General features: G+C 39.3%; 4 protein-coding genes across 9 annotated transcripts; 2 read left to right on the forward strand and 2 right to left on the reverse strand.

Moving 5' to 3' along the window:
* The first annotated feature begins 9,920 nt into the window (after nt 1-9,920).
* LOC121874491 lies at nt 9,921-35,262 on the forward strand. Its single transcript, XM_042378631.1, has 6 exons — nt 9,921-9,978; nt 21,967-22,536; nt 23,260-23,464; nt 24,840-24,991; nt 26,453-26,611; nt 30,982-35,262. Exons 2-6 carry the CDS (start codon nt 21,967-21,969, stop codon nt 31,195-31,197), a joined length of 1,302 nt encoding a protein of 433 aa, XP_042234565.1. The 5' UTR covers nt 9,921-9,978; the 3' UTR covers nt 31,198-35,262.
* A 6,522-nt stretch (nt 35,263-41,784) lies between these two features.
* On the reverse strand, nt 41,785-68,825 carry LOC121874492. Of its 3 annotated transcripts, none has more exons than XM_042378632.1 (5): nt 68,190-68,822; nt 62,362-62,572; nt 56,141-56,256; nt 54,030-54,222; nt 41,785-42,921 (listed from the first exon to the last, which is right to left on the reverse strand). In XM_042378632.1, the coding sequence occupies exons 1-5, from the start codon at nt 68,258-68,260 to the stop codon at nt 41,812-41,814; spliced, it is 1,701 nt and encodes a 566-aa protein (XP_042234566.1). In that variant the 5' UTR covers nt 68,261-68,822; the 3' UTR covers nt 41,785-41,811. The 3 variants fall into 3 exon arrangements, with proteins under 3 accessions (XP_042234566.1, XP_042234567.1, XP_042234568.1); XM_042378633.1 differs by lacking the exon at nt 68,190-68,822 and adding an exon at nt 62,677-62,792; XM_042378634.1 differs by lacking the exon at nt 62,362-62,572 and having other exon boundaries at nt 68,190-68,825.
* Nucleotides 68,826-70,823: 1,998 nt separating this feature from the next.
* On the reverse strand, nt 70,824-83,029 carry LOC121874494 (zinc finger protein-like 1 homolog). Its single transcript, XM_042378635.1, has 6 exons — nt 82,866-83,029; nt 81,249-81,360; nt 78,112-78,305; nt 77,239-77,422; nt 76,350-76,605; nt 70,824-72,716 (listed from the first exon to the last, which is right to left on the reverse strand). Exons 1-6 carry the CDS (start codon nt 82,965-82,967, stop codon nt 72,524-72,526), a joined length of 1,041 nt encoding a protein of 346 aa, XP_042234569.1. The 5' UTR covers nt 82,968-83,029; the 3' UTR covers nt 70,824-72,523.
* Nucleotides 83,030-84,840: 1,811 nt separating this feature from the next.
* On the forward strand, nt 84,841-121,346 carry LOC121874495 (ketohexokinase-like). Of its 4 annotated transcripts, XM_042378636.1 has the most exons (6): nt 84,841-85,159; nt 86,911-87,050; nt 96,594-96,710; nt 104,767-104,974; nt 119,135-119,370; nt 120,295-121,346. In XM_042378636.1, the coding sequence occupies exons 1-6, from the start codon at nt 85,130-85,132 to the stop codon at nt 120,614-120,616; spliced, it is 1,053 nt and encodes a 350-aa protein (XP_042234570.1). In that variant the 5' UTR covers nt 84,841-85,129; the 3' UTR covers nt 120,617-121,346. The 4 variants fall into 4 exon arrangements, with proteins under 4 accessions (XP_042234570.1, XP_042234572.1, XP_042234571.1 ...); XM_042378638.1 differs by lacking the exon at nt 96,594-96,710 and having other exon boundaries at nt 84,853-85,159; XM_042378637.1 differs by lacking the exons at nt 84,841-85,159; nt 86,911-87,050 and adding an exon at nt 91,461-91,780.
* Nucleotides 121,347-133,012: the final 11,666 nt, after the last annotated feature.

A 133,012-nucleotide genomic window follows, 5' to 3' on the forward strand; every position in this document is an offset into this window, starting at 1 on the left:
CTACACCTACAGGTGATGTCCTTTAACCTACCACTACCACAGGTGTCCTTTAACCTACCACTACCACAGGTGATGTCCTTTAACCTACCACTCCACAGGTGATGTCCTTTACCTACCACTTTAACCTACCACTACAGGTGATGTCCCTTTAACCTACCACTACCACAGGTGATGTCCTTTAACCTACACACCCCCAGTGATGTTAACCTACCACTCACAGGTGATGTCCTTTAACCTACCACTACAGGTGATGTCGCTTTAACTTACCACTACCACAGGTGATGTCCCTTTAACCTACCACTACCACAGGTGATGTCCCTTTAACCTACCACTACCACAGGTGATGTCCCTTTAACCTACCACTACCACAGGTGATGTCCCTTTAACCTACCACTACCACAGGTGATGTCACTTTAACCTACCACTACCACAGGTGATGTCCCTTTAACCTACCACTACCACAGGTGATGTCCCTTTAACCTACCACTACCACAGGTGATGTCCCTTTAACCTACCACTACCACAGGTGATGTCCCTTTAACCTACCACTACCACACGTGATGTCGCTTTAACCTACCACTACCACAGGTGATGTCCCTTTAACCTACCACTACCACAGGTGATGTCCCTTTAACCTACCACTACCACAGGTGATGTCCCTTTAACCTACCACTACCACAGGTGATGTCCCTTTAACCTACCACTACCACACGTGATGTCGCTTTAACCTACCACTACCACAGGTGATGTCCCTTTAACCTACCACTACCACAGGCGATGTCCCTTTAACCTACCACTACCACAGGTGATGTCCCTTTAACCTACCACTCCCACAGGTGATGTCCCTTTAACCTACCACTACCACAGGTGATGTCCCTTTAACCTACCACTCCCACAGGTGATGTTCCTTTAACCTACCACTACCACAGGTGATGTCCCTTTAACCTACCACTACCACAGGTGATGTCCCTTTAACCTACCACTACCACAGGTGATGTACCATTAACCTACCACTCCCACAGGTGATGTTCCTTTAACCTACCACTCCCACATGTGATGTACCATTAACCTACCACTACCACAGGTGATGTACCATTAACCTACCACTCCCACAGGTGATGTTCCTTTAACCTACCACTCCCACATGTGATGTACCATTAACCTACCACTCCCACAGGTGATGTCCCTTTAACCTACCACTACCACAGGTGATGTACCATTAACCTACCACTACCACAGGTGATGTCCCTTTAACCTACCACTACAAGAGAGCTTCAGTATGTTATATTTGACGAAATAAAACTACACACACACTCAGGTGAGGGTGTATTATGTGGCCGCAACACTACACTAGTATATAACTCTATACAAAAGTCTCTCGTGCAAACTACCAAAACAAAACACTAAAAACATATCGGTGTAATGGATTAATTTATATAAATAAACACACAGACAGTAGAAGATTATCAGATGTTCGTCCATAAACACTGACTGACTACTGTCGTGTTCTGAGAGAGAGAGAGAGAGAGAGAGAGAGAGTGTGTGTGTGTGTGTGTTTAAGAGAGTATTAATGTTTTCCTTTACTTAGTGTGGGTTACATCAAGTGGGGTGAGGGCCGGAGTGAGGGAGGCTCGTTCACCAACAGTCTGGCAGAAACATAGATCAACCCCTTGTTGCCGGTAATCGTTTTCTCTCTCTTAATTGTTAATCTATGAGGTCTGGGTAAATGATTCCAGGTGGGTCTGGTCTGGTGTTTAAAAATGACCGCCATTCGCATAAGTAGTTTCAGGTCCAGCTCTCCACAAGTCAAATGGTGGTGCTATTTAATGGTGTTTCCCTCATATTATCATCTATATTTTATCAATGATGAACATTTCATGTGATTTCTCCCTGTTCTAACATGAGATGTCTCTGTGAGTTGGGGGTTCGAATATGTTCCACCTGTGACTCATCGCAAACTCACCGTCTCAGAATGCCCCACAGGAAAATGATGACAGATAAATGGGCACACTGTTTTAGTTGTTTCAGGTAAAGGTGATCTATTCTACCAGTGTTATGAAAAAATTGATTAATTGGATCATTGCAGTGCTCTTTTACGGAATACAGTCAAAACGTTCTAGTGGTGGCCAACTTGTGTTTATATTTACATAGGCGACCTGTGGTGTAATGGTCAGCATGCTCGCCTGGCAAGCAAGTGGACCTGGGTGCGATCCCTGGGCAGGGTGAAACTATGGGCAAGTTTCTTTACGCCATTTTCCTCTGTCTACCCAGCAGTAATTGATAGCCTGGATGTTAATCGATTTGCGGATTTGCGGATCGTGTTCCGGTCTTCTGGGAATATTCCTTAGCACTGGGTCATGCAACTCGTTAACTCGGGGTGTGGTTGTTGTGTTGGCGACAGTTTCTACACTTTAAACAAATCCACGCCTAAATGTGACTGAATAATGTATGACTTGATTTTTATTATGAATATAACAATATTTGTTCTTCGTGTGTCAGTGACTCATAATATTAATGATTATTCTGGTAAAAACATTCCAAGATTACATCGTTTGTTAGTAAAATCCTGAGTCAGCAAAGTTGTTCAAAGTACCAACTGCTGAGACAATACATGTTTATGCCAACAAGATGATTAAATGTTGTATTTCCTGAGTCAGTATAATTGAAATATTTGCGATTTAATATGCTAAGGGTACCTGTAAATAATCATCAATATCTCAAGTTGACCAAGAGCTCCACACCGACCTGGAAATATTGAGAGACACTATAGACTATGAATCAAAAGAGAAAATAACTATTACCGACATTTTGGGGTCAAGGGGAATTTCCCCATTTATCTGCCGGACTATTACTCGATAACCTCAATGTTCTTATTGTTACTTTAAAGTGATCCTTATCTCCGTTTTTTATCGTTCTAGATGAAATAATAAGCATCTTAAAAACCTATTAGCTAAGGAGACGATTACCTGGTATGGTTGATGGGTAATAATGCGTAGTTTAATTCATAACATCAATTAAAAAACTCAAAATATAACACCCTTATAAATGCCGACCGAGAAAATTAATGATGTACTGAATAAAAAATAGTTCAAGTTGAGGTACTGTTATGCCGAGGTATAATTTAGCATTATAATATTTGTAAACTACGTGTTCTCATTATTTTCTATTCCAAGCAGCAGTTATTTTGACAAGTTTTGGGATATTTTGTAAGAATTTACTAGAATGTATTGCATTATTTTTTTTTATGATTACTTACGTATTGTGAGCCTAGATCATTCTAGAACTCACCAGGCGTATCTCGTTCTGACCTGCAACACCTGGATGTCACTAGAATACTCCAGGCCCTTGAGAAGACGTACTGTATAAATAGCACCAGCGAGACGTCTGGGCAGACGTATTTAAGCGCCAGCAGGCTGCCTTTGAAGTAGTCGCCCGTTTCTGTTCAGAGTGAAGTACAAGCCAAGTGACAACTAAAGATAATTGTTGTTCAAGTCATGTGGAATTGTTGTGAGTGATATAAAGTAAAAAGACTTAGGGAGTGTACACTGGTAGAGTGCTGACTGTATAATATATTCGAAGTGAGAAGTCCAGTGGTAAAGACATACCCTGTGAACAGTGTTGTGAAGATTTAGTGATTATTAAATTCGACTACAGTTCACAAGTATGTTTCTGTGTCCTGGTGGAAATCTACCTGCCTGTTGTTTTTCTGTACACCGATACCGATTACTGGGAAATTGCCGGAGACTGGCGGACAGCCAGTGGTAATTCGACTTCAATTGTGAGACATCTACTGCTTCTGTATCTACGACCCTGGCCACTGGTAACCAGTGGTGGACGTCGGTAAGCGGAGAAAGGGGTGCCTAACAGTACCAATCAAATGAGACTGTTTCCAATTTCACATTCTCTTTCAATTAAAGTTTTCCAGTTCCTAAATATTCATTCGACATCCCAGAATATATAGGTTAGGTCAGGAAGGCTACATTAGGTAGTTTACGTTAGGTTAGGTCAAGTTAGGTAAGGTTAGGTAAGCTAGGTTAGGTAGCTAAATGTTAGGTTAGGTTAGGTTAAGCCAGGTTAGGTCAGGTAAGGTAGGTTAGGTAAGGTAGGTTAGGTAGGTTAGGTTAGGTAGGTTAGGTTAGATAGGTTAGGTTAGGTAGCCAAATGTTAGGTCAGGTAAAGTAGGTTAAGTCGGGTCGGTTTAGGTTATGTATAAGTTAGGTTAGGTCAGGTTAGGTCACTAGGCTTGTACTTCACTCTGAACAGAAACGGGCGACTGTTTCACCTTGACTTGACACCTGTAGATGAGGATAAAGAGATACTGCTTGTTGGGTGGGGGGGGGGGTTGGAAGTTCTTTGGAGGTGCGAGGGGGAGGGGATGGGTTTTAGAAGGTAAATGAGGAGGAAATTTGAAGGAAAGAAGGAAAGTAAAGATATCTGGGCTCAACCAGATATGATGTATTTTAAAATTCTGGCTTAATCTTTTGTACTACTGATTCACCAGACACCTCGCTGGTCTTTACCTCTCCTCAGATGCCTAGAGCACCCTCGGGCTATCCAGGCTCTGCAGGTTGGGGCGAGATTCGCCTGTTTAGTTCTAGAATCTAGAACGTTCTACTCTGATCTAGGCTTACAATACGCAAGTAAATCATGTTTCAATACATTATAGAAAATTCCACATGGGTAATACATCAATATATACAAGAAAATCTCCCCAAACTTGCCAAAATAACTGCCGCTTAGAATAGAAAATAATGAGAACACGTAATTCACAAAAATTATAATACTAAATTATGCCTCGGCAAAGCAATATGAAACAAAATCGCCTTACTAATTATACGAAAATTGCTGTAAATCCTTGTTTTTCCTGTTTGTTTAATGGAAGCGTCACTGTCTATGGAATCGTCATTTGTCTCTTGGTGCCAGCCTAAACCAACAATTAGGGGTTTCCCTGAAGATGTGTGTCAAGAACCGTGTTGAGGATGAAACTATTGAAAAAAATATAATAAGAACGTTTTAATTTCTCAACACATTTTGTTTCTATTCGTAAGGAAAAAAACAAGTTTTCCTTTATAGAAATTTTCCCAAAGTGTCCCCTTCCCATGAGTGAGGTGTAAAGTATTACCCACAAGCCAACAGCAGGTCCCACGTTAATGAATCGTGTGCCAATATGAACACGTATGGGCAAACGACTACCCCACCACACCCAGGGGCTTCTATAGACTTTGACCACACCAAGCCAATAATTTACCGTAGATACGTTGATGACACCTTCCTCTTTAGATTACTTCAAAATATATCCAATGCGTTCTACTGTTCACTTGGGACAAAACAGGAATAAAGTTTAAGGTATATTTTGCAGCCACCGCCTTAATAATGGTTTAATTTCATCTGGATTCCTACTAAATTGGTTATTATAATGGACAATACAAGCGGAGTAAGGAAAATGCTGCCGTCATTTATTTACGAAACAACATATCGGCCACTCGCCTAATTTGACGGATACAACAAGAAAACTAAACATTATTTTATCAACAGAACAAATACTTAGTAGTCCGCTCCTGCCACACGCTGCAACATTTCTTGATTAGTTACGTCAAATTGCCAAGTGCAGAGTGCGAGGAGGGTCATGGCCCAATTGTCATTTTATAAAGTAAATTCAGTTGCGTTACCTATTACTGCGTCACTTTATATGTATGGTACTCATTAATATCGAAGTTCCTGTAGAAATCCCAAGTAAAACAAACCATTCCTAGAATTAATGACCCAAAAACATGTTCTTACTAATGTGAAACTTTGCTTCCTCGCTGCCAAGGATTATCTAATTAGAAACAGAAAGCGACTCACCTTTCTACAGAGGTTCACCATAACCTTCCATCACACCTGAACAAGTGCTTTTGTATGATTTTAATTTTCCCACGGACAGTGAGATAACTCATTAATTTCTAATTTCTTAATGTATCACCTCACATGTTATCAGCCCACTATTATAGTAGGTGGTGGCTGATCAGTGGCAAAAAGGATAGTGTGATTTGACTGTAGGTGAATGACGATCTTCAAGTAGAAGACGCCCTTCCGTACAAAATCACCAAACTACTGTACTAATAGGAATATTGTCATAAAACCTCGTCTCCACAATTTTTGTTTTCCAAAGGTTGCAGCTGTCGGCTATTCGCGGGTACACAACAAAGCGTTAAAAAATCTATAAAACTCTTTTAGTATTCACGTAAACAACTGATAATAGTGACGCAGCGAGGTGGTGATCCGCGCACCATGATTCCAAGACAGTACTGACAGACTGACTACTATTGCCTAGTCTGCAGTGTCTCTAACATTATGCGTCACGTTTTCTGTATGTCTAAGAGAAATAAAAAACGAGATACTCATGAGGAAAGCTATCCTAACATATAACCAGTGTTTGACTGGTGATCTCAGCAACAAGTGACACTAAATTTGAACATTCTACAAGCAATTGAAAAATTATGATGTTTTTGTAGTTGTATTAGTCACAGGGGCGGATCCAGAAATATTAAAAGGTAGGAGACACAAGAAGATGTGGGTGGGGGAACATGGCGAGCACAGCGAGCCCACTCAGCTGGGTTTTTTGGAGGGAGGGGGGCGCTGTAAGCCCCCCCCCTCCTTCTCGAGATTTTTTTTTTATTTGACCAATATCATGCGCATTTTGAAGCCATTTTGAAGCCATGTACACTTAATATTAGAAGATATTCTGAGGTCAATATTTATTACTATTTACTGTACAAAAAAAGCCTCAAAGCATTAAAGAAAACGTATTGAATTTTTTTTTTGAAAAGGGGTGACCCCACTGGATCCGCCCGGGTCAATCAAACATTCTTGAAATATTAGAGAATTTGAGATTGAAATGTATCACATCGGAGAATATCTTCACGATCGCAAGCAGTGTGTGATGATTAATGACACAAAATAGTCGTGTGTGTACCCGTGACAAGCGGGGTACCACATGGCAGTGTATTACTTTTATCCTCTTCGCCACTGATCGGCTTGTTAGCCGCTTGGGCGATCGGTCACGACTCTTGGTCGGCTCGCTAGCCGCCCGGGCGATCGGTCACGTCTCTGTCACGCACTGTTGGCAAATACTGGGCATGCACCGGCTCCTGAATGTACCTGAACCCGCTCCAGTGTTGGTCAAGTTGGGCCCATTGTTGTTTGTTTGTTTCATAAATGATATGCCAGAAGCTATACACTCCCCATACATATGTTTGCAGACGATGCCAAGTTATTCATGGAAATTTAGAACCAAACAGACAGCAAAGAGCTGCAGAAGGATCTCTCTGAGCTTCAGGAGTGATCGAAGAAATGGCTGCGAAGGGAAAACTTTTTCGGAGTGAGAGTTGTGAACTCTTGGAACAATCTGCTAAAAAGTGTTGTGATGGCACCGAGTGTGAGTTCCTTCAAGACCAGACTTGACCAACACTGGAGCGGGTTCAGGTACATTCAGGAGCTAGTGCATGCCCAGTACTTGCCAACAGTGAGTGACAGAGACGTGGCCGACCGCCCAAGCGGCTAACGAGCCGATCAGTGGTGAATAAGATAATAAGTAAAAGTAAAAATTGGAGTGCATTTGTAGTATCATCCACTATGAAAGCTCTATTCAAAAATCAGTATCAGCAGCAACCGATCTAATATAAATAACATAGTGCTTTAATAACTACACAACAACTTAAATGTATGAGAACTGAGTCAGCGTTTAATGTAACTTAAGCAGGAAGACTATTATTACTGGTGCTTACACACCAAAAGTTGTTGAAGCCCAGACACAGTGTCCACAAAAGTATTATATTACTCGGATAACGTTTATATATTTTCATATAAAAGTGTATACATGGAAGCGAAAATAGTACTGGCCTTCATAATAATAATAATAATAATAATAATAATAATAATAATAATAATAATAATAATAATAATAATAATAATAATAATAATAATAATATTATAATAATAATAATAATAATAATAATAATAATAATAATAATAATAATAATAATAATAATAATAATAATAATTGTTTTATTCATTACATCACCTTTAATACTCTATGATTCAACACAAAGCTTCACTAAGACCTGAAACAATATCATGCTTCACATGTTCCAAATTTGACGAAAATTTTTCCGAAACCCTTTTAAAACAATACATCCAATACCTTCTCAGTCACCACGTTGGTCTTGGACAAAGTTAAGTGGGTATTTGGGTGGGTGTAACACACTACCTACTGCAGCTGTAACACACTACCTCCTGCAGCTGTAGCACACCACCTCCTGCAGCTGTGGTAACAATAGTATTAATCTTAAAATAAGTCTGGACAATAGAGGAGTAGCCAGGAAGAGGGAGAACTTTCACTGGTACAGACTTTCTAACCTAACGCTTGTGGTGGTCGTTCTAGTTAAACAAAATCGATCCTTCACTGAGCAATCTCGTGTGTGTGTGTATATACAGTACTGTATATGAAGGATTGCCTTTGAGTATTAAGTAGGAGCTCCTGCCCATGTCTTAATCATCACTCAGGCTTCTAAGTCAGCTGATCGTGTTGATAGAAGGACTGCGATGATGGTCATTAATATGGAAGGTCAGTGTTCCACTACGAGCCTAACCTAACAATCCCCGAGCACCGCCAGGGTGATGAGATACTTTAAATGCTGTAACTGCCTAGCCAACTGGAGGCGATACACTATGTACAATGGGAGGTCCGCACATATGAAAGTCAGAATATGAGTATTATTATTTTATGCTGCCGGAGCTCTAAGACGTGGTCGAGTCTAGTGCGTCCCCGCTCAAGATGATGGCGAGTGTAGTCATTCTTTACGACATCATCATAGCTAAAACACACCTGGATATGAAGACGGTGAAGTAAAAGTGTTTGATGGTAGATCTCATTTCTCTTTATGCCTTTACTCACTCTCTCCCCTTCCACTGTCTAAAGTTATCACACGCACAAGGGCAGGCAGGCAGGCAGTGGGTCAGACCTACACAGGGGCAGACAGTGGGCCAGACCTACCCAGGGACAGCCTGTGGGTCAGACCTACATAGGGGCAAACTGTGGGTCAGACCTACACAGGGGCAAACTGTGAGACAGACCTAAACAGGGGCAAACTGTGGGTCAGACCTACACAGGGGCAAACTGTGAGTCAGACCTAAACAGGGGCAAACTGTGGGTCAGACCTACACAGGGGCAAACTGTGGGTCAGACCTACACAGGGGCAAACTGTGGGTCAGACCATGTACCAATTATTAGATTACTGATGCTAAAAAAAACGATAAAATCAAATGGGATTTAGGGAAGGTCAACACAAAGGCAGGGGTGGAAACACTAGACAGCGTGATTACTGCGAGAGGAAGAACTTGGAGAATAAGAAACATAACTTCACACTCTACTGCACTAAAGTATACAGTTACCACAGCTGACATTAACCCAACAGAGCCTGTAGAGTCACTGGCTGGGAAAATGTAAATAAACATTTGAGAGACTAAAGGAAGCATAGAGGAGCTTAATGATCATAAAGGATCAGGTGTATGGTGCCAACAGATACGACGTGTTGTGTCACATGACACATTGATGCGTGGATTACCTCCCAACAACACATGACGTGACAAAGGTTTATATATTCCCATGACACACCTGTGACTTCACGACTCCTTCGTGATTCCCTGTACAAGGTTACCTATTGTTCCTCTGTCGACGGTGCGGCAACAAAAGAAAATCTCAAGTCCTACTAACAGTTGTAGTAAAAATAACTAAGAGGGCCGTAAGACGTATCCCGTCCATCATTATTACTCCTTACTTGAAGTTGTACTCTACGAGAATCGTGCAGTGACCAAGCACCCGACAGTTGACACCTTCCCACCACCCCAAAAATACTATAGTCTTTGCAGCCACCCAACAGTGCACTCCACTGTCACTACGCGCGGCGCGGAACTAGTTGGAGTATAGACGCCACAGAGGTAAGGTTGCCGGGTGCGCTTCTCCCTGTACACCTTACTCTTCTGTTATCTGTAAAGTTTCACCCCACAGTTAGAGGTACTGAACCTTCAGCGTACTGTATGTGCGGTGGGTTACAACTTGAGTTAAGTGCAAACAATAGTATACATCTTGGATACACGTGAAAAGCATAATACAGTAAGTATTCTTTTGCATCGCAAATCTTTATTATGAAAATACGGCTGTTGTGCGGTGAAATGTGAATACGTCTTTGTTACAGTTCCTAAACTTCTGAAACCTAATCTGAGGTGAGACGCGTGCAGTTGGTTACAGTCACCAGTAGTAATGACGCCTGCAACAAAGATAACAAGAGGTAGGATATAAGATACTAACATACGACGTAAAAGACCTTAGCGGAGACAGTATTTTACACTGGTGAGACTCACTACACCGAGAGACTTATCCACCACGAGTAGTGTAAATGGTGACACACGGGGCCCCATCTGTCTGTGTTATGAGATTTTTGTCATCAGTGGACAATATTTGTCACGAAATATTGCTTAAATGCCATGTGGTATATTATCCAAGCTACATAAAAAAAATCATGATATTTATTAAACTAACTCATAAAAGTTACGGTTAGGTCAGCTTTGGCTCGGTGTTAAGACAAATGGAATTTTCACAAATCTTATATGAATAATCTAGTACAGGGGTCCACACCCTTTATATAGTAACCGGACACTTTACGAGCTATAAACCAGTAATCGGCAGCAGAGTAATGCAACGTGTATTAAATTCATTTTAATAGCTACAAATGACTAAGTAATGACTTTGGGCATTCAAAATTATAGAACTAAACCATATACTCGCAAGTCCTGATATACAGGTTTTTAAAAAAAATGTGACAAAAAATATTAATGTAAACTAAATATACATTGGAAGTTTTATGGAACCTGGCTTTCACTAGTTCCGTCGTGCTAGTATTGCCGAGTTTTGTGACCGGTATAACGGGCCAGTGGCGCCAGCCACACTCCATACAATTACCCTATTCTTCCTCTGACGACGGTGGTTGAACAAGCTGATCAATTTCTTACCATGACTCTTTCATTTCCGTCCACTCTAAGTTCCCCTACTGTCCCAGGTCACCATACTAACGGTCATATAAATTTTAGGGTAAAATAGCATATTATTTTCATGGGTTTCAATAAGTGACATCCAACGGAATAAAGATCCTAGAACAGCTCTTCAGACAAGACACAATAGAGCAGACCTCAGAGGCATTCACAATCTTGAAAGGGATGGAAAACGAGAACTTGGCCCAATTTTTGTGATGTCCCGCACTACCAACACGACGGGACATGACTACAAGCTCGCCAAGTTATCATGCAGAACGAAAATAAGGACACACTTCTTCACACAGAGGCTGGTAGACCTATAGAAGAGACTACCAGCTCATGGTGTGTAATCAAGAACAGTACTGGGCTTCAAAATATCCCAAAATAGAATTATAAAAAATAATGGAGGGATACTACACAGGTCAGTGACCTCCTTCTCTCAGCATGGCCACCTCTAGTGGGTGGCCATTAGGTAAATAAGGTAATTAATCTGAATTTTCTTATGGCCAAACCCCCCCCCCCCTTTTTTGTAATGTTTAAGATCCGCCACTGGAAATTTTGTTGCCAAAACAAAGGCCCCTATATCCATGCTGAACTGTACACCTGCATATTATATGTATATGACAATTTCACCTAATTATAATTGTTATTACTATTATTCAAACTTGACATAATGTTACCTGGTCTTCAAACTTTTTCCATTGTACGAGCCTAATCTTAAAACCTGCAGTCTTAAATGTCCAACAATACACTGGTAGTTATGTAGTTTTGAAGCTGTACTGTTCTGTATTATTGTATTTTTTAAACGTTGGTGAACAATAAACTAGTGAGCACAATATAAGATGTGAAAGTGTGGTGTCACTGCCAGTAAATGCCGTGATAACAGCCACTTAAAGAACTATGATAAAGTGCATTGGTTAACTGCCAGCGATACTTTTCTTCATATTAAGTGGTGTAAAACTGTAGCTCTTTCTGGAGAACCGAAGGGTAAATAATTATATTTTACTGCAAATAATCAGTGTCGCTTTGAGAAATTATCCCTAGTATCTAAAGTTGGGTGACAATAACCTACTGACAGTATATAAAATGCTATTTATTTAATACTCCTGTGTTATCGCACAATGTGTAAGGGGCAATGGCCTTAATGTGTTTTATACACAGCAGCCGCTTAGCGACGCCACCATAGCGGAAAGATACAAAATTTAACATTGAGTGAGTCATCCTCCTAGACTCTACTGTAGGAGGGTGACTCTAGGACCTAGAACATAATAGCTATCCTTAGTCATCTACAGTTCATATTCTATACTACAGAATTTCTACTTCCGGCATATTCACTCTCGGTCTCTCCTCCACCCAGACCAGTCACCTTATTACTTCATCAACCTGGCTGGCCGCACATAACATATTTTGGATGTCATCAAGCAGGCCGCAAAAATAAGTTTTCCGGTCGCATGCGTTAGAGGGTTGAGAACCCCCTTTTCTCATCTAACAATTAACCCAAGGTCAATATAGCCAAACCACAACAAATGCACGTCATAATGTATCACACGGAACATTTTCACAGAAATTTTACAAATTATCTGATCTGACACACACACACGCACATATATATATATATATATATATATATATATATATATATATATATATATATATATATATATATATATATATATATATATATATATATATATATATATATATATATATATATATATATATGGAGTGAGAGAGTACAGTGGTGCAGGATGTTTGCCGATAATGCCAAGTTATTTCGGGAAATCAAGAACCAAGCAGACTGTGAAGAGCTGCAGAAGGACCTCTGTGGGCTCCAAAAATGGTCGAAGAAATGGCTGCTGAGATTCAATGTCACGAAGTGTAACAGGAAGCACCTGGGGCAAACCAACGGTAAGGAGGCGTATCATATGTCCCAAAGGGATGAAGAACCTGCACTATTTGAGACTGAATGTGAGAAGAACCTAGGTGTGTATGTTGACAATGAGCTGAAGTTCTCGGGCCATTGCGAGAAGAAGGTAAATCAGGCAAATAAATTATTGGGTTTTATTAGAAGGTCGTTCAGATATCTAGACGGTCCGTCCCTCGTAACGATCTTCAAGAGTGAAGTGCTTCCCTATCTGGAGTACCGTACTGTCACTCCGTCTGGTCCCCGAGATGTGCTAGGGACTGTCAGTTGGTCGAAAATGTTCAAAGGAGGGCCACCAGACTGGTGCCTCCACTTCGGCACCTCAGCTACCCTGAGAGATTGGAGCGCCTGAACTTGCCTAGCTTATACTACAGACGGGCAAAGGGTGACCTAGTTGAGGTGTATAAGCATCTACAGGGGCACTACTCAGTCGAGTGTCCTTACTTGGAGCTGGCGGACGCTCGCCCCACAAGGGGTCACAGATCAAGATTGAAGAAGCCACAAGTCCAGAAAACTGTGTGGGCAAACTTTTTCGGAGTGAGAGCTGTGAACTCTTGGAACAATCTACCAGAAAGTGTTGTGACGGCAACGAGTGTGAGCTCTTTCAAGACAAGACTTGACCAACATTGGAGCAGGTTCAGGTACATTCAGGAGCCGGTGCATGCCCAGTACTTGCCAACAGTGGGTAACAGAGACGTGACCGATCGCCCAAGCGGCTAACGAGCCCGATCAGTGGTGAAGAGGATAAAAGTAAAAGTAAAAGTAAAATCCATGAAATTTCCCTCGTACAACTCACTGTAGTGGCGCCCCGTCACGCTACGCTACGGTTTTGGTAACGCTCGGATCTGGTAACGTAGTGTCGCAGATCTCTCAGTCAGTATTTCATTCATCTTCCGTTATAGCCAGTGACCTGGTGGAAGGATCCTTCACGAACACGCACTGCAGTGTAAAACTCGGATAGCCACTGTACACACAGGACCCTAGCTCACACCAGCTCATAATCCAACTGGAAGATCTACAACACGGGAGAAAAACAGTCTTAGTGAGTCTCAAGGAAGCGTCAACCCAAGGAAAGATTGATCATCCTCAAGGTGTCAGTGTCTCCGCCTCCCTTAGACGGAGACTTCCTTCTGACCATCAAAAATTCTCCAAGTCACCCGCCTCAATCGACAACTACAGTATATACTGACTGCTTTCACCTCGCCAACGCTATTCACGGTGAATGCAAATATATCTGCAGAAAGGCAGAACGTCTTCATGGCATCATCTGTAGAGTCATATACTTCATGACATGCACGGCATAGCGAGATGGATGACGCAGCTACCAGAGCCTTAAAGGAGACCAATTTCCTGGTCCAGCACCGTACAGTGTGTAGTCTAGCGAGATGATGCCGCTGCGTCCTCGTCTCTCTCTCTTTACCTCTGAGAAGCTGGCGGACTAATGAGCATAGTTACGTCTCTAGAAACTTTTACATCGTGCAATATATAAATTAAAAAAATCAATTAAAGAGGTGATACTTGAGTACACAGGGTGGAGCAAAAGTAACAATACAGTTGCACACTTCTATTTCTACAAGGAAAGTAAAGGTCATAATACAGTATAAGCAATTTCAGTTAACTACAGACATGAACTGAATACATGCTAATCTATTAAACCATACACAACTGAATACCGTATATTGTAGTTAATAAAGAGATGCAGCTCGTGTGGGTGTGTGTGTTAGATATTATGGTACTGTAGTTAATAATTATTACAAGGTGGCAGCACCAGTGCCTGTGACGAGACATTCCTGGCATGTGTATTGAGTGTATGCTGAATGTTGAGACCTACTCAGTTCAGGAGACACCCCCAGGGATGGATATATATATATATATATATATATATATATATATATATATATATATATATATATATATATATATATATATATATATATATATATATAGTTTTTTTTTCCCAACACAAGAACTTCGTATTGTTATGCCGAAGCATAATTTCGAATTATAATCTTGTAAACTATAGTGCGTTTTTTTCTCAGTTGGTTTTGGTAAATTTAATGAAATTTTCGTGTATATATTGATGATATTGATGTATTAATTATGTAAGGATATTCTGGAATGTATTGCATCATTTTTTTTCTCATTTACCTCTCATTGCGAGTCTAGCTCTAGATCATTCTAGAATTCTCCAGACGGGTCTCGAGCCGACCTCCCGCGTCTGGACATCGCTAGAATGTTCTAGGCGTCTGGCGAACCATATATAAGCTGGCGAGGGCTGCCCAGCATAACAACTGAAGACAATTGGTGTGCAAGTATTGTGTAATTGTTGCGACTAATATAAAGTGAGAAGACTAAGGAATTGTAAACTGGTTGTGTACCGACTATACACTTGAACTGTGGAGTGAAGCTGTGAAAACATTACCCTGTTAACTGTGTTGTGAAGGATTACTGTTCATTAAAGAAGACTACAGTGCACAAAAGTGTTTCTGTGACCTGGTAGAAATCTACATGCCTGTTGTTTGTACACTGATACCGATCGTCGAGGAATTACCGGAAACTGGCGGGACAGCCAGAACACTTGTGAGATATTTACTGCTCTATACATACGACCTTAGCCGCTGGTAACCAGTGGTGGAAGCTGGGTAAGCGGTGGAAGGAGGAGGGTCATAACAGTGTCAACGTTTCTCAGGGATTATGTATACAGGAGAGCGAGAAAATGTTGCATACTGAACATACACTCGTCCGTCACACACCCCCCTGGCCCCAGGAGACAACTGGCGAGTGTGGTTGCAAGAATCCCATCAACTGGGTTATCAACCTTCCCCACCACCAGCTACACAAGAACGTGGGATTGCACTTAACACCTATGTTTGTCTTTTTATGTTATTCTCACTCTTATTTCTGTGAAAGTAAGTGAAAGCAGGTCCCGTAGGCATGACAAGAGACAGTGCGGATACAGGATACTGAAGACTAAACCTTTTTTGATGTATAAGACAGCAACGTGACCGCCGCTGCATTCGACCTCTATTAATTTCCCCAGTGGTAAAGTCGGTTACCCATCAGAGCTAGGTGAACCAGCGACCCTAAGCTAAGGAGACACTCAACCGCTGCACCCCTCTTAGTTCAGTAGACCAGGCGTAGTCTAATTTTTACTCCTAGTCCTAAACCCAGTTGATATTTGAAGACGATTCTAATTCACCAAAACATATATAACTCGCACCGTGTTGACACAAGTGAACCACTCAGTTAAAGGAAGGCGTGGGACACCAACAGTGAGGTGAGGGGGAGGACGTGAGTCACACAATACTCAAGGTAAACACCTTGAACCACACACACACACACACACTTGTAACGACCATATAATACAACACATATCTTGGAAATAAAGAAAGATTTTGCAATTTTCTTTCAATCGAAAACTGTCATTGTTACTTGGTGAGGCAGTATATAATGATGTTATGACATAAGGGCCTTGCAGGTATAAGATAACTCATTCAAATAACCTGGTTCACTACACCACTTGGAACATGCAGTCGACGTGGGCCAATACAATGCTGTGAGCAAAATTAAGGAGTACAGTCAACGAGGTGTAAATCTACTGAAGTAGTGGTTAAAGTATAATGGGAGCAAATGATGTCACAACAACCATATAACATGATGTGCACCAATGAGCATTATCCGAGGCCAGAGTCCAGAAGCTGTATGTACTAGATCAACTGAATACAAACTTCCTTAATAAAGTCTAATTATGCAAGTTACAGTTAGATTATTTAACCAACAGAGATACGAGAAATGTGAATACAACAGCTAACAGCAGGACAGGCAAGTCTTTATAGTACACATATATTTAGAAAAAGCACAATATGGGTGAGTTTCTCTGACGGATAACGGGTGGTGCTCGCTTCCCTGTGGTGGTTCACACGCCTCACACCATGACACATCACCGTTGATTTTGTATTGAAGTCATCAGTTCCAATTTCAGTCTCCAGCTCGATCAAGCTAAAAAAAATGTATATCATAATGACACACAGAGAAAGATCCCACACGCAAGTGAAGACACAAACTAACAAGTCTTTAAGTCTTTAATTTAACATTAATGCTTGATGTTGAAAGCGGATACAAATTTTAAGTCCATAGAACTGCACTACAGCCTTGTGATTATTCGAACATTGATCTTTTGTCTTTTACCACCAAGGCCAGGCAAGTCATTTGACACTCCTTTATGTGATCGCAGTTCACAGATCTTGTGTAAGAAGCAGTCGGGGGCGGGATACAAGGGTTCAGACCCCCCCCCCCCTGTTGTAATAATCTACCAACACGCTGTCGGATACATCCAAACTCACATGTCAACATACACGCTTAAGCTCCTTCGTTAGCCAATCACTCAGCCCCTGCAATCATGTTCCACCGTCACCCACTACTACTGCATTACACTACAGTATACTCCTGGTAATTTTATCAGACACCTAACCAGGAGTGAGTGTTCAGGTTGCCAGGAATCTCTCCCCAAAAGAAAATTAATAAATTTAAAATACCAAGCACCGAGCTTATTGTTGAATACATAGCTCCATGATTAATATCGTTTTTACAGGGAAGTGTCGTCCAGCCGACACTGACGAACACTGCCACCCAAACTAGCTTCAGCTGTGATATATATAACATCAAATATCCTGATATAGTCACCAACTACTCAGAAAGAATATGGACGAAGTTAGAAGACATAGAGACAGGACCAATCACAGAATGAATGGAAGTGATTGATGAAGAAAGAAAACACGTGGTTTACACGCAGTAAATGGAGAGCCCTCGAACCTACACCAACTCCACTCTTAAAAGAATGCAACTTCACCCCGGTGACAATCTCGGTAGCCCTACCACTCGTAACATTAGATTATAAAAATACGGGATGTTCTTAGCAGAAACACAAGTACCTGCCCTAGACTCATCACCATTGGCTAGGACACAAGACACTAAAATGTAAGGCATAAGCTGCAACACTTGCTAAACATACAAACACCTAACACAAATATAATACCTTCGACGAAAATTAGCAGAAACACACACATGAGACAACAGAAGCACCTGGGTTGAGCCCCAAGACCTATCATCCTACTACTATTTTCCAATTTCTTCATCTTTTTTCTTGCACTATCCACCAACCCCAAGTCCCTCCAAAGTCCATCATCATTCATCAAGTCCAGTTCCCGTACCACCAATCTACGCCGCATCAGCGGATCACGATCTCTTCACACTTTACTTCAACCATCGATTCGATTCAGCTGTGATACATGCTAGCTAACTGTATTCCTAAACTTGAGATCTCTCATGGCACACTCCCTGTCACACAATACACCAGTGAGGGTCACACAGTACCCTGATGAGGCCCAAACCTACAACCACAGCCTGACAGGACTGGCTAAGACGCGGGAACGTCCTCCTGATACGGATACTGTCCTGGATGAGTGTGTTGGTCGTCCTCTACGCTGGATGTAGGTGGCCAACATCATAAAGGACTAAACAGGATTATTATTGAAAGCTAATATGCAAGTGTAATTCATAAGAACGTAAGAATATAGGAAACTGTATAGCACCAGGGTAAGGTAAATGGCCCGTGCGAGGCGGCTGCCATCCCTTATCACTCATGTATACCGCATCTCCAACCTGCTCTTGGAAGATCCCAAAGTAATTCTTTTAATGGCGAGATATATTCCACTCATCAGTAAGTGCTTCCTTCCTAAATACAATTTAACTAATTAAAAGCCAGCGTTACGAGGTCAGTATTGATTTGGTAGTTTAAATACCTTATTTATATCACCTTGATGTAACCTCACTTTTTACTTGTAAACCTCGGTCATATCGCCTCTTATTCTACGTCTGATAAGAGAATAGATACTCAGTTTCCATTACATATAATATTCTAAATGTTTGACAAGAAGTATGTCATCCGCTCCAAGATATAATACGTACCTGTACAGTAGTATATTTTTCGCAGGCTTTTGCGCGATATTATTTGTAAAAGCTTCATTCTCGATCTCAGCTCCCCACACTTATCGTTTAGCCTCTCTTGTATCTTTATTGACTCCTGGTTAATTCAAGAGAACGATTATGTAGGTGAACGTCCCCCTGTCTGGTTCTTCAGTACAGTATATACAAGTGTTTGCCCAATGGCATTCTTCACTCATTTGTTCATCCGCTTAGGCTCATTACTATTCACATACATTTGAAAGTTTTACGATATTCCTCTAGTGTGTATCCCGATATCTAGTCACCTGTCGCAGCTCCTACCCCAAACTAGTTAGGTCTTCCACCGAGGTCATAACACCCGTGTAATCACGGTTACTGAGATCAAGTCAAATTCTGCCAACCCCGAACGACCTACCTCTCTGGTGAGCCTTCATACATTATAATCTGTTTTACGAAAATCTGGGAATCCAATTGAAATTTCTCTGACTTTTGAGTCATGTTATGTCAAAACTCATTTCTTTATAATCACAATTTTATAATTCGCTCTTATTTCAATGTCATTTGTCAGAGTTTGTTTTATTAAAGGAAACAGTCTTTAACTAGTTCTAAGAAATCTTCAGATTCTAAATTTCCAGTTAAATTTGCCGGGTCTGTTTTACTGAAATAAAATTTCTTCCAGTATTTATATCCCTAGATGTCTTAACTATGTCATCCAACTAAGACTGTATCAAGGTGTGGTTAACTAGATGCAGTACCACTATTATCAAACTTTTCTCTACCATGTACAATACAATACTCCACTCGGACCTCACACAGTTTCCTCGCTGGCCGAATTTAGATCCCCTCCCCTCCCGTTACGAAATCCAGACTGCACAATACCTACCTTGCAATAGCCAACTGACAGCGGTATATTAATATTGTAATTTATATGTCTGTCATTATGTTACATCACCCATTGCGATAATTATTTCTTGCCTCACATAAACCGCATACAACCCGGTACTACAGTATATCCTGAAGAATTAATTAAGCATATCGTTTCTGCTGCAATTTGTTGAAGTACCATTGAACAATTTAAAGGAATTAATTACTCTCACAATTCCTCATAAATCAAAAGGCAACATTATTTTTTTAACGCTGGGGACTGAGAAGGTTAACACGACATTGCACTTACTGATGGCAGCTACAGCTGATATTGATACCTTTATTCATGCTGACCTAGCCTAATAAACCCTGATTACGAAAGATAAAAATTAATGACTTATTTCTGTGGTACACTTTCACTTAACCCCAGCAGAAAGGTTCACTCCTTGCACCACCACTGAGACTGGGAGCAATGGGAATGACCAATCCAGAGGAGCTTGCCGTCACCAAACATCAGAACTCAGTCAAGCTCACGACAGCCCTCACTGAGCATATAATAGCTCAGAATACAACAAGTGAGGTGGATACCAATGAATTAAAGAAGATTCCAAAGTCTATTACGACAGATAGACAGCACACCTAAAGTGATAAACTGCAACAACTGATGTAGCAATTGCCAGAGAACTTGAACAAAAAATAGCTACAGCGCAGGAGGTTGGCGCCTCAAGCTGGCTAACAACAATACCAATAAGGGCAAAAGGCTTCAGCCTTAATAAACAAAGAATTCACTGATACCATTGCTCTAAGGTACGGTAGGCCAGTAAAAGGTTTGCCCTCCCATTGCGTGTGTGGCTCATCCTACGACATTGAGCACGCCATCGCGTGCAAGAAAGGCGGCTTCGTATACAAGAGCCATGACGAAGTAAGGGATCTCACAGCAAATTTACTAAAGGATATCTGCCACGACGTCACGGTGGAACCGCCCCTCCTTCCATTGGTCGGTGAAAACCTCCGTCACAGGAATTCCAACACATCTAACGAATCCCGTGTGGACGTCAGCACTCGAGGATTCTGGACGCGGGGAAAGCGAGCCTTCTTTGATGTCAGGATATTGAACCCCATAGCCCATGTCACTGACTTATCTCTTGAGGCTGCACACAGGAGGAATGAGAACGAAAAGATTAGGGCGTAAGGCAAGAGAATTCAGAATGAGGATCAGGGCAGCTTCACTCCTTTGGTATTCACAACCTCTGGCGGGATGGGACCAAGTGCAAGACGCGGAATTGTTGTCTGAGCAGAAGCAGCAGCCCAGATGCCACGTTGCAGCCTGGTTGAGATGTCGACTGCCCTTCTCTCTGATTAGGTCTGCATTGCTTTGCCTCGGGGGAATGAGATCGTCGGCCCCAAAGCCGACAACGGTCGCAAAATTTTGACTGGCAACAGTCACTGAATGTCGCTTAGATGTGCGGCTAAACTAACTCAGCACAGCTAGGGTAGCTATTTTTTTATTAGGATATTTAATTTTAAGGTAATAAAATGGAGGCGAATGTGTGGCTATTGCGGGAGGCTGGAGGCCACGTTAAAAAAAAAGTGAAGAGCAAGTTGTTAGTACAGTACTGTTGTGGTAAATGGAAGAAGGTGAGGAGAGATGAAACACGAACTGGGAAGAGGTGTGTCAATAGTCCTCTCTCTCACTGTGTAAGTTTAATTTATTATTTATTCTATAGATCAACAGTGTAGAAGTGAATTCTTGGAGAATATTTGTTTGGCTCGTAACTGATGAAAATCATCTATGAAAAAAAATCATACAATGATAATGACATGATAAACTAGAGAGTTTATTTACCATAACTCATTTGAGATTAAAAAAATAAAATTCTGACCTTGTTAATTACCCAATTAATTCAACGTTCACGATAGTTTTTATTAAATTTCAGTTAAGAGTACTGTTACGTTACTGTACACGTAACCTAAGCTACCCTCACCCCCTGACAGACCTGGACCAATACGTTCCTCACTCCCTAAATGACCAACGTAAACACAAACAAATCACAATAACCTCCACCCACAGGAGAGGAGACACATGTACAGTACAATACAGTACAGTACAGTACCACGACTGAGTTCCTTCTCGTGTCCAACAGATGGCGAGTTGTCGTCGTCGGTTGATGGTCGTCGTCTCGTGCTCCCTGACGGCTATGGTCCTTTACCCTCCTGTCAAGGTCTACGTGAAAAACATGCAGGTCTCCCCTCACCCCTGGAGAGGTAAAGTAGCCGCAGAGCGCTATAACAGTCAACAAAATCTTAATTTGAGTGACAGCTCTGTCAAGACTGAGGAGCCCTCAAGCTCAGCTTCGAGATACACAGCAACAGTTAGATTGACAAAGATGAAGTGTACACCTGCTGATGACACTAAAGGACTTCCTTGGGACGACAATACTACCACGGAAGACGACTTATATAGTCCATACATAAGTAATATTCAGTTTACCAAAGTTACCAAAGTAATACAGTCAGATAACCTAACCCTCTACGTGTGTAATATACACTTAAAAGTTGACCCCTGCTCTTGCACCCGTACTATTGAGGCTCACCTGCTGCACCCCTGTCCCACCAACACTGCTGATCCTGATGAACTCCTGCAACAAATAAAGTCCTCCCTTGGAGAGTCCAACTGTGGAGACTTTGCCACACTCAGGGGTGGCGGCCAGAAGGTAATGCTTCCCTTGCTACAGAATATGTATAGCTATTGTAATAATAATTATCAGTTTCAGTGAATGTTTTATAAAGAATTATATATCATAGCTAAACTTTGCTCATATAACTTGTGCCATGCCAACCAATAACACATTGTAACAAACACCACTAGCAAGTGAAGGCGAACAGTATACACCGGTGTCCACGCTTTACAACACTATCAGATGGTACACTATGATCGCCTTACAACACTATCAGATGGTACACGGTGAACGCTTTACAACACTATCAGATGGTACACTATGATCGCCTTACAACACCATCAGATGGTACACTATGATCGCCTTACAACACTATCAGATGGTACACTATGATCGCCTTACAACACCATCAGATGGTACACTATGAACACCTTACAACACTATCAGATGGTACACTATGATCGCCTTACAACACCATCAGATGGTACACTATGATCGCCTTACAACACTATCAGATGGTACACTATGATCGCCTTACAACACCATCAGATGGTACACGGTGAACGCTTTACAACACTATCAGATGGTACACTATGATCGCCTTACAACACTATCAGATGGTACACTATGATCGCCTTACAACACCGTCAGATGGTACACTATGAACACCTTACAACACTATCAGATGGTACACGGTGATCGCTCAGTAAAGAACGTAAAATAAAATACTCCACAGTAACAGAGTTTATTCCTCTACAGGTAGTGAGTTATTCAGTGTACGGGAAGTTCCCCAACGATTATTACCAGGGAATGGAGGAGCTGCTGCCTCGTCTCCGCCAGGTGTACCCCGATTGGAGTGTCCGTGTGTATCTAGACATCAGCAGCACCTCCCTGCAGAACTGGGTGTGTTCCTTGGTGTGTGAACATCCTCACCTCGACGTGTGCAATGTCAGACAGCTACCGAGTGAGTTATTCGTGTTTCCTGTAGTAATGTAACTAACTGTGTTATTTATAGTGTACAGTACAGTACAACATTAGCCTCGCGTCTACTTTTTATGATGACCGGATCCTGGATCCCTCCTGCTGCGGGGGCCGAACTTCACTTGTCTGGTTATCATTTTCAACCAAACCAAAATTTGAAAGTCGTTCGTCACAGCATTGTCGAACTTTTATTCTTCTGCCAGATAGTAATTGGTTTATAAAATAATTTCTTGTTAACAATGACACTGTCGGTGGAGATAAAATGCCGGCCAAATCATCATTTTTAAACTGATAAAAGAAATTGGCCCCAACACACTACTGTAGTTCTTTACACTTACAATAAACACAAATGATATTTCTGCTGTAGTTAACGCAGCGACCCTGTTTACAGATTCCACGAAAGAAAGATGGCCACGAAATTGCTGTTTTAAAGCTGATAAAAAAAATGCATGCTCAGCATTCGAGCTTGTGACATCAGTGTGCTGAATACTGTACTGTATATGTGAAATCTAAACCTAGTTTAACACGCTGGCGGTATGCACACTTAATAAGAATCAGAAAGAATACACAAAGCCAATTTGTCTGCTATTTTGACTTGCATACAGTGAATGAATCCTATAATGTACGAGTATTTCGAAAGCACCTTTGCCTTCTGTGAGTATGACACTTAAATTTCAGGAGACAACACACACAACACGCAGACAGCCTCAGTGTTGTCCCAATATATACCGGTATATATCAATGACCTTATGAGGGTTGTACTCATTAGTAGATATTCCTAGTTCTATATAATGGTAAATTTTCATTTTCAACCAATAAGGCTCTCAAGTTGAGCAATGTGCTTTTCCGATGGTTTAGACAATTTTAAGACACTTTTCTTCGATGACGTTTCCCCTGTAAATGACCTAAATGTACCGGGAGATCCAGGGGAGCGAAGTCCCCCGGTTAGGTTAGGTTAGGTAAGTTTAGGTTATTTGCGAAGGAAACGTCATAGAACAAAAGTGTCTTAAAATTGTCTAAACTCTAAACCTCCGGAAAAACACATAGCTCATATTGGTTGAAAATGCAAAATTGCCACATATTTCAATGTATATATATATTTTTAGTATGTAGTACTGCCCTGGACAATGTTAGCAAGCAGCACTAGTAAACTAAATAAATGACATAATAGAATATTATACTGAACCGTATTATAGCGCCTTCCCACATAATATCACTAAGTTCCTCTACTTGCTCTCCCCTCTCTCTCTCTCTTCCTGTTTCTTCTCTCCCTTCACCTGTTTCTTCACTCCTCTCCCTCCCTTCCCTTGTCTCTCATTTTGCGTCGGCCTCCCTCACTGACCTGTGCCCGGATACAGTGCTGGGGGACGTGAGCAGCTCTACTGGGCGTGTGTGGAGATTCAGCGTGGTGGGGGACGCCCTGGTGAGCCACTACATGATTCGTGACTCCGATTCCCCCGTCCTACAGAGAGAGGTGGACGCCGTGGACCAATGGCTCAAGTCACACACGGTAAGTGATGACCATCCTTCACAGTCTGTCGCGATTCATAAACATAACCATCGTCCACACACGCCAACAACACTATCTATGACCTAGCCCAGCACCACACACGCCAACAACACTATCTATGACCTAGCCCAGCACCACACACGTCAACACTATCTATCACTGAGCCCAGCACCACACACGCCAACACTATCTATCACCTAGCCCAGCACCACACACGTCAACACTATCTATCACTGAGCCCAGCACCACACACGCCAACACTATCTATCACCTAGCCCAGCACCACACACGTCAACACTATCTATCACCTAGCCCAGCACCACACACGCCAACAACACTATCTATCACTGGCCCAGCACCACACGTCAACAATCACCCCAGCACCACACACGGCCAGCACCAGCCAACAACCTATCCATCATCTAGCCCAGCACCACACACGCAACACTATCTATCACTGAGCCCAGCACCAACACATGCCAACACTATCACCCAGCCAGCACCACACACGCCAACAACCTATCCATCATCTAGCCCAGCACCACACACGTCAACACTATCTATCACTGAGCCCAGCACCAACACATGTCAACAATCACTATCACCCAGCCCAGCACCACACACGCCAACAACCCATCACATCCATCATCATCTCCAGCACCACACGCCAACAACACTATCTATCACTGAGCCCAGCACCACACACGCCAACAACCTATCCATCACCAGCCCAGCACCACACACGTCAACAATCCATCATATAACAACCTATCCATCATCTAGCCCAGCACCAACACATGTCAACAACACTATCACCCAGCCCAGCACCACACACGTCAACAACCTATCCATCATCTAGCCCAGCACCACACACGTCAACAACCTATCCATCATCTAGCCCAGCACCAACACATGTCAACAACACTATCACCCAGCCCAGCACCACACACGCCAACAACCTATCCATCATCTAGCCCAGCACCACACACGTCAACAACACTATCACCCAGCCCAGCACCACACACGTCAACAAGACTATTCTCCTTGGCGTAGCCAACATCACTCACCCATATTCTCTCTCCTTTATAAAATCGGGGAAATTTATTCTTGTTGGTATATTAACTGAAGTTTGAACTAGTTAATATTACGTTTTCTCTTTAGTGCTTGAACTCTCAACTTCAAATTCGCCTTCTGGGACGGTTGCATTAGCTGCTGTAGCCCCTCTCAAAAAATCAGCATATACAGTACTGTACATTCCAACTATCACCTCCGTTTTTCTATTACATTTTTGAGGGGATACTTTCCAACCTTGTAGAGCAGCCAAGCGGCCATTGAAGAACATGTTTACTGGGTTGTTGTGTTAGAAATCACGTTCAATCAGTAGCTAGGGTTTGTTGTTTGTGCACATGAACGGTCTCAGAATGTCGAGAGCATTCAGACATTTCCACTCACCACCGGCAGTGTTACCACATAATGCGGGACAACATCTACCACTCGTTACCGATGTTGGCGGGGATGTGGGGAGGCTGCAACACTTGGCGAGTGGGAGAGGCAATAGAGGCGATGGACTATGCCCTCTGTCACGCCCAGGCCGATACAGCCGACCAGGAGATCCTTAAGGTAAGGAGCCCGTGACTCGTGAGTGGTCGCCATTCTTAAGTCGACATCATTCCTAGGTCGTCACTGTTGTTGGTATTCACTCAAAGTAAATAAACTCAACTAGTAGACACATGGAATACATGAACACCAGTAGAGCATCTACCCTTTCAGTCTCTGAAAAGGTGTGACGTCAGTCACGTCACGCATGTAGCTCAATGTGGAGCCATTCGTTGGGATTATAAAATTCACTTCAATGGAGCCTATGAGTTTTAAAATCCTTGTATGCAATTTCTACATTATTAAGTATCTTCAAGGTGATATAATAAAGCTACAGGTAATATACTATGGTAACTGCTGGCAATTAAGTTATAGCACTAGAAAATGACTGATAGGTTAAAAGTTCGCTATTATTTCACGTGTTGCCACTACACCATCTCGGGAATTTTATAGTTTCAATCAGTAGTTTTGACAATTCTAAGACACTTTTCTTCAATGGTATTTCTGGCGCAAATTACGTATAAGCGATATATTGTGTATGTACTGTACACCCAACAGTGCGTGAGAGATGTGACCGATCGCCCTGGCGGCTAGCGAGCCGATCTTTTGGTGAAGAAGATAAATGAAAAGAAACGTGACCGATCGCCCAAGCGGCTAACAAGCCGATCAGTGGCGAAGAGGATAAAAGTAAAAAAGTAAAAAAGTAAAAGAACATGGAACGACTTAGTGGTACATAAAACATCGAACGACTGTGGAGCTCTCCAGTTAAGTTAGGTTTGGGTTTGGTTTTTCCGATGGTTTTGGTGTGTTTTGAACACTTTTTACCTTGATTTTTATAGAAAATCTCATAATTCTGAGAGGGAAGGTGGAAGGATTATCTCAGAAACTATAGGCTTGTGCCAGAAATGAATGTCATAAAAAACTGTGGCAACAAGTGAAATTTTACCAAAAGTTCTTGCCCCAACTTAACCTAACCAAACAAATTAAACCTTACCTTAATCATCAGCTGCTAGAGGATAAATCGATGCTATTTGTAGGTACTTTGTCCAACCAAGTGCCTTCACTTAAATGCAGAAATGCAGAAGCCACAGTGAGGAGATTTGTCTTGGTGAGTTTCTGTCTTTTAGTACCAAACCAAAGGTGACAGTCTGTGACAGCACTTTGAACACTTCACAGAAGTTTGCAGAATGCCATGAGCCTTAAAAATGTCAATAGCAGCAGGTTCATTTTCAAAAACACTGACGAAAAACACCCCTTGCATGGAGAATCCATCTTGCGACTAGTCAACCAGCCAAGCACAATTCAAAACTCTGAGTATACGCACAAGTATCATGTGACACCGAGAACAAGTTATTATTGCGTTTACACACCGTTCATTCCTACCACTAATCTATTATCATATTTGAATAAGACGTCTAATTATAAGATAATTTTCATCTATTACATTACCAGCGGAAATGTATAATAACGGAGATAGCATATCCAAAATTTTCTCTATTTTCTTCCATTAATCTTCCTCCATTATCGCCTGCCTCACCTCCAACAATGCGTGTCTCCTGCGTCTCCTTCATTACTCATCACACGCATACCTTCCCGTACACGTCACGCAGCCAATCAAAACCGTTTTTGTTTTTGCAACCAATTAAAATGATTTTGGGTTTAATTCATGGTATATTTGGCCCAATCAAACTCTTCACCTCTGCTTCTTGTGTTATTATTCATTATTGTTTTTATTATATATTTTGTATGTTCTCTGAATTTATTAACAATAAGCTTTTTTATAATACCAGGGTATGTTCGGGTTTTACTTGCCGTAGACAAATGGCCAGAATTTACTGAGGTGATATTGATTTCCTGTAGGCTGTATCCAGATTTTTAATGTAGTTTTCAGTTACTAACAAGACGTCTTTGAACTGAGCGTGAGATAATTTAAAATACAGTATTGTTTGAATGATGCTCCATATTTTCCTTTTCATATTTGTTTCTTTTACTTTTATCCTCTTCACCACTGATCAGCTCGTTAGCCGCTTGGGCGATCGGTCACGTCTCTGATTACTTTTCCTTTTCATTTAGCGTATCCTCTTCACCAAAAGATCGACATGCTAGCTGCCCGGGCGATCGGTCACGTCTCTGTCACTCACTGTTGGCAAGTACTGGGCATGCACCGGCTCCTGAATGTACCTGAACCCGCTCCAGTGTTGGTCAAGTCTTGTTTTGAAAGAGCTCACACTTGGTGCCGTCACAACACTTTCTGGTAGATTGTCCCAAGAGTTTACAACCCTCACTCCAAAAAAGTTTGCCCTCACAGTTTTCTGGACTTGCGGCTTCTTCAATCTTGAGCTGTGACCCCTGTGGGGCGAGCGTCTGCCAGCTCCAAGTAAGGACACTCGACTGAGTAGTGCCCCCTGAGATGCTTATACACCTCAACTAGGTCACCCTTTGCCCGTCTGTAGTATAAACTAGGTAAGTTCAGGGCTCCAATCTCTCAGGGTAGCTGAGGTGCCGAAGTGGAGGCACCAGTCTGGTGGCCCTCTTTTGAACATTTTCAACAGCCGACAGTCCCTAGCATATCTCGGGGACCAGACGGGGTGACAGTACTCCAGATGGGGAAGCACTTCACTCTTGAAGATCTTTACGAGGGACGGACCGTCTAGATATCTGAACGACCTTCTTATGAGACCCACTAATTTATTTGCCTGGTTTACCTTCTTCTCGCAATGGCCCGAGAACTTCAACTCATTGTCAACATACACACCTAGATCCTTCTCACATTCAGTCTCAACTAGTGCAGTTTCTTCATCCCGTTGGGACATATGATGCGCCTCCTTACCGTTGGTACGCCCCGGGTGCATCCTCTTACACTTCGTGACATTGAATCTCAGCAGCCATTTCTTCGACCATTCCTGGAGCCCACAGAGATCCTTCTGCAGCTATTCACAATCCGCTTGGTTCTTAATTTCCCGAAATAACTTGGCGTCATCGGCAAACATTTGTATGGAGGAGTGTACAATGTCAGGCATGTCATTTATGAAACAAACAAACAACAGTGGGCCCAATACACTGCCCTGTGGTACCCCACTTGTGACAGGTACGGATGACGATTTTGTGCCATTAATCACCACACACTGCTTGCGGTCATGTAGAAAGTCTTCTATCCATGCTAGGACATTTCCCCAAATTCCGTACCCTTCCAGTTTGATTTTCAGCCTTTCATGGGGTACATTGTCGAAAGCCTTGGCAAAATCTAGGTAAATATTGTCGATATTACCACCCTGTTGTTCCAGAATATGGGTCCAAATATCCAATACCTTGAGCAATTGTGTTAAGCGAATGCCCCGGCATAAAACTGTTGGCAATCCTTTACAAGGTTGTTTCGTATTAGATGTTCCATTGCGGCATCTCTGATAATACTCTCAAGTACTTTACATATTATGCTGGTCAGGCTCACCGGTCTATAGTTGTTTGTGGAGTGACGATCGCCCTTCTTGAAGATAGGACTCGCATAAGCCACTTTCCACTTTCCTTTTTTTCTTGGTTAGTCCCAGTGTCAGCAGTAGAATTTCATCTGAATCACCATCACACCATGGAGCACAACTGGCTATCTTGACTGATGGAAGGTAACCGAGTCTCACTGAGAGCATAGCTTGAACCTTGAGACACGTCTAGCATTGCTAGTTCGAATTTTTTTTCACTGCTAAAATGGTTTTTTTTTTTTTTCACTGCAGTCTTCATATTAATTCTGTTATATGGCTACAGTGGACCAAATTTTTTTTTTTTTTTTTTGCTTTGGAAATTGCATATCCTGTTTAAAAGTATCTCTCCCTGCGCTACAGTACACCTAAGTTCCAAACACTTTTTCTGCCCCATCATTAGTTAATAAATTATTTGTTCAGTAATACTGAACAAATAATTAATATCACGGTTGATAATCATACTAGTCTACTGGGTACATGCTGAAATGTATTCTGTACCTGCATTGTTTATACTGTATACTGGTATACATGCTGAACTGTATACACCTGCATTGTCTATATGACTGAGATTTGCAACAACAAAAACAGAGAAACAATAGAATAATGAAATAAACATAGTTTGGTCATATAAACAGGGAGATGGTGATTAAAATATACACAAGACAAAAGTGAAGGTAAGAGGGCTCCTGTTGAGATGAAAAATGTGGTTAGGTTAGTAAAGACAGCTTTAAACATTTGGAGATACGAACTATGATTGTTAACTCTTGACTGGAAAATGGCACCTGGACCAAGTGGTTGACATTATTCTCATCAATATAACCATTTTATGATTTGTATACACCAAGCCGTTGTTTTGTGTTTTAATGCATTCCTTGTTTTACCAGTGCAAATATTATGTTGTTTCTTCCTGGTTTCTTGCAGTCACACCTGTGGCCAGTGGCTCGCCTCAACGCTACAGTACACGACTCCTACACTTGCAGAAGATTTGGAAAATCTTTGCCTTTTCCATCACAAAGAGTAAACTTCACCTTCGTAGGACAAAGATCATACCGCAGGATGCATCGACGGGAGAGGACTTATATTCACTGCCCTCTCCTTTGTCGCCCTAAGGAGCACCACAATTGGCTCTACTGTTGAAGTGTGGTTAGCTGTTGTATAACTTACTCTAGTCTGATCATGGTAAGTATTATATGCTGCTATGTATTGTTAATAGTCGAGATAATGTATAATAGAATGTGTTTTTTAAATAAAATTCGTGGAGAATACTGTAGCGTACTTCCATGAAGAATGACTGTCTCTGAAGTTTATACATGGCATTACAATGTTTCTCTTTCACCGATTTCTTTTCGCAAAGGAATTTTAGTCCATTACTTTTCAGAGCTTCACTGTATTCATGTATACAGAGAAAGTGAATACACAATATATTACTAAACAGTATATGCTGCCTATCCCTCCACTCAGATCCAGCAGACACTAGCAGACATAAGGATGAAGTTAAGGATATTTGATACAGAATTACAGATGCTCCTAATACCTTCTACCCCCTCACCTGAGGTCTAGTTTTACCTAGGATAAGTTACTTCTTGAAGTGTTTACTCTTCTCCACTGTCCTCACATTACCTAAGTACAGCACCTTTGCTTAAGTCATTGTGAGAATAATGCATTAATCTCCACCAGGAGAGGAGGACATACTGTACAGTGGAGACAACTTACTCTCCTGGTTAGGTGTGATATGGTAAGTGAAATTTCCACTGAGCACCTGGGAGACTGCCAAACCCTTGCTATGGACAGTGAGCCACCCAATGGGTTGCCTTACTTAGTGGCCTTAGCCCCATCTTCCAGACCATCTTTTATATGGGTTCACAAACAGTTCAGCTGGGATGAACCAAGCTTGAAAAATATCACCAGAGCAATGCTTGAGTAAGCACCATTAGCACAAGACTGCCCAGCTTCTGGCCATAAGTGCCCCCAACTCCGAGAACTTCCTTCTGGCCATGAACTTACTGGAGAATGAACTTACTAAACCTCTCACTGAGGACAACTAACAAGGACGTTTTGTCCAAGGGTCTTACCTCTGTTGAATACTACCAAGAAGACTCAGACACGTAACTTATATGATTAATAAGGGCATAACATCTTGTTTTCTTTCACTCTGACTTTAGGTTGGGGCCAGAAGTGAAAGACCATTTGGAAAATTTATAACACTGAGGTAACCAAACCCTGTTGGGTCAAGAGAAACCACTAGAAAAGGCAACACCCCCGTGTTGCAATAGTTTTGATATCTCTTAAAACTTATTGGAAGAGGAGAAAAAAGATTTGCCTGGTCCTAAGGATTTCAGTTCAAGAAAATAACATCCAACCCCACTGACCTTTCCTGTGGAACTGGCAAAACAAATACAGTAATGAGAAACGGAATATCAAGCTTGTCTTCCGAGTAATAGAGAAACTACAAACAAAACAACTAGTTCTTTCAAGTTCACATACAAACCCAACATGGAAGGAGACCAAAGTCTCCTGGGGTCCATATAGGAACCTCTCAGAAGAATTTGAAGAACATGTACCGGTAACTAAATTAGTGGGGAATAAGCCAAACAGACGTTAAAAAGTCCAACCAACTCATTCCTAGCATGTACAGTATATCACATTGGAAGCCCAACCATAGTAAATATTGTCTAGAACCAAAAATTACCAATTTCATCTAAAAATACAGCTTTCGTTAAACACTGAATCACTCTTTGTTTAAATTCTATATTGCCTTTAAAGTTGTACCCAAAATAATCCATCTTTCTATAGACACCAGACTGAAAATCAAATTATATCCTAAAATCCATAACAACAACCCCTTGAAAGCTTAGTGTACCTTCTTGAAGCCATTTACAACTTAAAAAATGGCACAATACCTTCAACTGATGATGGGCTTCAACTAGAAATGCTTATCAAAGGGAACATGTCAGTAGATATCCTTTGGTTCAACAAAGATCAAGCAAAGGTTTTTCTTGAAGCTTAACCTCACTTGTTTAATGGTGGAAAACCTACACTCAGCATCAGGAATTCTTTCATTCATCCACTTGAAGTCATGAATTCCTCTATTTACCTTCTTTATCTATTGGCCACCCACTAGAGGGAAGGAGGCCAGTGGACCATGTAGGATCCCTCCATTGTTCCTGATAGTCTTGTCTATGATCACCAGAAGATTTGAAACAAGATAATCCCTCATGATGATAGTGATGAAACCCTAGACCTAAAATGACTTAAGACATGAAAGATGAAATTTATTTTTACCTATTTCACCTACATAATCCCCCTCTGGACATCTGAATTTATCTCGCTCTGGACTCGATACTGAGGCTATAATCCACTTCAATCCTTCTGAAACAACTATGAATGGCCAAAGATCCTGTTTCTATATTCCAATAAAATTAGTTAGTCTCCCATTCTCTGACAGACCCTTGGCTCCAGTAGTCTAATTCGACCTTACTCTCCTCTAAGAAAATTAGATGAGGAATGGGCTTGATTTTTTTTTTAAATCCACATTGTAATGTACAATGAGAGAATGAAGTATGTTCCCATGGATTTGATGAATACAACTCAGAATGGTTGAACAATTTAACACACACGTGAAGCCCATAAACAGTTGGCAGGCCTGTGGAACCTTGGAAAAGGGTGCCCAGTGACACCATTCACTGTGTTGGGTAGTCAGGTTTCACTATACAGTACTTTGGCCAAAGCTGGGAAGATACTTCATTGTCTTACTGTTCATATACTGAATCTGTACTCCAAATTACTTGAGACTTATCTAAAACTAATTGCTTGTTATTTCATAAAAGCAAGTACTGTATGTACAGTGTTGTATACTGTATGTTGAAGATAACTTTTCTTACTGGACTGAGTACTGGGTACCTCTCAAATTTGTTTTCAATAAAGTACTAGACCATGATGATGACCATATTGAAAACTTTTGTGGGATTGTGCTGAAGAGTCAACATGATAAAGTACACAGTACAGTATACTGTATAGGAATTTATAAGATGCAATGCACGGGCTAAAACTTTTGTACCACATTTTATTGTTTATCTTTGGTTGACAAAACAAAGGTATAAAGTTAAATAAGATGCATGTCCAGTAAAACAAGAACCTAGGACTGATGGTGAGAGCTGTGGGTCACCTCAGTCTTGTTCCTGCACCCTACCTGTCCTCCTCCTGGTAGTTGCACCATAAGGCCTTGGGAGGACTGCTGCAGAGATTAAGGACATCTTTTACATCAATAATACTTAAATATGTTAAATTCAAAACACTTTCAAACCACCTTTATTTTTAAAGAATGAAAAAAATCATCTGCATATCATCTGCACTATATATTTTCAGTTTTGTAAAATTTTTGTGTCATATTATTTTATCATGAAATATCCCTGAAAATACAGTTGTATCATGTATATACAAGTACTGAACTGTACCATTGTATATTTTAGGTTATATTTAAGAACACCTTATTAATACATGTACCCTGTGTATTTATATGATGCAATACAGCTTTTGGACTTTCCAAAATAAAGATTAACTTTATAGCTAACCTGTATTACAGCAGAAAGGTTAAAAAGGACTTTTTTTTTTAAGCCCCCTGATATTGAACCCAGGTGGCCTTAGACAAATTCATATACAGGTACGTACACTCAAAATTTTCCTTCATTTATTTTCATTCAATCCTTATTGCTGTAAAATGTCCAACATACCTGTTATTTCACCCACAACAATGCTAACAGTATATCCTTCCTCAAAAACTACTTGATCTAATGCTCACTGCTGTCACGTGTACACGACTGCTTCTTCCTGGAATATCCATCCCCCTTACTTCTGGTGCAACCTCCACCTGCTTCTTGGTAAACCTTTCCCTCTCCCTCCTATCATCTACCTCTAATGCATATACTGTACAGAACTGTACTCTTTTTACCAATCTGGCAGCTCTGTTGGCTATCCTTGGTCAAATTGCCTTACTGTTTATCATTGTTGTTTACCTATACAGTTCTGTCTAGGCCCACAGGAAACTATTCTCCCACTGCCTACATGCACCATATGCACTACAGTACCTACATTGTATATACGTACTCATACTGAACTGTACACCTGCATAGTTTATATATTGTACGTGGCTATCCAACTGTAAACCTGTATCATAATTTCAATGAATAAAATATTTTTATTATTGTACGGTATATCCTTATCAACTGAGCAGACCCTGATCTGCTCTACGTTTAACACTTCTACATCTTCTTTCTATATGTCTTATTTTCTGCATCCTAGTAACCCCTTAAGCACATTATTTTTGTCACTTCTAATCTTTATTTGTCTTGTATCCTGCTAACGTCCATGCTTCCCACTTATAATGTTGGCTCAACCATTCCTCAGCATATCCCCATTTATCTATACAGTACTAGTTGTTACATCCATTGACACTGTTCTCTCTCCCTCTCTCTCTTCATTCACTTCTCAATGCATTCATCATTACTCTCCTGCCAGTATTCTCTGGTTCAATTCATCATTCCATTTGTCGACACATGCCTTCACAGATACATAAAACACTTAATTTCCTCCTTCCATCTCTATTCAAGCAAACATTCATTTCCCCCATCTCTACTTACACTTTCATCACTTTACTTTGATTCACATGTACAGTCGATTTTCTCTAAACCTCATTTATGAACATCATTAACTACAATCCATGAATAAATTAAACAACCATGGTGATATTAAACAACCGTGGTGATATTAAACAACCGTGGTGATATTAAACAACCATGGTGATATTAAACAACCGTGGTGATATTAAACAACCGTGGTGATATTAAACAACCGTGGTGATATTAAACAACCTTGGTGATATTAAACAACCGTGGTGATATTAAACAACCTTGGTGATATTAAACAACCGTCGTGATATTAAACAACCTTGAGTCTTAACTTTACAAAGAACTTGCTTTTCTCTTCCAAGCAAACATTAAACACAAACTTCACTCTCCCTATATTAACTGTCAACAATTTTCTACAACTTTTTAAGACTTTCCTATCTATTCTTATCACAAGCTTTTTCGAAATCTATACTGTATACAGTACCTGTGTATATACAAAAATAAATTCCCCTTTATAGAAACTTTTCTCCTATGATGTTTTCTGCAAAACCGTGGATCAATAATACTCTTTCCTTTCTGAGTTCACACACACACACACACACAGTTTTTGTTACGAGTCTCTCAATATTAACTTTGCCATACACTTATCATGGTAAACTCATCAGACTTCTTCCTCAGCAATTTTACCATTCATGCTTGACACCTATCCCGTTATACAGGGGAACTATACATGCTCTTTACCATCCACTATCATTTCCTGTAAACACTTGTCATCCATTCCATCACTATTTTGTCCTCCATTCTCAATATTTTAACCCCTTGTGTATGGGGTCCTCTCTGCGATGAATAAAATAATCTGGAGTTGGCCAAATAAATTATTAAAGAGTGGCGTCCCTGTAGTGAAGGGATCAACAGAGTTCACCCACTGTTGAGTTCACGTACAACCATTCCCACCTCCTCTCTTAACATTTTTGTCTCACTTTCACACTACTCAATCCTTTTCTCTAAGGCTAAAGGTCCCCTGAACATATCTGGTTAATGATGGTAAACTGCTAAAACATATGTCCACAGTAACATGACATTTAAGGTTAATTAAGGCTCAGTTTTGCTAGTTCAATTATCTACTTTTAGGGCAGAGGACTTTATGTTTACTTTCAATATTGGGAAATTTTTTACGTTTCTTCATAAAATCTTCCACATGGCACTTTTAGCTGCATAAATATATACTGGTATTGTACATGTCTTAGATCATTTTCGGAGCTTTGTAGACCTAATAAAAGCTCCACAAGGACTAGTGTGGTGAGCAATTGAGCAATCAAGTATGTGATGCAGCAAAAGACATTCCTTTATAAAGTTATGCATGCTGCAGCAGGAAGGAAGGGGTGTACAAATGCCCAATGGAATGAGAGTACTGTATTAAATTTATATACAGTATCCACTTTAAACAGTACAGTTGTCAATTTAGGATACTGTATATCATTGTTAATCCATCGATAACCATGTCCCTTCCACAAATAACTTTAAGTAGCTCCACTACACATTTATGCATTAAGCTGTTGGTTTGTTGTAATTCAGATTTTGACCTTTACTGCCAACATAACTATATTCTTATTACCCTGTATTATTATTTTTTTCATTAATTTAATGATAAATACTGTTTTTAATGTAAAAACAAAAAAATCTAAAATATACCTTGTAACTCTACACTTGAAATTAATGGTGTTATGAAAAAATAAACTCAGCAAGACAATAAAATTACAGTATCATACTTCCAAAACATTTTGAAATTTCTAAACTTTTTAACTTTTGATTATAAAGTTCTTACTGAAGACAATCCAGTGCTTTCCTAAGCATTCCTCGTCACACTTGTCACAAACACTGCTTCTGTTATTTTCTTCATCATTTTTGTTTAACAAAAGACTAGCTATTATTATTAATACTGTACTATACTGTACATACTGTATTTTCATAATTATAATGTCCTGTTTCCATGCTTCAACTATTCCTCCTGTAAAGAACAGCTGAAATATGAAATTAATTTTCATATATTTTCAGTGTACTGTACAAGCAATGTGTGAAATCAACCTGAACTCTTAACAATTATTTCAAGAGATCTACTGCAGCTGGAATTCTGTCACCTACTTAAAGGGATATTATTGATCAGTCACATACCATACTGTACAAGATTACGGGTGGTTCAGTTTATAACATGGCACTGAAGACATACATGGAAGGGAAAGCGACATACATTAATAGAATTTTTTGAATGACATGACATGGAAAGAACAGAGAAGGAAAGAGGGAGTGGAAACACACATGGTCATATTCTTAAAAAAGTCGGTTTGGTGACCTCTTCACTTCACTTACAAAAAGGAGCAAGTAAACTCCTTCCATAGCTTAGGTGAACTTAAACACCTTTAAGATTGGGGGAAGTGCACCCTGACAGGGGTCTACATCAACACTGGGGTGGTATTCTTGCTTGAACAGGAGTCAGATGTGCTTGGCTCACTAAATAAACTCACTCATAAGACTACACAAATGTTCATGAAACCACACACTGTAGTTTGTGATAGATGAAGATTCACAAACATACTTCATTCACCAGCCTATAGCCAAATTACATTATGTGTACAGTATATAGCTCTAATACTAATACAGTAGAGGTAACTCGTGTTTTATGAGCGTTTGATTTAAGCGTTTTTGGAATAACGCAATTGTTCAATTAATGCCAAAAGCTAATTTACGACAGCCATGGTCGAAAAAAATATTTTTCACGTGTATTTTCGAGTCCCGACGTTAGTGATCGCGCTGTGTACTGACAAAATTTTTGTTTGTAATTCCCTTTAAAATGGCTGGCAAGCGTAAAAGTGAGAGTTTTCGTGGTGCTGAGAAGAAAAGGAGACACCCATTTTAGAATTTCTAAGTAATATTTTTGCCTTTTCGATTTACAGCCTGGTCGTCGGGACAGAACCCCGTCGTAAGTCGAGGAGAGACTGTATATATAATTTCAGGGGATTAAGCAATTAATAGGCACATAAGTTGTAAACCAAAATATTACTATAATCTTCTTAGAGATATGACAAAAATATAACTGTTTGGTCCCACAATCAACACATCTTTAAAGTCTGTTTAACCCCTGTGTGTTCTCTGTGCTAAATAAATTTGTCTGGCATTAGCCAAACAAAATGCTAAAAGTGGCATCCCCATAGTGAAGGGGTAAAGATCAAATTAAGACTATCATCATTACCGGTATACCAATACCAGCATGTAGTGATCAATGAACAATCTTAATGGGTGATGTAAGTACAGTGATATCCCCGTTAGCCGGAACAATTGGTGCAGAGCACTTCCGGGGAAGAGAGACTTCCAGGTAACCAGACGACTTTCTCAAACCTGAAAAATTCCTTATCCCCGGAATATTTTCAGGTTACTGGGAAAAGTTTCCGAGTGTCTAAACTAGACCTCTTGCACAGACAGACACTAGCCCACTTCCCAAAAACGTTTCTGGGTGCTGGGGATGTTTTCCTCGAGTCTAAACTACTGGAGAGTACGTAAATGCAGTTCTAATTATGTTAGAAACTCCTTTTCTTTACTATAATAATCCAGAATAATTTATCTAAAAGCTTGGTAAAATATATACTTGAAAATTAAAAATCTCTATGATGTGGGTGTGCCCCCCTTCCTCCCACAAGGGTCGTCTCACTGTTTATCTTCTGTACTTACTCTTCATGATACAATATTGTTTACTGTATTTGTTTTCCATTACTTGTACAGATACGCTACTGTAATAATCTGTGCTTATTAATACTGTACATGTACACTTCATACTGTATACAATACAGTACAGTATAGTACTATGTATTTTCTCTTAAAAGGTAAAAAATAATGTCATTCAAGACATATTCGGGTCATAAGACCCACTAATCCCCCACCCAACACTGGGTCAGGTTAGTAACATGACCCAATAATCTCGCACCCAACCTTCATCTCAAGTGTTACGACATGATTAGTTATGTATTACAGTCAATTGAGTGAAGTGTGTAACAGAGACGTGATCGATCACCCAAGCGACTAACGAACCGATCAGTGGTGAAGAGGATAAAAGTAACAACTCTATTCACACCAGTATCATAAAGAGCTTTTGTTTTTTAAATATAATTATTTAACCAAACTATTTAGATAAAGTATTCAGGATTATTTTGATGAAAAATACAAAATAAAATAGTGTGTCGAACGAAATTAGAACTGATTTTACCGACTCCGGTATCAATATTTCTTAAGTGTTTTTTTATAAAGAATGGAATTCCCATCACTATATCATATCAAAATATTTTGTTTTATGATATTTTATTGGAAACGTTTCGTAGAGAATTTATTAAGGATCATTATGGTATCAAATTCATCTCCCTATCACAATTAGCCACGCTTGAGTGAGGAAGGGGGGAGAAAACTGACCGTGCGACCCCACACCCCAAAAAAGGTTCACTTCCGTCAACACACCAACACCACCTACACATCACACATGCACCTCTACATCACACACAAACACACCCTCCAACAACCACTCACACACCCCAACACCACTCACACACCCCCAGCAAGGGAATTAAGACACATCTGGGTGTGTGTGACTGCATGGTAGCGAGTTAAATATCAGCTCTTGAGGAGCACTTGGCAACACTCATTTCCACTCCATCTCTCTAATTACTCACACCTTTCTGCTTTCTCACTCCATATTTTAAAATGTTATGTAATGTAATGTTGTTGAAGGGATAAAACTTTACTCATTTATACTTATACTTATCATAATCTCCCTAAAAATACTTTAGCTTTCGTGTTTATTCAGGCATCTTCAGGTCATGAGACCCACTAATTCTGCACCCAAGAAAGGGTGACCTGATATTCCATCAGAAGGTCAGTTATATGAGACCACTAATCCCCACCCTACCTCCACCTGACACTGAGTCAGGTCAGGTCCCCACAAATATTTTAACTTTCATCTTTATTCGAGACATTTTCAGAAAATTCTCGATTTTCAACCTCGGAATTTTTTTCCTAAAGCCGGAAATTTTTGGAAAATTTCGGCTTTGGTAGTGATTTTCCAAGCAAATTTCAATTCCAGCTATCAGAGATTTCTAGGTTTGAGCTATTCCGGCTAACAGAGATATTCCTGTAGAGTACAATATAAAAATTTCTTTCCATAACTACCATATACTGTATCAGTCACTTTCTCACTTTCATTTGCTGATATTTTGAGTACAATACTGTACTGTATTAGAATTCAATCTATTCACAGATGCCAAGTAATTTGGCTAAACTTTAAGCTATCAAATGCAATATTTTTGTAAAAATTCTTCTAATATGCTGTATGTATCTCCAGAATATGTGTTCTCTCACAACTACTATTTTGTAGTCTTATACATCAATGGATTTAATGTTTGTAAGAAAATAGTGCATGATAATACATTACAGAAGCTAATCTTGATATAGTTGAATCACCTAAATGTATGACTAGATTTGCAAGTTTTGGGAAATTTTAATGGCTAGTTTTTCTACTTATACTGTTTGCTATCTAGTTTCCTACACTATTCATCTCAACAATCCAGTACAAAGTTTCTCGAGGGTCAGTTCACTTCAAAAAAGATGCAAAGGGAGAGTGTAGAAGAGATAAAGTGTACCCACAGAATTCTAATATAATGAGAGAGAGGAGTTCCTTCCTTCACCCTTAATGTGTCAGTGTATACAGTCTACTGAGGAAGGTGTAGGGGTGATCCTCCCTGCTGTTTTAAGAATACGGCTGAGATAGTGGTGGGAGGACAAACACACAGTCACAAAGGAATGAATGAATGATTATGAATATTACCTTGGCACTGCAACTGCCAAGATCATGTGGCACTGCACATAAGGAATGAAGATGCAAAATACTGTACAGTATATTCATTTGTGACAATATTGTACTGCTCTACAGTTTGTCATACAACTCAATGACGCACCTCACTTTCTTTTCATTATTAGCAATTTCCAGTACAGTACTGTATCATATCTGTAATAAATAATAAACTTTCTTCACTATTCTTTTCTTTTTCTTTCTTTACATGCATTTTATTTTTTTATAAATGTTGTTTTCTTAAAACGTACAGTTCTCTTGTTTTATGAACATATGTACTCTTTCTTTATTAAACCCGATGTCATCTTTGAGAAACACACACTTTTGTCCCTTCATATATCCGCCATTTTCGTCCTTCACAATCAAATTATTTTCTTTTGTAATAAATATTTTCTCTTCATCTACACATGACACAGGACCGTCAACATCAACATAAACATCTTCTTCGTCATCTACAAACATGTCCTTTTCCTTTTTTATAAATAGCGTATCTTTATCACTACCAAATACATCCTTTTCCTCCTTTATAAACACACAGTTCTCCTCCCGTACAAGAACATCTTCCTCCTCCATCACATAAACAGTTTCTCCAACATTGCCATCACTCAGAGAACCTCCACTGTTCCCACTGCCGTCACCCTCAGACACATCTCTATTTAACAAATTATCATCTTGTTCCATATGGTCTGGGGCTGTACTGTACAGCCATTCATGTCTGAAATGATTATTTGCACTTTTACCAGCATAAGCATGGTCCCTCTTTATGAAGTAACTCCCTGGTGAAATTCGCATATTTTTCTCACTATTGTCCTCATCACCATCGTCAAATTGAATGCTACAGTGTTTTACTGGGTTATTGCCAGCAAGTATCAAGTTTGGCACTGTGTCAAGAAGGGCATTTATATTATATGATGTGAAATCAAGTTTTCGAACCGCTCTTGAGTTAACTCTCCTTCTTATGGGTACACTGGGATGTCTTTCAATAAACTTTTTGAACCACGCAGTGTCACATAATCCATCGAAATCCCAAACTGGATTATGGATAATTTTATTAAATTTTACTGCAAACTCGTATATAAACCTTCGAACTTCTTTCTTATTCAACCCATCAAAAATTTGATCAGCCTCCATTAAACATTTCACTAACTCTATTTCTTGTTCATCAGTAAAAACACACGCTGGGTCTTTGAGAAACTGAGGAGCAGGTCCACAGGTAGAGGTCTGGAGCTGTTGCTTTTTCTCTCCATTGTCTTCATCTATCTTTTCAAGTGAATTATGAGAATCCATTCCTCTTTCAGCCACTCCAACTCTCTGTAGATTCCCTTCAGGCTTTTGTGATCCAGCATTGTTCTGTAAAGAAATAAGTGCAATGAAACAACTTTTATCTCATCTATTTATCCATTGTCTTCACTTATCCCCATACAGGTATTTGCATTTTTGTATAGAGCAGATCAAAGTTTACAAACACATCAGGAACAGGAGAGAGTAACAGAAGACAGGTATCAAAAGTAAAAGGGAAATAAGCCAAACACACATATTTCCTCAACTTACATATGCAGTACATTATTCTTTAATATCAAGCACAGTAATTACATAAATGAGATACACTGTATAGCAGGGGTGGGCAAAGTGCGGCCCGCAGGCCACATTTGGCCCGCCAAATTATTTCTGTGGCCCGCCACTGCATTTGGCAATCAGAAAAAAAAATTCTTATTAATTACAGAAAGGACAATTTTGGAAGTTGGGTGGACATAGCAGCAATACTGGCTCGTCGCTGTTAACCTGTGGCCCGCGAAGTGTGCCACCATTCATGAAGTGGCCCTCCATCAAAAATAATTGCCCACCCCTGCTGTATAGCCACTAAAATGTTATATTAATCCACCCTTGCCTTGACTGATAGTTTTTGAAAATGCCTATCAGTCTGTGCACATGAAGTCATCAAGAGTACCATCAAAATGCCTCAGTCCCCCAGTGTGTCACAGTACAGTCTAAGGGTTACAACTCTGAAAAACACTGAAGCAAAATTTGATTTGTCAAACTCATTATATAATTTTTTTATAATATATACCGGTACTCACTAAGTTTGGTTAGTTTCCATTGCTATTTATTCAAGTTATCAAGTTACACAAGACTGGGCACACGTGCGTGCACACACACACACACAGACAAGTCAAGGGTTGGCGTGTGTTCAGCAGTGGGTATTAACATGGTTTATCAAATCCTAAAGGCTTCTCTACTGAGCAAAAATAAAAAATAAAAATGAGGTAATTGTACTTAATACTAACCAGCTCTGTAACACCTAATTCATTCACTGCTGCTTCATAGTATTGTTAGTTCATTCTTTGCATTTATTTCCTTTAAAAATTATATTACAGTAGTAAATTCTCTACTTTCACTAACTTTAATACTCTATACTGTAATATATTTGTCTAATCCCATTTGTTTGATATTTTTGTACAGTATTTCTATCAAACAAGTGACATTCTTCTTATACAAAGGACCGTAACAACAGTTTTACGCCAGCCTGTGTTCCGTGAGTTACTTCATGTGATAAATAGCATGACTTCAATTCTGGCAAAAAAAATTGATTCACTTTTCACTCATGAGGTTCATACAGTCATATGTGAAACAACAGGTTTTACTTATCCTTTGGCTTATCTTTAGCTTTCTGATCTTAGAGTGTCTGTAATTTATGTTTAATATGTTTATTATATGATACAGTACTGTAATCCAAGCTTGAATGTACACTAATGCTATTGCTGAAAGGTCTCATAGGCTTTTGGCTATCTGTAGTAGAATTCAATTCTATAATTGCCCTCTCATTGCCCATACATGATTAGGAGTCCAGCAAAATATAAGTAATGTAACTTATATTTTGATGTAACTTTCACTTAACAATTTTGGGAGCTTACAGAGTTAATGGGTGAGAAAGTAAATCATATTCTAGTACAGTGGTTTTATAACTCTCTGAACTTATATAGGTGCCATATGGTTAATCTCTTGTGATATTGTAGTCAGTTGAGCAGCAAAGATAGAAGCTTTAAGAGGTTAACTCCCTCTACTTATTTTTACTTGGAATACTAAAACTAATCCTACACTTTGGGGTGATTATCAGTCATCTGTGTCAAGTGTGGTTCAATTTTCATGAATTTAACTGTCATAAAAAGTCACATTGTAGTCATGTTGGCATAATTTTATTATTACTATTACTGTATTCATTAACTCCTTAAATTTTCTGTATCTGTTGTTTCCCATGTGTGTGTCTGTTTTTTATTTCATTCACATTTCTATCTGATCTATCTAAAACTTTAAGATTTTTAAACCAAAATGTTTAAAAAATATAGAGGTCAAACATATTCATTAGGTACATAATTCTTTTAAAAATATGCTATCACATCAGATGGATTCTGGTACCTGTACTGTACTGTACTGTATGCCGGTGAGCTTAAAGAAGTAATTTAAGCTTCTGTGCACATTCCTATTTCCACGTAATTTACTGAGTCAATGTTTAAAATAAAAAATTATGACAATGAATGAACTTGCAGTAGCTGGTTTATTTCTGTTCACAGTTACCGTACTCTACTTCTTAATGTTGTGTATCTGATGTGACTATAATAACAGTCCTCTGCCCTCTGGCTCTGTTAACTTGTGGGGTCACAGATTTGTTCATTTTATAAATATTCTTTACTTCTAACATTCTATCACCAAACATGGTTTCTTGTAAGCATTAATACTCATCATCATCATTATTTTATGGCTATTTTCCACACTTTTGTGAGTTAGCCGTGACTACCTGATGGCAGCTTTCCATGCTGCACAGTCTTCTGCAGCCTCGCTCATCAATTTATTAATTCTGAATATCAATTCTCCTCACACCATTCTTGGCCTACCACTGGCTCTCCTCCCCTCCATGTTTAGACTCGTGCACCTCTTGACATAGTTGGTATCCTCCATTCTCTTCACATGCCCAAACCATCTCGGCCGACCTTTATGCAGAACATTGCCAATACCCTATACAAATCTCAATACAATACCCAGCTGCCCTCTTCGCTCTGAACAGGGTTTCCAATCTTTCAGTCTCACATTACGCATCCACCTCACCATTTTCATTTCAACATCCTCAAGCCTGCAAGTCATTCTCTTTAACCCCTTATGTACAGGGTCCTCTCTGAGCTGAATAAAGTCATCTGGCATTAGCCAAATAAAATATTAAAAGTGGCATCCCTGTATAGCACAGTTCATCAATGATGTCACAGTTGTAGGCAGAGCTTCTGGGCAAACACATGGTAGTGGCATGGAGGACAAACAAAGCGCTGTTTACCTGTTAATCTCGTTAATAAATTCAAGTACTGTAACCACTGCTACAATTATTATCTTACTCAATAAAAGACATAGAACAAAATACACTAAAACATAACAGCTGTCAGCATATGAACTATATACTGTATTTCTATTGAGACTTTTGGCACATACTGGAACTGTAATCCTAATGTTTGTCCCATGTTCCAACGTTGCCGCGCTGTAGCCATGTTGTCTCGAATCTATTTTTAGTAACATAGGCAAATGATGTACTGTATTGTGCTATTCAAGGAGCTAACCACCCATGTTTTACTGCCATACATCATCACACTTCTCACAACAGGTGTAAACATCTTTCCTTTCAAATGAAAGTAATGATAAAGGCAGCAATCCCTAAACTTCCTCCACTCACTTTTGACTTTTGTAACTAAGAATGTTTCAGCACCCCCACCAGCACTGATCATGTCTGTAACATCCTTCACCTTCAGTCTGCTATCTACCTCACTGCACCACAACTACTGTGTACCCACCTTCCACACTCATTGCACATTAATGAGTTGCTGCACAGGGCCATTTTCCACTTTCTACCAAGGGTCCTTCACCCACACCACTAATCAGTACTTTTATTTTTGCCACATTCACTTTCAACCTCTTTCTTACTATCACCAGAATTATCAGCATCTATTTTACTTCTCTCTCTTTTCACTCATGATATTATAATGTAAGGTATAACTATGTGGTCATAATATAAAATACTCTACTGTACAGTACACTGTAAACACAGTCAACTTTGACCACATCCCATGTACAACTACCAAGACAAAAACAAAGGAAGGACAGTAAGTGAGTGACTGTGTGATGGTGGACATGTTCATGGCGGGTCCAATGTACTCATCATCCAACATCCATATGTAACATCAAACAATTATTACTACAGTACCACAAAAGGTGCACATCATTGAATGTATGTACTTCCACTGAAGTTGTCCAAAGTTGTAATGGTTTACAATCACTGATTTTCTCTTCCATTCCAATAAATTTATCTAATTCTTTCCACCATTCTCAACCTGTTCAAAACTTCTATATTTTAGTCTATTTCCTGTTATACTCTGAATGTTTCCCATGAGAAAATTGCACTAGAAGATATCTGAAGGCTTCATTGTGTACAGGTATAGTAATAGCACTAATAATGATGCTGTACACAAGATATACAGGTATAACAAAAAACATTTTATAGATAAACAGCCATCAAATACTATATTGTAAGTTAAATACTTACCAGTGCATTTGGTCAGAGCTTGTGTAACACTGACCATGGTCTGCTGTTGCTCTTAACACGACTCTACTCTTCTTACATCATGGCAACAGTGGGAAACAACCAATATCAACATGACGCTCACCTGCCTCCACCTGTCTTATGACCTGCATTTTTGCATCCATACTGATGCTTTTCCTTGATTGTTCGTCCACATTACCAACATTACCACTTGTAGATCTTTTTCTGATATTTAGGGTAAAAAACAAGTTAAAGAATTATCACCATGGTGGACTAAATACAGTATATGTGGGTGAGCAGCATTCAAAACTGACTGGCAAAGTAGCTACAAACATACTTCCCTCTCATTGGTTGATCACTTCAATTAGAGAAAAGGGGAGTGTGCTGTACAGTGTGTGGTCCCATGCAAAACTTCTAAACCGTTTTTTTTTTACATTTTAATGTTTTTGAACCGTAAAATTTTCCGAGAACAATAATCTTTACAGTGAAAAAGCATTCTAGGAGGCAGTTTTTTTTTACCCCTTCATTACAGGATCCCACTTTTATTATTTTATTTGACTAGCACCAGATAATTTCATTCAGCACAGAGACAAACAATCAGTTAAGAGGTATGCCTGTACAGTGGTCCCTCGGTTAACGAGCGCCTCGGTTAACGAGTTACCTTCCATAAGTTTCTTAACTTCGGCTAATGAGCAATCCCTCAATTAACGAGTTTCTTAGGAGCCGACCTCAACATGTTTTCGCTTGCATTTGGCGGTCCACCTGTTGTAGTATTAGTCCGCCAATACAGTAATCGGTTCTAGGGCTTATATTCCTTACCATTTTAGTAAATATCAAGAAGTTTATACTATTCAATAATTTTAAAAGTTTAATATTAAATTTTTTAGTAATTTCAATAATTATTGAACATAATTGAAGGTAAAGAAACTAGTTTTATGCACGCCATCCAGCCTGGCAACACACCAAACAGGCGCCAGTCTCTCTGTCTTTTCAGTGGAGGTAATATCTTGCTTGAGACTCTCTTCAACTAAATGCTTTTTTTCTGTTTGCAAGCAAATTATTGGTAATTTTGAAATTTATTTTACATATTGACAATATATATATAATGCAGTGCAGTGTTGATTTAAAGAAAATAGTCTTGAATTACACCAAAAGAACTAAAATTTTATGGGTGAAATGGCACCATGGGGTGACTTCTCTTCCACCCCAATGCCTTCTCTTCTTCCTTCTCCACCCCCATTCTAATTCCCATCATCATCATCATCATCCAGGAGCCTTCTACATACACACCTCAAAGTAAGTGTCGGTACTTTTCTACCTTTTTTGTTGAATTTAGGCAATTTTCGGTAAGCTGGAACCAATTACCCCAAAACCCATTGAAACAATGGTTTCGGTTAACGAGCAACCATCTAGAATGGATTGTGCTTGTTAACCGAGGGACCACTGTACAGTAAACCCCCTCAACAAGTAACTCCTGAATGCCAGCTAGTCACAGTAAAGGACATCTTTTTGTTCAGCATCATTAACAGACTCAATCAGTAAGATCCAGTAATGGGAACACTCTAGTTTTGACCACATGGTCATGGTGAGCTAAAACTTGTGCAGCTGATCACCCAAACTGACCAAATCCCTTGGGAGGGTAGTCACTGCACGTGATTAGTGGACTGGAAGATACCGTGCTGTGATTGGTTGAGGGCTCCTGTATTTACTTGCCCCACTTGAGTTTGAATAAAGCTATTCAGTTTTCTTACACCACAGTGTATTTGTCAGCATGAAGCATCATTCTTAAGTCCTTTTACTGTACTATATTTTATATGGAATACTGTAGTGTTGAAATCAAGTGATTATGCCTAAAGTTATTACACTGAAGCTTGAAATTTGTTTTTAAGTTTGAAAAAGGTGCCTTTGTGTCAGTCATTATAGTAGAAAATGATGATACAGTAATGACTAATTCATTACCTCTGTATTCCTAGCACTGGAGGAGAGGGCATCACCTGTGTCAGGTCAGCATAAAAATGTGTCACTACTGAAGCCCCATAATTATGGCAAGGTGTGGGTAGGCAGGTATTGTTGGATTACCTCAGGGAGTTGTGACTAAGCCTTGGCAGTTGTTCCCACCCTGTGAGTTGCTGTTAGGAAGAACATCCAGCCATAAAACTTTGCTTCAACATGACTGATAGCAACAGGTCACCAGAGCTGTGGTGCCCATCCCCTGATCTCTGCTGCATTTTCTGGGTTGTTTGTGGGTTTGTAGTGGCAAGTGGAGGAGGGGGACATCCCATTCTAGTTTTGCCCAATAGCTGCCATAAAATAATAGAGGCTAACCAACACAAGCATGGAAAATGGCCACAAAAAATGATGATGATGAGAGTGTTCACTATTATATAAGATGTACATTTTGGTGGTCAGGAATGAAGTATGAAATACCTCTTGTATCATTTTATGAATAAAATAGTGAAAAAGAGGAAATCCTCCCAATTAGGTACAGGGCTTACACAAATTAGTCTGGTATTGGGAGGGTTTACTATATTCATGTATTCCTTTAAAACTTCAGGGTTTGTTTGTTTTGTAAATGCTGTTGTTCGTTATTCAGGGTTGTTCTGCAGTACATGAACTCCACTCCAATACTGTAATCAGAATCTAAACATTCAAAATTTTAGCTAAATGGTGCTTGTGTTCCCAATTATCAATATTCTGTTTTCCATGAGCAGTCATAGCCCTGTCATCAACATTTATCCCATTCTGAAATCGAAGTAGATGGCTCCTTGCATTTCCCATTTATGTCTGTGGGTTTCCTCTTTTCTGCCCATATAAATAGCACCCCACAGCCATCCAAATGATTGTGATGGAAGCAGTGGTGGTAAGAGGAAGCAGGATACACCTATCACCATGGAAGAGAATATTGAAATTCTACATAAATTAGATGAAGACAGGTCACTAAGTAACCTATGGGAATGTTATGGTGCTAGTAACATAACTTTACATAATATCATTAGTAAGAAGTAATGTGAAAGATGTTAATAATCTGTACTATACTGAGCGATTGACGTAGACATTGTGAAACAGTCCTGCTCAAAACTAGGTTACCTGACCTTGATTACCTTGTTTTGAGTTGTCTAAGTAACACCTCAGTGAGGCATACCTGTTTGTAGACCACTTTTGTCTGGAAGTATCACTGACAATAATCCTAAAATATCTGTATTACAGTACAGTATTTTAGGTTAGAGTGACTGTCTCTTTCAGAATTTGATTTTCATTAAAATACTCATATTAACAGCACTTTCCTGAATCTGGGTAATGGTTTTCTTTGAAGTTGGGGTAAATATTGTACAGGTAAATCCTTTTTATGTACAGTTTTCAGTGATAATCTCCATTGCACTTTCTTTAAGCTACTGTACTACAATTTCTATTACATACAATATTGTTGGTTTGGAATTAATTCTCTTATAATTATCTTTTTGCCACCAGAAGACATCCATGATGATATTTCATTACTTCCAAAGTCACTTTAACCAATTTTTGTTCTTCAGAATTTTCTTCGATTCTTCCCATAAGTTATTTCACAGATGAGGCGTTTTGTCTATAAAATTTTATTTTATTTCTTATTCCCATTCCTGTTTCTTTAATGTGAGTCTTTGTCCCTGAGATTTAAAGAGTTTTTATCTCAAGTTCACCATCACAACAATGAACCACTTCCATCAACACTCTGCTTGTATTTTACTTTAAATTTTAAACATTCAATTTGATTTTCTTATCCTCTATGTAATATCTACCTTTGGCCTCTTAATAACCCAAGCAAGCAAGTTAAAACACTGATATTGACCAACATAATTATGATTTGCAAATGTTCAAAGATTTCTTTAGATTTGTCTTCATTTTCTTCACAAAAAACTTCGTACAGTATATATCTCTGGCTGCCTCAGAGAAATGGATAACCAATTAATGTACAGGTGTCCCTCTCTTAATGAACAGGTTAGGTTCTTTGAAAACCATTCATTAAGTGAATTTTTGTATCTTGAAATACAGAACAAAGGAGAAAATAGGGTTCAGTTCCCCTACAACAAGAAAGCCCCAATATTATACCCCCAAAACATGAAATCAGTTCACAAACAACAAAAAACCTACCCAACAAATTAAAAAGAGAACCCAGTTACTGTAATTTAGTACCTAACACATTAAAAACATTAATAGAATACTATATACTGTAGATGAAAATATACAACTAAAACCATTAAGGAAACGCTAAATGAGAGTTTAACACAACCGCCATTTCCGTAAGATGCAGCCAAGTGGCCTCAAAGCTTACCATGACAACTCAACCCAGCTGAAATGCTCCCCATTCAGCATGCTAACTCTCACACACAAAGAAATATTTATTCCTTATGGTTTTGACTTTATGATTGTTATTTCTTTCACATTTTGCACATTATATATAAAGCATTGTGCGTGCATATAACCGAGTGGAAAAAAGTGAAGAAAGTTAAGTTTATCTACCCGAAATTACAAGGTGAATAATAATCATAACATAGCTCACACCTCAGCGTGGTAGCAAGAGTACTGTGAATTCAAACAATAAATTGAATGGCGTGAGCGATTACCTTAGGGAGGGCAGTCTTGGTTCAACACAACGAATGGGAAATGACAGAATGAAAGATACGGACTGGGGGTTGTTTTGATCATTGAGCGAGATTACATCTCCGCCCATGTCTCCAAGATGACTGCCCCAGCTGACAGCCCAGGGACACGTGAATTTTAATTTTTGCTGGGACCCACATTTTTATAAGTGGGAAAAGCTTTCTTTATATAAAAAATATGTGTTAAATTTCAGAAATTCACATAAACCAATTTTCCAATCTCAAACGTTCGTTAAGAGATGGATACCTGTATACAGTACATGACTGAGGCACCCTGTAGGAAAGAAACTGAACCAAAAGTGAACGTTCACAAATGGCTCCACGTTCAAGGTGCCATGAACCATCTTCATAGTGAGCCAACAATCACACATGAAAGAATAACATTAAGTGTTTTAGTCCATGTAATCTGTGACTCTAAAGGTCATCAAACACAGTTTTAATTCAATTCTTGCTTTAACTGGGAGTCAGTGTAGAAATAGAGTAGTAGGAGTTTTGGGTGGAGGTGAATGGATAAACCTAGTTACACTGTTCAGGACAGACAGGACCTTCTTCAATGGATAATTTGGCAGCCCAACTCACAATCAGATAAGGTTACAAATTCTGGACACAACCAATACTGTACATTTACAAGCATCTACAGGATGTCCATCCAAAAGCATAAAAAATATCCTGAGTGATATCTGCAAATCTTTACAGGCAAGTTAAGTCAAAATGAAAACCTAAATTTCTAACAAAGTCAAGGAGATGCAGCTGTGTACCTCCCAAACCCAGCCAACCAAATTCATCAACTCCTTGATGATGATAAATTGAGATTTACTGTCAAAAAGCTTTAGTTTTCTCCTTGTTCTACACATTTTTGTTGGACAAAAGAGATGTTGTCCTCTATATCGTTTGTTCATTATTAGCACATAAGTTGCATATCCTCGACACATAAGTGATACTCAATATTATGTGCCTTCAATAAAGAGACAATTATAAACAATACTGGACCCAGGACTGTTCACTATGGTACTCCAAACTGCAGATGGACAGGTTCAGGTGGTGATCCTCAAGCTACACTACACTGGAAATGATGTAATAGATAAAACTGAAGTAAAGATGCAGCAAACTCTTATATGACCAGATCATTGTATCAGGAGGAAGAGTGAGGACTTCCCACAGCAGATTTTAGTCACCAGATTATATAAATTTTAGATAAGGATGTTTCTGTCGAGTAAATCTTTCTACAGGATGTTATCTTATTCAGTACTGTCTCACAAGCAGGAAATTAAAAAAATAACCTTATATTTCTGTTTATTGTAAAATAGCATAAATAATTAAGTCCCAAAGACATGAAGAGTTATATAATACAGCAATGAGAAATAACTACATGCATATCCTGAGATGACTCACTAGGCTGAGGCAGGAGAGGTGAGGACCACTGTGCCAAGTTGAAGAGTTTATCACTCAGTTATCTATCATTTCCTCTTGTGATAGTCAGTGCTTACCAATACAAAATAAATCCCCAAGACTTTTTATGACTTCATCCAGATCATAAATTTATTGAATTATTCATTAGGAATTTATTGATTGTCTGATAATCCTGAAAAAGAACTAGAGGTACTTTCTAATGTGGATTGCCAATGCTGGCTATCATCTGCCTGGGTCATAATGATGCTGCCTCTAACTCAATTCTTATTTTACCATTACAAATTGATGACTCAGGAATATTAAGAGCTTTTTGGTTCTTTTATGCAATTCAGTGTACAAATGATACTCTATGAGTGCTATAATACTGTATGTAAAGAGTAAAAAAGAAGAAATGGACAGACTCAGTGGTTTCTAGACCCTAACCATTATTTTCTCAACACACAACCAGCTCAGGAATATAACACTGCATGAAACTGAGGATTTGTTGTACTGTATCTCAAAAGCTTTAAAGTATGAACAAATTAATTCAGTATAAGTATATCATCTGTTTTGGTTTTTCATTTTTAAAGCTTAAAATGAAGTACTGCACAGTACTGTACTGTAATTACTGTACATAGTACAGGGGGGCCCCAAGTTTGCGGATTTTTACTTCACAGTTCTCGGCTATTCGCGGATGACACCCTGGATGTACCCAAGAATGTCTGTGGGCTTTCATTTTTAAATCAAAGCACGGTGAAAAAGTGTACAGTACAGTACATATATATATTAATTTCCTATAACTGGAAGTAGTTAGCAGAAACAAAGAAAATTAATTTCTGGAAATCTGAAACTATACTCACATTGGCAAGGTATGGAGGAAAGTCAAACACTGAAGGTACAGCACCCTCTCGTAAGCGCACAATCTCATCTGTGTTGTCTAGGTCTGCCTCAGTAAAGTGGTCGCTACACAAGAAGCTCTGCCGATTTGGAATGAAATCTCTCTTCATTGCTTGCAGCCACTTTCTTAAAAGAGGAGGATCTGACACAGGAAACCTGATGGAAATATATTAAAATATTAAGTTGGTTAATCTAAAATAGAGAGAAAGAAAAAAAAAAGATATACGGTATTCTCAAAATAACTATTTTGCCTTTTATTGAGAGCTACTGAAAATGACAATACTGTACATATTCCTTCATTCAAATTAGATCTTATCCCTAAAATTACTTGTTTTAGCAACATGCCCAAAACTCCCAGCTGTAATGGCCCCTGTCTCATCAACAGAAGTATTATATACACCTAGACCCCGACTTACGACTACGTGGACTTACGACCGTCGGGACTTACGACCGTCGGGACTTACGACCGCCTCAGATATAGATAAAAAAAAAAATTTTTTTTAAATGACACACGCATTTTCTATACCGAAACGTTTCCAGTTAATGTAGTCTCCATGTATAATTAGAAAATTATGGGGGCCCCATGTGCATTCAGCTGACTACATTAAAGGTTAAGTGGTCAGTCACACTGTATCCATTCCTTATTATTTATTACTTTCACTGTACTGTATCCATTCATCATTATTCATTACTTTTACTGTACTGTATTTCATTGTAGATTTTTTATTAAAAGAAAATTTTTTTTTTTTATCTATGTCGGACTTACGACCATGTCGGACTTACGACCTGGATTTGGGTCCCTAACCCCGTCGTAAGTCGGGGTCTAGGTGTAAATGGGTTATTTACATCTGATTTATATTCAGATTAACCCCCTTAACTTTCCACTGGCTATGAGGTGATAAGGTGTGCCCACGGGAAGCTGCGTCATACTATGCTGAGTAAAGGCATAAGTAGCCGGCTCTCTGGCCACCTAAAGCGAGCAGTAGTTTGATATCCTTGACTAGAGGAAGACGTTATTTGAGAGCCGCTGTGGATGGCTCCGTCTTCCTTCGAGGGGGAACGACGTACCTATTCCGTTCTCCCTCGATGGGTCATTACTCAAAGTCACTCACACCAACTAATAACGAACGGACGTTGATTCACGTTTATATATTCATAAACGCTGTCCCTTTCTCATCACATTCATAAATAGTGGAACTTACGGTTGATCTACACTCAGGAATTATATAAACATAATACTTTTCTAATAAAACAAGAAACTTCAATTGGGTTTCATTACTAAAGCCCAATATAGTATATGTGAACCAACCTGGTTAATTGGGAATTAACCAACCGGTTCACAGCAAGAACCAGTCATATTCATTTTTATATTTTGACACTAAAATTTAAACTAATCCATTCAATCTATAGACAGTTATTGAGCAGACTTGTTGTGGTAGTAACACTCTTTCCCACCACCAACAGCACTCCCCCCCCCCACAACACACCATGAACAGTCACTATATGGCTGGCATACACACAACAACTGCATACACTGTGTCACCTTGGGAATCACTTAACTTCACACCAACACCAGGCTACCTCATTCTACACACCTCACTTGTGACCATATAACTCCCAGTGTAACGTTACTTCTCTTCACACCTCTACAGTATGCAAACCCTAAACACATTCCTCCATGAGGCATTTAACAACTAGGATGCTTCCTGCCACATAAAACAATCCAGTGAAGTACATGACCTCCTGCTAGGCTCTCATTCAACTTGGATGCCCCGCCATATGAGTTACCGTATGTCACTAAGGCCTGTGTGTGGTACTGTACATGAGGAAGAATGAAGCTGATCTAAGGTAAATTGGGTTATTTAACAGTAAGTGAATGCTTTAATACCTTGAAAAGCATTATTTTTTATATAAAACTTATTTGGGGGAGCTGTAAACTTATCTGATCTACATAAATATACATATTTTCCTTATGAATGAAACTTTGCCAACTTTAAAAATTTACAAGGACCACTGTAGACCCCCACTCTACTTTCAAAGGTGTGAAGAGGCAAATAACTTGCTTACCACTTACCTATGTATACTCCTTGCTGGTTTTTCAGGATATCTGGCATTCTGGTCTACCTTTTTCTCTTTTCTATTTTTACACCCAATTGCTGCACATGATGGCATCCTGGCAGCAAAAAGACTCTGAAATTCAATGCACTTATTACAAATTAAGCACCATTAACTGAAAAGTATTATTGTAATTTCACAATAGTGATTGCAAGAAATAGTGATCAACAATATGTCTGGGCAATGGAGAAAATATTTTTAAGAAATGGTTGTGAAAAAATGAGACTGGATCTGGGTATCTATGGTATACATGGTAACAGAAAGGAAGTGACAGTTTAAAAATAAGAAAAAATAGAGGGATCTCATGAATACAGTATATGCACCAAGGCTTGCATAGTAAACTTCTCAGCTATGTGTAACTGGAGGCAATCCATAGATCACTCAACTCCCTCTTAACAAACATTGCTTAATACTGTACTGTAAAAAGTTTGAAGGCTACAGTCTTGCCCTTAAGTCATGATAGGTAGGCAAGCTATAAAGCAACACAGCAAATTTTTTCCATTGCACAAATCGCACCTCATATGAGAAAGACGTAACTACATTTGCAGCAACATCCTCATACCTCCAGACTAACTCCAAGGATATCCCAAGGGAGTAAGAGGAATCAACATCACTCTTCACTAGCCTCAAAAGAACAGTAATACAGTAAACCCTCGATAATTCGGCATTTGATAACTAGGAATTTCATATAACTCGGCATGGATATGGTCTTGGAATGTATCAGTATAACTCGGGAAATGCAGATATATGTCAAATTATCTGGGAAAATCTCGTCATACCTGGCCATCTGCATCACCTACCATGCCTCTGTGTTACCTACCATGCCTTTGTGTTACCTACCATACCTCTGTGTCACCTACCATGGATCTGTGTCACATACTATGATACTTCATTCTTCACCTGCAGTGCTGGTAATTGTTACTCTTTTACATTTAGCAATTACTGTACATGTACTGTACACATATCCGGTCAGACTGTAGCAGCTACCACTGGATCTCGCCGCTGTCTACAGCTGGCAAGATTATCCCCCGAATCCTCCAAAACAGACTTCTTCCTGAGGAGGAAAACTTCCTCCCAAAATCTCAATGTGACTTTAGACCATCATGTGGCACCACTGACATGATCTTTGCTGCCCGCCAGATACAGGAAAAGTGCAGAGAACAAGAGTCGTGACCTATACATGGCTAACATCAACCTAACCAAGGTCTTTGACTCGGTCAACAGGGAAGTCCTCTGGTGGACCCTCAGCCATTTTGGCTGCCCACCAAAATTCATCGCCATTGTGAGGTAACTCCACAATGACATGAACAGCAGTGTCCCTGCACAATGGCACCCATTCTGAGCTCTTCCTCATCCAAACGGGGGTTAAACAAGTGTGCGTACTGGCACCAACTCTCTCTTCCATTTTCTTGGCTGTCTTCCTTAATCGTGCCAGCGCAAATTTAGCCGGCGGGATGTACATCCGGTACAGGATGAAGGATCTTTTCAACATAAGATGACTCCAGGTAGGAACATAGGTGTCAGCAGCCTCCATTACTGAACTTCAATTTGCAGACAACCTCACCCTTGTCGCTCACACTGTACGCGACCTACAGGAGATCCTGAACACCTAAACAGATGCGATGCACACTTCGGCCTTGGGGTGAATGTACGTAAGACTCAGATTCTCTTTCAGCTTGCCCCTGGTTCAGCCACACCTCGACCATCCATTCAGCTTAACGGTACTGCCCTTACTAATGTTACCCACTTTTGGTATCTCAACTCCCACCTGTCCACCACCGCGGACATCGATAAAGAGATTCAGCATCGGATCAGATGTGCATCTCAAGCCTTTGGTAGACTCCGAAACCGTGTCTTCAGCTGTAGGGAGCTGAAATCATCTACAAAGTTACACATATATCGAGCAGTGGTCCTCCCCAACCTGCTATATGGCAGTGAGACATGGGTTACATACAGGAGGCACCTCAAGGCACTTGAAAACATTGACTAATGTAGCCTACGCTCCATCCTCCAAGTTCGCTGGGAAGACAAGAGAACAAATGCCAGTATTCTTGCTGACACCAACTGTAGGATCATCGAGGCTACCATTATCCATGAACAACTACGCTGGACTGGCCATGTTACCTGCATGGACGACAGTAGACTGCCAAAGCAGCTACTTTACAGTCATCTAACAAATAGTAAATGAAATACTTAAGAGGAGGAGCACCATACAAGAAGGTGTCAATACTTTCAAGTTAGCCTGACTGCATAACGAGGCAAACAAGCGCCAACGACGGAAAGACGCTGTCACCGCCCCTCCCACACTTGATGTAGCCCCCCCACATGTGCAGCTTCTGTGATCGACCCTGCCGGTCCCATATCGGCCTCTTTAGTCACCTCAGAACTTACCAACCTAGGTGACATCCTTAATAACTCATATCATTATATCACAGCTGGATGATCATCATACTCGATTACGAGTGACAGCAAAGTTGTAGTAGTAAGTAAATGGTTCAAATTTTTTTTATTTATTTATTTATTTTTTGTGTAAGAGGGGGGAAGTGCCTCGATAAGTCGGAATTTGGGATAACTCGACAAGGCCAGAGCCCCATATGTGCCAAGTTATTGAGAGTTTACTGTATGTATGATTCATCAGTTGAGAAATGCGGAGGCTTCTAACTTGTCATATCTTTGCTAATGATAAGATACACACACCAAACTCAAACTTGCTTACCAACTCCTGTATAAAACATACAGTACTGTAATGTACATCAGAAGTAAAGTGGATTAATTTTATAGATGCAACAAAATATTAAGTAAATAAAAGAAAATAACAAACAACAATTATTTCTATGAAAACTATGTCAGGCTAAGGTAATATTTTACTAGATTTTAACCCAACAAAGTAAAAGTATTGACTTGTATTTCAAAGTACAGTACAGTACAACATCAACTATACAGTACTCTGTCAAATGCAGTGTACCGTATAGGTGAATTGCATTTGTAAATCACTGAAAAAATGTGCTTAAGCAAATGAGATCCCCTGAGCTACATCTGAGATTTACTTCCCACACATACTTATGACTAACTGTATCAATATTACCTAAATGTTTATTGCAAATTACAGTACTTGTGTCTGCAGCCTTTCCCTCATAAAACTTATGGAAAATAATATAAAGGCATCCCCTAAGTTACAGAATTCCCCCCTTATGGATTTTGAAATTTAGACCATAATTTTGGATTAGGGTAAAGTAAAATGTTAGTGTTTTGTTCATTTATTATCATGTTACATCATGAATGACTCATTGTAGGTGGTTAAAAACATATATATGCTCGTATCACATTTTTGGGCCGCAAACTAAGAGGGGTGTGGTTATCTATGCTAGGCAAGACCTTAGAGCCAGTCAGGTGAGGGCACAGGGAGAGGATGTTTTTTTTAAGAACCAAGTGGTTTAAAATTAAATTAAAGGGGAGAGACTTACTTATTGCCGGGCGTATCTACAGATCCCCAAACTGTAGCTTATTAAACCAAAGGAACTTAAGAGCCTTAATAAACAACGCAGCGATGCTCAACCTAGCCACCTCCTTATCATGGGGGACTTAAACTATGGCGACATCAACTGGAGAAATGAGTCCACGCTACTCTTTTTGTAAAAACTCTGAGATAATTTTCTGTTCCAACATGTTAAGGACCTGAAGCATTACAGAGGAGAGCAAACACCCAAGCCACTGGACATCATCAGGACAAACGAGGAGGGTATGGTGGCCAAGCTGGAACACCTAATACCCGTTGGCACCAGCCACCATGTAATGTTGTCCTTCAGATTTAACTGTTACTTGGTTCACGACAAAACCAGATCCAGGTGCAAATATTACAAAGGAAATTATGACGGGATGAGGGGTATCCACTGGCCTGACTCACTGAGGCATAAGAATGCAGACACTATTCTGAATATCATAGCCAGTTAAGTGAACCATTTGATCAAGAAATATATACCCAAGACAAAACCCAGTGTCTCCAGGAATATACAAGGAAACCGCTACATATGAACTATGCAGCGGTCGACAAAGTTAATAAGAAAACTCAGAAATTCAAGGCATGGGTGAGGTCAAACGATGAGCAGGAAAGTAGGATGTATGCAAGATCCAGGAACCAAGCAAAGTCAGAGTGTAGAAGGGCTGAAAAGGAGTTTCAGGGGCTGATTGCAAGTGAGGTCAAGTCAAACTCAAAGGCGTTTTACTACTATGCAAAGTCAAAATTAATAATGCGAGTAAGAATATTGGACCTGAGGCTTGAAGATGGTAGTTACGCAGATTCTGACCAGGACAAAGCGGAATCATTGAAGTTTCTTTTCCTCGCTGTTCACAAGAGAGGATGAGAACAATGTTCTTGCATTCGACATAGTGCTGGTAGAAAGGCAATAATAAATATTCGTCAAAGCTAAAGGTTCATAAGAGTCCCGGCCCTAACATGGTGCATCCCAGAGTGCTAAGGGTTGGGTAAAGAGCTTGCTGAGCCCTTGAAGATCTTGCTCTGTAAATGCCTGGATGAGCGAAAGGTCCCCAGTGATTGGAAAATGGTTTATGCGAGTCCTATTTTCAAGAAGGGTGATTGTCACTCCACAAATAGCTATAGACCAGTGATCCTGACCAGCATAATATGTAAAGCTCTTGAGAGCATTATAAGAAATGCCATGACGGAACATATACTACAAAACAACCTTGTAAAGGACTACCAACACGGTTTTATGTCGGGATGCTCCTGCTTAGCACAATTACTCAGGGTACTGGATGTTTGGACCCAAATTCAAAAACAGGGTGCTAATATCGACAATATATAACTAGATTTTGCCAAGGCTTTCGACAGTGTACCCCATGAAAGGCTGAAGATTAAACTAAAAGTGTATGGGATTCGGGAATGGACACACTGTTGCTTGTTTGCTTCATAAATGACAAGCCAGAAGCTGTACATTCCTCCATACAAATGTTTGTGGACAATGCCAAGCTATTTATGGAAATTAAGAACCAAGCACACTGTGAAGAGTTGCAGAAGGATCTCTGTGAGCTTCAAGAATGGTCGATGAAATGACCGCAAAGATTCAATGCCACGAAGTGTAAGAGGATGCACCCGGACAGGCGGACATACCAACGGTAGGGAGGCATATCATATGTCCCATTGGGACAAAGAAACTGAATTGAAAGTGAATGCAAAAAGGACCAAGGTGTGTATGTTGACAATGAACTGAAGTTCTTGGGCTATTGTAAGAAGGTGAACAAAGCAACTAAATTATTAGGTCATATAAGAAGGTCGTTCAGATATCTAGACGGTCCGTCCCTCATAATGGTCTTCAAGAGCAAGGTGCTTCCCCGCCTGGAGTACTGTCACCCCGTCTGGTCCCCAAGATATGCTAGGGACTGTCAGTTGATTGAAAATATCCAAAGGAAGGCCACCAGACTGGTGCCTGCACTTCGGCACCTCAACTACCCCGAGAGATTAGAGCACCTCCAACTGCCTAACTTATACTACTATAGACGAGCAAGAAAGACCTATCACTTATGTTACTTGTACATCATTTGTAAATCAAGAGACCCATTCCCCAATTATGTAATTGTATATTTTCAGCCTTCCGGCTGCCAAGCTTTCAATAAACCGTTTATTATTATTATTATTATTATTATTAATTGAGGTGCATAAAAATCTCAAAGGGCACTACTCAGTCAAGTGTCCTTACCTGGAGCTGGCGGATGCTAACCCCACAAGGGGTCACAGCTCAAGGTTGAAGAAGCCGCAAGTCCAGAAAACTGTGAAAGCAAACTTTTTCGGAGTGAGAATTGTGAACTTGTGGGACAACCTGCCAGAGTGTTCTAATGGCACCGAGTGTGAGCTCTTTGAAGAGCAGACTTAACCAGCACTGGAGCAGGTTTAGATACATTCAGGAGCCAGTGCATGCCCAGTACTTGCCAACAGTGTGTGACAGGAGACGTGAATGATCGCCCAAGCAGCTAACAAGCTGAACAGTGGTGAAGAGAAGAAAAAAAGAAAAGTATATGGGAAAAATGGCTTCGCGATGTGGAAAGAGTTTTCAGAATGGAACCCTTCCATAACCCAGGGGATGCCTGTACTGTATAAAGTGAGCAAATTATAGATTCTCCCTCATTTATATCGACTACTACAGAAGAACTTTAGTGATTTTTTACCTTCTGAATGTGGTCTGAAAAGTCAAATATTGTCGGCACTGCATTAAATCTTAGCTTAGTTAGCTTAGGGCGATATCTTGGGTCTCTCCCTTCAAAACAGTCAGGAGTGAAGTGTGCTGAGCATATCAAGGATGTTGGTGAAGGCTGCCAATTTGTTCTCTTAATGTTTTTCAGCCACTCCTTTAGCAGCTCAGGTCTATCAAAGGGAAACCTGTGTGGTGCAACAAGAAAAAAGAAAGTAAGATTTTGGTTCAACCAAATGTGTAGTATTGTTTTAACATCAGTAGTTACAGTTATGAAAGTATATTGGATCACCTGAAGAATTGTCATTGCAGAAGGGGCCGTGATGCAGATTCTTCAGGTGGACACTCTGGGGTGATGATGATTCTTCAGGTGGACACTCTGGGGTGATGATTCTTCAGGTGGACACTTTGGGATGATGATTCTTCAGGTGGACACTCTGGGGTGATGATTCTTCAGGTGGACACTGGGGTGATGATTCTTCAGGTGGACACTGGGGTGATGATTCTTCAGGTGGACACTCTGGGGTGATGATTCTTCAGGTGGACACTCTGGGGTGATGATACTTCAGGTGGACACTCTGGGGTGACAATACTTCAGGTGGACACTCTGGGGTGAAAGCGATACTTCAGGTGGACACTCTGGGGTGAAGCGATGCTTCCGGAGTGGACGCCTGGGGTGGCGTGCTTCGGGTGGACCTCTGGAGATGACCCGATACTTCAGGTGGACACTCTGGGGTGGCGATACTTCAGGTGGACACTCTGGGGTGACAATACTTCAGGTGGACACTCTGGGGTGGCGATACTTCCAGGTGTGGACACTCTGGGGTGACGTCACTTCAGGTGGACACTCTGGGGTGACGATACTTCAGGTGCTGGACACTCTGGGGTGACAATGCTTCAGGTGGACACTCTGGGGTGACAATACTTCCTTGGTGGACACTCTGGGGTGACAATACTTCAGGTGGACACTCTGGGGTGAGCAATACTTCAGGTGGACACTCTGGGGGTAGCAAATACTTCAGGTGGACACTCTGGGGGTGATACTTCAGGTGGACACTCTGGGGATGAAGCCAATCATCAGAGTGGACCTTCTAGAATGAAACGATACTTCAGGTGGACACTCTGGGGTGACCATCTTCAGGTATTAGACACTCTGGGGTGACAATGCTTCAGGTAAACCTCTAGAGATGACAAATACTTCAAATGGTTACTCTGGGGTGACAATACTTCAGGTGGACACTCTGGGGTTACAATACTTCAGGTGGATACTCTGGGGTGACAATACTTCAGGTGGATACTCTGGGGTGACAATACTTCAGGTGGACACTCTGGGGTTACAATACTTCAGGTGGATACTCTGGGGTGACAATACTTCAGGTGGATACTCTGGGGTGACAATACTTCAGGTGGACACTCTGGGGTGACAATACTTCAGGTGGATACTCTGGGGTGACGATACTTCAGGTGATCCAAAGCATGATTCATGGAGTGTGTACCTTCAGCATTTATGTTATCTTAATACGTGTTATTTTTATGATATACCATACAGTATAGATCTGACCTAACACAAGAGTATCCCATTATGCCATCAAATTGAGGAATTAATGCAAGTGTAAATGAAATTGAGAAATACTGTACAGTACTGTAAATAGTGTATATGAAGTGGATAAAATGAAATTGAGCTGCCGATTTAGTCTGAGCTTGTAATGGTATATATACAGTACGGTGTATATGTGATGTCTCACTGTTACGTCAGTTGGTCAAACAAATGCAGCTGGTAATTATTAAGTACGGTACATATCTCATGGAATTATCATGTAATTAATTACCTTTTATAGTAAGATACTGTTACACTTATGAAAAATATGAAAATACTGTAAACGTGTTGAGTAAATGTTGCTTGTGCCACAATGAATAAATTTCATCTTAACTATTACTGAATAAACCTACAAGAAAAACAAGAGATTCTAAACTTAGTATTAACATTTTGCCCAAATATAAAACACTGCCCTCATGTTCTATACTTTACACCGGAAACAGTAACACGGTATCACAACTAAACAAACAATTTGAGGAAATACTTCTTATTTCATGAAAAGCCGAAATGGTTTCACAACTAAGCCTTTGGTCAATGTTGCCAGTACTGCACTCAATGCCTGCACCTCCCAATTGTAAATTTAGGTAGCATTTTGATGTTCGGTGGGCCAGTTAAGCCTAACATGAAACACCATCCCTATAACAACCCCTGTATACCTAACGATAATTTCTGAGAACAGCACTACCACCAGAAGAAGTTGTTCGATTTTGTTTACTTTTTCACAGATGTTCTTATCATTATGGTAAGTATTTCAAAAGAGGCAACAACTTTTTATTTTAATTATAAGTATTTTTAGTTTTCTCTATTAACAATCATCAATCACCTGTAGAATGTACTGGGCAAGACATGAAGGATGATGAAAATTGCAGGGTAAAACAGGGTGAAAAAATGATCGTATGACACTAAAATGATGTCTTGACATGCTTTGTATGTGAAGAATATAATTATTTACTGGGTTAATATTGACGACTGACCCATGCATGGGTTATTTGTTTTACTGTTTATTTTCTTACTTTATTTTCATCATTGAGTTCCGATATCATAATCATTTCTTGTGCAAATGCTTCATTTTGTAGATAATTAGGTGCCCAGGCGCACACTACTTTGTTTTCCCAGCGGTACTTCGGTCTTGTTCTTTGCTGAGCTAGCTTCTCATTCCCAAGCCAGTTTCATTTTCAGCAAGGCATGTGAAGGTTGTTGCCGGTCTTGTGCTACAATTCTAGTGCTTATAAAGGAACTTGGCTTGAAAGTGCCAAGATTAAACCCAGTATTGTACTGTACAGTACTTTAATTTATAAACATCTTTCTAAGAAAATACTTTTCACAGCAATACTGTGAAATTGAACTGGCTCTGTGTGCAGAGTATGTTGTATATGACGTATTTCAAAACAATCCACTGCCCGGGCTTGATCAAAGCTGATGAAGGCGGCTGCTCTCACATCCACAAAAAAACGTAAAATTATACCATATCACAGTAAGTTCTTTCTGTTTAATATACCGTGGATCCGTAAGGAAGTTATGTAAGGTTAGGTAGGTTTGTTTGGTTAGGTTGGTAAGGTCTGTTTTTTGGTGTACCTCCAACTCGGTCCATTTTAAATAACCAACTCGACCCACACATTACTAACTCGGCCCACCTTGCACGCTTCAAACAAGTAGCTAACTAGAGGTTCAGGAATGAGCTTGAGATATGTTTTATATCTCTTTTGGTTCACTGAAATACGATGAGTGAATGAGTGAATACCAAGGGTTCAATCGATATGAAGGACAATTTTTATGAGTTTACATTAGTAGAACTTGAACAATGAACCATGATTCACATTCGTGATTCTCCAGGTGATTTCGAATTGGGTTTGAAATTATTGCTTCTAGCAATTTGCCCGCAAATGATGTTAAACTGATTGGACAGTAGTTAGAGGATAGTGATCTATCTCCCTTCTTGAAAACTGGTATCACATTCGTTATCTTCCAGAATTCTGGTACTACACCCGTTTGTAATGACATGTTGAACAAATTTGCAAAGGGCAGACTAAATTCTTCCTTACATTCCTTTAATACTCTGGCAAATATCGCATCAGGACCTGGTGACTTATTAGGATTTATCTTGTCTATTTGCTTACTAACATCATTACTAGTCACTACTATCTCGCTTAATCTATTTTCTTCACTATCCCTGTATATAGTTGGTGCCTCGGGTATGATGTTTAAATTTTGGGTGGTGAAATTTTTTGAAAAATACCTGTTCAGATGATTGTTCATTTCTCTGTCGTTACCAGTTAGCTCGCCGATATTGGTCCAATCTTGTCTCATGTTTTAGTTTGATACAATTGAAAGAATCCCTTGGGGTTTAACTTCGCCTCCCTTGCTACCTTCAGTTCATTATTCCTCTTTGATTTTCTTATCTAGGTCTTAACCCTACTGGCCAATACTTTACAATAATCTCGGAGGTAAACTTCACCACGATTTATTCTCAAACCTATAGCCTTCCTTTGGCCAGTAATATTCTTCAAATAATTATTTGTCCATTTGGGGTCATTGTTAGTTCACCCGAGTTTTCTGTTTGGTATACAGTATTCTGCCTTTGTACATTAAGTAACTCATTATTTAAATTCTCGTGGAACTCGTCAATCTCAGATCTCATGATCAGGTCATCCTCAACCGTCATATTTTGTGAGGGTGTCATTGTCAGGTCTCCAGGTAAAGTGATCTTAATTGTGAACTAAAAATAAAATAAAATTTTTATATACCTGTATATGAAAAAAAAGGATCACCTCTTCCACATATGTACATTAATATACAAATAAGATAGAATGAAAAGATAAATAATAACAAATCAATTTCCCCCCTTTATAATCTATGCTGCTTTTTATCATTGTACTTTTATCATTCATGCAAAAATGTGTCAACTTTTACTTTTTAGTCCAAGTTCGTTAACCTAAGTGGTCTGAGTTGGTTAACAGAGATGGTCCGAGTTGGATGTGGGCCGAGTTGGCAATGGGCCGAGTTGGACTGTAACCTGTTTTCATACCCACTAAGGTTAGGTTAGGTTTAATTTAGAAATAACCACTTTTTAACACATTTGCACAAATTACAAGTGTCCACTATAAAAAAACAGTGAAATTGTGGTATTTTTTAAATCGTTTTCTATGAAAAGTCTGCCGCGGGTCAGTCGTCAATAATTACCATTTACCATAAACACACCTCCAAAAATCCTGCTGAATCACCGCATTTCATCTATTTGTTTACAACCAACCCTCTCACTCTGAGCATAATTTCACGTCCACAAAAAACATAAAATTACACTATAAAGCTTCAACAAAGTTACTTTTATTGGTACCAGATATCAATATAGCGGTAAATGTGTAGAAGAGGGTGACCACCAGAAGGAATTGTCCGAATTAGTTGAAATTTTTTCTACACACTAATTGTTAAACACAAAAATGGAAACGATAATGCACAGAACCTTATAGAACCTGACAATCTTTTAATTTACTCTATCCCGCTTCACAATTCTCCTCCCGGCACCATTTTTGTTGTTTTCCTCGCCGAATCCCTGTTCAAGAGATATTTCCTGAATGATGGTGAACACTTCCACGTATGCCTCCTCACCATTGCTGATTTATGTCAACCTCAATATTAAGGTAAGTTGTTTAACACATAAATTAACACGATAATGCATAGAACCTAATAGAACCTGACCTAACATACCCACCCTAGGGGTATGTTAGGTCAGGTAGTGCTGTTCTCAGACATTACCCACCAAACTTACCCAAATGTTTCCTGTCATGTTGTATTTATTTTGTGTAAGGTTAGTTACTCATATAGCTGTGAAGTGTTAATTCTGTACCTAACTTCACCCAACACATCTGGTCTTGTTCCACTAATTCATTAGTGAAATATTTTACGTGTACAAAAACTAGTTACTCATTTGGCTATGAAATAATAATCTATTGTATTGGAAAAATAAAAACTTAATAACATTTAATTACCTCAAACTGACACATCCTTTGGCAGGTGTTGAACTAAGTATCATTATCATCATTGACCCCATCACTGTCCTCTAGTTCACAAACCATACATGACCATAGTTGTCACTCGGTAATTACTGATATTGTACCTCCTTAGTTAATGATGTTCCAGGACCTCGTTTACTTATTTTTTTTCTCCTAGGAAAAAATTTTAGTTAAGCTTTTAAGCTTAGCCTTACTCACCTGTGAAACGATATTCCAGTCCCCTTTTTCTGACGAATTCTACAGTTATAAGCAACACAAGTTGCAGGCATCACTCCGTCTTCACCTCGCCTGGCCTTTGATGACTCTAATAAAGATGGCGATGATGCTTCAAGATGGTAGGCGGGGCGACCGTGGCGCCATCACTCACAGTCCATTAACGCTAACACACTACACACGTCTTGTTTCCCAAGTGTTAGACGCCCCTTTTTTACCTTCTCAGTGTCTAGGTCTCTTCAACACACAAGTGTCACCTTCCTAACGCCTGGCTCAGCCCCTCACACCAACCATTGTTTACACCCGATGGTTAATGGACACCAAAACATTGCGGTGTTCATCTTGTCAAATATAATTGTACAGTGAGGAATCTGTTTTATTTATCTAATTTTCCTTCAACTGGAATCTTTAGTTTTATGGGAAATGTCACATGTACTTGGACTGGTAATCCAGTTAGTTTCAGGTAGCTTATTTCTCCCCGAAGGCACACCTTGGTAGAGGCCCAGGGCGGTCCGACTAATTACCCAAATGTAGCCGCAATGAAGACAAATAATGGTCCTACATGAATAAATCGGACTGCCAATCACTGCCAAAGTAAAGCACCACCTTCTACGATACTCAGTGAGGAACTGATGTAAATGATGGGCTGAACCTTAACTTTAAAGAAAGCAGACATACCCTGGATTTAGAGCATGTTGACTGAACAAGCTCTGTGTATATTTAAACCTGCACCAAATTTTTCTCATTTTGAACTGGCAATATGATGTGAAGGATTTATTGGGTTCATAAAGTGATCCATGGGGTGGCATGGTAACCAATATGCCTCCCACTATGAGTATATTACACGATCCACCTAGTCTTAAGGCTTGACTATAAACAAGGGATGATTCGTAATTACAATAAAGTAGTTGTAGAGTTTCTTTGCACACACAGTACAGTACATACAGCATAGTATATGATTAACTTAAAAATAACTATTTCCAGTGTTTTGCCATTAACCACAAGTACAGTAAAGGTTTATCTAAAAGAATCTTGTGTACAAATCATTACAAAATCAGATATTACTGTACAGCATTTCACTTACAGTAACACCTTTCTAGTGCACCAAAATTTACGAAAGTTCACAAAAAATATTTAAAACACGGGTAAAAATATTGAGCAAAAGATAAGAAACGCTGATATTTCTCATCTTGAGGATTAACTTATGTTAAAAGTACTGTAAACAATTTCCTCTCCCAAAGCTTTGCCACCAACCAGCTGGTGTAACTGTGGGTCACTGTGTACACTAAGTTACAATGGGCCATCCTACTGAATTTACTTCCAAAAGGTTTTTCCTTTTATTTTCTTCCTTTCTTTCCTCATTCCATATATTCATTTGTGTGATGTTATTACCCATTAGTGTCCTTGTATGAGTTTGGGACTGTAATAACAACTTAACCTCTTCACTACGGGATGAAACTTTTAATGTTTTATTTAATTGACGACAGGCGATTTCATTCAGCAGAGAGGACCCTATACACGGGGTTAAAGATTAATGTTGTGTAGTTGCCAGCTACCGCTAAATGCTCATTGAGTGATGTGTTTAGAATTTTAAATACCGAGATTATTTACAACTTGTTTATTAAATTTTTAAATCCAAATCTTAATTTCTGTATGATTATTAGATCAAATAATATTTTTATTTTGTTTTCACCAAAATTATACAAAATGGACATCAAGATGTGGTGTAATGATGTTTGGACCATAAGGCTCTTTAGTGTTACCTGTGATACACCTGGGTTTAAAGTGTTTGTGTCATGAAGAAGTGTTGTATAGTACCTGACATTATGGGTTTTTGGTCTTAAGGTCCACTGCACCAAATTATAAGTAACTGTTTAGGTTACAAAATTCACATGTTCACTCCAAGGGTGTTCCTAAAGGTTTATAAATAAGAAACGTTTTACTGTCAATGAATAAACTGTACTGTATGAAAAAATGTTAGCCCTGAATAAAAATAAATTATTTTCTTTTGATCTGTTTATAATGAAGTAAAAGTTAATCAAACTAAGTTCTTCTCAGAATACAACTTTTATGAAATCATTTACAAATCCACTTAAATAATTAGTATGAATCAAATAATGCTTTTATTACTTTTAAATATCCTTTGAATATTTTATTAAGAAATGGCAACAATAGCAAAAAATATATACATTCCTCATTAGCTCATAGTAAATAAATAGCAGCTGAAAACCCCAGAAACAATCAAGTACCATTACCAGCATTTTATACAATACTAAAACCCGAGTGATATATGTACAGTGTAGTGCTCTTCTTAATGTCAACAAAATTTCATTGATTACTTTACAATAACCTAATGCATATCAAATCTAACTTACAAACTTCAGAGGTAACACTCGGAGACTTTCTACACACAAGGTGAGAGTAATTTAGGCCTACAGTAATTTTCTGATGTGAAAAGTCTGTCAGTGTCAAATGATGGAGTACAGTAGCCAATACAGTACAGTGATATCTCTGTTAGCTGGAACAATTGGTGCAGAGCACCTCCAAGAAGGAGAGATTTCCGGGTAACGAGACGACTCTCTCAAAGTCGGAAAAAATCCCTCATCCCTGGAATTTTCCAGGTAACGGAAAAATATTATTGGAAGTTATAGAAATGCCCATTACATCATCTCTCGAACCCAGAAAAATATCCCTCATCCCTGGAATTTTCCGGCTAACGGAAAATTTTTCTCAAAATTTCCATAAAATGCATCTGCTTTTTATCTCTCAATCCCAGAAAAACAACTCCACATCATACCGAGAAAATTTTCTCTGAATTTCCCGGAAAATCGTTCCCAAAGCCAGAATTTTTTGGAAATTCCGGCTTTGGGAAAATTTCCATTCTGGCTATCAGAGAGTTCTGGGTTTGAGGGATTCCGGCTAACGGAGATATTACTGTACTCCTCATCTGGGAGGTGGGGTCTTTGAATTTGGCAAACAACACAAGACATATCTGACATTATCCATTTGCCATATACATAAAAATACACTGTACTGTATCTCTATCCCACAGAGAGGATGTGCCCATGAACACTTCACTGTATTCATTTGTAATGATTTATGATTTATACTTGAGCATACGAAACAAAACCAACAGCCAACGGTACACAAATTAACGTTAGCATTCCTCGGTCTACAGCAAGGGGGTATCTGGTACTAAATGTACATCAAATCATTACTGTATTAGAAAAAAATCAATGATTAAAGTAATACAACCATCAATATAAACAGTTAATTCAGTTTTACAGTTTAAAGCTGTAGACAGTGCTTAACTGAGGTAACACACAGAATAGGGTAATTGTTTTATGTAGCTACCTATTAACTCCACTTACCAGCTAACAAGAGTACATTACAGTATTGTCAAAGTTCACATATGTTTTAAAATATATGAGGGCATTTGAAACTTTTGGGATTCTCAGAACATGTAAACAATGATAAGTGATAAACCCTCGAATCTTTTATATCTACGTACAGTATTCATATATTTACATAATAGAAGAAACAGCAAGAGATAATCATTCAATAAATAAGAATAGAGATAGAGTACCTAACAGTTAAAAGGAGAAATACAAAATCTGATATATTCTTGCACTAATTTTCAGCATAACAAATGGTTTACTGCAAAGAACAAGCTTCTTAGTGTAACTAATCACAAGGAAATCCCTTGAAAATGTTTGGAATTTATGAACATGAGGATACCATGTTAAAGCAGTTAATCTATAGTAAACCTCGAAAAAGAGTACTCTACATACACATTTATTACGGTCTTCCCATTTAATCATAGGCACTTGTTTCTCTCACTGTTTACACAACTGTTTCTATACCAGCACCAGTGACCTGTACTAAAACATTACCGCTATACAGTAAATCTTAACAGTTGGAATTGGCATCTTACTACCGTAATTTTGTTCAAATAAAACATGCACTGTTTCTCTCACTTATAACCTGTACAGTACAGTACTAAACTTGCCAGAGCACATGTGCAATAATTTCCAGTGGCATTACCCAAAGATGAGAATTTTCTTAACAAAAATTTCTCATTTTCTTTTGTGCAAATAAAAAAATTAAATGTTTCCAGGATTCCATAATAATATATTTATAACTTAATTCCAAGGCAGTTTATGGGCATGATGTTCCCAAACTTTACTGCCTGTCAGGATATTGATGTGGAAGGGCTGCAAGCAAAATCTTCAGTTACTTGATAAGGTAACCATTGTCTTTTGATTGAATTAAAATTCATATCACTTATTACAATTAAATTAAAAGGTATGGTATTGCATTTACTCTCCCTCAACATGTATATTAGGGTTATTAAATGGATCAAGTAATGGATCATTATCAGATGCTCCGTGTCCTAAGTATGACAAAACAACTAACAGGGTGGCACATGCTAGCAACACTAAGACAATGATCATACGTCGTCGTCCCCCTATTAGGGTTTGGTGGTGACGTGATGGTGGACGACTCATAGTTCTGAAAATATAAAAAAATTATACAGGTTAGTAATAAGTTTTCCAGGACCTAATTACAGCACAGTGTTTCACAACAACCTTCTTGCTACCAGGCAGAGCAGGGAAATTTCTAACCATTTCCCAACTGATGGCAAAATTTTTTCATCCAATGACCTGTATATTTTGTAAGGGTCATTCTTCAACTCACAATTTTGAGTAAATATACTTAATTTTGGTTTATTTTTTTTTTTACTCAGTTGCATGCACACATCATCCTACATACATACCAACATAATGTACCCCCCCAAAAAGGGGGGGGGGCTAAACATTTCTTTGTATGCTAGAGTCAGTGAGTCAGTGCGCTGAGCGGAGTGTGGGATCTCAGCTGCTCAGAGCTGTCTCCTTGTTACCGCAAGCAGTAATGAGTAGGATAACCCTCAAATAAATATTATGTTAGGTTGTAAGTCATGTCATGTTTATTGGGCGTGCCTGCCCGTATATAGAGTATCAAGTTAGTGGAGATACAGAGAGACAAGGAGAAGGATGGTGGTGTATTAGTAGAGGGGCGTTGTTTGTGTATAAAACGCATGATGCAGCAAAATGTTTCATCCCAGGCAGCACCTGTGAGAGACCTTCAACACGTAAATTCAACCTGTACTTAAGTTTACATAGGTAGACTGTGTCCATTGTATCGTTTATCATTGTGACAATATGGAAATATGGCAAATTAAGTACTGTACTCATTATAGACATTAGGATTATACTAATTATACAGCTAAGATAGCTATGAGTGTTATGTGAATATGTAGTGGAATAAACATTTACAGTATGTATGATTGCCTATGTATGATTTATTATTTGAAATATAGTAAAGCCTCGAATAACGACGGTAATGTGTCCACCAATATTGCAGTGTAAGATGATCCATCGTATCGTGAATCATTAATTACATACCATTAAAATAAAGCAATAATAATGAGATGCGTTCCCAAGTGTGACCTTTTCACATCTTTTGTGTGGCTTTTACCCTCTTTTTCCCCAAAACAATAAAATTATGAAAAATGCAAACTGAATTATTTAAATGATATTTATGAATGCACCTTATAAAATATAAATGAATAATAATATGGTCACACAAGAGGAGATGGGACGCCATTGCTTTCGTTAGTGTTTACAGCTGGGAGTCTAGGACAATGGTTCTACATGAGAAAATGAAGAAAATAAGACCCTGGTTGTAGCTGTAGTAAAATTAATGTAAAAAAAGGAATAATATGTTTTAAGTACTGTAATGTTATTTAATGTTAATAAATGGAACAATAGAAATAGCTAACCACTAATGGCAAAGAAAAAAAGCGAGATGGATTGGGAACGCCAACATATACGTGCACATTCAAGGAAACATAGCATCATTTATCTTATTAAGAATATGTACAAAAGATTCATTATTGTTTATTACTGAATATATGTATTTGATTGAATTAATGTTTATACATGTGAAATGAACAATGCAATTCATTAATAATACGTAGAATATTAAAACACACAAGAGGAGATGAGACGCATTATTTTCGTGAGTGACGATGGTTCTACATAAGAAACTGAAGAAAATAAAACCCTGGTTGTAGCTGAAGTGAGCTTAATGCAAAAAATTAATAACTGTATGTATGTTTTAAGTAATGTTATTTAATGTTAATATATAAAACAATAGAAGTAGCTAACCACTAATGGTGAAGAAAAAAGCGAGACGAATTGGGAACGCCAACATATGTAAGTGCATAAATGTGAAAACATATCGCCATTTCTCTACATAAGAATATGAAAACAACACTTATTTACTGTTCATATAGGTTTTAAATAATACTTACGAATGTAAAACAAAAGTTCTACTCACCAATGGTGGTAAAATCTAAAACATTAGGACAGCTAATGTTGTGAGTTTTTACTCAGATGACAAAGTCATCAGGTTCAACTCTGGCTGAAACTGTAGGTTCAACTCTGGCTGAAGCTGTAGCTTTCCATAAAGCTGTTGCTGAAACTGTTACTAAACCTGAAGTTGTTGATGAAGTTGCTTATGATGCAGAATTTGATGGTGTAGCTGAAGTTGATGGTTTAAGCCTTTGAATAATGAAGCTGTCAAAAGAACCTTGCACAACTGCTTTCTTTTCTCATTATACAACTTTATGTAGAGGTCATTTGCATTTTTCATGTTCCTGTTAATTTTAATGCTTCATTCTGTTAATGGATCCACTTCAGAAAATATTTTCATTGTTTCCTCCATATAATATCCACAGACCTCTCACCCCTTTTTCATATCGTTTTAACACATCTAGTTTCTCAGCTAAGCTTATACACTTTCTTTCGGCTTTTTAACCAGCACTACCATCACTTGCTCTCTTGCTCATGTTGAATAGGGATGCAAAAATGCCACAAGAAACCTGAGAAAGTTTTTCTCCTTTTCCTATAAAACAAAGGGCCCGCCAAGCTGCGACTGTTTATACTAGTGATGCTGGCGTCACCACTCACAAGCCCAGCAGCCTCCGTGTGCAAGGCATTATTTTTTCATATTTGTATTATACATATCGGGATCTAGTTATTATTTATATGAAAATGTAATTAATTTTATTTTCTATTCTATTTTCGTCATAAATACAAAGAAAATAATGGTGTACTCGGTAAATTGAATTGGGTCCTTAATTAACCAGTCTTAAATATGAATCGCCGTTATCGGAGGTTTTCTTGTATACTAAGAATTAATTGTATCCAACAGGTTTGACCAAATTATAACGTTCGAGTTCAACGTGACGGGTCTTTTTATCCCATAACCGCTTTAATGGCGATTACACTCCTGTATGAGGTGAAAATGGATGACAAATATTTTGTCATCCAGCAGTGAGAGGGTTAATATCAAATATTATAGCTTAATATTTTAATTTTATTTGCTGTTTATCTCAAATGTTCAACTCCTCTATTACTCAAAATTCAAAAATCAAAACACATCACCTTGACAACAGTTATCTCTGTTAATCCTCTGAGAAAATTTAATTTTCCCACATTTTGTTTTCCTGATCATCTGTGTAGAGGTTTCTGGCCACATGTCCAATAATATTGGCTGGACCACAGTTGTGTCAATACACACCACTTCCACTCATGTGCTTAAATAACTTGCAATGAAACAAGTATCTGCAGATATGAGTGTGTAGATGTGGCCAGAAATGAAAAGGTTGACTCCTCAAAGCCATTTGTGGCTGACATGAGAAAAAGAGTGAGGTGCACACTAGCTACAGTGGTGCCACTTGCTGCACAGGCTTCCTTCCTCTAACTAAAAAACATTTGCTTTTACATTTCCTTTTAGGGTGATGGTTAAAACACGGGAGGATGGAGCAATTTTACGATTAGTTTTAGCCATCTACATCAGGTTACCTGAGTTTTAACCAATGGCTTGGTGACTAGTCATAAATTACCGGGTACTAAAAGCTGTTATCAACACCATCTTCATGTAAACATCAGTACTTAACCAAAATAAATACCAATATCTCAGTTTCCATGCAGGAAGTAAAGTGAGCAGGACTCATATTCTATAAAACTGAAACACACCATGACATGTTAATTTGTGTGATGACTAAGAGTAAACTATAAACACTGTTCTTTATCTTACCTCCACCACCTACTGAACCACTCTATGGCAGATCTCCGTTTGTATTTATTTTCATCGTCGTCAACATCTACGTCGCCATTTAAATTGAGTCGTGTTTCTGATGAAGACCCTTTGCGAGCTACACTGCTGTTAGAAGAGTGATGACCGTCTCTATACTGAGAAGTGATGGGAGGATCCTCAACGGCTGTAACTCGCACACTGCTGCTTCCATTGCCCCCAACACTGCCCTCACTATTGGTGATGCTGCTGTTGTTGTCTGATAATACAACATAATTAAAAAATACATATACACTGATAAAAATAGCCGAGACATAAAATACATGTACAGTAAAACCTCGATTAACCGCCCACATATGGGGGGAAGGGGCCGACGGATAATCCAAAAGGTCGGTTAATAGTAAATAAAGTCTACAGAAATAAAACATACATTTTTTAAAGTACCTATCCCTAACCTACCTCATTTAAGTCCCTCTATTCATTTTTGTTCATTTGCCATTCATATTTCAATAGCATTTGCTTTTAAACTTTAACCACTTTAGTAAATATATATGAACAAGCACAGAAACCGTAAATAAAAAAAGGAAAGGTCAAAGAACATATGGCATCACGAAAATTGTGACCAAGTCCCAGGTTGTTGGTCTGGCTCTCTGCCTCATTTACACACAATTGTAGGGTCTCAATTATTTATCTTACTATTGACAACACAACATACATATATTGTTTCTCACTTTTGATTTTTTGGGGGTTCTTTATTATTATTATTATTATTATTATTATTATTATTATTATTATTATTATATACTCATACCTATATGTTCTAGAGACAAATATTGTAATCAACTACAGTACCTCAGTTCACTTATAACAAGGACTATATTGTAAGTCTTACCATGAGTATTAACTCTTGTGTGTGTATCGGCAGTGTGTGTTGTGGTCTCCATCAGTGGTTTTGCATGGGTGTTCACTGGTCTAGACTGGGCAGTTGACGAAGAGTCACTAGTCTTCAGTTCAATAACTGTGGTACCATTTGCTACACTCCAGTCAGGCAGGTCAATGCTCCCACTATTTTCAATCTGTAGGATATATTATTATTTGTAATGAGCTAATTTTCTGTTAACTGCATATACAGTACTGTACTGCATTCCTTTTCTGATTAAGTATGAGGAACAAGCTTAACAAGCCTCATACTGTATAAGGGTAGAGCAAATGATAAACATTAACCAATACAGTATAGCTTAAAAGTAATTCAAGACACATCTCCAAAAAGACTTAAAATATCTCCCTGCATCTTACATGCCTAAGGTTATCCCTGAGGGGATGTGGTTGATAATAGTACATGACTAAAATCAAGACTCTCCCATTTGACATACTAGTTCCCAGATGATCCCAGCATGAAATTCAGTGTGAAGTTCAAATTCAAACATCCTTGGGAATATGAGGTTACTTTTTTATTCTAATTACAACTTTCAAGCCATATTTAAATATTTAAGGTATTCTCTTGAAAAACTATTAACTACTTGTACCTGTATTTTCCCTCAAAATTATGGACAAACTGATAGCACCCATCTAAGACCCTGACCTTCACTAGTATCTGAACCAAGACTGCTCCATGGGGGTTAGTTCAGTAACATTAATCACCAAGGGTGGGGTGAAATTCTGATATATCAGTGCATGGAAAACTATTTATCATGAATGATTATCATTTTCAAGTACTGAACTAACTCGCTCACTTCTCACACACTATGAGTAGGATTTACATTACCAAAGGCAAACCTAGTCCAGTTCTTGCCCATGGAAGTACAGCAAGAGTCTCTCTCAACCGGTCAGCAATAGGAGACACCAGATTTGCAGGAGGAAACACTGCCTTTGAGCAGACAGGACATTTATAACCAGCCGGGGCTGTGTCAGGTGGTAATCGACTAGCCCAATCATTCAGGCATTCCTTGTGAAACAAATCTGCACACAGAAGAAAAAATGGTAAAACATAACAATTACAGAAATTAATTACATTTCTTACAATACAATACCTTTTATTTAAAATTATAAATTTAATCTCATAACTGAAACTAAAAACAATGAGTTTGAACACAATCAAAAAGCCTTATTCAATTCTGACAATGTAAGAACAGGTATACTGGTGCTGTACAGGTATCTGTATTTTATGAAAGTCTTTCATTAAAACTAAAAAAGACGTAACCTTGATATTTTAAATCTTAAGTACAGTACAGTATTTACACATTTTCACCCGTCACTTGTAATAAATCATACAAAATCGAAGAAACTCTGCCTCTTCACATGATTTTAGCTCTACATTCACTTGAGCAATAACGTACATGCACAGCCGGCTAGAGAGTGTAGCGCACAGTCAAACAGCTGATCTCTGGAATACATAAACAAACAAAATGGTGATCAGGTGATCCGACAAAAGAGGAAGGCGTTCAAGGTGACGGAGAAAATGGGAGTTCAAGATAGTTTAAAAAATCTTAGAGAGGGATGAAGTTACCCAGAAATCTCTCGTTTCTGGAAGTGCTCTGCACCAATTGTTCCGGTTAACGGAGATATCACTGTACGTACTTATAAAAATATGGGTTAATATATTGTTATATAATTATATCACCCCTCGTAATTTTACATGAGCTGTGAGATGCGAGTTCAGATCACGTGATGGGTATTTTCCTCTATCAGGTTATGTCTTAAAGATGATTAGGCACAGCCATAAGATGCCGGCTCTCTGCCGCAGTTATCACTTGACCCTCACGAGAAATACACGTTGAATCCCAAGGTTCCAGATAAGCTTGCCATCTATTCTTCTGGCCCTCACAGCTTTCAGTGATATTACTGTATTCTCTTTATTGAAGTGTACAAACATTATTTTATTATAAATAAATGGAGAAAAGACCATTTGGGTTTTGACAACTTAACCCACAAACTAGACAGCTCCAAGGTTGTTATATAACAGTTCCAAAGCCTTATACACCTCCTGTGTCTCTAAAGCACAATGGACTGCTAGAAACTTAAATTAAACAAATGTTAAATGTAAATTAAATGTGAAAAAGCCATAAGTTTGAGCAACATATTACTATTCACACTTTGTACTCAAAGGTACTACACTAATTGACTAAAATTTGTATCTCTTTTGCAAGCTACAGTATATGATGTTTATACTCAAAATTAATCACTACTGTACCTTACAAGGGTTCCAGTTATGCAAGTTATATTCTGTTATGTCTAGTCAGCAAAATTTTACAAGATAAAAACTTTAAGCCTGAACCACCTTCACCCTGGCTGTGAGGAGGGGGGAGGGCCGAGAGGGAGGAGAGGTACTGACACACCTGGCAGCGAAGGTTGGGAAGGTTACCTAGTGCCTATTTATTTATCAGTTATATAGAGGGAGTTAAGTTTTTTGCTTTTAAAATGTCACTGAATTGACTTAACAGAAGATAACTTACATTGCTGGAATTCTTGTAAGATAGTGATTAATTTGAGTATGAACATCACATAATTTGCACTAGACATGAAAATTTTAGTAATTATTTAGTACATTTGAGTACTACAGGTTTGCCCTTAGGACAATTATTTCTTTTACTTTTTAAACAATATGTATTTAGGATGATGTGTGCATGTAAATGAGCAAAAATAAATTAAGAAACTTACATATATCTACCCGAAAATACGAGATGAAAAACTTGTACTCAGATGTACTACACTGAAGGACTAAAATATTTTATCTCTTGTGCAAACTATGTGATGTCTATACTCAAATTAATCACCAAGTTAAAAGGATTCCCGCAATGCAAGTTACATTCTGCTAAGCTTAGCCCGACATTTTATAAGATAAAAACTTTAAGTCTAAAAGTACCTTCACCCCGGCTGGGAGGGAAGGGGGAAGTTAAGTGCCCTCTCGTAATTTTGTCCGGACTAAGGGAGGTGCCGGACCATCAGTTCCCGGAAAATCAGTGGTGTACCTGTATCGTCCCATTCACCGGCTGAGAGCATATTGCCCAAGTGAATGCAGGGCTGAATCACTAACTGAAGTCAGAAGACAGTTTCAGTCACCTTTATTTCAGAATATTTACACAGCACACAATGCTCATCACACAACTATTACAAAAATACAGCACAGCAAGTAATAATTTCTTCACAGAAAGGTTTCAGCATTTACAGTACAATACTGTACACATGAGTAGTCAATGTAGGATATTTTTGCAGAGACTTTCACTTCACCTAAATACAGTATAGTCTTGTGGAGTCTCAGAACTTAATGGACATAGATAAGTATCAGAACCTAAGTTCAAAAGATGAATATTGAAACTTGAAGGACGCAAGTGAATATAAGCACCCAATTAAAACATCATCACCATCTTAAGGCCAATTTCCACAGTTGTGAGGGTTAGCTGTGATTACCTGATGGCATTGTGTCCCAATTGCTATCATGTAAATTGCAATTAAGTTTTACAACTGAATGCCCTTCCTACTGCTAACCCACTGTTACAAAGTGAAAACTGGGCAAAATAAGAAAGACTTCCAAAAGCTCTCTTAGTTTGCAATGTAAATAAGTACTGGCACTTATGTGAGGTAGATGAATACTGTACTGTATTAGCACCACAGAGGAGACAAAAATCTACATTAAAATGAGACACAAGTGTGTCAACATAAATGTGAAGTAAAGTAATCTGTGCACAGTAGTAATATCTCCGTTAGCTGGAATCCCTCAAACCCAGAAATCTCCGATAGCCGGAATTGAAATTTTCTCAGGAAATCGTTCCCAAAGCCAGAATTTTCCAGAAAATTAAGGCTTTGGGAACGATTTTCCGAGGGGCTAACAGATATATTACTGTAACTAATCAGATATTTTCATTGTTACTCTTCAAATGAATAAGAAATATAAATCGTGTTTACCGTAACAAACAAGGCGTATGCACTCCCCTGCAGCCAACTGGTCATCACATATCCGACACACTGGGTTGTAATCACTGTCACTTAGCCATTGGCGATATGACTGGACGACACACTGAAAAATAACAGAGACTAAAGTGGATCTGAAAATTTTTCTATAGTGAGATGAGGGTACATGGTTATGGAGACTTTCCTACCATGATGACCTTCAGCCTTAACCTCATCAAGACTCACAAGCCTAATAACCCAGCAAGACCCATCATTAGCTCAGTTGGGTCAATTTCTTATAAGTTATCTAAATGGTTAGTTTCTTTACTAAATCCCCGAGTGGGCAACATTTCTAACTCTAATATTAAGAATAATATGGATCTGGTTGATAAACTCAATAACTTACACATTAATTATGATTTTAAACTGGTCAGTTTTGATATAACATTACTCTTTACAAAGGTCCCAATTGATGATTTACTGGAGTTCCTCACAGATTCCCTGGATAATATTTCATTGCCCGTCTCGAAAGATGACTTCATCAAACTACCTGTATGTATTAAGGATTGAAAATTTGAATTCAATGGAGAATATTATTCTAAAAAATTTGGTATGGCAATGGGTAATCCACTCTCACCTGTATTAAGCAACTTATATATGGAATTCTTTGAGAAGAAACTTTTAAGTAATATTTTACCACCCTCAGCAGTCTGGTTTAGATATGTAGATGATGTAATATGTCTTTGGCCATGTAATGAGGACCTAAAAGCTTTTCTACCACGACTTAACAACTTAGCCCCCTCGATCAAATTCACTATGGAATTAGAGAATGACTGCAAATTACTATTCCTAGACTGTCTGAGCCACAGAATAGGTAACACCTTTAAGTTCAGCATTTATCAGAAACCTTCTAATGTGTGTTCATACATTCATTATTATTCTGCCCAATATTATTCTGCAATATTTACATTCAGTCTTGCACGTAGGACTCTTTACTGAGGTTGGAAGAACACCATGCGATCAAAAAAATGCTATAGTTTCTTCGTTTTTCCCCCAAAACTGTCAATCAGCTCCATATAATTGAAGTGACACCCATCACAGACTTCCATGGTCGGAAATGAAGTTGAATTTCGAAATATGACCCAAAATAAAAATAGATTTTCATTGGGCCAAAAATACCGCGAATTAAACCACAAATCATTTTAATTGGTTGCAAAAAAAAAAACGCTTTTGATTGGTCGTATCACGTGTACGGGAACACATGCGCTTGGTGATTAATCAAGGAGACACGCAGATGACACGCAGTGTGGGAGGTGAGGCAGGCGATAATGGAGGAAGATTAATGGAAGAAAATAGAAAAAATTTTGGATATGCTATTTCCGTTATTATACATTTGCGACGGTAATGTAATAGATGAAAATGATCTTATAATTAGACGTCTTACTAAAATATGAAATTAGATTAGTGGTAGGAATGTGGAATGTTTAAACGCAAAAAAAAATAATATATATTAAATTAACAATACTGACATGTTAACAATAGAGGAAGTTGTCACACTCCCCTGTAGTTCTGCTGTCAAATAACAATTACCAATATCTCCATAACCTTATTTACAATTACATTTATACTTACTGTTGTGTGTTCACCGACCATACAGTGTTCACATACATTGACTCGGTGCTCAAAACAGAACTGTGTGGTCATTTTTTTCTTGGGACACTTACAGAGCCCCATTTTGACAAGAGATTTGTTGTGATCTGCCAGACTGCCACGTCTGGCCCGGTCGCTTACACCGACATGATATCACACACACACACACACACACCACATTTTTATATCTTATAATTTGTTTTAAAATGTTGATAGAATAGCCAAGGGAGGATCCAGGGAGGTCCTGGGGGGTCAGGACCAGGAAACCCATTACTTTTTCTTTAATGCAGTATTGTACTTAGGCAGTTTTGTGTGCTTTTACTTTTACTTTTATCCTCTTCACCACTGATCGGCTCGTTAGCCGCTTGAGCGATCGGTCACGTCTCTGTCACGCACTGTTGGCAAGTACTGGGCATGCACCGGCTCCTGAATGTACCTGAACCTGCTCCAGTGTTGGTCAAGTCCTGTCACAACAGGTGCCGTCACAACACTTTCTCATAGATTGTTCCAAGAGTTTACAACCCTCACTCCGAAAAAGTTTGTCCTCACAGTTTTCTGGACTTGCGGCTTCTTCAATCTTGAGCTGTGACCCCTTGTGGGACGAACGTCCGCCAGCTCCAAGTAAGGACACTCGACTGAGTAGTGCCCCTGAGATGCTTATACACCTCAACTAGGTCACCCCTTGCCCGTCTGTAGTATAAACTAGGCAAGTTCAGGCGCTCCAATCTCTCATGGTAGCTGAGGTGCCGAAGTGCAGGCACCAGACTGGTGGCCCCCCTTTGAACATTTTCAACCAACTGACAGTCCCTAGCATATCTCGGGGACCAGGCGGGGTGACAGTACTCCAGATGGGGAAGCACTTCACTCTTGAAGATCGTTACGAGGGACGGACCGTCTAGATATCTGAACGACCTTCTTATAAGACCCAATAATTTATTTACCTGATTTACCTTCTTCTCGCAATGGCCCTAGAACTTCAGCTCATTGTCAACATACACACCGAGGTCCTTCTCACATTCAGTCTCAACTAGTGCAGTTTCTTCGTCCAGTTGGGACATATTGTACGCCTCCTTACCGTTGGTACGCCCCAGGTGCATCCTCTTACACTTTGTGACATTGAATCTCAGCAGCCATTTCTTCGACCATTCCTGGAGCCCATTCCTGGAGGCGTATCGCATGTCACAACAGGACGAAGAGACTGCATTAATTGAGACCGAATGTGAAAAGTACCTAGGTGTATATGTCGCTAATGAACTTAAATTCTCGGGCCATTGTGAGAAGAAGGTGAATCAGACAACGAAACTAGTAGGTCTTATGAGGTTGTTTAGATATCTGGATGGTCCGTCGCTCGTCACGATCTTCAAGAGTGAAGTGCTTCCCCGTCTGCAGTATTGTCACCTCGCCTGGTCCCAGAGGTATGCTAGAGACTGTCAATTGAATGAAAATTTCCAAAGGAGGGCCTCCAGACTGGTCCCTGTTCCACGGAACCGCAGTTACACAGATATTGGAGCGCCTGCAACTACCTAGCTTTTACTACAGACGGGCGAGGGGGGACCTAATTATTAGGTCTTATAAGAAGATCGTTCAGATATCTTGACGGTCTGTCCTTCGTAACGATCTGCAGGAGTGAAGTGCTTTCCCGTCTTGAGTACTGTCACCCTATCTGGTCCTCGAGTTATGCTAGGGACTGTCAGTTGATAGAAAATTTCCAAAGGAAGGCCACCAGGCTGGTACCAGCACTTCGGTACCTAAGCTACTCTGAGAGATTAGAGCGCCTGCAATTTCCTAGCTTAGACTACAGACGGGCAAGAGGGGACATAATTGAGGTGTATAAACATCTCAAAGGACGCTACTCAATCGAGTGTCCATACTATAACTGGCGGACACTTGCCTCACAGCTCAAGGTTGAAAAAGGCGCAAGCCCAGAACACTGTAAGGGGTAACTTTTACGTAATGATAGTTGTGAACTATTGGAACACTCTGCCAGAGAGTGGTGTAGTGTGCTGTAGAACAACACACTACACACGATTTCATAACCCTGTCAAGTAGTGTAGTAATAGCTATGTATATAAGTATTGTGACATTATCAGGAAAATTAGATTTGGTGCGTTGGAAATATGATACAAGGTTAGAACAGTGTGGGGGTTCAGTAGTGGTTCATACTTCTCACACTCAGATCCCGACCCCGAGTCCCCGAGGTTGTGAGAGGGAACAAGGACTCAAGGAGGAGCTGGATGGAGTAGTCAATGAAGTGTCAGATAGTCAGCTTCGATCAGGTAAAGCATTATATGAAGGTATAATTTGGCCATGAACACAGTGTTGTCTTCATGGTGTACTGAATCATGTGGCGTTAAGGTATTACATGATATTGGTTAACCTGGAAGTGACGGACTATGGATGTTGTGATAACTAGGAGGCATAACTAATACCGGTGAATGTAATCGTTATCTCCTCTTTATTAATTATCTTCACAACAGCCAGTATTCCCATATAGATTATCATATGGAAATATCCTCAAGGTACAAGTAAGGGGTGGCATATAGCAGTCAACGTAATCATGAGCGGTTATTTAAAAAAAGGACTTGAATATTCCTTGTCTGTTTGATACATAGCTATTACACTGTACTACTGTTTCCCATGAATGATGTACAGTAATACAATGGATGTAAATAGGTGCTAGTGTCCACCTTCAGAACAAAGATTAGGTTAGGTAAGGTGGTAAATTTATTGGTTCGGTCAGCCAGCTATGTTTAGGATATTTAAGTTTTGGAATCAGTATTTTCCCGACTGTTATTACTTAAAGAGTATATGGAGAAAAAAATGGGTGGGGGAAAATCACAAAAAAGTAATAATTTGCGATAGAAATGAAAGTCAGAATAATCCAAAACTTAACCTAACAACCCAATTCAATCCAATTTAACCCGAAACCTTACCTTAGACTCAGAAGATGCTCAGTTGGGGTCATGAGATCCTCCTCTTCATCCACAAGTTGCACTGCCTGGCATCTTTCTCTGATGATTAAGAATCAAATGATCTAACTTCAGTATCAGTTGGAAACTCAGGGCATCCCTAAGGATGATGTCAGGGATTTGTCGCTTCTACTGGCAGACTCTACTCTAACTTATTGGACAATTTTACAAGCAGTAAAAACAGTTGAAGCTATCAATATGACTCACAAGGGATCTTGAATGTTTCATCTGTAATCAGACATATCTAATTTAATGTAAAACATGTGTGTTCTCTCTGAATTTCAAATCTCTAAACATAATATGAGGTACAGCATTATGAAATATCAGAGTCTTGGTGGTACACGAGAGAAAACAGAAGACTCAGACGGACTGAAGCGGTGAGAAAACTGACGTCTCAACTGGGGACTCAATAAAGAAGTTACAGCTACATGTTTTATGGGCTATTGAGTGTAATATGAAATGTCTGATTTTACTGATTTTACTAACATGTGCGACCGTGGTCAGCACAACCACATCCGTGATAGACCTCGAATTTAGCAAAGTGACAGAATGCAGGATTGAGACCAGCAGTTGGAGGTCAAGTCTTTAACAACTGTCATGATTTTTTATTTAGATTCAAATTAGCAGATATTAAGTTTGTATTAATATGCTGAAGAAATATTGATAACTGCCTGTCTTAAGTGTTGAATACAGTGATGTAGAGAATGTCAGGATTTCTTAAGTACAGTACAGTATGATGGCAGGCAAGAGGAGTGGAAACATCAATATTCTATAAACTACCCATTTTTTACTCTAACCTGACAAACAGTACATGTTAAGGTCAAATTATCATATCGGTCATTCACCTATTTGGAAGTTGTTCAAAACACATCAAAAACCATCTGGAAAATATAATTTCATCCTTACCAAACCTTAAAATTCTAAAATTGTCTGGATGACTGAAGTGATAATACTTTAATACCCATGTTAGAGCTACAATGTTGTATTGGGCTGGTGCTTACCTCATTAAGTTTGTTATTTATCCATGTATAACTAAATTGTCATCTTCTCTCTTTCAGAAAAAAAAGATGTCCATTGCAGGGGTTGACCCAGGGTGTAAAATACTATGTGTTGGACATGTTTGTATTGACATGATCAGTATATGTACAAGCTACCCAGAAGAAGACAGTCAAGTTGGTACCACAACAAAAATTAACAGGCCAGTATATCTCTTAAGCAACCTCTTCACTTGATAGGAAATAAAAAGTTGGGAATATCATGGGATTAAAAGCTACTTAACCCCATATATAAGATGCAAGTATGAGATCTTGGGTATTTTGAGTTTTCTTACCCCAAGAGAAGAAATAAAGTATACTGTAATTGTGAAGAGTGTCTTTCTCTATTGTATTTGTAAATTAAGTTTTATGGCCATGTGTCATTATTAAGTGATTCGCAAAATGCACAGCAAAAATGTTCTCGAGCAGAGTGCATCATTGTAAAGAGGGTTTGCGCCATTATCAAGGTGGGTCCACTCTCCATGTGGATCAGTACCAGGCTGCATTAACAGCTAACTACACTAGGGTTTTTGAAGCATGATTGGAGCAGTTCAGTTGTTCCTAAAAAAACTAGTACTACAGTAATTTCAGCAGGTACTACATGACAAGAACCAACTTTTCATGACTTAAATCATCTTGCTTAGCCATTACTTGTGGATCACATCTGGTGGTCTTTGTGGATTTTCCTTGAAAAATTTAACATATTTCCTTCATTTGTGTGTGTGTGTGTGTGTGTGTGTGTGTGATGGCATAATACTTTTAGTACTGTATTGTACATGACATTTTAGATCCCTTACCTTCACCGTTCTTTCAGAATTATTATTTAAAAAGTGTATTGTATGTACTGCACGTTGCATAAATGGCTTATGTCCAATGTCACCAAATGGTTGATCTTTAATAAAACCAGTTCGTATGTTTCTTGGCCTGTGGTGGTCCTGTGCATCCATATGGACTAGAGGATGTAATTCCTAATACAGTACAGTACAGTATTAGATTTAGGAACACCAGTAGTATGCAGGTGAGTGCAAACTTTAAGTGGTACTTTTGCCTGTGGACTCAACCAGAAAAATAAATTAGAGAATCATTATCCCTTTATATACAGTATCAGGGTATGAAATAAATGACCTGTTGGTCAAGACAACTGAATCTTAATTTATGGCTGTCTGGTGTATCATGATACAAGTGAACCTTTCCAGTAGGATTCATCCCATTAAAACTTAAACTTGTCTGGCTTTTAAACCTAATGTGGTACAAGATGTTTGAAGCAAGCATTTGACATAAATTTGATGGGCGAGGGGCTTCTATGTAGTAATTAACGCTGATACAGAAGGCAGTTTAATTTGCTACTAGACATGTCAGAGCCACCAGAGCAAGTCACAGTCTGCCAAAGGGTTTTGTATTCAGTGAAACATCACAGGTCATTCTTCTCATACCCATGTTTCAATCTGTCTTTCCTTTTGTATTATATTCTCTGTAACCACCTGTATCAGAAATATAATAAATGTATTTACAGTACTCATGTTCAGTGATATTACTTATGAAATGTGTGAGTAACGCACCTTAACTTTTCACCAATCACAAATGTCATTCGTAGTTTAGCCAAAAATTTTACCAGGACAGTACAGTATTGGTAATTCTCAGGAAAGTACATATGAAGTTTATTAGTTCTTAAATATCTTTACTGTATTTTCTTATGGTTATTTACACTACCATGATGACCTACAACACCCCACTACCATGATGACCCACAACACCCCACTACCATGATGACCCACAACACCCCACTACCATGATGACCCACAACACCCCACCATCATGATGACCGACTACCGACCCACACACCCCACTACCATGGATGACCCACAACACCACCATGACCCACAACACCCCACTACCATGATGACCCACAACACCCCCACTACCATGGTGACCCACAACACCCCACTACAGTACCATGATGACCCACAACACCCCACTACCATGGTGACCCACAACACCCCACTACCATGATGACCCACAACACCCCACTACCATGATGACCCACAACACCCCACTACCATGATGACCCACAACACCCCACTACCATGATGACCCACAACACCCCACTATCATGATGACCACAACACCCCACTACCATGATGACCACAACACCCCTACCATGGTGACCCACAACACCCCACTACCATGATGACCCACAACACCCCACCATCATGATGACCCACAACACCCCACCAAGTACCATGATGACCCACAACACCCCACTACCATGGTGACACCACTTATGTGATGACCCACAACACCCCACTACCATGATGACCACAATGACCCACAACACCCCACTACCATGATGACCCACAACACCCCCACTACCATGATGACCCACAACACCCCACCATCATGATGACCCGCAACACCCACTACCATGATGACCCACAACACCCCACTACCATGATGATCCACAACACCCCACTACCATGATGACCCACAACACCCCACTACCATGGTGACCCACAACACCCCACTACCATGATGACCCACAACACCCCACTACCATGGAGACCCACAACACCCGACTATCATGATGACCCACAACACCACTACCATGGTGACCCACAACACCCCACTACCATGATGACCCACAACACCCCACTACCATGATGACCCACAACACCCCACTACCATGGAGACCCACAACACCCCACTACCATGATGACCCACAACCCCATGATGACCCACAACACCCCACTACCATGATGACCCACAACACCCCACTACCATGATGACCCACAACACCCCCCACTACATGATGACCCACAACACCCCACTACCATGATGACCCACAACACCCCACTACCATGATGACCCACAACACCCCACTACCATGATGACCCACAACACCACTACATGATGACCCACAACACCCCACCCATGGTGACCCACAACACCCCACTACCATGATGACCCACAACACCCCACTACCATGATGACCCACAACACCCCACTACCATGATGACCCCACTACCACCCACACCCCACTACCATGGTGACCCACAACACCCCACTACCATGATGACCCCAACACCCCAACCCACAACACACACTACCATGATGACCCACAACACCCCACCACCATGGTGACCCACAACACCCCACTACCATGATGACCCACAACACCCCACTACCATGATGACCCACAACACCCCACTACCATGATGACCCACAACACCCCACTACAGTACCATGGTGCAGAGACCCACAACACCCGACTATCATGATGACCCACAACACCCCACTACCATGATGACTACCATGATGACCCACAACACCCCACTACCATGATGACCCACAACACCCCCATGATGACCCGCAACACCCCACTACCATGATGACCCACAACACCCCACTACCATGATGATCCACAACACCCCACTACCATGATGACCCACAACCCCACTCACCATGGTGACCCACAACACCCCACACCATGATGACCCACAACACCCCACTACCATGGAGACCCACAACACCCACCATGCATGATGACCCACAACACCCCACTACCATGGATGACCCACAACACCCCACTACCATGATGACCCACAACACCGACTATCATATGACCCACAACACCCCACCATGATGACCCACAACACCCCACTACCATGATGACCCACAACACCCACCATGATGACCCACAACACCCACTACATGATGACCCCACAACACCCCACTACCATGATGACCCACAACACCCCACTACCATGATGACCCACAACACCCCCTACCATCATGATGACCCACAACACCCCACTACCATGGTGACCCACAACACCCACAACACCATGATGACCCCAACACCCACTACCATGATGACCCACAACACCCCACTACCATGATGACCCACAACACCCCACTACCATGATGACCCACAACACCCCACTACCATGGTGACCCACAACACCCCACTACCATGATGACCCACAACACCCCACTACCATGATGACCCACAACACCCCACTACCATGATGACCCACAACACCCCACTACCATGGAGACCCACAACACCCGACTATCATGATGACCCACAACACCCCACTACAGTACCATGATGACCCACAACACCCCACTACCATAAGGTTATAATAGAACCATAATAACCATGATAGGTCTTCCAGAATTTATTCATTCATGATGATTGAATACTGTAGCTTGTTTTGATCAAAGACTAAAATAGTTCAAATAAAAGATGACTCAGTATATAAGAGTACCATGATTGACTGGAGACATATAACACTTACATTTGTCTCCTCACATATACAGAATAAAGTTGATAGCTAATTACTCTGTTACCTGTATAAATTGTATTTATAAGTTCTCATCATACTTGGTATTTGATCCACCAATTGTGTGTGTAAAATCTGAGAAGGCCATGGTTGATGAAATAATAATAAACCTTTACCCCTTCGCATGCAAGGCAGATCTTTCGGAGAGCCATCTACAAGGAGAAAATAGTTGCCTACATTTCAGAATTTTTTAATATTGTTTTCGTTCAACACAGTATTTTTTTCCACAGGTAAGACGAGTGCTGGAAACACACCTGCGAATGTGTATATTGTACTGTACTATATAACATCCTGCATAGTTCAGACATTATTAAAGCGACGCAAATGGTTACAGACAATACTGGACCACCCCTTATTAAAAGTAGAATTGACCTAATTACATATTGCTGTTAAGTTTGGTAATCTATGGTGAAGGAAAAATTTGATTTTTGATATTTTGTGAGTACAGTATCAGATATGAGTTCAAGGCAAAATATACTGTGTGTTGGACTCTGCTGTCTTGACATCATCAGCCAAGTCTCCAAGTTTCCTGTGGAGGACACTGACCAGAGGTACGGGGCAGCCACTAAATATTTTGTCCTAGAGAAAGTCTCCTTGTTCAAGTTGACTATAGTTACCTATATAGTGTATACTGTAGAATATATGTAAATATATATTTTTTAATTTGGTTTGTAATCTGATATGCAATTTTACTGAAAAGAATCGTGTGAAGATTTTTTTTGCAAGTGAATTAAGGAACTATCTTTTGTTTAAGTTTTAAGCAAGAAATTGTTACTGTAACAAATAAAGAAGACAAATGCAAGGAGAATGTAAACTCTATGAAGCAGAAAAGGAAAAGGGGCTCTGTTCCTCAAAACAAAAATTAAGGACAAGCAAATTGTGCCTGAGAGCAATGAGTTTACTGAGGAAGCAATGACCAAGTGGTACAGTACTCACTTTCTGTTAAAACAGTGGTTCCCAAACTGGAGGCGTGAGGTGGGTACAGGGGAGGCGTGAAGCCATCTGCCAAAATTTGTTATTTTTTGCTCAAAAAGAATGTAATGAAGAAACTCTTTCAGGAGTAACGCTCTCTCCGTTTGAATCTTCCACACATCTGTGCAAAACCAAAGTACTGTATAGCATTCACCCCTATCCGTTTCCTATCATTTCATCTCTATCCTTTTCTTTGGTTCCTGTAGGAAAAAATGTTTATTGAAGTATATAATTAAAGTCTTTTATACTGGTATTATTTATGTTTGATTTGTTTTCATCCATGTTCACTATGCAAGGAGTTATCTTATCATCATCCATACCTGTCACAAGAGGGGTACAACAGGGCAGTGTATTGGGCCCGCTATTGTTTGTTTGTTTCATAAATGACATGCCTGACGTTGTACACCCCTCCATACAAATGTTTGCCGATGACGCCAAGTTATTTAGAGAAATCAAGAACCAAGCAGACTGTTAAGAGCTGCAGAAGGACCTCTGTGGGCTCCAAGAATGGTCGAAGAAATGGCTGCTGAGATTCAATGTCATGAAGTGTAAGAGGATGCACCTGGGGCAAACCAACAGTAAGGAGGAGTATCATATGTCCCAAAGGGATGAAGAACCTGCACTATTTGAGACTGAATGTGAGAAGGACCTAGGTGTGTATGTTGACAATGAGCTGCAATTCTCGGGCCATTGCGAGAAGAAGGTAAATCAGGCAAATAAATTATTGGGTCTTATTAGAAGGTCGTTCAGCTATCTAGACGGTCCATCCCTCGTAACGATCTTCAAGAGTGAAGTGCTTCCCCATCTGGAGTACCGTACTGTCACCCCGTGTGGTCCCCGAGATATGCTAGGGACTGTCAGTTGGTTGAAAATGTTCAAAGGAAGGCCACCAGACTGGTGCCTGCCCTTCGGCACCTCAGCTACCCTAAGAGATTGGAGCTCCTGAATTTGCCTAGCTTATACTACAGACGGGCAAGGGGTGACCTAATTGAGGTGTATAAGCATCTCAAGGGGCGCTACTCAGTCGAGTGTCCTTATTGGAGCTGGCGGATGCTTGCCCCACAAGGGGTCACAGCTCAAAATTGAAGAAGCCGCAAGTCCAGAAAACTGTGAGGGCAAACTTTTTCGGAGTGAGAGTTGTGAACTCTTGGAACAATCTACCAGAAAATGTTGTGACGGCACCGAGTGTGAGCTCTTTCAAGACCAGACTTGACCAACACTGGAGCGGGTTCAGGTACATTCAGGAGCCGGTGCATGCCCAGTACCTGCCAACAGTGCGTAACAGAGACGTGACCGATCGCCCAAGCGGCTAATGAGCCGATCTTTTTGTGAAGAGGATAAAGGTAAAGTAAAAAAAAATGAAAAATTCAATCTATGTAGATTTTGCATACAAAAATATAAAGGGGGGGGGGTTATTTTACCTACAAAAATATAAAGGGGGGGGGGGGCGTCATGTTAAAAAGTTTGGAAACCACTGTGTTAGAAAGTCCCTGTTATTATACCCAAGTCCACCCAGCTGTGAATTGATACAAAATTTTACTGTTTAGGAAGAGAAGGCAGACAAGTAAGGTACCAGTCACACTACCTTGTGTACCAAAGGCTTAATATTCAGTACAGTATACTGCATCCACACTGCTCCTTATAGGCCATCAGGCTTATGGCACCCACTTCCATATTGAAGAGGGATGCCATTTCACATTTGGGAAAGCTTTGGTTTTGCACTTGATGAGATGAGGTCAGTTCCATTGCCAGGCAAGATGGGAGAGGCACTACTGTATTGTCTTTGGTTTATCCAAAATTATTGACCATCAGGCCAAAGCTCTACTGTAGACTATGCTAGCTGTTGTCACCTAAGAGTTTGTGTGGGAAGATCTGTTTAGTCATGTCAGAGCTCTGGAGGAGGCATGCTAATGTCCTTTTTGGGTGGCAGTTGCTCACTGTTTTGGGAGATTGTGTAAAATTTGACAGCTTTATCCATGATAAAGTCTCAGTATTTGTATTTTTCATTCTCTTGTACATTACAACAACATATCACATTTATATCTAATGTGAAAGTCAGTTCACTGAATTAAGCTTTTATTTGACTGGAATTTCCAACCAAGAGGAAGATATATTTTTGGTAAGTAAAAAGTTAATTTTAAAGCATTAAATCAAGATCCTTTTGTAAGTAATAATAACAAAGTAAGTGAGTATTCTGAGAATAGGAAAATATATATTATTAACTTCCTACTCACTAAGACAGTCCATGAGACAAATCCAGATTGATACATAAATACATACAGACCTGAGCATTCATTCATGTATACAGTACACACCCGCATGTATGAATCTGCAGACATATAGACACACACAAACATACATGCCTACACAGCATCCATTGGTCTGTGGATATTCTTGTATGCACCCATCAAGTCTTAGGAGTTTTAACTCTGGCTGGCACAAATCAGACAACGTAAGAAGACTTTGGTCACCACCCTGTTCTTCAGAGAAGGTCTGGAAGGAGAAGGTCACCACTCAAGGCCGAGGGCTAAAGGAATAGTGGTGCTACAGCAACTTGTGCATCACAGCTCTTTCTTGTCCATCGTTAGTCATCTTGGATTGCCTGAAGTAAGCCTCAGTCTGACACTTGTGTCCGGTTAAGAAGTGGAGCTCTCTGATTTGAGTTGGGAGACAGATGGTGTGAGGTCCTCAGGCCCTTTTTGTTCTTGGGATTTGAGTCAGAAAGGCGAGACATATGCCTGGAGTCTTGTCAGTTTTTAAAATGTCTATTTTATTTATAAACATATTTATTTAGAGACAAACTTAAGGAACCTCCAGATCTAGGAGGGAATCTTGCTCATCCTCCTGCAGTGATTAATTTGAGTTAAAAATTACAGTATCTTTAAGAAGTAGATTGGCTTTTCTTGAGAATCATATATTACTGAACCATCAGGTGAGTTAAGAGTTACAGCTGGACACTTTATTGCATACATTGAAGATGAAACTTAAGAGTTTGCTGTTGTTTGGGTTCTTCATCAGTATGATTTTTTAAACCAAAACTTTAATTTGCATAACAATAATTGCTTTATCGTGATCTTTCACGTGTTTAGTCATTGTCTGTACAAATAGATCAGATCTGTGCAGTCTATATGCCTTTATCCTAGTTATTCATGGCACTGGCACAGAAACATTTGAATCATGTGATAGAATTTAGTCATTAAAAAAAATCTGGTATGAATTCCTTCATCCTAACCTTGATGATATGAGTGATGTGTTAAGCAAGGACCAGTTGAAAAGAACAACCGAGGAGAAAAGAACGAAAACAATAATAAATCCAGTTTTCTTGGCTGTAGTCCCACATGTACATTTTTTTTTTAAGATGAGTTCTGAGAGAAATTAATTGGTCTTTAAATAAAGTAATGGTCAGAGGTGCCAAGAAGAATGGAAAATTTGAGAGTGTAAGGATTGAAATGATTTCTTAAAATGAGATCAAGCAGCAGGTGTCCACTATATCAAGCAAATGAGGGACCTGTGAGGGAGTACTTTACTTTATCCTCTTCACCACTGATCGTCTTGTTAGCTGCTTGGGTGGTCGATCATGTCTCTGTTACTTACTGTTGGCATGTACTGGCTTCTGATTGTATAAAATGTTGTAGAACCATGACCCTTTTGGCACTCAATCTTGAGTGGTGACCCTCTCTGAGGGATAGGATTGTGACAGGATAGTTGAAGTCGCCCACAAAACTCCTGTCTCCTCTCCTCCTGAACCATGAAACCCAAGATTCAGACCTGTGAATCTGAAGCATTTATGGACAGAAAAATGCATCAGTGCCTACTGCTTTGGGTTCACAAGTCTGAATCTCTGGGTTCAGGAGGAGAGGTGACAGGACTTTTGTAGGTGAGTGTATACCAATTGTCTGAGGGTTAGCCAGAGTACATACTGTATATAAGTCTCCATGTCTTGATTTGGTCATAAAGTGGAATTTCCATGATCAGACCTTGATGTCTACACACTGACTGATTAAACGATATAAATACAGTAGTTGTGATTTGAAGAAGAAAACCTGTTTCACTTAATTTGTATCAATAATGCATGTCCTTATCTTTTTTATTAAATATTTCTAATAATATACACTATGTAAATTAACAAAAAATATCTTAATTAATAATATTAACCTCATTGATAAATTTTACTCATGTCTTAATCTTCATGTAATAACCATCATTTATGAGTGCACTTCAGTAAAAGAAATTCTTACCCCGTTACTTTTGTCTTGAGCTGAGACTTGTACAGTACAGTAATAAGATGCTCTACAGTCCAGTGTTTGTTTTTTATTGAAATTATGGAAATTCCTGTTACTAGAGGTCTTTTGAACCCTTTTTTTTTATTGCTTAATTGGACAACTTTAATAGATGCCTGGATCAGCGATGGCAGCGAGGTGGCAATGCTGCTAACAATAGTACTGTCCTGGGGCTCCTCGGGGCTAAGCCAGCCTTTTTTGGCACCATTGCTGACTCCCACGAAAAGAGGTACAGTAAAATGTTAAGAGTGCCAACACTGAAGTTGTGACAATTGTAGTTAGTCATGCCTTACAATATAGGCTTATATCATTAACACACCTAGTGGGGGTAAATGTCAAGAGAGTGTCCGATGGGTTTTAACACCATACAGGCCACACTGTACCTTATGTGTATGATCAAGCAACTTGGTCTTATTGATAAGAAATTTGAGGTACAGCTGCTGTATATACAGATACATATGAAATATAATTTAAATTACAATATATGGGCATGTCTAGGATTGTTTCCTCACGGTCATGCATCAGCTGAAGTGTGTCTGCACTTCTACTTTACAAGGTTCATTAACTGGCCAACTGCCATTACCACCATTTACTGTTAGTATTTGTATACCACCAATGGGTCAATACTGTACTGTATGTCATTTTACTGTAGTTTACAGGTAATTTAATTTTCTTGATATACAGTACAGTATTTTATGTACAGTGCAACACAGAACGTCTACGACTTACGAATGCTCACCGATACGAACAAAGTTAAACTTTGAAATTTACAGTATACGAGTATTTTATTTACGTGATGACTTATTTTATACTTTCATTTACTGTGTTTTGTCATTCTATTTCTTATTTTGTTTTAAATTAAGTGATTTTAGATGTATATAGGGACTTGGGCTATGATATACAGTAGTGGGATTTTAAACATTGTAATTTAAGTACGGTATGCACATAGCATGTGTTCCGACTTACGTACAAATCCGACTTAAGAACGTCCTCAGGAATGAAATCCATTCATAACCTGGGGAACCCCCTGTATTGTATTTTGTGTACTGTAGTGAAATATTGGAAGTTGGCAAGATTTATAAATTCTTGACCAGTACTTTAGTTCCAGACACATGCAGAAGAATTTTTATGATTGAATTTTTCTTCCATATCTTTAAAACTTGTTCCATACCTTTTGGATTCTGTTAATGTAAATTTCTGTCATATAATCTTCCATAGCTTGAAGGATGCTTGTTCAGAATGGTGGGTAATCCTTGATTACCTCAAGGAGTGACAACCCAGCCTTGCCAGCTAAGAGGGTGTTTGGAAGTCCTACATATAGACCCAGTAATGCCCAGTTCCCACTCGGTAACTGTGAGTTAACAATAGGAACGACATTCAGCCATTAAACTTGTTTCTAATTTGCTTGAAGACAACTAGAACACTGTGTCATCAATTGATCATGGCAAACCCTTGCCAGTGTGGAAAATGATAGCTGTAAAACAGTGATGATGATAGAAAAACCCGACAAGTAATTTGGCCCACACATTTTTGCTTCTCATCGGAGGTCACTTGACATTTACATCCAGTAGGTGACTGGCAGCTGATCAGCATATATATATATATATATATATATATATATATATATATATATATATATATATATATATATATATATATATATATATATATATATATATATATATATATATATATATATATATATATATATATATATATATATATATATATATATATATATATATATATATATATATATATATATATATATATATATATATATATATATACAGTAATATCTCCGTTAGCCGAACTCTCGCATAGCCAGAATTGAAATTTGCTCGGAAAATCATTCCCAAAGCTGTAATTTTCATGAAAATTCTGGCTTTGAGAACAAATTCTGAGGTTGAAAATCAAGAGCATTTTCTGAAAATGTCTTGAATAAAGACGAAAGCTAAAGTAATTTTGGGGGAGACCTAACCTGACCTAACTCAATGTCAGGTGAAGGTAGGGTGGGGGATTAGTGGTCTCATATTACTGACCTGATGGAATGGACCTGATGGAATGTCAGGTCACCCTTTTTTGTGTGGGGGATTAATAGCACTGATCGGCGACCCCCGAAAGTTGCTATAAATAGAATCCGGCCGTACGCATGTGTGTGTTGTCAGCTGCAAAGTAGGACAAACATTCTGGTTCACTGCACCAGTTTGATTGATAAAGCACAACCACCACACCGTAACAAAGGACGTCTGGGAACGTCCAGTGATACCATTGATGGCATGGTGTTATAGACACAGATGCACAGATGTTCAAATTTCTAAATATACCACTGTATGAAACATTCCCAGCCCTGCATGACATGTTGTATTGTATCAATAACCAGCCATATTGACATGCAATTTATAAATCAACAACGAAAACAGCAAGATATATTGTACTAATTTGTAGCCATTTTCATTGCACAGTTTTCCTTACCTTTGCACTAATGCTGGCTTATTTCCTGCAACCGGCAAGCCTCTACATCCCAGCCATCTCTTCAGCTGACAAACAGTGTTGTGTAATATCACTGTGGATAAATCGTGCCCCAGGTACATCATTTTCAGTGAGTTTATTATGACAAAATTAGCGTGTACTGGCCATTGCTTGTGCCAGCAGTGGCAATAGGACATGAATGATTGTCCTACCCGCGCGGTGATGCGTACACAACCCCGAAACTGATGAAGTCTCCGCCAATCAGTGCTATGGGCTTAATGACTTGAAGATGTCTTGAATAAAGACAAAACTAAAGTATTTGGGGGAGAGATTGTGATAAGTATAACTATAAATGAGCAAAATTGTATCCCTTCAACATTACATTACATAGCATTTTAAAAATGGAGTGAGAAAACTGAAGGTGTGGGTAATTAGAGAGATGGAGCTGTAACATGCACCGGTGTTACCAAGCGCTCCTCAACAGCTGATGTTTATCTTGCCTCCAGGCAGTCACACAACAAGACCCTCACTGGATGCTTGTTGTCTTAATTCCTGTGTGTGTGAGAGGAACACACCTCAACATCATATGCACACACCCCCAACACCACCAACTCACGCCCTCCAACATCACCAACACACGCCCTCCACCAACACACGCCCTCCACCAACACACGCCCTCCAACACCACCAACACACGCCCTCCAACACCACCAACACACACCCTCCAACACTACCAACACACACCCTCCAACACTACCAACATGCACATGGGTGTGTTGGTGCTGTTAAGGTGCGGTCCGACTAATTACCCAAATATAGCCAAATGTAGCCGCAATGAAGTCAAATGATGGTCCCACAAGCGTAAATCGGGCTGTGAATCACTTCTCGATTATTATTTGGTGTCATAAAGTCACAAAAAATTGGTAAACTTAATTTAATCTGAGTTGTGTTAGGTTAGGTTAGGTACATGCACTTGATCTATTAACTCAGATTAAATTAAGTTTACCAATTTTTTGTGACTTCGTGACACCAAATACCAGTCGAGAAGTGATTGGCAGTCCGATTTATTCATGTGGGACCATTATTTGACTTCATTGCGGCTACATTTTGCTACATTTGGGTAATTAGTCGGACCCGTTAAGGTGTATGGGTGCTGTTGAGGTGTATGGGTGGTGTTGGGTGTGTGTGGGTGGCGTTGGGATGTGTGGTTGATGTTTGGGGGTGATGTTGAGGGTGTGGGGGTGGGTGGTGTTGGGAGGTGTGTATGTGATGTACAAAAACAAAAAAATGGAATTGAGACAACAAGCTTCCAGGGTGAGGGTCTTGTTGTGTGACTGCATGGTGGCAAGTGAAAGATAAGCTGTTGAGAATCACTCCATTCCACTCCATCTCTCTAATTACTCACACCTTTCTGCTTTCTCACTCCATATTTTAGAATCTTATCGAACATAATGTTGAAGGGATACAACTTTTTTTCATTTATACTTCACAATGTCTCTCAAAAATACTTTAGCTTTCGTGTTTACTCAAGAGATCTTCAGGTCATGAGACCTACTAATCCCCCCACCCAACAAAGGGTGACCTGACATTCCATCAGAAGGTCAGTAAAATGAGACTACCTAATCCCCCCTATCTCCACCTGACATTGCATCAGGTCAGGTCAGTTACATAAGACCCACTAAACCCCTACAGCTCCATGGAAGTGGAAAATACCAGTCTTTGCTGTAACTCACAGCTTCATTCATGCTCGTATCATATAGATTTTTTTTATTTTAAATCTATTTATTTAACCAAACTTTTAGATAAACTATTATAGATTATTATAGTAAAGAAATGGAGTTTCTAATTTAAATAGAACTGCATTTACAGATTCTGGTAGTTTAGACTCGAGGAAACATTCCTTACCACCCAGAAGCGTTCTGGAGAAGTGGGCTTAGTTTATGTCTGTAAGATGTGTAGCTTAGACACTCGGAAACTTTTCCCAGTAACCTGAATATATTCCGGGGATCAGGAATTTTTCCGGGTTTGTGAAAGTTGTCTGGTTACCTGGAAATCTCTCATACCCAGAAGTGCTCTGCACCAATTGTTCCAGCTAACACGGATATCACTGTACTGTATTCAGTATACACTGAATTATGTATATTGCTGGTTGCTGCTATGTTTAAGTAAGTCATTGGACTTAAAACAGAGTAATTATAATAATGAGCAGAAGTCATGGGGTATAAAATTTTAACTAATTAATAGTTCTAATGCCAGTTCCTGCTTTGCGTCAGATGGCCCACATTAAATCCCCAAACCTTTAAGTTGTCTTCTCTCTGTACCTGTCACCTGTGCCTATAGTGTACCACAGACACCATATTGCTTGCTTTTTATACTTACAAACTTTGGTTTACCTCACAGATAGCCAATTAGAAATCATTAGATGTCATCCTCTTTGTTTTCTGAGTATAAGTATAATAGTTTTATATAATTGTTTTCACTAAATTTAAAGAGACCAAAGTACAGTGATTCCTCGGTTAATGAACGGTTCGATTAACGAAATTTCGGTTAACGAATTACCTACCATAAGGATCTTCAATTCGGTTAACGAACAAAACCTTGATTAACAAAATCCTTACGAACAACACGTTTTGTTGTGAGCATCAGCTGATCAGCTGATGGGCTAGTCTGCCAATTCAGTACAGGGTAATCTGTTCTATGTTTACATTCGTTTCCAGTGGAGTAAATATAAAAAAAGTTGTGCTCTTTGATATTTTTGCATTTTTTATATTAAAATTATTAGTCATTTTAAAATTTAATTAACATATTGATAATATATGCAGTACAGGGAACTAGTTTTTTTGTGCGCCCATCAGCTGCTTGACTCAGCCACCAGGCGTCAGTTTGGCTTTGTTGACAGTGGAGTGAACATCTATTTTGTTGGCGTCTTGAATATTTTTTCATTTTTACATTAAAATTATTGGTCATTCTGAAATTCAGTGAACATATTGATAATATATAGTGCAGTGCAGTGTTGATTTAAATAAAATAATCTTGAATTACACCTAGTGAACTTAAAATTTTATTGGTGAAATGACTGCATCAAACATGGGTCCCCTGAGAGGTGATTTCTCCTCCATCCCCACTTCCTTCTCTTCTCCCTTCTCCCCCGCTTCTAATTCCCATCATCATCATCAACCAGGAACCTTCTACATACACACCTCAAAGTAAGTGTACTTTAATGCATTTTTTTTTTTAACTTTGTATGTACTTTTCGGTGAGCTGGTACCAATTACCCAATATCCCATTGAAACAATGGATTCGGTTAACAAAATTTTTGGTTAACGAACTACCCTCTGGAACGAATTGCGTTCGTTAACCGAGGGACCACTGTACAGTAGTGAAGCAGATTACAGCTCGAATTAGATATGCTGTAAAGAGACAGATAATGTACACTGATTATGCTGTATTTTTTGTTGTTGAACTTCTTTACCATATCTTATGGCTAAATCTAGTGATTCTTTTTTTTTTCATGTGGAAATCCTCTGCTAGTACATTGGAGATTGGCTGGAATCAAGAGTAACTTCTGACCCACTCTTCATTTACTATTATTTATTTCCTCTTTCTGTACCATCCTTATGTATAACGTTGCTTCCTCCAGGTCCATTCCCCCCTGTTCTTGTTTCTTCTTTCACTGTACCCTTTTTCTTCACATTTCCACACTACCACCCACCTCTGAATTGTAAACTCTTTACCAGCCTGCCACTTCACATCTTCTTAATATATCCATAGTCAGCTGTCTTTCTCATTCTTTCATTTTCACATCTCATAATTGTTTTATTTACTGTACTGTACATGTATTATTTTCTTCATCCTACTCATCACATGGAGCTGTCAAGCACTTAACCCCTGTGGCCTGTAATAGGGTTCCACTTGCTGTATTCTGTCCATACTTCACACATCACACCTCTATAGTAATCTTGACCTAACAATACTTCCCCTTATGTAATATCCTTCTTCCAGACGCTATCAATTCACCTTTAACTTAATCATTATTGTGTTTTAGACTCACATTATGATGCTGTTTAGTGTTATAGCTTGCAAACTTTTCAACACCTGATGGAGATTTTCTTTCAGTCCAATTGTGAAAAATTTACTTGTTTTTAGTTATGGCCTGAAGCCCTCCACTAAGTGGCTCACATTTTATGCTAACCAAGTCTGTGAACTCAACATCCAGGAGACCCTTTTACGTGAGTGGTCAGGACTAATTCTTGTCTTAATTACCGGTATACCTCCCCTCTTAATCCCAAAAGGATCTTTAGAAGTGAGATTCACCATTTAAAGTAAAAGGTAACAAGTCTTGATGGCATGCTAGTGTGAGGACATCTTACCTGTTAGGCTAGGTCAGACTTATAGGAATTCTAGGAGTCAATCCCTTAAGTTCCAACTATAACTCCATCAAAACTGTTTGGAGGGCTCACTGGCAGCTGTCTCCTACAACCCAGGCACAATATGATGCTAACAGCACAGTTGGAGTCTAAGGCTGATTTAAACAATGTGTTAGTTACGCTTTGTAGGGCTTTTGTCTTTGTATAAGTATGATGTTGCAGGGGTTGTATAACTTTTCTTACAAAAAGAATAATTCAGTGTGGGTCCATTCGGTATACTGATTCAGGGAGCTTATATCACTCATGCCATGTCAAGTTGTCCAATTTTTAAGTGAATATCAATCTGTATTTATGACATTTTTCATGCAGTGTCTTTCACAGGTTTAGGATTTATAGAAAGAATTCCCTGGCATGATCAGAAATTGAATTACAGAAAATACTCTTCCTAAAGTGGTTTAGGAGGTACAGTACAGTATACTGATTACCTCCACAGCATCATTCAGACCTGAGCATGGTATCTTCTTTTGGGGAATTATTGTGCGCTCCCTTATGTTCTACTGTAAGACACAGGGAAACATTCTGGGGTCCGTTTAGGTAGTTGGTTCAGGTTGGGTTGTTTCAGTGAGAGTAGTTGGAGTCAGGTGGTTGCCATTGGTTCCCTCATGAGACTCTGTCTAAGCAAAGCTTAGCTAAGGATCTTGCTAAGTGACCGTACCTTTCCATCTTTTCCAACTCTCCTAATAAGGCCCTGAGATCCTTGTTTATACTGGAGCTGAGCCTAAAAATAATGATTCCTCCTTTCTTCCTTCATATGGTTACATGTACCGGGAAAGTCACTTGGAACTGAAAAGATTGATACCTGGAATTTCAATTTGGCAACCAAGGCTGACAGACAGGTGTGCATATGCTAGTGTCATGACATGATTCTTTGCCTTCTACTTTAAGTGGTGATTTACTTCTAAAGATCCCTTTATGGATTTGCTTGTGATGGAAAAGTACAGGTTAGTCCCACCTACAAATATTGAAGGGTCAGTGGCTGCATGAATACAGGTTTCACCTTCAATCAGAAGGATTTGATCTTGGAGCACTCCCAATCCAACCAGCTATATATTTATATCAAACTTTCAAGTCTGGGATGTTAAAAGAGTCAAGTGCAATGCCAGCTACAGTGCCTCCATGCATAACAGAGGTTTGGTACACTACAGTATGCTGTATTTACACTGTCCTTAATGGACAGTCATGCTAATAGGAGGAACTCTGACCATTGTTGAAGTGCCTTCAGTGTCCTCAGCCCTTAAACTTAGTGAGCTCACTATGCGAGCCATTAAATTCGGAGCTCGGCCATCAGATTGGATTCCAGGATCGGTTTTTCATTTTGTTTTATATGAATTTTATAACAAATTATTTGCTGTATTCCTTAACCATAACCATTGAAACTTTTACCAGATTCCTCCTTGAAGACTTTGCCAAGTTTGATGTAAACACAGATTATGCCGTCGTACATGAAGGTTGTGACTGTCCGGCATCTTGTGTTATTTTGAGTGTAGCCACCGGGTCACGTACCATTATACATGCCAACAAGAATCTGCCGGAAGTGTCTGTGGAAGATTTTGATAAGATTGACTTGGCAGCATTCAAATGGATTCATTTTGAGGTAAAGTTTAGGAAGTTCTTTTAGTTTTATATTTATTTCATGTTTCATGTCTGTAGGTAATGCAAAAAAATTCTTCAAGTTGTAAATTTATTTTACAAGTTTTATGAAGATAAAATGTGTATTAATCAGTTTATACTATTGTGAGATAATATTAGATATAAATTTAGTGAATGTTGATGACCATTTGCATATTTATGATTGACACAGCTTGCATATATGGTAGTACTGCTCTACCCAGGAGGCTAAGTAAGTTCTCTTGGTGCCAAGTTTTGTGGTTATTTCTCATAAATGTTCAGCAAATGAATGATAAACACATTTTATTTCTTATTATATCTAGTTGCTGTCTTTTTCTCTCATGCAGTATACTGTACTGTATATTCCATGTCTCACTGTCAGCTCCTTTTACTGTATACCGCCATGTTTAATTAGGCAAAATTATCCTTTGAATGAACATTAGCGTACCTGACAAAAATAACTTTTTGGGTTGGAGGGTGCTGAAATGCAGATACAGTATGGTGAAATCTTACCAATTTGACTTTTGGATAATTAGAACAATATTAGGTCTAATGATCAGGTAGTAACTGGGTGTGCAGAACTAAGTGAAAGGCATGATGTACTATCATGCAAAGTGTGACTCCGAATCACATGAGGTTGACTCAACAAAGCAGTTGAAGGAAGTTACTTCACCTTGATGACTCAACGAGGTACTTCCTTCAGCTGCTTGTTTGATTCGGACTCTTAGTTGTTGGAAGGTACTTTTGTGCATGATAGTACACTCAGACCCTGATTTACGAAATGGTTACGCTCCTAAAAACTTTTCATAAATCAATCTTTCATAAATTGAAGCACATGTTCCCAGAGTCTCATGTTTTAAAGCTGAGTTGTATTCCTAAGAAAATTCTTCCCCAAAACTCTTAAAATGCCATAAAACATGTTTTTAATGAAGATTTTTGGTGTACACAATGATTATAAGACAAAGTTAAACATTGTAAGGGAAATACATGCAGTACAGTACAGTAGAAGTCCCAAAACCTGGACTGCTTGGGGATTGGGTTGGTCCAGATTTTCGGATTTTCCGGATTCTCAGGCAGTACTTTTAAAATTCAAATTTAAGGAGGAATAAAGAAGAGATGAACAGGTACATTTTGATAGTTTATTCATTAGCAAATATAGCATGCTTCATTTATCAAAACGAGCAGTTTTAAGGAAAAAGCTGTGAATTCTAGAATTTTATTCTTTGCCTCTTTTATATCATAAATTGTAGACTTTCCAATGTCATATGTTTCCATTAGAACAGTATTGCTCACACCATGTTCTAGTTTCTTAATTATTTCAAGTTTGTCACTCAATTTCAACGTGTTCTTCTTTCTCTTCACACAACGAAGTTTATCTACTTTAGGAGCCATTATTATGGGCTTAGTACAGTACTCTGTAAATGAAAAGAGTAGGACTCAAATTTACATACGTTGTTACAGTTTGATTGCTCATTTTAAAGTGGCAACCGCGTGGTCGCTTGTTGTCGCTGTGCAGCTGTGGCACTCACGCATGCGCACATGCACACAAAAGCCCGCTTAAAAAAAAAAAAATTGAATTTCCTAAAAGTCCGGATTCTCGGGTGGTCCGGATTTCTGGCATCCGGATTTTTGGACTTTTACTGTACAATAATAATTTTATACCTGTACTTAAAGAGAAATTGGATGAGATTTGAAACAATGTGAACAATATAAAACACAAAACCAACATCAATAATAAGTATACAGGGTGTATTATATAATACAGGTTGACAATCCCTTATCCGAAATCCTTGGGACCAGAGGCATTTCGAATTTCGGAATTTTTCGGTTTTCAGAATGGTTAGGGTTTTTTTTTTTTTTTTTGGTATGTGTGTGTATTAGCCCATCCGGGCACAAGTCACTGACCCACATTGGCGCCTGGGGGGGCGAAAACATAATAATAATTATAGTAATAATAATAATAATAATAATAATAATAATAATAATAATACAGGTAATAATAATAATTCATAGGTCTAGGTCGTGTTACTCACTTTTTATCTTTTTTTCGTTCTTGTATTTCTTTATTATTATTATTATTATTATTTTATTAATAAAGTATTATTGTTATCATTATTATTTTATTTTGGTGTAATTTTTAATTAAAATTTTTATTTACTATGAATAATTACCGGTACATGTATTATTATTATAATTATTATTATTATTATAATTAGTATTACTATTACATTTTCGCCCCCCAGGCCCCGATGTGGGTCAGTGATCTATGCCTGGGTGAGCTAATCCCTGTAACAAAAAAAACAAAAACAAAAAATTGCTCCACAAAAATCTTTCGGTTTTCAGAGCTTTTCGGTTTTCGGAATTTCGGATAATGGGTTGTCAACCTGTACAGTACAGCACTGACTCCCATAATGTCATTGGCAATAGCTATACTGTAATATCTCTGTTAGCCGAACTCCCTGAAACCCAGAAATCTCCGATAGCTGGAATTGAAATTTGCTCTGAAAATCGTTCTCAAAGCCGGAATTTTCAAAAATTTCCGGCTTTAGGAACAAATTTTCTGATGTTGAAAATCGAGAGAATTTTCTGAAAAAGTCTTGAATAAAGATGAAAGTTAAGATATATATATATATATATATATATATATATATATATATATATATATATATATATATATATATATATATATATATATATATATATATATATATATATATATATATATATATATATATATATATATATATATATATATATATATATATATATATATATATATATATATATATATATATATATATATATATATATATATATATATATATATATATATATATATAGTTCTGCTATAACGATAATTGTGTTCTTGTAAAATATCGTGTTATAGAAAATCGCGTAATAGAAATAACAGGGCTTATGGAGAATATAGGGTTAGGTGCAGATTACTCGAAATCGAAAAAATTTAGTAGTTAGCCTAACACAAAGAATAGCACAGTCTAAATAAATGTTACATTCATATCTAATAATGAAATCATACAGTAAATGTAACACTTTACTTGATGGGGGAGAAGGGTGATTTTGAGGTTGATAAAATCGAGCTTCTCTTCAAGTGTTATATCCTTTCTTTTACGATCATCACCGGGAATTCTATCACCAGAACGCTTCTTGTTGATATTCTTCTTTACTATATTCACAGTTAATACAGTGGGGTATGCTATAACGAACGGATCCTACTACGAATATTCCTATAACGAACGGTTTTACCTATAAAATTGAGAATGCTATAACGAACGAAACTCCTACAACGAACATTATTTAATTTTTTTTTTTCTAATTTATTGTTTTTTTATTACAAATATTAATGATATTCTTTATTTCAGGGGTTTAGATGCATATTTATGCACTTTTTTACAATTTTTACAATTTTATATTATATTTTTCAGTGTTAAGTGGTTGTATTTGGGGGCCTGGAACGGATTAATCCTATAACGAACGAATGCTATAACGAACAAGGTTCTAGAACCAATTAGATTCGTTATAGCATACCCCACTGTACCACAAAATTGGAGAAATAGTAAGCAAAAATCGCGTTATAGCAAACAAGCGTTCGCGTTATACAAATATCGTTCCTAATTCATAAATCGCGTTAGAGCAAATTCGCGTTAACAAAACACGCGTTATAGCAGAACTCACTGTATATATATATATATTTTTTTTTTTTTGGGACCTGACCTGACTCAATGTCAGGTGGAGGTAGGGTGGGAATTAGTTATATCATATTACTGACCTTCTGGTGGAATGTCAGGTCACCCTTTCTTGGGTGCAGAATTAGTGGGTCTCATGACCTGAAGATGTCTTGAATAAACACGAAAGCTAAAGTATTTTTAGGGGGATTGTGATAAGTATAAGTATAAATGAGGAAAGTTGTTTCCCTTCAACATTATGTTACATATTTTAAAATATGGAGTGATAAAGCAGAAACATGTGGCTGATTAGAGAGATGGAGTGGAAAGGAGTGATAACATGCACCAGTGTTGCCAAGGGATAAGCTCCTCAACAGCTGATCTTTAATTCTCCTCCATGCAGTCACACAACAAGACCCTCACTGGATACTTGTTGTCTTAATTCCCATGTGTATGTGTGTGCGTGCGTGGGTGTGGTTTAGTACTGCAATTAATGTGTGTGTGCTGTGTAACTGTCTTGGCATGTCACCTCACCACCTGACTCCTCAACAAACTCTTCATCAACTTCTTCATATCCTACAATGTGCTTGGCAAGCTCAACACACACACACACACACACACTACTGCTACTTTGCTGTCACTCGGAATCGAGTATGATGATCATCCAGCTATGATACAATGATACGAGTTATTAAGTTAGTCACCTAGGTTGGTGAGTTTTGTGGTGACTAAAGAGGCCGATACGGGACCCGCAGGGTTGTTCACATTCGTTGCACATGTGGAGGGCTACATCGAGTGCGGGAGGGGTGGTGGCAGCGTCTTTCCGGTTTTTCTGCTTGTCTGCCTCAGTTTGCAGTCGGGCTTAGTATTGACACCTTCTTGTGTGGTGCTCTTCCAAGCATTACAATGTGTAGTAATCGACTCCCAGGTGAGGGGGTCAATTTGGCAATTTTTCAGGTTTGTCTTAAGACTATCCTTATACCTTTTCAGTTGCCCGCCGGCGTTACGTTTACTATTCGTTGGGTGACTGTAATGTAGCTGCTTTGGCAGTCTACTGTCGTCCATGCGGGTAACATGGCCAGTCCAGTGTAGTTGTTCATGTATAATGGTAGCCTCGATGCTCTTGCAGTTGGTGTCAGCAAGGATGCTGGCATTTGTTCTCTTGTCTTCCCAGCAAACTCGGAGGATGGAACGTAGACTACTTTGGTGAAAGTTTTCAAGTGCCTTGAGGTGCCTCCTGTATGTAACCCATGTCTCGCTGCCATACAGCAGGGTGGGGAGGACCACTGCTCGATATACGTGTAACTTTGTAGGTAATTTCAGCTCCCTACAGCTGAAGACACGGTTTTGGAGTCTGCCAAAGGCTTGAGATACACATCTGATCCGATGCTGAATCTCTTTATCAATGTCCGCGGTGGTGGACAGGTGGGAGTCGAGGTACTGAAAGTGGGTAACATTAGAGAGGGAAGTACCGTTAAGCTGGATGGATGGTGGAGGGTCATTTTCATCAAACCAGTCCTGGTGTATTCTTTCGATCTGGCCGAGGGTCTCTGCAGGTTTTTGTTATGACAGTGTTGAGAATATTCCATTCGGCACTGGGATTTGGTTTGTTCATTGTCGGGTTGTTTATCAGCCCATGTTCGAGCTGCTCTCTGAAAGCATGTGCTACCACTGGATCCTCCAGACGCAGTATTAAAACCTCTTCTGGTGGCTTACTACCTTCGCCGTTTTGGAGCTACGTAAAGTGAGAGCTTGGCTCTGACGAGCCGATGATCAGTGTCACCGTGGTCTGAGCCACGCATGGCATGGGTGATGAGGACATCTCGGCAATCTTTTTCTCTGACAATGATGTAGTCAATGTGATGCCAGTCTTTGGATCGTGGGTGTTGCCACAAACCCTTGAACTTGTCAGCCTGCCTAAACAAGGTATTGGTGGTAGTGAGGTTGTGTGCAGCACACTTGCTGAGGAGGAGTAGGTTGTTGGGATTACATTTGCCTAGTCCATTTCTCCCTATGGTTCCCTGCCAAATGTCAGCATCTCTACCAACTTTGACATTGAAGTCACCAAGGAGCACAACCTTATCTTCTCTGGGGATAGAGGTTAGCACTCTGTCGAGGTCGGCGTAAAAGGCCTCCTTGATGCCATCCTCTGCATTCAGTCTTGGGGCGTATGCACTAATGAAAATGTCATGACGTGAGTGATTCAGTGGGACTCGGAGCGTCTTGAGACGCTCGTTGCTCCCAATAGGCATTTCAGTTAGCCTGTGTAGGATGCATTGGTGGATGGCAAAGCCAACTCCATAAATGTGGTTTCTCTCTGCAGTAGACTTACCCTTCCAGAAGAAGGTATAGCCAGACCCCCGTTATGTTAGTTAACCCTCGTCTGAGAGCCGGGAATCACTAATGGCTGCTATGTCGATGTTATACCTAGCCAGCTCTTTTGCCACAAGGGCAGTTCTTCTTTCAGGATGCTCATTTGTGCCAGTATCCAGAAGGGCCCTGACATTCCATGCAGCGACCATAAGAGGTTGTATTGTTTGTTTTTGTCTGGATCTGTGATTTAGATTATGTTTTTGACTGCATAAGGTTGACCTTACTGGGTGCGGTTGCCCAGTCAAGTTGGTTTTTTAGGCTAGCTACCGTATATCTCGGCCTATAAGACGGAATTTGAACCTTAAAAAATCAGCCCAAAATTAGGGGTCGTCTTAAATACCGGGTATAAAATTCTAGTTCTTACATATTGTGGTTTAGCGTGTCAAGAGTGGTGGCAAGATTATCTCCCAAGTCTTCTAAACAGACTTCTTCCTGAGGAGGAAAACTTCCTCCCAGAATCTCAATGTGACTTTAGACCATCATGTGACACCACTGACATGATCTTTGCTGCCTACCATGTACAGGAAAAGTGCAGATAACAGCGTCGTGATCTGTACATGGCTTCTTCAACCTAACCAAGTTCTTCAAGTCGGTTAACAGGGATACCCTATGGCAGACCTCAGCCGTTTTGGCTGCCCAGCAAAATTCATTGCTGTTGTGAGGCAACTCCATGATGGCATGAACTGCAGTGTCCTGCACAATGGCACCCAGTCTAAGATTTCCCCATCCAAACGGGAATAAAACAAGGATGTGTACTGGCACCAAATCTCTTTTCCATTTTCTTGGCTGCTTTCCTTACTCGTGCCAGTGCCAATTTAGCTGGCGGGGTGGACATCTAGTACTGGATGAAGGGTCTTTTCAACAAAAGACGACTCCAGGCAGGAACAAAGGTGTTGGCAGCTTCCATTACTGAACGCGTCCAACAGGAAATCCTGAACACCTATGCAGATGCGTATGCACACTTTGGCCTTGAGGTTAATGTATGCAAGACTCAGTTTCTCCTTCAGCCTGCCCCTGGTTCAGCTACACCTCCACCATCCATCCAGCTTAATGGTACTACCCTCTCTAATGTTCCCATTTTCAGTATCTTGGCTCCCACCTGTCCACCACCGCGGACATTGATGGTGAAATTCAACATCAGCTCAGATATGCATCTCAAGGCTTTGGCAGACTCTGTACCTGTGTCTTCAGCTGTAGGGATCTGAAATTATCGACAAAGTTGCACGTATATCAAGCAGTGGTCCTCCCCACCCTGCCATATGGCAGCGAGACATAGGTCACATACAGGAGGCACCTCAAGGCACTTGAAAACTTTCACCAACATAGTCTACATTCCATTTTCCGAGTTCACTGGGAAGACAAGAGAACAAATGCCAGTATTCTTGCTGACACCAACTGTAGGAGCATCGAGGCTACCATTATCCATGAACAACTACACTGGACTGGCCATGTTACCCGCATGGACGACAGTAGACGGTCAAAGCAGCTACTTAACAGTCACCTAACGAATAGTAAACGTAATGCTTGCGGGCAACTGAAAAGGTATAAGGATAGTCTTAAAAAACCCCGAAAAAGTGCCAAATCAACCCTCTCACCTAGGAGACAATTACTCCACACCGTAACGCATGGAGGAGCGTCACACAAGACGGTGTCAATACTTTTGAGTTGACCCTACTGCATACGGAGGCAGACGAGTGCCAATGCTGGAAAGATTCTGCCGCCAACCCTCCCACACTAGATGTAGCCCTCCACATGTGCAGTATGTTGATAGTTTTAATAAAATGAGCAAAGGAAATATTAGTAAGTTTTAACTTGTGTAAACAGGTGTGATTGCATGTAAGTATGAATGATATTGCACTGTACTGTACAGTACTCTCAAAGAGAAAGAAACTCTTTGTCTAACAATATACAGGTATTGTGTATAAATTTGTATTATGGGTTTGTATTGAAAACAATAATTTATAAAATATGAATACATGTACTGTAGTTTCGATTGAGGTCTGATTAACAATTTGATACTCATAAATGATGGTGGTGAAGGCTGGTGGAGTTGTTGATGTGAAGCACAGTTCAGGTATATAGTCTCCTGTGTCCTTTTAAAACATAAATCTTCCATTTTCCCTTTGAAGCACAAATGTAAACATGGATGCCAAGCACTTTGACTGAGGCAGGATTATTACAAGGCTAAACAGACATCATTCTAATTCATTAACAATGTAGTAATGATACAGCTATGAACAGGACGACCATCGACTGTAAGCAAGAATCCCCTGAACTTTATTTTATTTTATTTTATTTTATTTTTATTTTTTTTGCATTAATTTTTAGTCTCATTTTTTCAGACATACCAGTATCTGTTCCAACTTTTCCTGTCAACATAACTTCATTTTCCTTCATGACATCATATCACCTGCATAAACTAATCTATTGATGATTTCTAGAAACATGTGCTTGGCAAAGTAATGTACTGGTGAGTCTCTTATATTTATTCTCCACGAATTGGGGCAATTTCTGAAGAAATTAGTGTATGCATGTATAAACAACTCTGGTACTGTACAAGCATCTCCACACATCTAGAAGCTGGTAGTTTAGAGAGTGAGATTCTTTTTTCTTCTACTGTACTATACCTGTACTGTATTTTAGAATATGAAAAATATTTTTGATTTATAAAGAACTTTCAATATTTCACTAAACACGACCAGGGCCCAGGTAAGCCAGGGAGTTGCCTGAGGTGCCATGTGTTAGGGGCACCAAAATATGGAGAGAGAAAATTAATTTAATTAAAAAAATTATGTATTAAAATATGAAAATTGTCTGACATGTAGTCAAGTTGTTCAGGAATGTCTAATTGTTAACTTCTTAATGTTGGGATGAGAGACAAAGGAAGGTGTCATGACTGTTACCTTAGCCTGGCTAGGTCACCACACATTGGGTCTTGATGATAACCTGAGTTGGGTAGCTTAGGATACAGGTACAGTGAAGTACCTGTGCAATATATAATGGGCAGTATGATTGGGGGAACACTGATGTGTTTTGTATACGGTAAAACCTTGTTATTCATGAGGGTTGGGTTCCAAGGAATGGCGTGAATAGGCAAAACTGCGAATAGCAACTTCTACTACCTTAGTGCACTACTGTATACCTATACCAAACAACTGACCAGCCGCGGCAGCACTCATCCCCTCTTTTAACTTGTCTAATAATTCAACTTTCTTTGTCACTGACTTCTGCCTTTTACATTTCACTTCACTAGCATCACTAGCACCGACACTAGGCAGTCTTTTAGGGGTCATTTCTCACAGGAACACGAAATTTTTGAGAGTACAACACAAGATGCTGCATGGGGTGACTTGTTGTGCTGCGGGAAAAGGCTCGCAGGCTAGTCACCATCTGCTTACCGTGAATCGTACAAATCACGAATTACAAACCAGCGAATGCCAAGGGTTTACTGTACTTCAGTATACCAGAGTGTTCTAATGTCAGTGGAAAGAATAAAATGTTAAATGGATAAATTTAGCATTTCTTCAGATAAAACCTCATCAAATATCAAATCCAGTGAAAACAAAACATCTCAAAAAGTATATACAGAAACAAAAACCACATGTCTTGCCTGGGCCTTACAATCTCGCACTACATCATAACAAATGGCACAGTTCCCAGTAACTTTTGTGTCCTCCACTGCAAGTATTTCACTTTTTATGTTATAATTGGCTTATAATCATTATGATAATGGATCCTATGTGAAAAGAAAGAGTAAAGGTGTTGAGGCCCAGATCATAAGGAAAGTCCACAAGTGTCATATGGCTCATTCCTTGAACTTAGAATTTTCTTCATTTTTGAATAAAGACAAAAGCTAAGGTGCTCCATTGTTTCCCTTTTTCCTGTGTGATTTTACCAAGATACTAGAGGCATTTTCAAATTAGGTTTGGTAACACTGGTGACTGGGTGACTACTGGACACAGTCATGGTTAAATTGTTGATATGTTTTATGTTGTAAATAGCAAAGGAATTGTTCATATTTTGACCAGTGGAACTTTTTATGTTTAGTATACATTTTAGTGTGTAATTGATGCAATGTAAGGTCTGTCACACTGTTTATAGGTGTAAAAGTTGCCATAATATGTGGTGCCCAAAACTTAACTTTTATTTTACCAATATTTGATGATGAAAGACATTACAAAACAAATAAATTAATCTTTGGAATATATATTTTTTTAATGTACAAATTATACTGTATAATGGCTGTACTGTAATATGATATACTGTACTGTATACTATGGGGTAAAAGTTGCAATAATGATGGTCTTAATGGTTCCTGGACTATAACCTTTATTTTTCCATTACTTAAGGCTTCTTAATACTGTATGTAGTAGGAGCACGGCGGCTGAGTGGGTACAGTGCTCGCCCCGTGTTCCAGGGATTGGTGGTTTGATTCCCGGGCACTCCCAGTTCACCCAATTGTAAATGGGTACCTAAGGTTACAAATTGGGGAAGTGAAAGTGGTCGAGAGCAATACCTAAGGCTTAGTCTTTAGTGTGCTGTATCCACACTGTCCCTAATGGGCCATTATGTCTTTGGACACACTTTCACTATTCAGTAAGTCAGTGATGATAATTATTATTATTTTACTGAGACAACACAAAAACGGAGATTCTGCTGACCTAAACCATTTCTTAAACACCCAATAATATCATTGCAGAATGTCACTTTCTGGGGTACACACTGTGTTAGTGGTGTGGATCTCACTTCCTCATCTTGATCAAAAAGTGAGATTTTATATTGAAGCTCTTTTTCTGGGTGGAAAGAGATCAAGACCTGACTTGAACCTATTCATCTCACTGACATCCCATTTGATGCAAGGAATGAGTTGACAACTAAGTCATGACAGGTTGAAAGAGCCTGTTGTGTGAGTTAGACTAAGAAAGCAAATAGTACTGTAGTGTGCCGACTCATCAGTGTCACTGGTATAAACTACTACTGTGTTAGATAGGGTGGAATCAAAGGCATTTCGTCTTATTAATTCTCCTCCTTTAGTCGATAATCTCTCTTCACCGCAATGTTGGTTCACTCTCCCTTTTACAGGCACAGGGGCCCCCAAGTTAGCAGATTTTTATTTCGCGGTCTTCTATTATTCATGGATGACACCCTGGTTGTACCCAAGAATGTCTGTGGGTAGTTTTAAAGTTGCCAGCATTTTTGCGGTTGGGACAGGGAGCCATTCGTTCTAGAGACAGTAATTTCCTTTACCTATATTGTAAATGTGTGTGTGTGTGTAGACTCACACACACAAAACACATACAAATAAATAATACAGTGATATCTCCGTTAGCCAGAACAATTGGTGCAGGGCACTTCTGGGAATGAGAGATTTCTGGGTAACGAGACGCCTCTCTCAAAGCTGGAAAAAATTCCTCATTCCCGGAATTTTCAGGGTAACGGAAAAAATTTTCTCGGAAGTTCCAGAAATTTCCCATTACATCATCTCTCAAACCATGAAAAAAATCCCTCATCCCCGGAATTTTCCTAGTAACGGAAAAATTTTCTCAGAATTTCCAGAGAATGTGCCTGATTTTCATCTCTCAAACCCAGAAAAAAAACTCCCCCATCCATGGAATTTTCCCAGTGTGTACCAGGAAAATTTTTTCTGAATTTTCTGAAAAATGTGCCCCTCAGAAAATCGTTTCCAAAGCCGGAATTTTCGGGAAAATTCTGGCTTTGGGAATGATTTTACAAGAAAATTTCAATTCCGGCTATTGGAGAGTCCCGGGTTTGAGGGATTCCAGCTAACGGAGATACCATATTACTAATTGGTAAATACTCTCACAAATAATCAGAAACAAATTTATTAGAAATGTAACAGTCTACCCTCAAGTCCGTGCTTTATTACTTTTTTAATAGAGCACGGACTTGAGGTTAGACTGTCACACATTTTTATAAATTTGTTTCTGATTATTTGTGAGAGTATTTTCCCATTACAATAGAACGTCAATTTAAAGCGATTCAAGATTATTGATTTAAAGCAATACCCACAATTAAGGACAATTTTTCAATTTAAAGCGAATCTTTCCTATTTTGTGCGAGTCAATCTGGTGCATCATATTTTAAAATTTTGCGCCTAATGTTTCTCTGGGCACGCTACACTGTCCTAAGGGCAAAGCTGTACTGTACATGTACTCAAAATAATGTACTAAATGATTACTAATAAAAATTTCTAGTGCAAACTATAGCAATTTTATATTCAAATTAATCACTATCTTATAAGAATTCCAGCAATGTTAATTATATTCTCCCATGTCAGTTCAGTGACATTTTATAAGAGAAAAACTTAGTCACTCTTAAGGACAGATAAATAAATAAGCACTAGATCTTGGCATCAACTGTCAAACATATCAACTCATCTCCCTCCCTCCCCCCATCTTCCCAGCCAGTAAACAGACCATATCACATTCCATAATTTTAGCTGTGTTGATTTAAGAGTGTTTGTTTTAACATAATACTACAAAAAACAATGTTTTTGTTGATTCTAGGAGATGGGTTGAGGTGCATCTGGGTAGACTCTCAGTCTTTTTAATATTTTGTGTTTCTCTCAAGTACCAAACTAAATTTTTCCATTGAAACAACACTTCGATTTAGTGCGAATTCGGTTTAAAGCGACCTCTCTTGGAATGTGTCTCGTGTTAAATCGACGTTCTTCTGTATTATTTATTTGTACGTATATGTTTTGTGTGTGTTTGTTTACATACACACACACACACATATATACAATATACAATACAGGTAAAAGAAATAATTGTGCTAAAGGCAAACACATAAAGGGAATATGCATTTCTTTGTACACAAGTAACAATTTAACACCACCCCCCCCCCCACAAATGTTATTCGCGGCCATTTTGAGAACCTAACTCCTGCGACTTTGGGGGGCCCTTTGTACTTTAATGGCCAATGTTCGGTGGACTTGGCATCCTGTGTACCACCGGCAAGGCAGTGGGCTGGGCTTGTAACACTCATCTTGCCCGCGGTGCCCACCATTTCTGTGTGGATGTCGGTCACATTAGAATAACCCATTAAAGTACATCCTTCTTTCCTTACACAGCCAAACTGGGGAATGCTCTGCCTTCTTCTGTGTTTCCATACTCTTACAATCTGTCTCACTTCAAAAAGCTGGTTTTCCAGCATCTTCATGGAGTAGATTAATATACAGTAGTCCTTTTCTCTTCTATTTTTAATTTATTTTTACTCTTATTTTTTCGCCCCCAGGCCCTGTTGTGGGTTGATGACCTGTGCCGGGTGAGCTATTCCCCACAAAAAAATATAAAAAATTCACGTTATGTAGTTGACTGAAAACATAAGTACTGTATCACCATTGCTCAGTCACACTAGTTAGGCAGCAGTACAGGCACTAACTGTCAAGTGGTATAAGCAATAAATCCCACCTTCATCGCTTCCCAACCATAAAACGAGATTTAACCAAATCAGTCCCTTCAACTTTGTTTAAAAAAAAACTAACATTTTTGGTGAAAGTTATGTGGTAGCATTATGATACTGTACTTAAGATTTTAGGTACTGTATTGTACTAGTGATGGGACTGTTCTCCAAATTTCTTGTACATAGCGTAGTTAAATAGGCGTTTCAGCTAGGGTGTGTCTACGTGAAGTAAAATGTATTTATCACAATATAGTGTACAGTATACAGAATAACTTAAATCAGCTACTGCACCAAATCTTGGGTGTTGGTGTTTATGAAATTTATTTGAAGACTTTTGCCAATATGAAAGTAATATTTTATGCTGACATGGTCAGTAAATGACAAATACCTGTACCTGTATTGCATGGTAACAAAAAAATAAATGAGAGTAAATGAAAATCAAAATTTTTTAAATTTAATTGATTCATTATCATTATCATTATACATTACTGTATAATGTAATATGACTTCAAGAAAGAGTGGTTGCCATTTCACCAATGTGTTTCTGGTATTTTACATTTGCATGCTGTTACAAAAAGATAAAATAATTTGTAACTGTATATAATTTGATAGTATTTAGGAAAGTACTGTATGAATAGATTTTCAAACCTGATTACTTTTTGCAGGGGCGAAATGTGTCCAATGTCACAAAAATGATTGAACGTATAAGACAATACAATAGAAGTCACCAGGACTGTGGCTGTATCACCATTTCTGTTGAAATCGAAAAGGCAAAACCTGAGCTTGAGTCCCTCATTCCCTTACCTGATGTACTTTTTGTATCCAAGGATTATGCTATGTTTAAAGGATATTCCAGCATGGCTGAAACTGTCAAGGAAATTCAGGCTCAAGCTATTCCAGGGTGAGTTATTGGTTGTTTCCCTCGTGTCTCACTACAGTATGTCATTACATTGTAGAAATAATTATCTTTTAACTTGACACCAGAACACAGTGACCCTTGAGTATGAATGTCCAAACCTCATGGAGTTTTAGCAAATTCCTTGGCCATATGTGAGGTAATCAGATGAACACTTACTTTCCTGTAACAGTGGTCACTCATATGAGAGATAAGAGGTCATGGTAGGAGGCGAGTTTGCTAGCACTATACCACTGACACCTCACTACCTGATCCACCTACAGATCAACAATTTTTAATGAGTACAACATAGCATCTATGAATAAATCATGTATGAAATTTACATTTACAGGTGCATATCAGCACTTTCCCTTCCCCCATTGGATAACATTAAAGTCTGCTATAACTGAGATTGAAACCTGGAATGAGTTTTTCTTTTTCCTTAAAAGAATTATGGGATGCATCTCTCTCTCTCTCTCACTCATAGGGAAAAGTTACAACAGGAAATATAGGTAAAAATTGGATTAATCTCAGCTGTTAGCATTTACCTGGGTCTTCAGTCCTGTAGACTTAGTAGGTAGTACAGGAGCTGCCAGGTCCAGGCTTAGTTATAAGATAGGAATTCAAGGTCAATCCTTCATTAATAACATTATAACCATTGTGAATTTTAATTTGCTACATACTGTAGTATATTTATGTTTTGTGTATGTGTGTGTGTTTTTGTTTGTCCACCTTGTACTCCTCTCATTTGTTTATTTCTGTCCTGACCACTCTCCTTTTATTGGGAGTCCTTGTTCCATTGATCCAGGCATGCATATTGGAATAGAGCAAATACAGAACAGTACTGTAGATAGAAAGACTGTAGTTTATTTTCACCAAGGTTGTTAATTGTCATTATCATAATAATAATGTTACTGGCTTTCCATTTAGGTCTCTGGTGATTTGTCCATGGGGAGAAGATGGAGCAAGTGCAAGTAACAGTGTTGGTAAATTGGTGCACAGTCCAGCCTTTCCTCCACTCCACGTAGTAGACACACTGGGAGCTGGTGACACCTTCAATGCTGCTACCATATTTTCCCTTTCAAATGGACACACTCCCAAAGAAAGCATAACTTTTGGGTGTCGCATTGCAGGTTTAAAAGTTGGTGTTACAGGATGGGAACCCCTCAGAAAAATGGCCAAGGATGGAACTTTGTGCCCAATTGTAGAGAATTCTAGTGAAAGAAGCGGTGTGGTCATTAAGGCTACCTGATATATGGAGGGTGCTGCTCTGGGTGGACACGAGGGCCATGTTGAGGGCGTGGTTTGTGCAGCATGGGTGTATCTGTTGGTGCTTCTTGTAGTCTGGCAATTTCTTTTCACAGATAATGAAGATGAGAATGAGTGGGTTTGATGATTGTTGAAAACTATCAGTGGGACTTCTCTTAGTAGTGCTGTTTCTCTGTTAAATGATTGCCCAGATTAACTGTAAAACATAATTCAAGGTAACTCTTGCTTTTGAGGTAGTCTATTGTTATTTGTCTTTGGCTATGGCATAAGGAGTACAATATTCATGATGACATCATAATTTAGAAGTACATTTATAACACAGAAACTCAGTGGTGAATCTTTTTTATTTTATTTTTTTTCACTACAGTATTCACGAGATACAAGTACAGTAATGTATTGAGTAGTTGCCTGTGTATCATGTTACATATAAAGTCATGTGTAATAGAGATATTTTCTTTTTTATACATTAAATTATATCAGACATGCGTAGATATACAGTGCTGTGTGTATATTTTTACCCGTCCAGTTTTACACATGCCTTAGTCATATGTTAAAAAGTCTACCTTTATAGTACAGATTAATTGTTTTCAGCTTGTTTGTGGTTTTTTCCTCCTCCTCGCCAACCAACCATTGGGTTAATGTACATTTTGTCTTCAAAATGAGGTCACTGACCTCATTTCTGTAAAACCCTTTACAATATATGCTACTCCTCCCACACTGTTTTATTGGGGGATAACTTCCTTTGGGAACAAGGAATCTTCCATGAGATGGATGTGTAGCCGCATCTTGACCTCTGACTTACTTATTGAAGCTCAGGTTTTACTGACCATAATTCCATAAAATATTATATGTTAATTCTTAAACTGCGATTTGCATCTCTGGCTACCTCTGCTGTGCGCAAAAATTTAGTTCTATAGATTTTAAGATTTGTACTGTACCTTTATGTAAATGATAATACTGTTTACATACAAAACAAAAGGTAAACACAATATAAGTTGAGTATGTTTTCTGTACTTACACTTTTAGTAGGGCTGGCAGGCTGGTAAAGTTACCTCCATGAAGTTCCTCTTGTCTAGTTTACTGCATTTTGTAATAATGTTCCTTCCCTCGGCATGGCCACCACTAGTTGGGGTGTCAATTAATTAAATAATACAGAATTACAATACAGTACAGTGACCCCTCGGTTAACGAACTCAATCCGTTCCAGAAGGTCGTTCGTTAACTGAAAAGTTCGTTAACCGAAACCATTGTTTCAATGGGTTTATGGGTAATTGGTTCCAGCTCACCGAAAATTTCCTAAATTCAACAAAAATGGTAGAAAAGTTCACTTACTTTGGGGTGTGTATGTAGAAGGCTCCTGGATGATGATGTGCATTTGAAGTGGGAGGTGGAGGAGAAGGAAGAAGAGAAGGCATTGGGGTGGAAGAGAAGTCACCCCATGGCACCATTTCACCCATAAAATTTTAGTTCTCTTGGTGTATTTCAAGATTATTTTCTTTAAATCAACACTGCACTGCATTATATATTGTCAATATGTAAAATATATTTCAAAATGACCAATAATTTGCTTGGAAACACAGAAAAAAAGCATTTAGTTGAAGAGAGTCTCAAGCAAGATGTTACCTCCACTGAAAACAGAGAGAGACTAACGCCTGTTTGCTGTGTTAAGAGGCTGGATGCCGCGCATTAAACTAGTCACTTTACCTTCAATTACGTTCAATAATTGTTAAAATGACTAAAAAATTGAATATTAAACTTAAAATTATTGAATAGTATAAACTTCTTGATATTTACTAAAATAGTAAGGAATTTAAGCCCTAGAACCGATTAATGTATTGGCGGACTGATACTAAAGCTGGTTGCCCGGTCAGTGCAAGCGAAAACATGTTGAGGTCGGTTCGTAAGAAATTCGTTAACTGAATTGAAGATCCTTATGGAAGGCAGTTTGTTAACCGAAATTTCGTTAACCGAGGCATTCGTTAAACGAGGGGTCACTGTACTGTATTTAGCACTTAAAATGTTTATTAACAAGAAAACTCGTATGCACACAAAATATTCATTTATTGTATTGATGGACATTTCTTCACTGTAATTACAGTTCATTATTTACTCTTTGACCTCTTTTTAGTATATTTTTAGGGTATGAAACTCCCTAAAATATATTGCGACATATTCTATACTGTACTTAGACATCACATTCTATTTTTTTTGCTATTTTGATAGTATAATATACTGTATAGGTATGTGGAATTCTTATGCATGGCACCTCCACCGTAAGAGGTTGACAGACACGAGAAAGGAAGGGGATACCCACTCAAGGCTACCCAGTTGATTACAGCATGCAATCAGAGTGATGTCAATCCACACTTAAGTTTAAATTTAAATCATCGTGCGGATAGCAGTTTTAAGGACAAATTGCAAAGATACCCATTCTCAATTGTGCACCTATTATAGGGTAGGTTTACATGCTGGACTTGACCTCCATCTTGCCCTCAGTTTCAGATTGCACTAACTTTTGCCTTTCTCTCAGTCTTTATGTATAAAGTTGCAGCAGCCTCTTGTATAACTGATGCAGTGTAAGTAATTAAGGATTTCAAAATTAAGACCAGTGTTATTACTATTGAATACGGTCATCTGAACACTTTGTCTATACAGTGGTTAAACTGTTTAACAATCAGAGTGTGGGGCTTAATGGGTGTGAACTGTCATCTCTGTAATAATGATTTGATGAAGCAAAATTGTCAGTCGAGGAAATGCACAAAATATATTCCAGGTGTTCATTCCCATATTTATAATAATCCATTACTTAAGTACTGTATGGCCTCACAGGAAGTGATAGATCACACTACAATAACACTTCTGTTTAAAAAAAGTAAATCTTCCAGTTATTACTGACCATTCTATCTTTCCAAGAAAAATCTGTGTGATACTGAGAAAATATAACCCACAGCAAAGTGATGTACAATAAAGTATTTAAATGATGTCAACAGTGGGCAAAGGAAAGTGAAAAAGTTAGGAAGTACTGGTGTCATTAGTTAAAAAAATTTTATTAAAAAATTAGGAACACAATGTAGGTCAGCTACTTAACAGTTCTGGTTTGTATGAAGTTATGAATACTAATTACTCTGTACATATTGAAGTGCAAGTGATTGGCTCTGCATTTCCAAAATAAGTTTACTGTATATTAAAATCAAGGTTAATTCACCATTTTTTCATTCATCAATAAGTAAACAAAGAAGCACACAGCTAGATTCTGAGGTTGGAGTACTGTAGAAGTGTCGGTTAATGAGAAAAACTGAAAATGCGTTTGTCATGTATTGTACATCACAAACTCAAACTATCTTTATCTTTTAACACATAAGTTACCTTCTAGAAAACCATAAACTTAGCTTAAATCCCAAAATATTAACACACACAAAAAAATCGTAAGATTACAGTACAGAGTGGTCCCCGGGTTACGAACATGTTCCGTAACTGAGGACGTTCTTAAGTTGGAAATGTACATAAGTCAGAACACCTGCTATGTGCATACCGTACTTACAGAACAATGTTTAAAATACCACTATATCATAGCCTAAGTCATTACATACATCTAAAATCACTTAATTTAAGAGAAAAAAAAATAGAATGACAAAATACAGTAAATGAAAGTAAAGTTTAAGTCATCAGGTAGATAAACAAAATTTAAAGTTTAAGCTCGTTCATATCAGCAGGCATTCGTAAGTCAGATGTTTGGAAGTCGGGGACCCCCTGTATAAGTAAACATATTAAACATCCAAGAGATGGCAAAACAAGCCTGCTAATGTAGGACTGAAATGTTCCAGTTCTGAAAGTTCTGAAGGTCGCAAAAACAAAGTCTAATGTCACGGCCAAGGGAGATAAAAATTTACCCAAAGACTGAATTCAAATTGCACAGCCAATTTGTGCAAAATGTCGTACTTCTATAGCCAACTGTAGCAGCCATATAATTCCTAATCCAGTTGCAGTAAATTTCTCTGTCAACATTGTTACACATATCTCAAGTTATGTACAGTATTACTCGGAGTTTGAGATTGCATGCATGTTTATTTAAATATTATGTGTGTTGAACACTTTGCCAGGGACGCTAAGATATGAAATATGAAACAACGTTAAGTGATTACTTCCAGCCACTTATCTAGGTCACCTTTATCACTGATAACTGATAAGATATGGAACAGTAAAACCAAAATAAATGAGCAAGAGAAATTTAGGATATTAACAATAACAAAGACTACAGTACAGCGTATATTAATTTGCTAGATAAATTGCTTAAGTATGTGCTGAAGCCCAACAGCAATATTACTGTGATAACAAAGGTGATTAAAGTATAATAATTTTGTACAGTACAGGGTATAAGCTTTACTTTACAGAAGTCTTGTGTTGTGATGCCACCACCATTGGAAACTGTCTTGTGTAGGAGCCACCATGGTAACAGATGGTCCACCAGATTCTCAGAGATAGAAATGTACCCCAGCCATAACCATTAGACAAAAGAATGTAACATACTGTACTGTGCGCAGTCTTATTAAACCTTTTATTAAGTTTCATCCACAATAACTCTGCTACAGTATATTTTGCTGAGAGCTGGATGTCATTCTTAGCATATTCACTCCTTGGTTATAACTGCTGCCTCTGTCACTCCTTGGTTGTAAATTTGACATCACTGCTGCCTCTGTCACTCCTTGGTTGTAACTGACATCACTGCTACCTGTCACTCCTTGGTTGTAACTGACATCACTGCTACCTGTCACTCCCTGGTTGTAACTGACATCACTGCTGCCTCTGTCACTTCCTGGTTGTAACTGACATCACTGCAGCCTGTCACTTCTTGGTTGTAAATTTGACATCACTGCAACCTGTCACTCCTTGGTTGTAACTGACATCACTGCTGCCTCTGTCACTTCTTGGTTGTAAATTTGACATCACTGCTGCCTCTGTCACTCCTTGGTTGTAACTGACATCACTGCTACCTGTCACTCCTTGGTTGTAACTGACATCACTGCTGCCTCTGTCACTCCTTGGTTGTAACTGACATCACTGCTGCCTCTGTCACTTCCTGGTTGTAACTGACATCACTGCAGCCTGTCACTCCTTGGTTGTAAATTTGACATCACTGCTACCTCTGTCACTCCTTGGTTGTAACTGACATCACTGCTACCTGTCACTCCTTGGTTGTAACTGACATCACTGCTGCCTCTGTCACTTCCTGGTTGTAACTGACATCACTGCAGCCTCTGTTACTCCTTAGTTGCAACTGTGACATCACTGCTCCCTGTCATTCCTTGGTTGTAACTGACATCACTGCTGCCTCTGTCACTCCCTGATTGTAACTGACATCACTACTACCTGTCACTTCTTGGTTGTAACTGACATCACTTCTGCCTCTCACTGCAGCCTCTGTCAATTCTTGGTTGAAAGTGACATCACTTCTGCTTCCTGTCATTCATTGGTTGTGACTATGACATCACTGCTGCCTCTCATTGGTTGTAACTGACATCACTGCTGCCTCTGTCACTTCTTGGTTGTAACTGACATCACTGCAGCCTCTGTCAATCCTTGGTTATAACTGACATCGCTGCTACCTGTCATTTCTTGGTTGTAACTGACATCACTGCTGCCGCTGTCACTCTTTGATTGTAACTGACATCACTTCTGCCTCACTCATTGGTTGTAACTTTGACATCACTGCAGCCTCTGGTACTTCTTGGTTGTAACTGACATCACTGCAGCCGCTGTCAATTCTTGGTTGTAAGTGACATCACTTCTGCCTCCTGTCACTCTTTGGTTGTAACTTTGACATCACTGCTGCCTCTCACTCATTGGTTGTAACTGACATCACTGCAGCCTCTACCACTCTTCGGTTGTAACTTACATCACTGCTGCTTCTGTCACTCCTTGGTTATAATTGACATCACCTGCCAATGTCACTCCTTGATTGTAACTGACATCACTGCGGGCCTCTCACTTTTTGGTTGTAACTGACATCATTGCTACTTGTCACTTCTTGGTTGTGACTGACATCACTGCTACTGACACTCCTCTTGTAACTGACATCACTGCTACCTGTCACTTCTTGGTTGTAACTGACATCATTGCTACTGTCACTCCTCGGTTGTAACTGACATCACTGCTACCTGTCACTTCTTGGTTGTAACTGACATCACTGCTACTGTCACTCCTCGGTTGTAACTGACATCACTGCTGCCTTTGTCACTTCTTGGTTGTAACTGACATCACTGCTGCCTTTGTCACTCCTTGATTGTAATTGACATCACTGCTGCCTCTGTTACTTTTTGGTTATAAGTGACATGACTTCTGCCTATGTCACTCCTTGGTTGTAACTGACATCACCGCTACCTCTGTCACTCCTTGGTTATAACTGACATCAATTCTGCCTCTGTCACTCCTTGGTTGTAAATGACATAAATTCTGCCTCTGTCACTTCTTGGTTGTAACTGACATCACTTCTGCCTCTGTCACTCTGTGGTTGTAACTTTGAAATCTGCAGCCTCTGTCACTCCTTGGTTGTAACTGTGAAACTGTGATATCACCGCTGCCGCTGTCACTTGAATGTAACTGACATCATTCCTGCCTCTTCCTAAGCACTATGACATCACTCCTGCCTCTCCTACTGGCTGAGAACTATGGCGTCACTTTCCATTCTACTTGTGGCTGCTATGACGTCACTCCTGATTGTTATGCTTTTGGCTACTATGACGTCATTCCTGCTTCTCACTTCTTTTTTTCATTCACCACTTATCAGCTTGATCTATTCAGTGTTAGTACAGGGGAAAGCCGGAAACCCGGAAACGTGATGTTTGGTATTGAGGGTTGTGGGGTTTCGTGATGTCTCACACTCAGGATGGGTTGGAGAAAGGAAACTCACAATGCGTTTTCTGTATATAAATATATTGAATGTACAGTGCAGTTTGGTGCTGGGAAGTTGCTGCGTGGTTAGAAGCGTGGAGTAGAGAGAGCTGGTTGGTGAGGAACTTGCTCAGGGGAGGTGTTGCGTGTTGCGGGGCTCAGGTAGAAGAAGGGAGATCGGGTCGGTCGGTGATACGGAGAGAAGAGAGCATTAGCTCTGAGGGTGCAAGAAGGGTACAGTACAAGGTAAAGTTCAGAAGTGGGAAATAGAGGAGGCGGTTAACAGCAGGTGGGCTATCCACCTTGCGGAGACGGGGTTTTTGTCTTCCGTCAACAGTGCTGCATTAGAGGACGCGTGCGGTTAGGGAAGGCCGGTCTCAGCCAAGCTAAGCTAAGTTGTTCTATTTGATGTTTCCTTGGAGCATATTATGTTAGGGTGGGGTCTCTCCAGGTCCTTGTGGCACTGGAGGGATGATCCCCATCTTTTTCGTTTCTAGTTTTTATTGTGGGTGTTTGTGAACTTGGCGAGGTTGAGAGCTTATATAGCGGAGGTAGGCGTGGCTTGATAGCCGACTCCGCTTTGTTAGACCACGAGGCTTTGGCTGGGGAACTCAACAAGGGATCGGCTGGTCAGCGACAAACGGCAGTTGTAGTTGTAGGGGAAATATCCACTACAGGGTCACACTGAATAACATCTTTCTCAGGTGTTCCGGGCCAAGCTACTCGAACCCTTGGCATATTGGCGAGATATGCACGTTTGACCAAGGACAGCTGACAAAGCCATGAGAGGCTTTTTTCTAGTAAAGTTCGTATGCCAGCATCACCTGGTGTTCTTAGGGCAGGCGGTCACCCATACAAATACTAACCATGTATGTATATTATGTATGTTGTATGTACTGTATACCATGTATGTACTCTATATATATATATATATATATATATATATATATATATATATATATATATATATATATATATATATATATATATATATATATATATATATATATATATATATATATATATATATATATTACTTCTCTAGTCAGTAGCGTGTGGCAATGCCCCTGTTTCATGTCACCACACGCTTAGATAAATGTGCCTGGCGACATCTGGAAGCTGCTAATGTACCACTTACCACATGTCGCCTGAGAGGTCAGAGAGAGGTCAGTTGACCCAGATAGGAGTGTAAGGACTACATGCGCTTGTGAGCGCACTCCTGTATATTTCCGTTGAATAGAACCTACAAAACTCTACAGGTGTTTGTGTTCGCTCCTGTAGTTAGAACTAAGTACCCCGAACATCTCCAAACCAAACCCAACTTCACTGATCAGACAAGAAGCAATGTTTCCAACATCATAGCGGTAGCTACAATGTCATTCTTGAATCTGTTACTCCTCCCCTTCCGTCTCATTACAAGTTCAACAGTGGATAGGAAACAACACCTAACATACCCTGACAGGATGTTTTGCCTCCATGGCTTGTGAGTTCACATCCGGCCAAGAGTGTTAGGTGACTTTAATCGTCTTGCTTGTGGTGTACATCAGTTGAACCTTGTGTTGGGGCGACAATAACATAATTAAATTTTTGACGATAAAATCTACTCATCTACCATAACCCAACCAAGCTTAATGTATGTGTTTTTTTTTTTCATGATCTCTTAGGTTCTTCTACACAACACCACTTTCATATTGGTAACAGTATCGTGACGAAGCCTATTACCTGACCTAAACTTAATTTCCAAATCTAATTAACCTAAATTTGTCTATTCTTATTGCGAATGATCAAAATACAGAGTATACCATACTTTCCACCTAATTCTAACCTATTCTAACTTACATATACCATACTGTACCATACTGGGGGTCCGGACCCCCCTTTTCACCAGAAAATTCTATTACTTTTTCTTTAATGCAGTATTGTACTCAGGAATTTTTGTATAATAAAAAGTATTTACTATTGACTTCAGAATATCCCCTAATACCAAGTGCGCATGGCTTCAAAATGCCCACGATATTGGTCAGATTTAAAAAAAAATCGGGGGGAGGGGGCTTACAGCTCCTCCCTAACCCCCCAGCTGGGTGGACTCGCTGAGCTCGCCATGCCCCCCACCCAACCCACAACTTCTTGGACCCCCCTTTTGATATTTCTGGATCCGCCCCTGCAACTTTAACCTGCGGTACCTACAACCTGGAACCAGTACTTGCCAACAGCGCGTAAGAGACGTAATCGACCGTCCAAGCGGCTAATCAGCCGATCAGTGGTGAAGAGGATAAAAGTAAGTGTAGCCTAAAGAACCTGCCATCATCTATGATTAAACTTGAACTTTACCCAGCCATGTCGCTCCAGTAGAGGTCACAGCAAGGAATGTACACTAGAGAATACATTGCTAACAGTGCAAAAAAAAATCACAATTGACTTGTTTGGAGTAAGAGTTTTAAACTCTTGGAATAACCTGCCAGAAAATGTTGTGACAGCACCGAGTATTAGCCCATTTAAGTCGAGCCGAGACTGCTAAATTTGGCACAGGTTCAGATACATTTAAGAGAACCGAGAACCTACACCGTCTTCCATCTTCAGAGCAAACGGCTCTCTTCTCTCCATCTCCTCATCATCATCAGTTGAGTCAGTCAACGGTTTCTTCTCGGAGTGTAAAGGACAACCAACCTAGTAGAACAACTGGAGATAATTGTTGCGCAAGTATTGTGGAATTGTTGTGAACAAAATAAAGTGAAAAGACTGAGTTGTACACTGGCAGTGTGCTGGCTATAGATTTGAAGTGAGAAGTCCAACTGTGAAGCCATTACCTTGTTAACAGTGTTGTGAAGAATTAGTGACTATTAAAAAGGAATACAGTGCACAAGTGTGTTTCTGTGACCTGGTAGAAATCTACCTGCCTATTGTTTGTCTGTACACCGATACCGATCGTCGGGAAATTGCCGGAGACTGGCGGGACAGCCAGTGGTAATTCGACAACACTTGTGAGATATCTACTGCTTCTGTACATACGACCCTGGCCACTGGTAACCAGTAGTGGAAGCTGGGTAAGAGGTGAAGGAGGGTCGTAACAATAGGTTATATAAGTAAAAATTATGAGTAAATAATTCGATTGAATTAGTGACTACTATGAGTGTTACTGAATCTGAAGCCCCGCTTACGTACTTCCAGCGGTGAAATGACCAATGTAAAAAATAGTTATTTTTTCTACATGTAAGAAAACGAGAAAGCAGGTAAACAGCTGAGAGCCAATTAAAGTAATATTTGTTCGGGGTAGAATTATACTGTAACTAGAAATCATAGTTAAATAAAATATTTATACCAGAGAAAGTTGAGAAACAAATTTTGTTGAAAATGGCAGTTGGATTAGATGTTGGCCAAATAGGTGACGTGTACTGTACTCAATTTTTGGATCGGAGACTTTCTACATGACCGCAAGTAGTGTGTGGTGATTAATGGCACGAAAGCATCATGTGTACCCGTCACAAGCGGGGTACCACAGGGCAGTGTATTGGGCCCGCTGTTGTTTGTTTGCTTCATAAATGACATGCCTGACGTTGTATGTTCCTTCATACAAATGTTTGCGGATGACACCAAGTTATTTTGGGAAATTAAGAACCAAGCAGACTGTGAAGAGCTGCAGAAGGATCTCTGTGAGCTTCAAGAATGGTCGAAGAAATGGCTACTAAGATTCAATGTCACGAAGTGTAAGAGGCTGCACCTGGGACGTACCAACGGTAAGGAGGCGTATCATATGTCCTAACGGGACGAAGAAACTGCATTAAATGAGACTGAATGTGAAAAGGACCGAGGTGTGTATGTTGACAATGAGCTGAAGTTCTTGGGCCATTGTGAGAAGAAGGTAAATCAGGCAAATAAATTACTAGGTCTTATAAAAAGGTCGTTCAGATATCTAGACGGTCCGTCCCCCGTAACGATCTTCAAGAGTGAAGTGCTTCCCCGTCTGGATTACTGTCATCCCGTCTGGTCCCCGAGATATGCTAGACACTGTCAGTTGATTGAAAATGGCCAAAGGAGGGCCACCAGACTGATGCCTGCACTGCGGCACCTAAGCTACCCTGAGAGATTAGAGCGCTTGAAATTGCCTAGCTTATACTACAGACGAACAAGGGGAGACCTAATTGAGGTGGATAAGCATCTCAAAGGGCACTACTCAGTCGAGTGCCCTGGAGCTGGCGGACGCTCGCCTCACAAGGGGTCACAACTCAAGGTTAAAGAAGCCGCAAGTCCAGAAAACTGTGACGGGTAACTTTTTCGGAGTGAGAGTTGTGAACTCTTGGAAAAATCTGCCAGAGAGTGTTGTGACGGCACCGAGCGTGATCTCTTTCAAGACCAGACTTGACAAGCACTGGAGCATGTCCAGATACATTCAGGAGCCAGTGCATGCCCAGTACGTGGCCGATCGCCCAAGCGGCTAACGAGCCGATCAGTGGTGAAGAGGATAAAAGTAAGTAAAAAGCAAAGGTAACAGGCGAATGTTAGCTCATGGAACCAACACAAAATACTGCATCATGGTTCCCCCTACCCTTCACCTCCCTCCCCTTCTCTTATTTCAACCACCACTTACACATATTTATGTACAGTCTCGTTCAAGATTCTTCAAACACTGCTGGAAACAGCTAGCAACTCAAGGCAGTTTGTTTACTTAGTTCCCCGGTGCTTAATTTAATGAATGGGCATTGTTGTTTCGTATTATATTATACTACGTACTATAATAAACAAACGGCCTTGAGTTGCCAACTGTCTCCAGCAGTGTTCGAAGAATCTTGAACGAGACTGTACACACACTCGATCCCTCACCACACACTTCCTCTCATTAATTATTATCAATCCCTGACTCAGCTCCGAACCATGAAAACAATGCCAGAATGCAGGGCCGGATTTACCTACTTGTGGGCCCCAGGCCAAACTCATCAGTGGGCCCCCAAATTTATAGAAATGTTTGCATGTTTCAATAATCTACATATATATATATATATATATATATATATCTTGATAAAATCACACGGGAAGATGGAAACAACGGAGTACCTTAGCTTTCGTCTTTATTCAAGACATCTTCAGAGGCAACTGGATTACATGGACAGAGAGAGGCTTAAATATACAGGGTGACCTAAAAACATGAGGTCAGGTCAAAATGATGACATCCACTAATCCCCACACCAACACACACGTAGAGGAGCTTAAGAGAAGGGAGGTGACGTGACTAGCCAAGTCAGGTCAGAAAAAAGGGACCCACAGAATAACTATCATACATCTAGATCAAAGGTTTTCAAAGCATTTTTAACCTTGGGCCACTGACAAATAATTTATGTAACATATTATCAGTTTTGAACTGACCATCACTAAGGTTTATTGATTTTAATTCCTTAATCAAACTAGCTTCAACAAGAAGTCTTTCTGTGACACAAGATGATTTGAATACTTCTAAGCTTTTTTCCCAAGCAATGGGGTGATTATTATTCCTAACATG

The sequence above is a fragment of the Homarus americanus genome, unplaced genomic scaffold, assembly GCF_018991925.1.
Source record: "Homarus americanus isolate GMGI-L3 unplaced genomic scaffold, GMGI_Hamer_2.0 scaffold11794, whole genome shotgun sequence".
NCBI classification, from domain to species: domain Eukaryota; kingdom Metazoa; phylum Arthropoda; class Malacostraca; order Decapoda; family Nephropidae; genus Homarus; species Homarus americanus.

Coding starts and splice junctions, on each gene's coding strand:
- LOC121874492 (XM_042378632.1), bottom strand. CDS start 68,260: ATGCCTGCAACTTGTGTTGCTTATAACTGTAGAATTCGTCAGAAAAAG. Junction 62,573..68,189: donor ACTGGAATATCGTTTCACAG/GTGAGTAAGGCT, acceptor TGCACCACACAG/GTTTCCCTTTGATAGACCTG. Junction 54,223..56,140: donor CCAGCAAGGAGTATACATAG/GTAAGTGGTAAG, acceptor TATTTCCATCAG/GTTTCCTGTGTCAGATCCTC.
- LOC121874494 (XM_042378635.1), bottom strand. CDS start 82,967: ATGGGGCTCTGTAAGTGTCCCAAGAAAAAAATGACCACACAGTTCTGT. Junction 78,306..81,248: donor CATACGCCTTGTTTGTTACG/GTAAACACGATT, acceptor TTCTGTGTGCAG/ATTTGTTTCACAAGGAATGC. Junction 77,423..78,111: donor CTGGACTAGGTTTGCCTTTG/GTAATGTAAATC, acceptor TATATCCTACAG/ATTGAAAATAGTGGGAGCAT.
- LOC121874495 (XM_042378636.1), top strand. CDS start 85,130: ATGAAGTGTCAGATAGTCAGCTTCGATCAG. Junction 96,711..104,766: donor GCTGACTCCCACGAAAAGAG/GTACAGTAAAAT, acceptor AACTTTTACCAG/ATTCCTCCTTGAAGACTTTG. Junction 104,975..119,134: donor TCAAATGGATTCATTTTGAG/GTAAAGTTTAGG, acceptor TACTTTTTGCAG/GGGCGAAATGTGTCCAATGT.
- LOC121874491 (XM_042378631.1), top strand. CDS start 21,967: ATGGCGAGTTGTCGTCGTCGGTTGATGGTCGTCGTCTCGTGCTCCCTG. Junction 23,465..24,839: donor CAATGTCAGACAGCTACCGA/GTGAGTTATTCG, acceptor GCCCGGATACAG/TGCTGGGGGACGTGAGCAGC. Junction 24,992..26,452: donor AATGGCTCAAGTCACACACG/GTAAGTGATGAC, acceptor CACCACCGGCAG/TGTTACCACATAATGCGGGA.